This window comes from Camelus dromedarius, chromosome 4 (assembly GCF_036321535.1).
Source record: "Camelus dromedarius isolate mCamDro1 chromosome 4, mCamDro1.pat, whole genome shotgun sequence".
NCBI lineage: Eukaryota > Metazoa > Chordata > Mammalia > Artiodactyla > Camelidae > Camelus > Camelus dromedarius.
In genome coordinates, this window is record NC_087439.1 from 49,512,489 (window position 1) to 49,651,621 (window position 139,133).

The 139,133-nt window shown below is 47.1% G+C and overlaps 9 protein-coding genes, 1 long non-coding RNA gene and 1 other non-coding gene across 16 annotated transcripts; 9 read left to right on the forward strand and 2 right to left on the reverse strand.

Annotated features, from left to right (window-relative positions):
- The first annotated feature begins 679 nt into the window (after positions 1-679).
- Positions 680-2,472, forward strand: HOXD13 (homeobox D13). Its single transcript, XM_031451127.2, has 2 exons — positions 680-1,454; positions 2,222-2,472. The coding sequence occupies exons 1-2, from the start codon at positions 680-682 to the stop codon at positions 2,470-2,472; spliced, it is 1,026 nt and encodes a 341-aa protein (XP_031306987.2).
- A 5,201-nt stretch (positions 2,473-7,673) lies between these two features.
- HOXD12 (homeobox D12) lies at positions 7,674-8,631 on the forward strand. The gene is made up of 2 exons (XM_031451110.2): positions 7,674-8,247; positions 8,393-8,631. Exons 1-2 carry the CDS (start codon positions 7,674-7,676, stop codon positions 8,629-8,631), a joined length of 813 nt encoding a protein of 270 aa, XP_031306970.1.
- Positions 8,632-15,084: 6,453 nt separating this feature from the next.
- HOXD11 (homeobox D11) lies at positions 15,085-26,679 on the forward strand. Of its 2 annotated transcripts, XR_010380620.1 has the most exons (3): positions 15,085-15,859; positions 16,611-17,066; positions 26,616-26,679. XR_010380620.1 is itself a non-coding variant. In XM_031451701.2 (2 exons), the coding sequence occupies exons 1-2, from the start codon at positions 15,085-15,087 to the stop codon at positions 16,844-16,846; spliced, it is 1,011 nt and encodes a 336-aa protein (XP_031307561.2). In that variant the 3' UTR covers positions 16,847-17,336. The 2 variants fall into 2 exon arrangements, 1 of the variants encoding a protein (XP_031307561.2); XM_031451701.2 differs by lacking the exon at positions 26,616-26,679 and having other exon boundaries at positions 16,611-17,336.
- On the forward strand, positions 24,320-27,588 carry HOXD10 (homeobox D10). Its single transcript, XM_010991103.3, has 2 exons — positions 24,320-25,266; positions 26,616-27,588. Exons 1-2 carry the CDS (start codon positions 24,522-24,524, stop codon positions 26,891-26,893), a joined length of 1,023 nt encoding a protein of 340 aa, XP_010989405.3. The 5' UTR covers positions 24,320-24,521; the 3' UTR covers positions 26,894-27,588.
- A 429-nt stretch (positions 27,589-28,017) lies between these two features.
- Positions 28,018-32,711, forward strand: HOXD9 (homeobox D9). The gene is made up of 3 exons (XM_010991120.3): positions 28,018-29,814; positions 30,432-31,405; positions 31,754-32,711. Exons 2-3 carry the CDS (start codon positions 30,607-30,609, stop codon positions 31,993-31,995), a joined length of 1,041 nt encoding a protein of 346 aa, XP_010989422.2. The 5' UTR covers positions 28,018-29,814; positions 30,432-30,606; the 3' UTR covers positions 31,996-32,711.
- A 5,358-nt stretch (positions 32,712-38,069) lies between these two features.
- Positions 38,070-40,496, forward strand: HOXD8 (homeobox D8). Of its 2 annotated transcripts, none has more exons than XM_010991132.3 (2): positions 38,070-38,652; positions 39,037-40,496. In XM_010991132.3, exons 1-2 carry the CDS (start codon positions 38,085-38,087, stop codon positions 39,330-39,332), a joined length of 864 nt encoding a protein of 287 aa, XP_010989434.3. In that variant the 5' UTR covers positions 38,070-38,084; the 3' UTR covers positions 39,333-40,496. The 2 variants fall into 2 exon arrangements, with proteins under 2 accessions (XP_010989434.3, XP_064340996.1); XM_064484926.1 differs by having other exon boundaries at positions 39,040-40,496.
- Positions 40,497-42,331: 1,835 nt separating this feature from the next.
- Positions 42,332-44,627, reverse strand: LOC116152951 (uncharacterized). Its single transcript, XR_010380621.1, has 2 exons — positions 44,461-44,627; positions 42,332-42,835 (listed from the first exon to the last, which is right to left on the reverse strand). It is a non-coding gene; the product is annotated as an uncharacterized LOC116152951 (transcript).
- A 138-nt stretch (positions 44,628-44,765) lies between these two features.
- HOXD4 (homeobox D4) lies at positions 44,766-63,852 on the forward strand. The gene is made up of 4 exons (XM_031451702.2): positions 44,766-44,819; positions 55,401-55,426; positions 57,610-59,864; positions 60,394-63,852. The coding sequence occupies exons 3-4, from the start codon at positions 59,327-59,329 to the stop codon at positions 60,723-60,725; spliced, it is 870 nt and encodes a 289-aa protein (XP_031307562.1). The 5' UTR covers positions 44,766-44,819; positions 55,401-55,426; positions 57,610-59,326; the 3' UTR covers positions 60,726-63,852.
- On the forward strand, positions 60,769-85,918 carry HOXD3 (homeobox D3). 3 transcript variants are annotated; one of them, XR_010380619.1, is made up of 5 exons: positions 60,769-60,820; positions 75,407-75,511; positions 76,085-76,708; positions 78,489-79,541; positions 85,339-85,918. XR_010380619.1 is itself a non-coding variant. In XM_064484924.1 (4 exons), exons 3-4 carry the CDS (start codon positions 76,168-76,170, stop codon positions 79,244-79,246), a joined length of 1,299 nt encoding a protein of 432 aa, XP_064340994.1. In that variant the 5' UTR covers positions 60,769-60,820; positions 75,407-75,511; positions 76,085-76,167; the 3' UTR covers positions 79,247-80,082. The 3 variants fall into 3 exon arrangements, 2 of the variants coding, with proteins under 2 accessions (XP_064340994.1, XP_064340995.1); XM_064484924.1 differs by lacking the exon at positions 85,339-85,918 and having other exon boundaries at positions 78,489-80,082; XM_064484925.1 differs by lacking the exons at positions 60,769-60,820; positions 85,339-85,918 and adding an exon at positions 68,626-68,878 and having other exon boundaries at positions 78,489-80,082.
- Positions 83,566-94,913, reverse strand: LOC116153046 (uncharacterized). Of its 2 annotated transcripts, none has more exons than XR_004136732.2 (3): positions 94,832-94,913; positions 84,277-84,459; positions 83,566-83,761 (listed from the first exon to the last, which is right to left on the reverse strand). It is a non-coding gene; the product is annotated as an uncharacterized LOC116153046 (long non-coding RNA). The 2 variants fall into 2 exon arrangements; XR_010380622.1 differs by lacking the exon at positions 94,832-94,913 and adding an exon at positions 84,833-85,014.
- On the forward strand, positions 94,806-96,927 carry HOXD1 (homeobox D1). The gene is made up of 2 exons (XM_010992026.3): positions 94,806-95,465; positions 95,820-96,927. Exons 1-2 carry the CDS (start codon positions 94,820-94,822, stop codon positions 96,152-96,154), a joined length of 981 nt encoding a protein of 326 aa, XP_010990328.3. The 5' UTR covers positions 94,806-94,819; the 3' UTR covers positions 96,155-96,927.
- Positions 96,928-139,133: the final 42,206 nt, after the last annotated feature.

Here is a 139,133-nt window from a genome sequence, read left to right on the forward strand (position 1 = left end):
CTTTGGGATCTGGGTTAGCTAATCGGAGGGATTAAGCAACAGGATCAAAAATCAGCCTGTTTTCACATCATTCTGACCATTCTGTCCTTCGCCTTCATTTAGTTGTGCAGCTCAAGGAGCCGAGGAGAGGTGGCAAAAACAGCCGTGGCCGAGACAAGGCGCAGGCCTCGGCGCCCGCCTCAGTCGCAGACAGGGCCTAGGATGGGCGGTCGCGCAATCAGCTCGTGGGGGTGGCTGCGGCGCAAACGCCTGGGTCCAGGGGAGGGCGGGAAGGGGAGGTGGGCTGCGCAAGAGATGAGGGGTAGGGGCCGGGGTGGGTGGGTCCACCGGGCCGGGGCCCGGAGCCAGGCTCTCCCGCGCCCCCACCCCCACGTGGCCCTGCGCAGCCAATGGCACGGCCCCGAGCGGGAGCCCTTGGGGAGGGAGGCGGCCCCCCAACCGGCCCAGGCCCCCTCCCAACCTGAACTTCGTTTTTATAAACGTCCCGCGATGAGCTAACCTGTTGGAGGGCGGGCGGGCGGGCGGGAGGGAGGCGGGAGGCTAGCGGAGGGAGAGAGGGCAAGAGGAAGAGGGCGGGAGCGAGAGAACCAGAGAGAAAGGAGAGGAGGGAGGAGGTGCGCCGCGCCATGGTCTCCTGCACGGGGCCGGGGCCGGGGCCGGGGCCGGGCCAGGCTGGGCCATGAGCCGCGCCGGGAGCTGGGACATGGACGGGCTGCGGGCGGACAGCGGGGCCGCCGGGGCGGCCCCGGCCTCTTCCTCCTCCTCCTCCTCCGTGGCGGCAGCGGCGCCAGGCCAGTGTCGCGGCTTCCTCTCGGCGCCAGTCTTCGCCGGGACACACTCCGGGCGTGCGGCGGCTGCGGCGGCGGCGGCGGCAGCAGCGGCGGCTGCGGCCTCGGGCTTCGCGTACCCGGGGACCTCTGAGCGCGCGGGCTCCGCCTCGTCGTCGTCATCTTCGGCTGTGGTCGCAGCGCGCCCGGAGGCTCCCTCCGCCAAAGAGTGCCCGGCGCCCGGCGCGGCCGCCGCAGCGCCCCCGGGCGCCCCAGCCCTGGGCTACGGCTACCACTTCGGCAACGGCTACTATAGCTGCCGCATGTCGCACGGCGTGGGCTTACAGCAGAATGCTCTCAAGTCGTCGCCACACGCCTCCCTGGGAGGCTTCCCGGTGGAGAAGTACATGGACGTGTCCGGCCTGGCAAGCAGCAGTGTACCGGCCAACGAGGTGCCCGCGCGAGCCAAGGAGGTGTCCTTCTACCAAGGCTACACGAGCCCCTATCAGCATGTGCCCGGCTACATCGACATGGTGTCTACCTTCGGCTCCGGGGAGCCACGGCACGAGGCGTACATCTCCATGGAGGGCTACCAGTCCTGGACGCTGGCCAACGGATGGAACAGCCAGGTGTACTGTGCCAAGGACCAGCCACAGGGCTCCCACTTTTGGAAATCATCTTTTCCAGGTAGGCATGTCACACAAAAAAGGGGGAGGGCAGGAGGGAAGGATGCAAGGAGGGAGGGAGAGAGAGAAGGAAAAGAAAGTACTGGGAGTCTGTGCCCTTACTTGGGAGTAGGTTCCTCTCCTCCTTCCCTATCTAGATTAACCCAGTGGAACAGTTGTCCAGTTTGTGTGAAATCTGTAACTTCATCCTTTAATTTAAACTGCCTCTCTCACAATTCTTTTCCTCCTGTGTGTGCGCATAGGCCTGTTTTTCTCCTAAAGTTGAGGGTCTTTGCTGCCCTTTGCTCAGCTTTGGCCCCTCCTCCCCAAAGAGGTGTCAGGGAGTTGGGCCTCACTTTTCAAGGACATGAATGCCCCAGAGTGACCACTAAGACTTCCAAGAGCTCCCAAGCAAGCTCCAAACACAGGTACACAAGAAATCAAAGCTTGAACAAACAGCCTGGATATTTTTTAGAGTCTGTGTATGTTTGCAACCAGCATTTGCAGAAACTGGCCTTATGAGCATCCCCAACAACCACACCATAAAATCACAGGCCTGTTAAGATGCCGGTTTGAGAAACTATGATGATCCATCAAATTGGCCTTCACTTTGAAGTGTAAATAATCTTTCTTTAATAATGTGTAAATAATATGTCTGTGTAAATAATAATGAAGTGTAAACAGCCTGACTTTCTTCATTCCCTGTACCCCCTCCAAGTATACACACAGTCTTCAGCTGGGTGCTCCAAATATCCTGGTCTAATTTTCCCGTGCTGTTTTTTATACCAGGGGATGTGGCCCTAAATCAGCCAGACATGTGTGTCTACCGTCGGGGGAGGAAGAAGAGGGTACCCTACACCAAACTGCAGCTCAAAGAACTGGAGAACGAGTATGCCATTAACAAGTTCATTAACAAGGACAAGCGGCGGCGGATCTCGGCTGCCACGAACCTATCCGAGAGACAAGTGACCATTTGGTTTCAGAATCGAAGAGTGAAAGACAAGAAAATCGTTTCCAAGCTCAAAGACACTGTCTCCTGATGTAGCCAGCTTGGCCACAGAGATTTTAAATGCTTTCAGTTGTCTCCAAAAGACCTTTGAAAAGACTTGAATATGTATTTAATTCCCCCACTACCCTGCCAGTGATGGCACATTTTGTGAATTGTTTTTTTCTCCTCCCCTTATCTGGCTCTAAAACCTTTTGCCGCCCAACCTGACTGTGTAGTTCTGTTTCTTACTTGTTTATTATTGATTTTGCTCTTGTCTAGGTTTATTTTTTAATGACTTTTTAATGTTCTGTTTCTCCCTCCAGGCCAGTATAAAGGACTTGAAGTATTTTTGAATAATCCCCACAAATGAATTTCAGAAGTGCCATTCTGGTTTTAGGGTTTTATTTTTTTAATCACTTTTGGTGCCTGTTTCCAGAACTGATTATGTTCATAATCCATTAGGGCAGAATGATTTGCAGTCACTCATATCCTGTGATTGGGTAATTGAATCATTAGCTCTTAGCAAGTCTCCCTGAGGCAAATGGAAACATCTCTGGGCAAGCAGTGTTCTTAGGGTCACTGGTAAAGTCTAAAAACAGGAGGCTGGAGGTACTGTGACAGCTTTAAAAGCAGCTACCTTATTAAATAGGGTTTGTATCAATATTGGAGTGAAGACAATCTTTCTGACTTTGGGTCTTTCACTTGCTGTTGTACGTGTTTATGCTTTTATAATCTTTAATTTGGATATAATGTGTCCTGTAATATGGATGCCTTCACTTCTCCAGCTCTAGTTGGAGATATTTAAATGGCTGCACTTGGCAGAGTGACCCATGGATGATATTAATGCATCCCCTTCTCTTTGGCCTCGGGTCTGTGGCATTAAAATTGAGGGCCATCTCTTCAGTTCCCTGAAAGAGGCTGAATCACTGTGGCCGCGGGTGGGAACTTTTATCCAGGACCCAATGAAGAACTTGACTCTGAACAAATGTGTTGGGCTCTCATGGAGCTTTAAAACATTTAACAAATGCAAATATGTGGAGCTCTGATGTCCAGGAAGAAAAAAAAAAATGTTTCTGAAAGCGGTGATAAATAACTGCTTCTAAAGTGCTGCATATTTATACAACCGAGAGACTATTTTTGTAGATGCAATGTCTGTGAGCTGAGATACATGGACAGTGCTTCAGGCATTTAAAAATCATTTTTTACTCCTAGGGAGATGCAAATAAACAGAACTCTCTTGTTTCTTCTGAGTCTTTATACATTTGTTTTCTTTTCCCAAGCTTGTGTTGCCTCTAGAAACTGTTCTTATTTATTATAAAATCTTATTATGCTGAACACTATGGTGTTCCCCACAGATGAAGGAAACTCAACACCAGCCCTGGTCTCCGAAACCTCCAGGCTCCCACTTCCATTACCCTCCCCACCCCTCTTTTTCCCGTGGCTTTAACATAGTGATATCTTTAAATGAGGATATAATTTGTGGTGTCTAAAATTATATTTTTTACCAGATCAACTCAAAAATATTCCAATAAAATTCTACTTCTTTTTCAAAAAATTATCAGTTTATTCAATAGTTTTATTTTTTAAACCAATATGTATGTATGTGCCCAAGTATTGGAAAACGTACTCACTTGGAGGTTTTCTTCCTAGAAAGGCCATTATAAATATCTATTCTAGGAAGGTCTTGAAATTAGTCATATCCATATTTGGCAATTGAAAAAGAAACATTTCAGGCTTATCCCTTATCGCCTTCTCCTGGCAGCCTGCACACAGCAGTTGAAGACTGAAACCATAATTATACACCCTAAACCTCTAGACGCAATTTTTAGGCACTATGAACTTTCCTTCTGAGGGCTTTTTGCCACTCGGAAATGGCCGCTGAGGAACTAAATGAATGCCCCGTCATTAGTGCTAGGGCGCAATGAATTCAATGGTTGCTAACTTTTGGGTATGTGAGTCAAATTCAGATGTGTACAACCTCACACAATATGTAAACTCTTCTGGCAGGAGGATTCCCTTATGGATCTGCCAGAGAAAGTGCAGAGACCCAAGGTTCGGAGCTACTTTCGTTTTCTCTGCCTCGGCTTGATTTCTTTCATATCTTGCAACCGACTGCGAGCAAGCAACTTCATTTTAATTGAAAGAGACAGAGAGACAGAGAGAAAGAAAAGTGACTGTAATTCCATCTCTGGAGAAGAAGTAGCCTCTGAAAAGGGGGCTACGCGGTCCTGACCTTCCACTTCGGGAAGAATTAACATTTTCTCTGTTTTCCTCATAAAATGTGTTTTCATCTGAAACGGGCCTGTTTTTCCTTCTTCTCCAACGTCGTTTTCCTTCTCCTTCTCCTTCTCCTTCTCCTTCTCCTTCTCCTCCTTCTCCTTCTCCTTCTCCTTCTCCTTCTCCTTCTCCTTCTCCTTCTCCTTCTTCTTCTTCTTCTTCTTCTTCTTCTTCTTCTTCTTCTTCTTCTTCTTCTTCTTCTTCTTCTTCTTCTTCTTCTTCTTCTTCTTCTTCTTCTTCTGTAAATTCCAGACTCCAGGGCTGCACCCCATTTTCCAGGTTCGTTTCTGAGGTTTCTGAGGTTTCCCGTCGTGGATGGGGAGGATTGCCTAGAGGTTTTCCATTCATCAGTAGTTTGCGGATCAGTTTTCCCCCACCTAAGTGAAACAGAGAGGTTTACTGAAGATTAAAACTGGGCTGAAACCCTCTCCATTGGAATTTGAATTGACGGCTAAATCGATAACAGATGAAGACTTTCTTACTTATATGAATTCCTTTTATACTCCAAATTGAGGAGGGAGGAGCGGAGCCGGTCGGTGGCCGAAGGGTTGGTAGGGAGGCCAGCGAGGCGAAGGGAGCTTCGGGGAGAGGCCTTTGCTTCGGGTGGAGACTGAAAGGCCGCAGGAACAGCGGCTCCGAAACCTGGCAGGTTTCGAGCGCCACTGGTGGAGAATCAAGGCCCGCGCGCTTACGCGTGATTCAAGAGGCGAAGGAGGCTTTGGAGACGGGACGCACTGCCAGACAAAGGGGCGTCCGCGACGCTTCCCCGTGTCTGGCAGCCAGCCGGGTCCCTCTGGCTACTCTGTCACGGCCAACCTTGCAGCCACGATCTCTGGCTTTCTGAGACGCTCGGCCATGCCTGGTAGCGGGTTGTGATCGCAAGGGCTGGCGACCCCAGGCCAGCTGCGCCGCCCTTCACTGTTGATCTTGACCGTGCAGCTGCGCCTCGCCAGGCGTGGAGCTCGCTCGCCATCTCCTGGGCAGTTGGCGGCACTGGCAGAGCTTGCCGTTTATCTCCGCGACCAAATCTTCCTTTCCCATTCTCCAGCTCAGCAGCCTAGACTCCTGCCCCATCCCCAACTCGCCTCCCTCCCTCCCTCCCAGTCCCCAGTTCCCAGCTCCAAAGTACCATTTTGTTTGCTGGACCTCGGAAATAAAAAACCCAGGAGATGAGGTGGGACACCTGGGCATCATCTATGCCAAGGAGAAATAAGAGTCTAGTTCTAATCTTTTCTATTTCTATCTTAATTCCTTTTATTTCTAGTTCCATAGGACAAGCCGCAGCTATGCAGCTGCCTAAGCGTCTGTAGAAGACAACCATGGACTTGGAAATACTGGAGAATCGCTCTACAGTACTAGATGGGAGGATGGGAGACTGCAGGGACCCCTTGGAACTGGGGCTTCAGACCTAGAGAGGCTGTAGCTCCTTGAAAACAGGGCGTTTCCCAAAATGAGACTAGGTTCCCTAAATCCCTAGGAACTGAAGTTTCAGCTTGTGCCTACACCTCCATGAAAGGACAGGGAATGGAATACGCCTCTGATTCTGAGTTCCTAAGGAAACTGACAGAGCCCTGAGGAGCCCAGACTTGCCCATTCCCACCCCCTACCCCCACCCCCTACCCCCGCCCTACAGCAGGAGGAAGAGGCCGATTGCGTTCCCCAGAGCCGCCCAATTGGTCGCCATAACTCACACAATAAAGTCGCAGCGCGGTGGTCAGCCTTGCCCTCCGGCGGCGCCTGTGTGGTCTCTGTGCCGGAGCCTGCGGTCTAACCAATTCCAGCTTGGCGCGGGGACCGCGAGGCGGGCTTCAGCCTGGGGCGGGCGCCAGTCACGGGGTCGCTGGGGGTCTTGGGGCCGGAGGCAGGAAAGGAGGACCCTTAGCCTTCTGGCCACACTAGACTGGAGGGCCTGCGGCGGCGGCTGCCATACTGCTCCCAGCGAGGGAGCGCAGCCCGTCGGCCTCTCTGTTCGCCAGACCTCCGAACCTGCCAGCAGCCTGCGCGCCCCTGGAGGCGCTGAGCATAGGAACGCTGCTATCCCGCTGCCTCGGTGTGCCCGGCTGTTTCCAGCCAGTGGTTCTGGCTCTTCTGTCCTTCCACACCAGGTCAGGAAAGCTTGTCCTGCGTGTTATGGAGTGGATGAACACCTTGGAGTTGGTTTGCAGACTGCAGTCGCCAAGGCGACTCCCGGCAATGAAAGGAATGTAGCCTTTCGCCACAATTGGCCAATCAAGTAGCACTGGTTTCCGAACTCCATGGACCTGGATGGTGACTTTTCTAGAATCAGAGTGCTTGGCCATGGAGAAGCACACCAGGAGTGGTGTGAAGCCCCCTTCCTGGTGCCAAGCTTGGGCAGAGTTTGTGATGCATTTCTCCTTTATCAGCAAACTACGTCTGCAGCTTGGGACCCAGGGCTCAGGCAGCACTGGGTCTTCACTGCCAGATCACCCATGTAGAATCCTGTCAAGTGGGATGAGGGGGTGAGGAGTAGCTTTGCTCAGGCCTACAGACAGAGCTCGTGGCCCCACCAGAGCAAGGTTCTCTCTGGACAAGCCAAGAAGTGCGCTGACCTGGAAAAGGCCTCAGCTGCAACTTAAAGCTGGTAGAAGAAAGCCAGTGGAAAACAGGAGCACAAAGCCAATCAAGACCAAGAAGGATCCCAAGGGACACTGAGGCAAGGGCACCCGATGCCGGATGCCCTCAGCTCTTGAAACCATCCCCGAAATTCAGAGGCTTCACCTTCGCTCAACATGCCTTGGCTCTGCCTGGCAGCCTCGCCCTTCGCCATCAAATATTGCGGGTGTTATCATAATACCCTGAAGGGGGGGAAAACGGGTCGGGGGATGTAGGCGGTGCTGAAATGACCGGCTTTGAAGAACCTGCAGGCAAAGTTTCGTCCAATCGTCTGAGCCTGTCCTCTTATTCCCGGTTGTAACTAAATACTGCTGCGAGCGCAGCCCAAGCCCTTTGTTGGAGATGTGTGAGCGCACTCTCTACAGAGCGGGCTATGTGGGCTCGCTTCTGAATCTGCAGTCGCCCGACTCCTTCTACTTTTCCAACCTACGGACGAATGGTGGCCAGTTGGCCGCACTTCCCCCCATCTCCTACCCGCGCGGCGCGCTGCCCTGGGCCACCACGCCCGCCTCCTGTGCCCCAGCGCAGCCCGCCAGTGCCACAGCCTTCGGCAGCTTTTCCCAGCCCTACCTGGCTGGCTCTGGGCCTCTCGGCCTCCAGCCCCTGGGCGCCAAGGACGGATCCGAAGAACAGGCCAAGTTTTATACTCCCGACGCTGCCGCCGGGCCAGAAGAGCGTGGCCGTGCGCGGCCGCCCTTCATCTCCGAGTCTAGCCTGGCCCCCGCGGCCGCTGCTCTCAAAGCGGCCAAGTACGACTACGCGGGTGTGGGCCGTGCCGTGCCGGGCTCTTCGGCTCTGCTGGAGGGGACACCCTGCTCTGCTGGCTTCAAGGACGACGCCAAGGGCCCGCTCACCTTGAACATGACAGTGCAGGCGGCGGGCGTCGCCTCTTGCCTGCGACCTTCGCTGCCCGACGGTAAACCGTGACCACGCTCCCGGAGCCAGTTTGGGCTGGGGTGGGAGGTGGGGGCAAAGGAGAGTGTGTTGGGGGAGGGGGCTGCCGGGGGAGGACAGGCAACAGGGAGGGAGCCGGGCTGACTTGGGTTGGGGCTGTGTTGCAGGCCTGCCGTGGGGGGCAACCCCGGGGAGGGCACGCAAGAAGCGTAAACCCTACACTAAGCAGCAGATTGCGGAGTTGGAGAACGAATTCCTCCTCAACGAATTCATCAACCGGCAGAAGCGCAAGGAATTGTCCAACAGGCTCAACCTCAGCGACCAGCAAGTCAAAATCTGGTTCCAGAACCGGCGTATGAAGAAGAAGCGCGTGGTGCTGCGCGAGCAGGCGCTGGCGCTGTACTAGCCCCGGATGTGGCCGCTGCCGGGCGGGGCCTGCCTTTTTTCACCGAGGCCTGGCATGGAGGAAGAGCTGGGATGGGGCCTTTCCTTCCACTCCTCCTCCGCTGGTTTCAGGTACCCTCCCGCTCAGTCTGCAGTCTCAAACGCCAGCAGGAGATTTGGAGACCTGGCCAGTTGAGCGTCCATGCCTTCCCCTTTCTGACAGAAGCCTGCAGAAGTTGCGGCACAACCTTGGCCTTGAGTATTCCAGAGCGGAGGGCTTGGGGTCACCTGTCCTAACTCTTGGCTGGGGCATGATACCCGGGGCTCACTCTAGTGCCCTTGTACTTGGATTTCTGCTTCCACCTGACTAGTCTCCCTTTTCCCATCTCCCCAGACATTTCTGCATCGAGTAGATGCCTAACTAGAGCTCGGAGTGGAATTGAATTTAAGAAGGCCACTCGGGCAGACTGAAAAGGACTAGAGTACAATTCTGACTCTTTGCAGCCAAAGCCAGAATCTCAACTCTGGAGGAAGGAAAGGGTGCCGTCCCCACTCCGGTCTGCCTTGGCTAGTTTGGGAGGACAAAAGCTGCCCTAGACCTTCAGACTTTGGGAGGAAAGGAGAGTAAGGGGCATGGTGGCCAGACAAACTCCAGAGACACCTCTGGGTGTGATGGATTGGATACTTCCTTCCCATGTTTGGGACAAGGGAAGCTCGGGCTCAATAGCAAACTGCAATCTCCAGATTAGACTGGTAAAATGCCCCTACTTCTCCCACTTCCTCACACATGCCCAGGCCAGAGCCCTGCCCTCGGTAACTGGACCCCCAGAGCTGAGCTCTGGTGAGGAGAGCTGCTAGTAGGCTTTGAGGCTGGGTTGCACTAGGAGGAGGGAAAAATATCTAAGGGGAGGACAAGGGAGTGAGCCAGGAAAGGGTAGGGGGTCCTACATTCCAACTATAAATATGGCTTTCCTGTTGAGGTAGGCAAAGGTGTCAAGACTTGTCTTTTTTTTTTTTTTTTCTTCTTTCTTAAATTGCAGTAATGGGCTGCCACAGGGAGAGGTGAAGTCTCCCGCAGCAGTCAGCACTCGGGGGCCTAGGAAGAAGGCCCTCAGAGCCTCAGCCTCCTTCTCTGTTCTTGACCAAGTAGAGAGAAGCAGAAGTTCCCCTCTCATTACCCTCTCCACTGCCCAACCACTGTGCTCTTTCTGGGGCTCTGTCTGACCTATCCCAGTGGAGCCTGAGAGGCCTGGGCCCTACCAGGCTTCCTTTGTGGAGGCTGGGATTGCTGAATGTCAGATAGAGATGTCCTCGGTGTGTTGGGGTGTTCTGACTTAACTTCAGTTAACCTGAGGGCTCCCTAAGATCCTTCTACCATCTTTGCCTCTTTTCCCTTTCCTTCAAAGAAGTAGCGCCCCCCAACACCTGACGAGATGCACGACAGCCAAAGAGTTGAAGATTCCTTCCCAAAATATGATGATTTATTTTCAGTGGAGGACCAGGCCCAGATCTGGAGTGCGCACCTCATGGGGAGCCCTGAGCCTCAGCCCAACTGACCTCAGTTGATGTTTAGACAAATTGAATTTTCTCTGCTAATAGTTTTCATGCATATTTTGTTCTGTTTTGATTTTATCAGAAACAATAGTTTGTGTATATCACACATATAAAAATGTTTTGAGTGTAAATAAATATCCAGGTCCCAGTCAAGCTGTCATGGGACTGATGTCGGTTTTTCAAAACATTTGATTCCCTTCTAATGTTTTTCAGGCCACCAAATTCGTTTTTCTTTCCTGGTTGTGGTTTCACTGCGGGTGTTGACTTGACTATTCATTAAATGAGAAAATGGTTCCAAGTCAGAAAATGGTGTAGAAAAACCTATGAACAAAACGTGTATAAAACATCCAAGGGGGGTTGGACAGTGAGCAGACTTCAGCGTGTCTTACACACAAAGTGAACTCTCTGCTTGTTCTTGGTTGGGGGTTCCGAATTTTGCCTAAATTCTCAAACTTTGAAGCTCGCTGTTATCAAGGGGCTACCTAGATACGAGGGTCCTTGGATTTCAATACAAAACATATCTCCCTGTCATGTTTTTTGGTCAGGTTTGTCTTGAATAGGTTATGCGCTGTGGAAATCCTCCACACTGGCACCTCTGCCTGGAGTCCAGCCGGCTCCCCTGGGAAATGTGGTCTCCACACCCTGCCCCCCCACCCAGGCCATCAGAGCCTCTAGGTTGGGCCGGGAAGACTAGGGCCTGCTCGGTGTTCACCGAGCTCGTGCAGACCCCAGCTCTCCGGCTAGCTCGGAGATGGAAACTAGAGAATTGCTAGCTTTCAGCAAGTGGGAGAATTAGCAAAACCGTTAAATCTCCAATTTCGATTATTCAGTGGTTCTAACTCCCTCCCCTGAAGCAAATTTGATGAAATATATGTTAAACAGCTCCTTTAAAAAAGGGGAGGTGGGTAAAGGAAGCAAGAAGCTGCTGAGGCCATATCATTAGGAATGTTTCCCCACCTACTGGGGCTCAGGGAGGCAGTGGTAGCAGAGCTGAATCTCTCTGAGTCCTGGAAGGTTTTCCTCCTTCAAAATAACTGAACAAAGGCAGAGGCCACACTCAGACCTCAGGTCCCAAGGGCTGGGTAAAGGACAAGGAAAACGGACTTAGACCCAGGCCCTAAAACAACACAGGGAGGCCATTTCTTTGCAATATATACCATTAAATCATTGTGTTCTTTCTCTTTAGCCTGGGATGTAGGGTGGGAGGAGACATTCATGGAGACCACTCCCCAAACAGATTGGAATTATTCTAAGTGTAAGATTTTGTCTGTCGATTGGGGCGTCGGTGTTTTTCAAATTCATTTCTTTTACTGGTCTATACAAATACAAATACAAAGGTGGTGGTGTCCTCTCTCCCTTTTCAGCCGAAGTCCAGGCAGGGATTCAGAATCACAATGAAATTCATAATAAACAAATGCCTGAGAGAAATGCTGAAATCTGAGCGCTTAACATTCCCTAGCACAAAGACAAATGCGTCCTCCCAAATGCTGCAGTACAGGCAGGCCTCTTGACCAAGAAAAAGGTTTTTAAAGAAGAAAAAAATGGCTTGGTCTGGTATTCAATCGGCTGCGAGCTCAGAGGGCCGATCAGGGGACTCTTTTAAGGCCTGGGGGCTCTCCCCAAGGGAAGCGGACTGGGGAGGCTTCCGGGAGGCGGGTGGGTGGAGGAGAAATTCAGAAACGCTGTAAATATTCATGTCTGGGGGGGGGAGGGTGTGCCCCTTCAACCCGCCTCTCCCAGCTGCATCCACCCCCCTTGGTGGGGAGTGGGTACGGCGCCTGTCCGATCGTCCTTGGACAAAGGTAATATCCCCACATTTTTGTTCTTCACGCGCTTGACTTAAGGAGCCCATTCCGAAGGCTCTGCAGGAAAGGGACTGGCTCTGGGTGTTTTCTCCGCGTTTATCCTCTTCTTTCGTTTCCTAAAAGAGCATAAATAATTAAAGTTAGGCAGGGAGGAAAAGCTTTCTTGCAGAACTGTAGTGGCAATAAATGAAATGACTCAGAATCTCTTCCCCAGTCAGCTTTTACGAGAGCTGCCAGACAGTGTCTGTTCACGTTCTCCAGATACCAGGGGCGCCCTGACAAAGTTAAGGTCAAGTTAGTGTCTTATCTTGGGTGGCTCAAAATTACCGCATCGCGTCCGGGCGTTGCGCGGAAAGCCACCACTCGCGGAGCTGCTGGCTGTGTCCGGAGGGTTCAGTGCGCTCCCTGCACTTCGAGTGGGGCCGCGCAGGCAAGGACAAGGCCACAGCGCCGGGGTCTTCACGGTATGTTCTCGAGCGGAACGCGCGGGTCGGGAGGCTGCGGTTTTCCTTGGGTTTCGGGGTGAAGATGAAGGAAAAAGCTGAGGCCAAAAGGCGAAGAGGGCTGGGACCCGAATGAAACCCTTGAGTGTGGGGGTGGGGGTCCTCGCTAACGCGCGGAGAGGGGCCAGCCGCCCCTTTCTCCTATGCACCGGCGCGCCGCTGCAGATGGCGCACCCTCCCCCGCCAAAGCCCTGCTCCAGCCCGAGCGCCGTCGCCATGTCGTTGAACTTGAATGGTTCGTCCTCCCCCATTTCCCCACTTCGGCGGTCAGTAGGCTCCACTTTGGGGGCAGCGAGCGGCCTGGGCCCCACCAGTGCAGAGAGAAGGTGCCTGAATCCTGAGCACTTGCAGACATATAAAGACTCGGCCGGGGGCCCCGCCGCCCCTGCCCTGGGTCCTGAGCGGCCGCAGGACTAGAGTGCAGTGTCCGGGGAGCCATTTTAGGAGAGAGATCCAGGGGCGTCGACTACAAGCCCGAAAGGGAGAGGCTTGGGCCGGGGATGGAGATGGGGAAGCAGATAAGTGTGCCGGCGATCTGGGCAGAGGAGAAGGGGGCGAGCTGGAATCTGGGCGAGGGTGCCAGCTGTGTGGATAGTGCACTCAAGCATGGGCATTGGTGGGGGGTGCTTCTTGCCCTCCGGTCGCCACTGAACTGTTCGCTCAGTGTTCGGAGGCAAGCAGAGGTGGGAGGGGGGCGGAGGAAAGAGAGTGGGAGGGAGAATGGGAGGGAGGAGAAAAAGAGGAAGGGGGGAACATCGGCCAGAAAATAGATATGAGCTCTGATCACCCGCCTTTTCTCCGTCTGTCTGCATGGTGGGCAGAGCTCACTGCACCAGCACTGCGGCGGCCAGGGCCAGGGAGGGAACCAGCTTCACAACCTGCGCTGCCTGTCCTAGGCGTAGGGTTGAGGCCCAGGACCCGTGCTGGGATTGCCTGACAGAGGAATCCTGGGGAGAGAGGCAACTTCCTGCCCTCGGTTCTGGAATTTAGGTTTGGGGAACTTCTTTCTGAGAGACTGATTTTACCTTTGGAAAACGCTGGCTTTCCCGGAGGCGGGAGCCCAGGCCTTGCCTGGACCCCGGGGCTAGAAAAAAGAGACGCTGCGGCTGGAGGAGAGTGAGGCCTTGGGACCAGTGGATGGGGGCACACAGAGCCCAGTGGAGAAGAAGGGCTTGAGCAAGGAGGCAAGAGCTGCTGAGATTACGCCCCCATCCCCCACAGCCAAAGGACCTCAGGGAGCCCCCTCCAAGTGACTGTGGGGGCCCAAGGGTGCTGTGGGAGCCTAGAGTAGACGCGGCATGGATGCGTAGGCCTTGGCAGGGCTCCGACGCAGAGAAGGGGCTGGATGCGAGGCGAGCTGGTCCCAGTCCGGGCCAGAAAGCAGAGAGGGTGAGGAAGGCAGAGGCACCGGTGATTTGTCTACGCTTGTGGGAAAGTGGGAAGCCAGGCATCCCGAGAGTAGGACTCCAGATCCTTTTGTTCAACAGACCCACCCAGCTTCTAGAGGGCCACAGAGTATCTCTTGATAGCTGAACTGCTTGGTTTAGCACTGGGAGATAAAAGGCAGAGAGACAACAGGGAGAGAGATACAGAGGGTGATACAACTGGGGTAAAGGAAAACAGAGGATTAGGGGACAGAGTGAGAGACAGAGAGTAAAGTAAGAGGCAGGAAGAAAAGAAAACGGGAGTGAGAGAAGAGAGGACAGGAGAGAAAGTGAGAAGACTGAAAGGAGACAAGAAAGGTGAAAGAGATACAGGAAGGAAGAGAGGGCAACAGGGCCTAGTGGGCACTGAGGCCCTGGCCCGGGTGAGCTCCTGATAGGGTTCTGGCATGGGTTTTTTGAGGCTGGTACTTGCGCTCAGGGGGTCAGTGAAGAGAACCAAGTTACTCCGCGGCGAACGCGCCGGCAGAGAAATATGTAAATCAGGGCTCCTTGTGCCCCGAGAGTGGCGCAATTACGCCCCTTGAACTAGAAGCAACAAGCTCCCGGCGGGCAAGCTGCAGAGGGTGGCGGCGTCGCGGGGGAGGGAGCGGCTGCAGGAAAGAGTGTAGGGGGTGGGAACCTCACACCCTCACACCTAGTTCCCCGTGCCCCGAGCTTGGGTTCCCCCCTCCGCTCTCCTCTTCTTTCCCTTCCCCCTTCCTCCCCCTTCCTCCCCCTCCCTCCTCCTCTCTGCCGGCCTCGGTCCGCGTACTTAAAGCGGCGCGGGCGGGCGCGGGCGGGCGGCCTAGCCTGGTGGTGGCAGATGCACCCAGCAGTGGCAGCCGCCGGCGGCGCACAGGTGACCGGCCTGCGCCACAGCCTGGTCAGGGGGCGCCCGGGGAGAGCTGGCTGGAGAGGGAGGCCGATCCGCCCCCAGCGCGCGCGCGTCTCGGCGCCAGGAGCCGTCCTGGGGCGTGTTGGCGAGCACTGATATAGATATAAGGACATTTCTCTCCATGGCGTCACGTGACATAATTACCACCAGAATCAATCAAGATGAATTGCACGTCAGCGCCCGGTGGGGTTTTTTGCTTAGTTGATCCTGGCCCAAGCCTCTTGTGCAATCGATGGCTCAGGTTGGCGGCGCGGGGAGCGGCCCGGGGCTCGCCGGCGCCCACGCCGAGGAGCCATGAACGACTTTGACGAGTGCGGCCCGAGCGCAGCCAGCATGTACCTTCCCGGCTGCGCCTACTATGTGGCCCCGTCGGACTTCGCAAGCAAGCCGTCGTTCCTGTCACAACCGTCGTCCTGCCAGATGACTTTCCCCTACTCTTCCAACCTGGCGCCGCACGTCCAGCCCGTGCGCGAAGTGGCCTTCCGCGACTACGGCCTGGAGCGCGCCAAGTGGCCATACCGCGGCGGCGGCGGCGGCGGCGCGGGGGGCGGCGGCAGTGGGGGCGGCCCTGGCGGGGGCGGCAGCAGCGGCGCCGGGGGCTACGCTCCCTACTACGCGGCAGCGGCGGCGGCAGCAGCGGCGGCGGCTGCGGCCGAGGAGGCGGCCATGCAGCGCGAACTGCTCCCGCCCGCGGGCCGGCGGCCGGACGTGCTCTTCAAGGCGCCCGAGCCGGTGTGTGCCGCGCCCGGGCCGCCGCACGGCCCGGCGGGCGCAGCCTCCAACTTCTACAGCGCCGTTGGCCGCAATGGCATCCTGCCGCAGGGCTTTGACCAGTTCTACGAGGCTGCGCCCGGGCCCCCGTTCACCGGGCCGCAGCCCCCTCCGCCGCCGGCGCCACTGCAGCCCGAGGGCGCTACCGACAAGGGCGACCCCAAGACGGGGGCCAATGGCGGCGGGAGCAGTCCCTGCACCAAGGCGACCCCCAGCTCAGAGCCCAAAGGGGCGGCAGAAGGCGGCGAAGGCGAGGGGCCCCCGGGGGAGGCGGGGGCTGAGAAGAGCGGCGGCGCAGGTAGGCACTTGGGTGCGGGGTGGGCGGCTGGGCTCCCGGGCCGCGGGCACGGGGGGGCGGCGGGGGCCTCCCTCTGCTTGCGCCGTTTTATGTGCTACTTTATAAGCGTTCGAAGGGGTTTATACATCCTATAAGATTTCCCGGGCCGTTGTAAAGCGTGTTTACGATAGGAAACCAATTTAGGTGGGCTTAAGGTAGACTTCGAGAAGGACATTAATCGCTGCAGAGCTTTTCCCTAGTTTTGTGTGTGTGTGTTGAGGTGGTGGTCGTAGACACCATGGAGGGTGGAGAGAGTTCAAGCAAGTCTGTGAGTGTGGACACTCGAGCCTTCTTTTAAAGGGGTAGGGGGGTGGTTGGGGAGAGTTTGATTCTTGAACTGGACTTTATCCAAGCCGCTGGCTGACGCACGCTGCTGGCTGGAGTCGAGCAGATGCCCGGCGCGCTGGTGTTTCTCTCCCTTTCGAGTCCAGCTGAGAGCCATCTTCACCCTCTGCTTCCCTACCTCGGTGCCAGGATGTGTGTGTGTGTGTGTGTGTGTGTGTGTCCGGGCGTGAACACACACTCGTCCACGCCCGCACTCTCTCCTGTGCCCGCCCATATATCATCCCCCACGATGCAGGCAGGGCCTTTCAGCGGCAGCAGGGGACGTCCCCAATGGGGCCCGAGGCCTGGCCCTCACGCGGGCCTGGGAAGACAGGCGGAGGTAGGCAGGCAGCGGCCTCTCTCACCCCTTGGTCTCTTTGCCTTGCAGTGGCCCCCCAGCGGTCCCGGAAAAAGCGCTGTCCCTACACCAAGTACCAGATCCGCGAACTGGAACGCGAGTTTTTCTTTAACGTGTACATAAACAAAGAGAAAAGACTCCAACTCTCTCGGATGCTCAACCTCACCGACCGGCAAGTCAAAATCTGGTTCCAGAATCGCAGGATGAAAGAAAAGAAACTGAACAGAGACCGTCTGCAGTATTTCACTGGAAACCCCTTATTTTGAGAGCTCCAGGAAGCACCCCTCTCTCCCGAACCCCACTCACCCACTCTCCTCCCCACCAACCTGCCCTGGGCAGGCCCAATATCCTTGGGTTTAATGCCGCCTCTTCTCTGTGGAACTCCACGATTCCTTCCCACGGTCAACTCGGGACCTCCCAGCGACCACTGCAGCCTGCGGACGAGGTCGGGGACTTGGCCGAACGGATCCTAATAAGGGGAAAATGGTAAATGCAAACGTCCCTTTACAATTTTATCGCCAATGCGCTGTTGTTCTCCCTCCCTCTCTCTGAGTTCCCGTGGGGACGCTGTGGGATTGGTAGAGTTAGGCCGAAGGGCTGGAAGGCGCTTGTTTTTGTTCTGAGTCTAAGGGACCCCGTCCTTGCCTCTTGGTGAATGCAGATTATTTAAACTCTGGGAAATGTACCTTTGGTCTGTCTTATCAAGGCATGAGTCACTGTTTTTTTGTGTGAATAAATGGTTTCTAGTAAAATGGAGGTTACAGCTTCAATACACTATGAATTTTCCTCTTTGAAGAAGTTTAGTGTCTGATTAGGATATTTTAGTGGCCAGAACCTTCTCTCTGATGCAACTGAAAATCAAGTGAGATGCTTTGTAATCCCATTAAAATAAGAGTTGTTTCCTCCTATCCCTTCTAGACTACACTGGTTAAAAAAAAAACCACTTTAAGAATAAATCTCTCAACTGAAGATGTGACCCAGCCATGCTGGTGCTGCCTTCTTCAGGCGATGAAGCAGGGGCAGCAGGAACCTAAGAAGCAAATCTCCTTCCCCACCCCACCCCCAGTGTAGTAAGCTTGAAATTTCTGAAAAGACAACATTAAAAAAAACTGGTTAGGAAATCCAAATTCACTCTTAACAAGGTGTCAAGGATCCAGGGTCCCTTAAAAGAAGAAACCAAAACTAAAACCCTTCACTGAAAAAAAAAGTTTGCTAAACAAAGTTATCAGTGGGTAGACAGAGCCTGGGGTCCTTGCTGGTGTCACAGGGGCCTGGAGCAGAGAAGGTAACCCCCCTCCCTGGAAATAGGGCCCAGGGCTACAGACCCACTTCTCACCACATTTATCGCTTCAAGTTAAAGAATGTGGTGGGGGCTGCACTGCACTTTATGTTGCAGGGCCAGGCCAGGCTGTTTACAAAACCTTGAACTGTCTAGACAACACCATAAAAGCCAAAGTTCTAAACAGCTTAATTGGGTTATATTATACACCTTCTGGTGGGCCCAAAAGAGATTTCCGCAATGTGCAATAAACTGGAAGAGTGAGAAAAAGCTTCTCTTTCTCTGAAAAGTGTTAAGTGAATCTTATGACTCTTAACCTCTTATAAGCCCTAAGTCAAAAAAATAAATCCACAAGATGTACAGAACCCCATGCATCTTGCAAGGAGGCATGCATTTCCAAATGCAAAATTTTTTTAATTACCAGAGCTTTGTGGGGAAGGAAAAACATAAGTGTATGCCTTTGAACTTCCAAAATGTCAAGGTCATCACCTTTAACCTTTCTGAATAATTAGGCACCTTAAGGTTCTTCTGTGATATTCAGCTGCCACCCACTTACACACACACATGCTCACACACATCCAGACCCCCACACACATTTATGACCACACAGAATCATATCGGGGGCTCACCATAAATCTTAGCAAATTCCTAATTTCAGGATCAATAACCTTAATTTCCCTTCAAACATTTGTATAATTCAATAGCAATTGACTTCTTTTAAAAATACTAGTTAGAATAAAATGTCTACCAGCATGCTTTGAAGACAGATAAGAAATGCTGGGTGTGTTTTGGGGGGGGGGGTCATAGATAGCTCTAATGTAGAACTGCAGTTTTAAATGCAGGCATTTAAAAAAGGAAGTTCTATTCAGCTTTACACCTTCGTTATATTTGAAAAAAAAAAAACCTGTCACCCTGTCAAATAAATTACTGCACTTGCTATGACATGGAACAAAAGAAAATATATTCATATTGTTTCCAAAAGCGTCCCTCTACCTTTGGTGAAAAATGCAATAGAAACGAAGTCTACAATGGAATAATTTCGTTCAGAAGGGGATTCCTTTGTTTGGAATTCTGAGCATCCGTTACAATGTCAGTGCTCTAGCAGTATGATCATTCCAGGAACTTAAAACTGGTTTCTTTCTTTCTCTCTCCATCTCTCTCGCTCTTTTTAACTGCGTCTAAATGTAGCAAGCTTGTATTCCACCACCTTAGGCAAGCGGAACCTAGAGATACCATTTCACGTTTGCATGGCCTTGGAGAGCCACACGGGGGCGTGCTCATGTTCCAGAAAACGCATTTGTCGGAGAGGCCGCGGTACCATATCTTTCCAATACTAGATTCTAATGTGCAATCTTAGCCCGTTAGAAACCGCTAAGGTGTTTGTTCGCTGTGTGTTTGTTCTAAGCAGCCATGAGGTTGGGAAGTTGTATAAAGACAGTGAAAAGGGAGCTACCCAGGTTACTAAAACAAGCGATCACTTAATCGTTGTCTTCTTAAAGCTGTTGCAAAGAGTACCTTGGTATAACCTGGTGGTGTCGAGGAGAGGTTTTTAAAAGACAAATATGTGCATTTCAAAATAGGTCCTGCTACTGCGAGTTAATTAAATTAGGGAAATCAATTTTCTTGTTGGTTTGAGTGTGAAGAGCGATAGGAAGGTTCGGACCACCCCTGTACAAAACCACGTCCGCTTTGCGCGCTCTCCGACCGCCTGGGGTGATTAAAAGGCTTTTGTTTAAGAGATCAGGGCGCCGGCAACTTAGCTGAGTGTTGTCTCAGAAAAATGAGACGCATCGGGACTGAGCGGGTCATTCCACGCGAGGGAGTCACCCCTCCCCCTGCCCCGGTCGTGCCTGATGTCCTGGGCTACCGGTAGCGACCAAGAAGCGCAGGCAGGACTGACTTGGGGCGACTGGTCCCGGCTGGGCTAATGTGGCTGCGGGAAGCGGCAGGCAGTCCCGGGAAACATTTTTACTTTAAAGGCGTCGTGGAATAGGGAATGCATTTGAAGCAAACGAGCTTTGTGTTTGACAGAACCCTGGCCACCCTTCCAAGCCGTCTGCTGGCCTTGAGCGCGGAGTTTGATTTTGGCACCAGCTTTTGAAAGCAATTTTCTCGCCGAGTGCCCTCCTCGACCCCACCCCCACCCCGAGAAGCCCCTGATATTGAGGACGGTCTGTGTCACCATCCGCAGTCCAAAAGGGAAGTTCCAAAATGAAGGGTGGCAGTCCCTTCTTTCCCGAAGTTCATTGTGAAGCACATGCAACCTCCTGAATTAGTAAGGACCTTGTTGGCTCCGCTCTCTCTGCCCCCTCCCTCCAGGCCCTGGACCGAAGGCTCTGGGTCCACCCCTGGGAGGTGGCATCCGCTTCAGCAGAGGCTGGGGGCTGTGAGATTCCCCACACCACGGGAGGCGCCAGCCAGAGGCATGGATGTTCCCCGCGGGCACCCTGGCTCCTGCCTGTCTGACCATGGGTCCAGTTTAGCTATGATGAGGCAACATTTCCCCAGGCCTAATCTGAGCCTCAGTCCAAGGTGGGGTGAGAACCCCCTCCTCAAATGTTGTGTTGCTCTTTAGGTGGCACCAGCGGGGGTTCATGTGGCCTTGGTTGGCAGCCTCACCCAGACCATGAGTGCTCAACGGGTCTGCAGTTTCTTTTCCCCTGGCAGCACCCAAGTTGAAAAAGGCCAGGGGATTGGACTAGGATTTCTGGGGGCTGCAGACCTGACTTATTTTGATTTTTCAGGGTGTGTGGGGCTCATAGAGCATAGCCACATATCTTGAGTCCCTGAGGTCTCAGATCCTGAAGTGGAGGGAAAATAGGAGAAGTAGGAGTTCTTTGTGTTTATGAAGGAAAAAGGTTCCTGGGCACTGGCCCTTTTGCACATCTCCCTAGACCCCTCCTCGCGTTGGTGGTGTCTTCCCCAGTCTCTCCAACTGCCCCCTTGATTTTTTTCCCATTGGCCAGGAGGTGCAAGGGTGCAACCCAGAGGAGTGCCCTGAGGAAGCAGCTTGTAAAATTTGTGCCCAACCTCTCTGCCCCCAAAGAGTGGCACAGCCCTGAGAGGCCACTTGGGGCCCAAATTTAGGGTGAACCTAGGAGTCCCCAGGTCCACTCTGGCCGAGGGCTACTGCTCTTCTTCTCGGTGACAGAAGAGCACAGATGCAAGCCACTTCTTGATTACAAATGCTAATTTCTTACTAAAGCGACCCTTTTAATTTTTTTCTGGAAAGAACTGAGCCAGAGAGAAGGATGTCCTGGTACAAATATGGATATTCATCTCCTTTATGATGCAATATTGATTTATTATTAATGGTAACTGCTCTAACCAATCTAAAGATGATCGAAAACAGCAGCTATCAGCTACATTAAATACTTGTAAGCAAATAAAGGCTGGCCTTGAAAGCCACTGCCTTTTCATTCCATTTGCTTTATTTTAGCCTTAGTGTCTTAGGCAAACTTTCCATCCTCCGAGGCCCAGACCCTTCTCTTGTATTATTTCTATTTTGCTTGATTTTTATAATAAAATCTCTTTGAAATATGGGCAGTCTCTGGTTTCAGGGAACTGGTCTGAAGACAGACATTTGAAAAAGAATGAAAGAAAATTTTGTGATAATATACTCAGAATTATATCTGATACACATTTTCCCCCCTGTGAGTAGAGAACTATTTAAAACCAAATCCGCTGTGGGAGTGACTTTGAGTTTGAAGGCGCCAGGAGCTGAAACAGAAAGGCCCCCCAAATTCAGAAGGCAGATCCTGCCTGTCCTGGCTCACGGCAGACCTACCCGTTCAGTGAGGAATCGCTGTTTTTTAGCTTGGATGTTTTCTTCATGTATAAATAAAGATTATGAAAGGGCATTTGATGGGCATAAAATTCCCGATTAGATTGAATACTCTTGCCTCTCTTGTGCGATTGGGAGAATTGGACAACGGAGTTCCCGGCAGCTCCCTTGGCCGTCATGCAAAGGGAGGACAGTGCTGTAGCGCCAGGCTGGCGTCAGGGCGCCTGCCGTGAACGCGTGCAGCGGGCACTTTGTCCAGCCTGGGCACGCTTAGCTGAGGCTGGGATCACGATCTCCACCTTAAGAGAAAGCAATTTTCGGGGTGCTAGTCAGTGGCTGTTAGCTTTGAAAGGGAGCTTAGCAGGCTAGAGTCAAAAGGTGGGGTGTTTTGCCTTCCTCACTCCCCCGCCCCCAAGCTTAAAAACAGCCACCCCTGCCGAAGGTAATGTTTAAACGTCTGCGTCGTCGGCCAGCATCCTGCAGCCCGAGCAGTTAGAGGCGCCAGGCTTTTAACCTGACAATGATGTTGTATTTGAACAGCTGCGTAAAGGTTTAAAAGGTCTGTCTCATTGCCACCGCGGAGTTTTTTAAAAGGGGTTATTGTTTGGGCGAGGGCACTGCGAGGGGACAGGCGAAGTGGTCCCAAGGCCGAAAATAATGTCCAATGCCTGTTTCTACCAGACCAGGGGAACTTCCTTTTGGGGAGGGGGACAAAAGGTTTGTTGGGAAAGGTTTTTGTGAAGGGGCCAGCAAGCTACTAGGTCCCCCAGTAGGCTGAGGCACTTTAGTAGCATCGGGCTCCAAAGAAATGTTCTGCTGAGGCAGAAACCCAATTTGCCCACAAGTTCAGTCTCCGGGCCTGAAATCCAAGGCCAACCCATGACAGGATGAGTGTGGGGAGAAGAAAACACGATACCTTTCCAGACAGAGAACTGGTTTATGAGCAGAGTTTCCGGGGCCCTTTACCTCTCTTGGATGCAGGGAAGGGGATTCGAAAGCCAGAGGTCGGCTCCAGCGCCCTGGCCAGGGCCCCTCGCCCAGGGCAAGCCTTTGGAAATCAAGGTTAAAGCTCCCCGCTGCTGCCCCGAGGCCGCGGCTTCCGAAAGACTGCTCACCCGCCTGCAACCAGAGAACGAGGCGGGAAGTTGTTGGAGAAGTTTCTCATAAAACTCTGAGTTTCCATGGTGGTGATGGTGGTGGTTCTTTTAATGAGCTCGACCACAACCCCAGACCAAATCTTCTTTATAGAACTTTCCGTCACCAAAGAAAACAGAGGACTAAGGTTCCTCCACCTCTTTTTTTTTTTTCTCCCTTCCCTTACCCAAGTAGAACCATGTCAAATAATTTTAGAAATTGTCCAAAACTATAAAACTCAACTTCTGACAAAAGTATAGCTTTTAATATTTGACAATTTGTATTAAAACAAAAATTGACCTTCTTGGTTAGTAGTGAAGGGGAAAAATCAATAGTATAATTTTCAATAATTCATAAAGCGAACGCCATTATGCTAAATCTTAACTATTAATCTTATCCTTTACAAAGTCTCGATTGATTTGTTAATAAAATATCTTCCCGTGTGTGGCAACAGCGGGTATAACTCTTTAAAAACCTTCAGAAGCAAGAAAATTACCAAGTAGCCCAAGAATGTAGATGAGAATTTTATTGATCGCCCTGATTCTTCTTAATATGTATTAATAAATTCCACAACCTTTTGTACCTTGCACTTGTCAGAAACCAATGCTTTTACAAAATCCATAAAAGGAAAACATATTTTTCTTTGCAGAAGAACCAAATGACACCTTTGCATCTCTCTCGGCTCCTGCTTGGCCCAGTTTTCTAAAACTTCTGGAGTCTGAGGGCGAGTTTCCCCCTTTCCTGGAAAAATTCTTTTCTTGTTCTCTTCCTTCCTTCCTCTTTGCCCTCTATTATCAGGGTGTGTGGGGAGGGAAACCTCGGTTTAGTTCTTCCGCTGGGAACCCGAGGGACGCTTTCGTGGATGGCGAACTGCTGGCGAGGGATTGTCTCCGGGCTGAAAGCTCCCAGCGGCCCGGCCCGCAGAGGTCGGGGTGTGGTTCCTCGGAGAGTCGAAGGCTCCGGTAGCCCACCGGGACGGGGAGGCGCTGGGAGCTGGGGCGGGCGGACCGAGGCAGACGACAGCGCCGGGGCCAGGCCGGTCCTCGGAGCTCCGCGGGGCTGGCCAGCTGCGTGGCCTTTCGGCCCTCGCGGCCCTTCTCGCCTCTGCTCCCCAGGATACCTTGGCCGCGACTCCGCGCCAGGGCTCTTTCCTGTGGACCCCTGGGGTAGGCTGTCTCAGAGCCTGGTGAATCCGACTCACCTTCCCAGGCTGCCCGGGACAAAATGAACCAGGCTGGGCCCCCACCCCCTGCCCGGGCCCCGGCCCTCTCGGGCGCCTTCTGCCTGGGTGTGTGCGGGGGAGGGGGGGGAATGCTTCTGTGTGCTGGCTCCACTGCGCTCTGGCATCCCTCCCCGCGTGTGTCCTCCCGGAGACCCCTCGGGCCGAGCCTTTCCTTCCGCCTGCGGGGCCCAGAGGCCCGAGTGGGGGACGCGAGTGGGGGCGGGCGGGCCGAACGAGCCCCGGGAGGCTGGCGGGCGGCGGAGAGTGCTGGGCCGGTTGTCTCTAGCGCGCACTATCGCGGTCGCATAGTAGATGTCGCTGTTGTCCGTGCTTACGCGGCCGGCCGGCCGGGCTCTGGAGCACGTGACCTGCGAGGAGGCTGCGGCTCAAGGCCATTTTCAAATCTCATTGGCTTGGTTGTCATGTGGTCGGCAGAGGCATCCACAATTACACCGGGAATGTTTTCCTAGAGATGTCAGCCTACAAAGGACACAATCTCTCTTCTTCAAATTCCTCCCCAAAATGTCCTTTCCCAACAGCTCTCCTGCTGCTAATACTTTTTTAGTAGATTCCTTGATCAGTGCCTGCAGGAGTGACAGTTTTTATTCGAGCAGCGCCAGCATGTACATGCCACCACCTAGCGCAGACATGGGGACCTATGGAATGCAAACCTGTGGACTGCTCCCGTCTCTGGCCAAAAGAGAAGTGAACCACCAAAATATGGGTATGAATGTGCATCCTTATATACCTCAAGTAGACACTTGGACAGACCCGAACAGATCTTGTCGAATAGAGCAACCTGTTACACAGCAAGTCCCCACTTGCTCCTTCACCACCAACATTAAGGAAGAATCCAATTGCTGCATGTATTCTGATAAGCGCAACAAACTCATTTCTGCCGAGGTCCCTTCGTACCAGAGGCTGGTCCCTGAGTCCTGTCCCGTTGAGAACCCCGAGGTTCCTGTCCCTGGATATTTTAGACTGAGTCAGACCTACGCCACCGGGAAAACCCAAGAGTACAATAACAGCCCCGAAGGCAGCTCCACAGTCATGCTCCAGCTCAACCCTCGCGGCGCGGCCAAGCCGCAGCTCTCGGCCGCCCAGCTGCAGATGGAAAAGAAGATGAACGAGCCCGCGAGTGGCCAGGAGCCCACCAAAGTCTCCCAGGTGGAGAGCCCCGAGGCTAAGGGTGGCCTTCCGGAAGAGAGGAGCTGCCTGGCTGAGGTCTCCGTGTCCAGTCCCGAAGTACAGGAGAAGGAAAGCAAAGGTCGGTATGAGCAGAGTTGCCACCCCGGCGGGGAGCGCAGCCCGGGAACCTGGCAGAGAGGGAGCACCCGCGTGCCCAGTGCCGAGCCCGGCAGTCTGGGACCCGAATGGCAGGTGCCGCTCCTCCTGGCTTTTAGAGGGGCAGTCTTAGTCCCGACATGGTCTCTGCTTCTCCCTCGCTGCTCTGGCCCTCCTGGCTAGTCCTGGCCGCATGCTGATGGCGCCTGGGCAGAGGAAGGGCTTGCCGGGTTTATTTTTTCCTGAGCTAGACCTGAAATGCAACAAAAGAGCACAAATGAGACCTGCGGCTGGTAAACACGGCCCCAGAACCTCCTTTCTCCTGCTCATATTTGCAGTCCCAACGCTGCCTTTCACCTAGTGATTTTAAGATGGTCCAAAACACTGTGTGTGTGTTCAAGTGTATGCACCCCGCATCCTGCGAGCTTGGGGGTGGCAAGGGGAATGAGATGGCTGGGCCGGTTGGTGCTTGGGCTGGGAAACAGGGCTCCCTGCCTCTGCGGGGCTAGGTAACCTTGGCTTTGTCTGGGGAAAGTGTCGCAAGCTTTGCAGTCCATTTGCAAAGGGGGCAAAGGGGGAAGGAGGGGGAGAATGGAACGCAAATGGCCCACCCGGCAGGGCCAGCCATAGGGCTGGGCAGGGCAAAGAGCCAGGGACTCTGGCTTTTCTGCCCCCAATCCTCTCCCTCAGTGCCCAGAGTTGGGCCACAGCAAGGAGCTACATTTCTGGGAGAATGCTTTTGCGTGGGGACAAGAAGGCATGAGAATTCAGGAAATTTGGGGGCATATATCAATGCCCAGGCAGAGCAGAGAAGGTGTACGCGATTCCTCGGTTATCTTTTGAAAGAAAATGGGTACGTATAAACCTGGCTGTGGGGCTCCCCGCCTGCCTAGGAGAGGTGGGGAAGAAGTGGCAGACTTGGGGATCTGAGGCTACACTGGGGTGGTAAGCTTGTCAGGCTGTGGTTTGCTGCTTCCACTCCAGCCCGGTTATGAGATGATCACTTAGAATGTTGCCGGTGAGATCCTGAAAGTTTACTGGTGTACTAAGGTTTTGTGCAGGTCAGAAAGTTGAGAGAGAGAGAGAGAGAGAGGGGGAGAGAACCCTGACACAGAGGGTGAGAGTATCCGCCCATCTTGTCATTTTGGCATTTAAACTAATCTGACATCATTTACAAATCCCTTCCAAGGCCCACCTCATGTGAATAATGTTTAATTCCAGCATTTCCCCCAAGCAGCCTGGCTGCCAGCGGGGTCAATGCCAAGGGTACATTTGAACAAACTGAGAGAAAAAAATTCTTGATTTTTTTTCTTCTCCCTTTAATTTTGTTAGAGGAAATCAAGTCTGATACTCCAACCAGCAATTGGCTCACTGCAAAGAGTGGCAGAAAGAAGAGGTGCCCTTACACTAAGCACCAAACGCTGGAATTAGAAAAAGAGTTCTTGTTCAATATGTACCTCACCCGCGAGCGCCGCCTAGAGATCAGTAAGAGCGTTAACCTCACCGACAGGCAGGTCAAGATTTGGTTTCAAAACCGCCGAATGAAACTCAAGAAGATGAGCCGAGAGAACCGGATCCGAGAACTGACCGCCAACCTCACCTTCTCTTAGGTCCGAGGCCGGTCAGAGGCCAGGATCGGAGAGGGGGCACCGTGTTCCAGGGCCCAGTGCTGGAGGACTGGAAAGGCGGAAACAAAACCTTCATTGCTCTTTGTTTTTTGATTTGTTTTGTTTCGTTTTTTTTTTTTCCTGCTAGAATGTGACTTTGGGGTCATTCTGTTCGTGCTGCAAGTGATCTGTAATCCCTATGAGTATATCTATATATATTAAAAAACTAGCACGTGTAATTTATTATTTTTTTCATCGTAATGCAGGGTAACTATTACTGTGCATTTTCATTTGGATCTTAACTTATTGGAACTGTAGAGCATCCATCAATCCATTTGTCCATCCAGCGATGTGACTTCTTCATATTTTTCCTAACACAAAAGGTCTGTGTGTGGTTAGTCCATGAGCTCATGGCGTTTTGAGTCCATCCAGTACTTAAAAGTACTTAAATTACATATATATTTAAAAAAGAGTAAGAAAACCCACAAGCTTTGGGGGGAGGGGGATGAAAAAAGCACATTACAATGTATCTTTTTGCAGATGAATTTAGCAATTGTCCTTAGTGAGATGGAATATTGACGACTTATGCCTTGTAGCCTTCCCCTTGTGCATCTGTGGTTTGGTAGAAGTACAACAGCAACCTGTCCTTTCTGTGCATGTTCTGGTCGCATGTTTAATGCAATAAACTCTGGAAATGAGTGCGCTCTCTCTGCTTTCTGAAATGGAACTATGTTATGGTGGAAATGAAAGCCCTTGGTGAGATTATCTTCCTGTTAAACTGCTTATTTAGGGCAGTTGTGGGGGTGGTAGAGCGCAGGGGAAGAGAGATGGGAGAGAAAAGCTGGAGGGGCCTTTGGTGCTGAAATTTGGCAGTGCTGGGAGGAGAGATAATCCAGCCTGCCTCTGCTGTTTTTGTAGTTGGGAAATAGAGTCCTCTCTCCCCCTCCCCCCATGATAGTAACAGAATTGATTTGTCAATGGGTGTAAGCTTCCCTCTAGCCTGAGCCTGGTAAGTAAGCCAAACTGCTTTTTCCTCACAGCTCCCCAGTTATATGATTCCTCTCCTTGGTTTTGGTTGTGGTATTTTTTTTTAATGCTTTCAGTGGGGTCTTGAGATTTCTGACTGTCGCGCGGTCTTCAGGAGCTGGGTTAAAACCAGTCTTGCCCATCTGGAAGCCGCCGGGGCCTCCAATGCAGGAGCAAAGGACAAGGTGTAGCTTAGCATTGCTTCAGAGCCAGTTCCACACTCCTTTCCCTCACCCCCAACCTCCATTCCAAGTGCAAGACGTCCAGGCCACAGTGAAGCTTAGGATGGGTGAGTTTTCCCATTCCTCTTTACCATGGTTTCCTTGTGGAAGGATTTTATGCTCAGTCATTACCTTTTAGTGGCCCACATGAAATTTTTTTTAAAGGAAGAAAAGATATTCCCGGTTAACCCTATTTAATTACAAAATGCTGGTTGGAGCCATTGTATCTGGGAAAGAAAATGTTCAGAGGGTGACTGAAAGAGAATTTGCAGATGAACATGACTTCCCATGAAGTCCAATGTTCTAGCTGCTACCAAGGCTCGGAAAACTCCAGCCAGCTTTCACCACTGTGTGTGTGTGTGTATAGCAGGCTCCTTAGCCCGAGAAAGCACAGATTTATCTAGTCTTGCCAGGGAGAAAAGAGGAGAAGACTTGGGGGAATGAGCTAATAGAATTCGTTACTTAAGGTCATACGTAGTTTCAGAGGGTCTCCAGTAGATTCAAGCAGCTTCACAAAACGTGTCCTTTTCATATTTTTCTCCCTAAAAACAATTTCTTTAGGGGATGTAAACCTTAGAACCCTCATCCATAGAGTCTTTGGAAAACTCAATACTTATTCAGTTTTAAACTTCCTCCCCAAAATCAAGACCATTCCCCAGTTTCAAAACAGAACCCCTTAGGGGAGCCATTGCCTGGGGTGGGAGAGACACGGCTCTGCAACAATGCCACTTTGGGAACACTGGAATAGATTTGCCCAGACCTTCATTGGTTGGGCAGGAGAAGGAGAACAATTTTATCTTCTCAGTTTACCCCCTGCGATGTGGGGAGTACATTAGTTGTTGACAGGGGGCCATGTCTCCGAGGAAAAACCCGTGCTGCAGGCAAAGGCAGCTCCTCTGGAATAAAATCAGAAAGCCATTGGCAAAGGCAATCAATCAGGCCATAAGCAGCCATTTCCCCCTTTCCTTTCCGGGGCTAGAGGTGGTCTGGGAGCCCTCCAAGGGTGCACTGGGCAACTTGTAGAGCGAGGAATATATCCTCCGGAGCCGGCGCCCCCGCTGCTTTTGTCTTGGCTCCCAGCCTGGCTTCCGAGGCTTTGTACCATGGATTTGGGAGTGACAATGGGCATTTCCCTCAGATTCAAGGCTGCCCAGCCTTACCTCTGGAGGCTAGAGAAAGAAAGAACGAAAGAAAGAAAAGAAAGAACAAAAGGAAGAAAGGAAGGAAGGAAGAAAGAAAGAAAGAAAGAAAAGAAAGAAAGAAAGAAAAAAGAAAGAAAGAAAAGAAAAATAAATCGTAAGAGAGGGGACCAAGGACCAGGCCATTTTTAAGACATCTCTGGAATCCACTTGGAGGTCTCTAAGTGGGAACCACGGGGAGAGGCCTTGCCCAGGGAGATGCTCTTCCCGCTGGCATCTTTAGGCACCGTGGAGCCAGCGGGCGGGAACAGGCCTGCGCTAGCATTTGGGTTCTGCTCTGTGGCGTGTTCTCTTCCAGGGCCTTTCCAGAAGTCCTGGAGAAGACAAGTCAACCTGGCCACCTTGTATCGACTGCCAGCCTACGGACCCTTCCGAGGGCAGACAGCCCAGGCGGTGGCCGCTGCAGCGCCCAGCCCGCCGGCCAAGCCTCCCCAGCTTACCCTTCGGGCCTCGGCGTGCGCTCAGCCTCACGTCGAGGGTGTGTGTGGCTGCCCGGGCGTGTGTGAGTGTGGTAGGGGGAGGGGGCCCTCCGAGCTGCTCCATCCGTCCGTTTTATTAGGGACACATTAATCTATAATCAAATACACCTCATAAAATTTTTATTGAAAGGCATAATATCATTACAGAGGTCTTCCACCTGTTTTAAACAACACGACAAGCTGTGGGAGAGCGTGTGTGTGGGTATGCGTAGGGAGGGGTGGGTTCGGGCCGGGAGAGAGGCACAGGGAGAAGAACTCCCCTCGGGCGCCAGGGGGCCGCCTCGGAAAGCCAGCCTGCCTCGGGCCGCACCGGCTCTGCGCTGCCTTCGGCTGCTCTGGGCTCTAGCCAAGCGCTCGGTGCGCCCAGGACACGCGGCGAGTAGCTCGGAGCCCAGGCACTGGGGAGGTAGAGCCAGGTCCGGACTGCAAGACCGAAGGCGGCAAGAGGCGAACAAATAGTCCCCAGCGCCTCCTCCGGCCGCGGTCTGGCGTGTGGTCCCAGCTGCAGCCGGGCTGGCCGAGCCAGGCCGGGCCGAGCCTGACGCACAGGCCGGGACCCGCGGCCTCTAATTGCGGCGTTTATGTTGATGATGATTTTTTTTTTTTTAAATCACAGCAGCCCCCAGTTTAGCGGACTGATTTACTCCCGGTATTGGTAAATATGATCACGTGGGCCGTGCGACCAATGGTGGAGGCTGCAGCCTGCGAACTAGTCGGCGGCTCCGGCGCCGGCGGGGAGCGGCGCCGAGGCGGGCAGTGTAACCTTGGGTGGGAGCGCACGGCGCCTCAAAATGTCCTCCAGTGGCACCCTCAGCAACTACTACGTGGACTCGCTCATAGGCCATGAGGGTGACGAGGTGTTCGCCGCGCGCTTCGGACCGCCGGGGCCGGGCGCGCAGGGCAGGCCCGCAGGTGTGGCCGACAGCCCGGCCGCCGCCGCCGCCGAGTTTGCCTCGTGTAGTTTTGCCCCCAAATCGGCCGTGTTCTCCGCCTCGTGGTCCGCGGTGCCTGCCCAGCCCCCGGCGGCGGCGGCGATGAGCGGCCTCTACCACCCGTACGTGCCCCCGCCGCCCCTGGCTGCCGCCTCCTCCGAGCCCGGCCGCTATATGCGCTCCTGGATGGAGCCGCTGCCCAGCTTCCCGGGCGGCGCGGGTGGCGGCGGTAGCGGTGGTGGAGGTGGCGGTGGCCCGGGCCCCGGTCCCAGCCCTGGCCCCAGCGGCCCATCCAACGGGCGCCACTACGGAATTAAGCCTGAAACCGGAGCGGCCCCGACCCCCGCCGCCGCGGCCGCCTCCACCTCCACCTCCTCTTCCACTTCCTCGTCTTCCTCCTCCAAACGGACTGAGTGCTCCGCGGCCCGGGAGTCCCAGGGGAGTGGCGGCCCCGAGTTCTCGTGCAACTCGTTCCTACGGGACAAGGCAGCAGCGGCGGCTGGGGCAACCGGGCCCGGTGCAGGGATCGGGGCCGGGGCCGGGGCAGGCGGCTCGTCGGAGCCCTCGGCTTGCAGCGACCACCCGAGCCCGGGCTGCCCGCTGAAGGAGGAGGAGAAGCAGCATCCGCAGCCGCCGCCGCAGCAGCAACTTGACCCAAGTAAGTGCAAAAGAAATTGCCCCCTGATTTATTGCTGAAACCTGTAAGGCTCGAATGTGCAAAACTGATAGTTTTACTAACCTATAAAAACGTCTAGACGCCTACCCTAGCCTAGGCGAGCAACACGCATCCATAAAAAAGCTTCCCATAACCACCTACTCTGGGCGCGCGGTTTGTACGGTAAACAGAGAGCGGGCATTAAGGCTTTTTATGATAATTCCCCAAGTTGTGAAAAGCGGCCATCCTTGGTGAAATTAATTTAACGACCTCTCCCCCCACCACCCTGTCTTCTCTTCCTGTCTCCCCTCCGCCCCTCGCTCCCCTTCTCCAAACCCCCCCTCTTCATAGACAACCCCGCAGCAAACTGGATCCACGCTCGCTCCACCCGGAAAAAGCGCTGTCCCTACACCAAATACCAGACGCTTGAGCTGGAGAAAGAATTCCTCTTCAACATGTACCTCACCCGGGACCGGCGCTATGAAGTGGCAAGGATTCTGAACCTCACAGAGAGACAGGTCAAAATCTGGTTCCAGAATCGTAGAATGAAAATGAAAAAGATGAGCAAGGAGAAATGCCCTAAAGGAGACTGACCCGGCGCGGCGCCGACGGAACCGCTCTGCTTTGCAAAGGCAGTGGGGTTTTTTCTTTGTGGGTGCTTGATTTCCAGAAATTCTGCAGCGATTCGGACATTTCTCCCCCTGCCCCTTTTTTTAGGTAGAAGTGACTGTGTGGTTGGTCTCTGTGAGGTATTTTTGGGGACTCTGTATTTGCTCGCTTATGTGTTGGAGAAACCAAGTGGCTTTGGGGTTTTGCCCTATCCCGCTCCCCATGTTTCCTGTCCTATTGGTTCCTTAGGAAATGCCATATTTTGTGAGTGCACGCCGGCTTGAGGAGCCCTCTCCTGTGTACATGTCCCCTATGTTTCTGAAAAGTGCTGTAGTTTAGCCCCCAGCGCTGCTCAAGCAGGGGCCAAGCGCACCCCACTTCTGAGAGCGAAGGCAGAGCGACGACAGCGAGGAGGCCCGCCCAGGCCAAGACCCGGTCGTGTTGTCCACCGGTTATGAAAGCCCCCTTTCCTCAGGGAGCCCACGGGCCCTCCACTAAGACGTGGAATGAGACCGAGAGAAGAGCCCAGGGCCGCCAGTGGGTCGGGGGTTTCTTCTCAGTGCACTGGCGGAGCCGCATTCTCAGGGGAGGTGTTGGCTCGCGTGGGCTACTGCGGGTGTAGGCCCTCCGGGTTCCTGCCTGAGGACCAGTTGTAAATGTTACCGCTTCCTACCAATAAATGCTGACCTGATCAAACGGAGTCCAGACGCTGGCCCTGAACACTGTGTGCTTGCTTACTCTCTCTCTCTCTGCAAAATATCACCCTCGTGGGACTTCTCCCTCTTCCCTGGGAGGGAGACACTGCTAAAATCCTTCGCCCTTCCACCTGAGAGGTCTCTCTGATGTGCCTGGGAGTCTTCCTTTGTGTGGGCAGACCAAGCCTAGAGAACAGCCCCTGGGGGTACTTTGGTGGCCCCCCTCTGTACCTAGCCTGCTTCCAGTGTCTCGGCAAACTGTGCCCTGGGCCCAGTGTCAGCCTCGCAGCAGTGCCAGTAGAGCCCACGGTCTCCAGAAGCCAGGCCCCCCCCACCCCCACTGGCACTTGGGCATACCACACCCCACTTCTGTTCATGAAGTCCTGCCATCACCCCCCTCCTCCAAACCAGGGAAAGGCCAACTCTGCATTCTGGGGCAACTCCTTCAATTCCAAGGGGCTGGTTGACTCTGGGAAGGCTGAGCCGGTTAGGCTATGAGCTTCCACCCCTCCGCACAGGAGCCCCGAAGTGACCTTAGCAGATCAAAATGGTCAAGGCTCTCCTCCACAGCTATCCCCACCCACGGCCCCTCCCCCCACCCAGTTTCTGTGTGTTTAGCCCCCAGCTTGGCCCTCTGAGGGCCGCATTCAGAGGCTAAAATGAAGGTCATTGTAAGTGAGGGTTCGGGCCCAGCACAGCCTTCTCAGGCCAGAGAGGCTGTGGCGCCTGACGGCCTGGGCTGGGCGGAAGGCCGGGGCGATGGCAGAATTTTGGGGGGCCGGGATGAAAGAGGGGACTTGAAGGAAAAGCAGAGGGGGGCTGGGAAGGAAACCCAAGGCCCAGATCCGGCAGAAGGTGCTGCGTACCCCCGCCCCTGCGGCCAACCCGATACCTAGGGCTCTTTGAAAACAGGAAGAGCCAAGGTGTCATAAAGCCATCGAACTGGCGAGACGTCTGGAGGTAATGAGTTTACGACAGGCTCGGCGCTTCGCTTTGAAACCATCTCATTTTGATGTTTGTGTTTGTGGGAGGAAAGGAAAAATGCAGACAAAACTGGGTCTTAAAATCTGGACAATAAAATATAAACAAGACTGCGTTGGACTAAGAAGGCAGGGGCCTGGGAGCCCCGGATGAGGTGTGAGCACCTAGGAAATAAAAATGGGAGATGGAGTAGGAGGAAGATGATCTATTTCTAATTTTTAAAATGCGCTGGGTATTAAAAGTAGCCAACGGTGGTTGGCTCTCAATAATATTTGACTATGGCCGCCGTCTAGCTCTTCTTTAAAAAAGAAAAAAAGCAGCCTGCTCTTTAGGGGGTTGGAAAGTTAGTGATCTTGGGTCATTTATTTAGGCCTAGGTTTCCCAGCCACATGGTCGGCAGAAAAAGATGAAGTTATTTGAATGACTATTCACAAAAATATCTGGCACTACACTCCAAGCTTCGTAGCAAAAATATTGGAAATTAAATCAATTTTCTTATGGAAAAATACTTGTTATAGCTGAATTGGGGGAAAGCTTTTTTGAAAATGGGAAAAAAGATTAACCTCTCAGGAAACAAACTGATTAAAGTCTTGGCTTTAAATTTTTTTTCAGGTGAAATGCTTAGTCAATTCATTTCACTCTGACTTTTAATATAAATTTAATGTCTCATTTATTGTGCATAGAGGATCCAATGAACACAGCCCAATGGGGTCTTTCCAAACAGCCATTCAGAAATACAACAAAAAGCTTTTAATTTGCCTTCTATCCACCCCCACCTTGCCCAGTGAATTGGGCCTGAAGCATTAAAATTACAAGGTTAAAATAGCAAATATTCACTATTTAATGCAAAGTGTAACTACATTAAAAGAAAAAATTAACTTCTATAATTTCTCAGTTTTCGAAGTGCCTATCCCCTTTGGGAAAAAAAAAAGGCCTGTTGCAGTTAATATTTAGAAAGTTGTGATTTTGTTAAATCTAACCCATGCTATAATTGTAGGCGATTACAGAATGGGGACCTACTGTGTCTGGCAAAAGAAGGGCTAAAAGCTTTTGAAAAAAACACTACTGGAAGCTCTTGGGAGCACAAATATCTTTGGCATTCAGGAGCCCCTGTTGGCTGCACTTGACTTGTCGACAATCAAAGGGATGAACCATTATTAGTGTCAGCGATCCAAACCCAGTCAAAGTAAAGAACAAGATTGGAATTGGTTTTAGTCGAAAAAGAAGTTAAGCTCGGTCGACTACAGGTGGCATTTGGCCACTAGAGAGCGCCGTTGCTCCATTTTGTGATCGTAAAGCTGGCGTTTCAGCGGAAGAAGGTTTTGATTAAAGATATTTACAATCTTATTTTAAATTCCAAATTAGGATAAATTTAACCAAAAAGCAGCAGTGTGCACTATTAAATTCTCCAGAAGCTTGTTTGTTATGTATAAAAATTTGGCTTAGTCAGGATTTCAGAAAATTTGGACTATGGCACAGATGAAACTATAAAACGTTATGGTAAGTTAATGCATTCTGTCAAAACAGAAACGTGTAAAAGCATACATCTTTGTTTACGAAGTTAATCGCACTCTTTTCCCATTCAAATTATAAACAGACTGCTTGAAGAAAAAAAAATTGTTTTGTCCCAAGAGGAAATGTTGCATTGTAATGTTTTCTTAATTAGGCCTGAATGTGTAGAACTGAATTTTGTAGTGTTTGTCTTTCTTTTTCGCCCCCTCAAGAATCACACAGTTCTAGAAGATGCCTTGTATTATTGAGATCTGGGTTCGTTCTTTTTCCCCATTCCATTCCAAATCTCATGATCGAGAGTTTAAACAGGCATACGCCAAACAGTGAAATAAAGGCACAATTACAAAGTTAGTTACAAGGCTTTATTGAAAATAATACTCTTTTAATTGCGTATTTGCAAGATTGTAGTACAAATTGTTAACTGTCAGAAATCAGTTCATTTGTCTTTGGATTTAAAGGAAATTTTACCTGACAGTAACTGGCAGAAAACAACAACAAAAAATCTTTATCCTTCACCACCCACCCAACGAAAGCCTCCTTGCACTCCCTACTAACTTAAAAATTAAATAAAGCATGCCCTTTTCATCTGGAGATTCATGAGCAATCCTTTTACCTTAACCATTTCCAGCTATTCCCTGTAGAACCAAATGAGTCTTAAACATTATTTTGCCTTTCCATCTCGACCTTGTTTTTCTTTATTGGCAAAATATGATATTCAGTCTACCCAGACTGACCTCAGATCTCACTCACAGGCTGGGCCAACCCACAAGGAGCGAGAGGTAGATGAACTCACTCGCCTGCTGCGCCTTTGGGGGGCTGTCTGGGGGTTTTAGGCATTTGCATTTGGCGTGAAAAGCGGGAGAGGCGTGTTTTAGCTTTAGCAGGAGCGTTCTTGTTGGGAGTGTTTCCGAGGTCGGTCCCTAAGGCCGGTGGGCCTGGCTGCCTCACAACGGATTATCCCAAGGAAAAGGGTCAAAGAGCTGAAGAAAAAGTCAGAATAGGCAAGAGAAAACGAATCAACAGAGATCTATTACAGTTACTGGACATTAAAACAGACGGGGGGGGGGGGATGGAAAGAGAAGGCGAATGGTGGTGTAACGCCAAGCAGCTTCAGAGCGAACTTCTAAAATCAGGAATATTTTGCCCATTCACACTCATGCCCACATGACTCGGGACGTTTCTTTCCCTCATCGCTCTATAAGCTCGGTGAACTTTCTCTTTCTTTTCTTTTGGAAAAATTAGTAATTTTTTAAGCTGACCCTGGCGCCCGCTCTTGGCAGTAACTTCACAGGTTAGTTGGATGAACTAGAATCCTTAGAAGAAAGGCGCCGCCTGCAGCTGCTTGGAACCGGCGCTATCCGAACTTCGGCCCGGAGGCTCGATGGGGGGACTCGCCAGCATCGGCCCCCCCATTCTCTGCCCGGGGCCACCGCCTGCCCTGGTCCGCTCCGCGCTGGAGCTGAGACTCGGGAGCCGAGCGTCCTGCCATAGGAAATACCACCCACCCCAGCGTGAGTCCTCCTTCCCGCCTTGGAACATTTTTGTCCGCTTTTCTGTGTACTCCCTCTGCAATGCTAATGCCTCCCCCTACATTCTTCAGCCTCCCCCCTGCGCCTGGTGCTGACGTCTATCAAGGGTGAAATGATGGAAACTATATTCATGGGCATGATTTCCATTAAATATCAATTAACCTGGGAGCCTCAGGCAGGCGTGCAATGCGTCAAGGGTAAATGTACATCTCATTTCCACAAGGCCCGCTCAGCTGGAAAAGAAGGGCTTAGATTCGCTTTGATAATGCAAAGTATTGGGGTCACCCTTGTGGCCTTTAATCAAACCACTTGGATAAGACCTAAGTCAAATATTCTGTTTGGACCGTCTACACTGCTTGCCCACGTCCCCTGGGCTGCACCCGCGTGTCCAGAAGCGCAAAAGCCACGGCCAACCTCTAAAGGGCTGCTCCAGGGACCCAGTCATTTGCTTCACAGCCTCCTGGGAGTGGCCTCCCTGACTCCCCCCAAGTGTAAGTTTCTGCCGCGCCCCCGCCCCGCCGGCCGCGGCCCGCATTCTCTTGGCCCCGGGAGCACGGCGAGCCCTTGGCAGTGCGGCTTTATGGGCCCCCTTTAAGGCCGGCGGAGGCATCTCCCAGCCAGCGTGAGGCGTCCCGTCGGGAGCAGTGAAGTCGCCTCCGCGCAGATCCCTCCGCGCGGTTATCTCGCGCCCATCTCGCTCCCTCTACGCGCAGTGGCGTGGTGCGAAAATGCCTCGCCGGGGCGCACCGGGGCGGCAGCCTCGGCAGCGGCGGCGAGAGCGGTGGGAGGGGGCTACGGGGGGGCGAGGTGAGAGGTGGCGGCGGGCAGAGGGTGTTTTTTTCCTTTTCCCTCCAGAGCAGGGGTTTGTAAACCGAAGCTAAAGAGTGTCCCCGTGGGCCGGGCGCACTTTTTTTCTTGTCCCGGTGCGCTCAGGGCCGCCTGGTGCCTGAGAGGAAACAGTGGAGGCAGCGGGGCAGGTCACCAGGGGCGTCGGTGATTTTATTGCGGCCGAGCCGGCGCGCACCGGGAGAGGCCGGGTGGGTGGTGGAACGCGGGGGCTGGGTGAGGCCCCGCGACCTGTGAGGGAGGCGGCGCGAGGTCGAGGTAGCGAGCGCGAGGACGGGGCATGAGCGCCCAGTAGCCGAGCGCCCGCGTCTGCCGGGCCTCAGAGGCGACGCGCGGGCGGGCGGGCGGTAGCAGCAACGTAGCCCGGCCGCCCCTAGCGGCTCGAGCAGCCGCCCCAGAGGCCCCCGCGGCAGTGCGGTCGCGCTGTGGCGCGCTCCCTGCCTGCTCCGCGCCGCCCGCCCGCCCGAGGCCGCCCTACCTCGGCCCCCGGCCGCCGCCGCCGCCGCCCCGATGAGCTCGTACTTCGTGAACCCGCTGTACTCCAAGTACAAGGCGGCGGCCGCGGCGGCGGCGGCTGCGGCGGGCGAGGCCATCAATTCCACTTACTACGACTGTCACTTTGCGCCCGAGGTCGGCGGCCGCCACGCCGCCGCCGCCGCCGCCTTGCAGCTCTATGGCAACAGCGCCGCCGGCTTCCCGCACGCGCCCCCGCAGGCGCACGCGCACCCGCACCCGTCGCCGCCGCCCGTAGGGCCGGGTTGCGGTGGTGGGGGCGGCCCGGGCCCTGGCCAGGACTACTTCCACCCTGGAGGGGGCAGCCCGGCCGCAGCCTACCAGGCCGCCCCCCCTCCTCCGCCGCCGCCTCCCCCCTGCGGCGGGATTGCCTGTCACGGGGAGCCCGCGAAGTTTTACGGATACGATAACTTACAGAGACAGCCGATTTTTACGACCCAGCAAGAGGCCGAGCTGGTACAATATCCTGACTGTAAATCGTCCAGTGGTAATATTGGCGAGGACCCAGACCACTTAAATCAGAGCTCGTCTCCTTCTCAAATGTTTCCCTGGATGAGACCACAAGGTTGGGATGCAATTTTTTTTTTTTAAGCGGGGCGAGGGGGAGAAATCTGTTTTCATCTCACGTTCTAGCTTTAAAATGCCTTTTCCTCTCCCTCTCCTTTTCCTTGTGTAGCTTACAGTGGCTCTTATTCATAAAGTAATGCAGACTCTTTTTTTCCCCCATTAAAGTAGAAACCATGTAAAGGTGACAGGGACAGAATAATTGCGAAGACGTTCTCTCAGCCCCTCTTCCCTGCACATCCTATGTATATATATATATCAGACTTAAGCAGAGTTGTGTATATTTCACTCAGACCCGTTCCAGAAACATCCAGCAACCTGCAGATGCACCATTACATTTTTAAACGTTTATTTTCCTCTTTTTTTTTTTTTCTGTTTTAATCAGCAGCTCCTGGTAGACGGAGAGGAAGACAAACCTACAGTCGCTTCCAAACCCTAGAGCTGGAAAAGGAATTCCTTTTTAACCCTTATCTAACCAGGAAGAGAAGAATCGAAGTTTCCCATGCCTTAGCCCTCACCGAGAGACAGGTAAAAATTTGGTTCCAGAATAGGAGAATGAAATGGAAAAAAGAGAACAACAAGGACAAATTCCCGGTCTCCCGACAGGAGGCGAAGGATGGGGAAACCAAAAAGGAAGTCCAAGAGCTGGAGGAAGACCAAGCTGAAGGCCCGACAAATTAACTTCTACCTTTAAAATTTTACCGCAGACTGTTAAAACTAATGATCAGCATATGCTGGTGGACACCGCCTATTTTCTTTGTTGGAAAGGACTTTACCTGTATTTCAAGCTACCTTCGTGTCACTGCTCTTGAGGTTTCTGCGCTTTGAGAGGGATTTGGGTGTTAAAAAAATAAAGTTTCTAGTGTCGCATGGGAACAGCCCTTGAGCTGTCCTATATAAGAGTAATTTGATACTGACCTTGTAGTTATATTTTTATAATGGTAGTTTTTAATGTCTGAACTGGTGATTTGCCTCAACAACATAAACTTCCTAATGATTAGCACTAAATAATTGAATATAAAATGCTTTATTAATCAAACAAGTGCACTTGAACATTTTAAATCTTCTTTATGGTGAGTAAATTAAAAGAAGTCTATTAATTTTTTAAAAATTATGCCTGCAGAATATTTACTTTATATTATTTGATTAAAATTTATTATTTATGGTTTTCCTTTCTGCTTTTATGATGAATGGTTCGGGTGCCTTTTGTTTACTCCTAAAAGTTTGAGCATTTTGTACATGTAATATCTCTGGGAAAAAGTCTGGGCCAAATATTCGAAAAGCACATGTTAGCTGAAGAGTGTAATGTGTAGTCTTGGCTCTGCAGCTTTTTTAAACTTGGGGAAGATGTTGGGCCAGTGACAGAAGTTTCAGGACAATGTCGAAGATGACATTTAATAATTTTTCTATAGTTTATACAAATTATGGCAATTTAATCATCTAGAGTGAATGAATACTTGAAAAACAAATTCCAACATTTTCACTCATATACTTTTTACCCTGGCAAGTTGCCTTGTGGAATGCCTCTCGTTTCTGAACTTGCTTTTGTTTTGAACCGCGCTTGGTATAGCCTGAAATTGCTAGGTCTCTATGCTGTGGCCGCCGTTGTGATTCTGCTTTTTTAAAGAGGTGCCATATTTATTTGTATTCTCTTTGCTCTATTTGCACGCCCATTGTGAGCCAACTTGCTGTGCACATCTCAGATGTCGATTGGTACGTCCTCTGCTGTTCGCCAGGTTGGCCTCACCTATTTGAAACAGGCCCTGAGAGCAAACGCAGAAAAATCCGAGTGTAAACAACAGCTCCAAAACATAGCTAGCTCCTTAATAAAAGAAATGAATCTTTTTCTAGAGCTAGTGCCTTTGAGCGCCGCCAGTAACCCTTTTCCTGAGTCAGAAACAATCGCATGGGCTACATGAAAGCAACATCCTGGTAAAGCTTCTATCTGATTAAAAAAAAGGGGGTGGGTGGGGTTACATACACCCTTCCTGCAAAAATAAATCAATAAATACAAGGGGGGCTTTCTTTCATTCCAGAGGGGGCTGGAAGGGCTATCCTTGTTTCATCTTGCTCTAAATAATCTTGATAAGATACTGGGAAATCTTTGAATTTCGCAAAGGACTGGAGTTGTAGGCCCAGTGGGGAACAACCCAGAGTCCCGGTTACACCACAGCTTATTCCACTTAGCCAGCCCTGATGCTGGGGTTTGGGATCTGTTATTAACAAGATATCCATTTTCCATTTGAGGCTGCTCCTGCAGCTGCCATTTTACGAGGGAAGAGGAGGGGGAAGAGGGGCGGGAGAGAAGAGGAGAAATTCAAGTAAACTAATTCTTCTCCCCGAAAAAGGGAAGACACCTTTATCAGGTAGACACTGAAGAATTCTTTTCTTTTTCTAGATGCCTGTATATTTTTAAAGAAGTACTTTTTAATTTCCAGAGTGGCTTTTATTGCACAGGTAAGAAAATGGAATCCTAGTTTTAGGCCTGGATCATCCCTTCAGGCATTGGTGGGCTATTTGCCTGCTGCATCAAGGACCAGGGAAATGTTGGCACTGGTTCAGCCAGAGGAGAAAGCACCACTTGGCTTTCTATCCAAGGAAGAGGCTGTAGCTGTAGCATTCGCTGACCTGAGCCAGGAAAGACAATTTTAAGTCAAGAGTGGCCTGGGGCTTAAGAAACATTTGCACGATCGAAGACAGCTGCAAACGTGCACGCTCGATTTGGAAGCATTTTGCTCTGTGTGCTGCCTGAGACTTGCTGTTGACTGGTTCAGAGCAAGTATGCCAAGTGCCTGAAAGCATGGTTAGGGGACAGCCTGACTAGAGAGGACAGCCTGACTGGGGAGGGGGTGGGGGTTATCTGGCTAGAGACTGGTGCTGGCTAACCTCCAGCTGCCCTCCATTTAAGGGACTCCTCTATTAGCTAAATTCCCTGTCTCCTACACAGGAATGTTCCCCAAATATTAAATTTAGAGCCACTGATTTGGGCAAGACTCTCTATAAAATGGGGGACCTGGTGCATGGGTGGACGTGGAAATCAAGGAAGGAAGGAAAGGTAAAAATTTTTTATTTTCTCCATTTTATGCTACTCTGGAAATGGTGTACCTTCTGGCCCCATTGGCCCCCTAAGCCATGGTAAATTCATAGCTCATGTCCAGAAAAAGACTGTTGCAATAACTGGTACATTTGAGAGTATTCGTACATTTACAAATTTGGGGTTTTGGGGTATATATTTGGTGAATTTGTACATATACATAGGTTACTTATGTGTAGAAAGTGTTGGTAATAAATAAATGTAGGCTTGTTTCCTTTTGCAGCTGGGAAAAGCATAGACTTGCCTTCAAATAAAGAGCTTGTGGAATTACAAATCACACACACTCACCATCTTCTTACAGTGGCTAGAAACCCCCATCATAGTGTTTCATGCAGACAACTCACAGTGACAGTACAGAAGATGCCCTTCTAATTGACTCAAATCTGTAAACACCTGAGGGTTGCAGCAATAAGCCAGCCAACATTTTTGCTGCATAAATTTGCATAAACCTTCAAAGAACTCTTTGCAAACCTGGGCGAGACACCTATGCCCTGGACTGCTTAAAGAGTCTGCTTAGAGAGGTCGGTAAACTGTTTGCAGAAAAATAGGACCCTCCAATGTTAACATTAAATAAAAGAACCAAGCCTTCGAAGTGATTTAGATTCTCTGTTTGTATGGACCAGAAACACACAAAAGGGTGTGGGTCTCAATGGTTCCTAGAGAGAAGTCAGTTCAGGGACTGCCATTTTGTGAGGTTCCACAAAGCCCAGCACATGGCTTACCTCTGCACAGGGGGACAAAGTGCAAATATGGCTGCCTTTTCAAAAGTGCAGAGCCTTTTCCCAGCCCTCCTTCCCCCAGCTGAAAAGGAGGATCATAAAGCTCCACCTTTATTTGGGTAGAGGAAAACTGACAAGTCAGGTAATTTCTCAGAATATTTTAGAAGTGAACAATCTCTGTTCACTTCCACATGTATAGACCAGTGTAAAGTGTTCTAGCTTGGCAGGATCCAACAACATGCTCCATTTTCTTGTATAATGAAAAATATTGTTTCATTATTCTTCAGTGCAGAAGGTGTTGCTATTTCACATCCAAACTGTGTCCTCTCCTTCCTCGATGTTTGCTGAATCCTCGGGCATCTGGTGGTGAACTGGGGAAAAGAGAACATTTTAATGGATTCTGGCTGCTGCTATGGTTACTACCAGCAAAGGAGCCTACTGACTTTTTCTAGAAAGAATGACTTTTGCTGACACATGGCAACTGAAGTACTTTAATCAAAAGCATCCAAGGTCATCGGAACTTTTTCAAGGGACACAAATAGCCTGCTCCAGAGGGTGCTGTACACTTCCCGCTTAAGTCTATGTCCACTTAGGTACTTACTGGGTGTGAGGATGTTAAAAATAGAGAACTTACACACAGACATCCAATACAAATATTTATAAACGTATTACTAGAAGTCCAAAGACAGTGTCCTTGAAAGGATGGGGGGAGGGATTACCTCTTACAGGCAAGTTCTGAAGCCCGGATGGCCATGCCCGTGCATTAATGACGAGGGGAGCCAGCCAAGGACATTTACTTTCAGCTGGGGTTCACTGGAGCAGCTTCCATCAGAATGCAAAGGGAATGTGACTCTGCCTTTGAAGAAAAATGACTTTTTTTCCCCCAAGGCTAAAACTGGGGACTTGCTCTTTTCTTGAACAAATGCAGCCCCTCTTCTCTTACTGCACTGAGCAGGCTTTTCAATGGACAAACATTTAGGGGGCAAGGCAACGGGGGCTAGAATTAATTCCATAAAATGAGAATAGCAGTTAGGGGAAACTTAAGCAAAGGGTTTCAGGGGGTATCCAAAAAGATTGTTTCTTCTCTAACCCAGGACTGTCCAGGAAGATGTTCCTGCCTTAGATAAAGGGCAGGCATTGAGAGCTCAAACTGCTATTTTGGAGAAGTTGACAAGAACCTAAAACCATTTCCAGCTTTTGAGCTGACTGGCAACTCTTCTGCGGCAGAAACCCCAGTAAGTGGGAGGGACCCCAATTTATGTTGAAGAGGGTTGATGGGGGCAGAGCACACTTTCTTGGCCTGCAGAACCCAGGTTTTCTGCACAGGTTCACTGGGGCTTGCAGAAAGATGAGGGGGGCAAAAACTGAAAGTGCTTGGTTGCTCTTTCAGAGCTGCCTTTTTTGTGAGGGGAGGAGAGGAGAAGCCAAGTGAGGGGAAAGTGGAGGGGTGACCGCCAGGATCACTTCTCCAAGCCAACACCCGGGCAGTACACCACACTCATTCTCCCTGTAACACAGCACTCAATGAGCAGAGGTTTCAAGCCAAACCACCAAAATAAAAAAAATTAAAATAAAAAGGAAAAGAATTCCTAGAAAAGGTGAAGCAGCGAGAGACATAGAGGAACCATCAAGGCAAGAAAGGCAGAGCAGAGAGGGGCATAGAGGAAAAAATAGGAGAGGAGAGAGGAAGGAAGAGGAGGAGGAGGAGGAGGAAGGAACGGAGAGAAAGAGAGAGAGGAGGAGAGAGCGAGAGGAAAAAACATGGCGCTTGCGAGCTGTATGTGCAAAATCCGCAAGGAATTGCAGTAAATTCCTTTTTGTTTGAAGAAAATTTACAACTTGGTAATAGACCTTTTTATGACCTATTTGCGGTCGTCATTGGCTGCGGCTGGTCATGTGCAGGCTCCGCTCGCCTTCACGGCCTTTTTCCTGATTTCCCAGGCGAATTTCCCCCCGCATTCTGCCTTCCTAGAGCCTCACCCCCTCTTTTTCTAACCTTTGTCTCTGCAGAGGTGGGCTCCAGTCGCCGGCTGCGGAATTGCGGGGTCCGCGGCGGCCTCGGCTCCCGCTCGGTGCCCAACTTCGCCCCACAGCCGCTTCGCCCCGGCCGCTGCCTCCTCCGGAGCCGGTGGGGAGCCCGGCGGGGAGCCCAGCGGGCGGGAGAGCCCGCCAGCGCCGACACCGCCCGCCGGAGCAGCCGGCCTGCTCCGAGTGACCCAGCCGCGCGGTTCCGACGCCGCTCCTTCTCCAACATGAGCGGGTTCCTGCCGCCCAAAGGGCGCGTGGCCCGGCAGCGCCTAGCGGATTACAGCAGCCGCTCCGGCCAACAGCCACCTCCAGCTCGGCAGCCTCCGGGTAAGAGTCGTCCCCTCCGCGCGCCCCAAAGGCCGCCACCGAGGAGCTCGAGGCGCCCACCCATTTGGGCAGCTCGATGAGCCCCGCCCGACCCTTTACCCTTCCCCAGGACCTGGGAGTGGCTGTCTGCGCCCCCTCCTTCCAAATCACTCCATCTCTGAGCCGGCTTGTCCCCTGGGGCCCCGGGTGGGGTCCGGCTGAGCTCAAAAGTCGAAAGGAAGCCCTATTTCCTCTTCGATTCCGAGAGGTGGATAGCGGCAGACGGGACCCACTCCTTAGATCCAGAGCCCCTCATTCCCCACCCCGGGAGGTGTGTAGATGGTTCTTGGACGTCTCAGCTTTGCTGGGAGTCATTAAAAGCACTCTGTAGTATAGAGCAGTCTTTGCGGTTTGTCTGTGGTCAGCGGTACCTGAGAGGCTAACAGGTGTTTTTTTGGGGGGGGGGAGGGATGGGGTGGATTCTGTGTATCCAGGATGTACTTGGTTAGTTAATCTAGGCTTTGATGAGTGATGCTAATTTCTAGGGTTTATGTTTTATTGGGCCTTGTGCATGAGATGGAATTTTAAATATTAACTGTTTCTCTAGTTCTTAGATAATTTTTGTAACAACTCAAGAAAGGTTCTTCCTACATCTAATAATCTGGCAGGTGAATTTGGATTATTTTATGCCACAAAATGGATGCATGTTTTAGGAGGTAATAGTATTAGAAAATCTGATGCAGGTCTTTGGGAAAAATCAATAGACATTTCAGAAATGCGAAGCATGTCTAAATTCAAACATAGTGTGTGTTTCTTATTTGCCAGCGTAGGAAAAGAGTAGATATTTTGCTCTCTAAATGCACTGTCGTGGTGTTGTGGGTTTTGTGTGTGTGTGTGTGTGTGTGTGTGTGCCTACAAATAAGTATTATATAGCAACCTTTCCAACTCTACTTCAAAATTACTGAACTGTAATATTATCTATAAGTCAAAAAATTCTTTGCAGAAAAAAAAAACTGCTTTTTTCTTCCACTGATTTTCTTCCACTGATTTTGAACAGCACTTGAGGATTCAGTTCTCAAATCCTATTGCCTATTCCCTTGTGGGCATGTTGTGAAATATTAAAACCTTGGACAATCTGCCGCATTGCGCATGGTGTTGACCTGCGCATGGCATAGTATCGTTTTTTCAAGCACCCAGCAGCAAACCCTAAATTAATGTTCTCCCAAATATTTCAGTGTAACTATCTTGGTTGTAAAAGCATTTTTGAACAAAATAAATGACATCTTTGTAGGAAAGTATTTTTAGTAATTAACGATGCAATCATGCTCTGTTCAAAATGGAGGGCCACGATTTGTGTATGGCCAGTTGACATCTGCAGAATTGTCGTGGATCACTATGATTACTCACAAAGAAGAACCTCTGAGTGATTTTTAAATTTGGAGTGTCTGTATTTTGTAACTATTTCTCTACTATGGTACAATGGCTGCTAAGATTTTTGTTTTATATTGGTAAAAGAGCATCACCTACTGAAAAGCAGGCCCCTGGTCAGGAGCTCCCAGGCCCTCCCCTGGAAGCTCCAGAGACTAAGAAGCCCCTAGGTGGGCTGCAAACGGAGTGGGGGTGGGGATGAGTTGTGGCCAAGATGGCCAAACCCTAGTACTTAGATCTTCGACCCCTTTTCCCTGGGTTCCGTGACTGAGCGCGCCCTCAACTAACTAGGAACCTGGTCAGGCTGCAGGTCCGATTATGCTGCAGAGGGTGAAGTCACCAGCAGATATGGAGGACTAAAGGGCTCTTTGTAAGTCCTTTGGTAGCATTAAGATCTTACTGGAACTAAATGATCAATTGCATGTAAAGGAATAAATAATCTGCAAATCACATTTGAACTCAGACCACTTAGCCCACGAGGAGACTAGTTAACGCTTTTGCCACTTCCGGAAATGCCCCCTCTGTCCCTGTTAACCCAATAAAAAATTAAACGAAATAACACTTGGACCCCAAGAGCACACAAGCCGGGAAGCCTAACTCTCAGCGTCCTTGGGCAGAACCTCTATCTGTTTATAGATAAAGGGAGTCGATGGCACGTCCGGGCCTTAGTATCAACGGTCAGGCAGTGAGCTGGGCTTGCGCTTTCCAGGAGGACCAGGAAAGAGTGAAGCTCGTTGTTATAAATGTGGCCAAGAACCAGGGCTTAAAACCAAATGTATTTTCCTGTCAAATGCTTCTCCAAATAAATATATTTCGCCAGAATTCTGTTTTCTGAGCTCGAGAAGCAGGGGAAATCGGAACAAAGACAGTATTTCACTCTGGGCTGGCAGGCAGCTGTTAGAGGTATTTACTGCCTTGCCGCAGTGCGGCCGCCGGGTAGGGCACGCGGGGGCACCGGAAGCTGGGGAGAAGCCACCAAAAACTCGGAATTCCGATGTAAGTCCAATTTAGGGCCACTTTTCCGGAATTGATGTGAATAGATACCCTCTTTCTAGGAACTGGTCCCTTAGACTTTATAGTTGTGCAGAATGAGGGAGAAGGTGTGCCCTCTGAACGTAGGGCGGTTCCCCCCCACCCCCACCCCGCCTCGATTAACGACTTAGGAGAAGCCGTGCACTAGAAATGAAATTGCTGATCTGAACGACAACCTGCAGAGGGTTCACTGGCAACATGGCGATTTTGTTGGTTCGGTAGAACAGGGCTTGCAAACCAGAAAAGGACAGTTGAGGCTTTTAACGAAGGTTTTCCTGTGAAAAAAAAAAAAAAAAGTATGTTTCCTTCCTAAGATGGGGCTTCCAAGCTCCTCTGCAGGTAGGCGCTGAAGCAGTGCTCGGTGCCGCACACCGCCCAGCACTGCGCACGCCTCCCGCACAGCTCAGGACTCTGAAGCGCCTTCCTTGCACGATTGCTCGGTGTCCGGCGCATGTGCAATGAAATAGCCCAGCCTGGGGATCCAACCAGCAAAGCACGAGTGGGGGGAGGGGGCGAGTGGACTCGGAGGTGGAAGATATAACCCGATCTCTCCACTCCTCCCTCCCTTAGGATTCGCTCATCTTTCCTTTATTCCAGCCTTCAATCTAAATATAGCTAAACATCTTGCCCTTGACTACGTTATTTTCAATCATCTTGACTCACCACCCCACCCCAATTTAAAGCTGTACTTTAGAAACACTCTGCAAATACAAGCTAGTGGCCGAAAAGAAACCAAATCTTTCGAGGTGTTAAAATACACATACATATCTTTTTAACACCTTAAAAGAAAATTATATATATATATATATATATATATAAATATATATATAATCCTTGGGGAAGTGTATAGATTTTTTTTTTCAGCCTGGTGCTTCTGCTTTGGGAAAAGTCCTTTCCTCCTGGCGGCTGTTCAGACCGCCAAACTTCAGGCCAATCCTTCAGCTGGACCATTCTTGTATCTTGTTACGCCAGCGCAGCACGTTGGAGGGCTCTGTGGGAGCCAGTGGCTCAGCGGAGAGCGGTCAAACAAGTAATAAATAAATAAACGGACAAACTGGAGGGTTTTTCCGCCTGGGCTCGCCTAATGGGGGATGCACGCTTCTGGGCCGCGAGCCTGTTGTCAATGCTGGGAGTGAGGAGTGTGAGTGGTAGTCTCAGAGCCCTTTCGACTCCTTCTGGCCGCCCCAGGGGACACTGCAGGAGCAACTCACAGCCTCTGGTGCTAGAAGACCTCCACCGGCGCGGAGAAGCCCCGGCCCCGGGTTTCCAGGGCTGACGCAGTCCCCCTGCCCGGCTTGCTGGCTCCTTGTCCAGGAGGAGGCGCTGTAGGACAAGTGTCTCGTGCGCGGAGGCGCGGGAGATGCCCCGGGCGCGAGCGGGCGGAGGGATGGGAGGACACGTGACCTCGCCCCTCCCTCCCTCTCCCCGCCCTCCACCTCTGCTCTCAAAGTGTTTTCCGCCTCCGAGGAGAGTTAACGATGCTGCGCCCACTCCCCAGGGGCGGCTTCCTAAGACAGGCAGCAGAGGCAGCCCTGAGGCCTGGGAGCCTGAAGGCAGGTTCCGGGGTGGCAGGCCACCTCACTTCCTCCGCCTTCCCGGAGGGGGCGCGATTTCCGCGCGCTGGACTCCTAAGAGCAGGAAAAGAGCTACGATCCGGTGGTGGGGCAAGCCGCGCCCAGTCCGCAAGGTCCTAACCAGCCCCCTCATGTTCGGCTGCCGTTCATGCTACTTTCCCTTCCAGCTGTCCCTGGTACCTAGAACGGGCGGGGCAACCTTGAAAAGCCAAACGTTCAGTGCCTCCAGCAGCAGGCTGACAGGCCTCTCCCTGGCTCACCTAGAACAGGCCTGGCACCGGGTCTCCCTCGGGCCTCCCTTTGGGCTCTGAGAGCCAGGGCAAATCCCACTGACCGTGCAAATACCCATCTCTCCCTTTTTCCACACCATCCACACACTCTTCTTTCACCATTGTGCCCATTTCAGGCCTTTGGTGGGCTCCAAGGGACTTTTCTTGCACCAATGGTGACACCCAACTTCAACAACTGGCTCTGATCCAACTCTGCTGATTCTCCATTGATCCCTGGCAACAGTCTTTTGTCTCCCTCTTTTTCCTGCGTTAGGATTCTTAATGAGCAATGATTCTTAATGAAGGCCTGCATTCAAATCTCTTGTTCACAATGTGGGTTCCTGAGTCTCATTGCCTGACTTCAACGTCCAGAACCTGCAGTTTGTGAACATTTTCCACCATGGCAATTAGGATGTGTGGTTATGTTTGATAAGTGGTTAAGGATCTCTCCTGCTTCTTCTGTGGTCTCCAGGGGCCAAATTCTATCTATCACTCAGCATCCCCCATACTTCCAGGGGCTACCTGCTTAATTAGGTTTTCTAATGTCACAACCCGGTAGGCCGAGTAATTGCCCATATAGGGAAGGGGACATTGATCCCTTGCTTACTTGGAGATTTTTTTTCAGAGGTAAGTAGGTTCTGGGTTCAGACTGCCTTGGTTCAAATCTTTACCACTTACCTGCTGTGTGACCTTAGGAAAGAAAGGCAGACTCTCTGAGCTTGTTTCCTCATTTGGAAAGTAGGGATAATAAGAGTACCTTCAAGGATTGTTATGAGGATTTTTACTTACATAACACTAATATGTGTCAAGCACTATTCTAACTGCTTTACATACATTAATTCACTGATAAAGCACTTAAAAGTGTTTGGGCACAAGCCAAACATTCAATACCTGTTTTGATCATGTATTGAATAACAAGAATTCAATAGGTGTTCCTTATTATCAGTATTCCTGTTCTGCTCAGTAATCAGGCCTAGACTTTTAGAGCTGAAAGAGACTTGGTTCACTCACCTAATCCTTGAATTGTACAGAGAATACAGGCCTAGGCTTGGTCACACAGGGAGTGGCAGACGCAGGAGAACATGGATCTGGGATCTTTTCCTATTGCTGCAATGGGCCTCACAGGCCCTCCTTCTTTGAGTCTCAGTGTCTGGTACCTGTCTTCAGGTGGACTTCAGAACCATACCAGGAGGGAAGTCCCCCTAGCTCTTCAGTGGGTAGATGTCAGATACGGGAGGCCTCACACCTGCAGTGGCACATCTGTGACTCCTACCAAAGGTTCAGGCTTTACCAGAGAGCAGGCCCCACTGTCCACGTCCTGGAGTCACCTTCACCTATCACTCACACTCACTAGGCTTCCAAGTACCCTCTTTTACAGCCCCAGGGTGAGTACCCTCTTTTCAGTGTCTCGAAAGCTGGGACAGGATGGAAAAGGAAAAGGCCAGTGGGCAACAGCAAAGGAGGCCCACTCCCCCTTAATCTGCTTGTGTTCCAAGTTCTGGGCTCCAGGGCCATGACTGAGCCACAGTGCCCAGCTTGGGCCACAGTGATGTCAAGGTGTGTTGTTAAGAGGCTTATTCCCCCCACCCCAGTTTCCATCAGCTCTTCCATTTTTTGAGGTGCTTATCTTTTAAAAAGAATTATATAAATATATTTCAGGCTACAACCCACACATGTGCACACACCCTCTGCAACCAGGTTCCACTCCGTCATCCCTGGCTTCCATGACTTCTGCCTGTAGACTTTTCCTGGGAGGGCCTCTGCAGTCCTCAGCCCAGCTGCTCCTCTTGGCTTAACTAGGTGTTCACCTAAGTCAAATTTTCTGTCAAAACATACATAGTCTCTTCTGCTATCACTCATGTCAGGCAGAGTTTGAACCATGAACTCAGGCAATACTGCAGCCCCCCAGTCACCCCTGTCTCCTGTGCCTTCTAACCTCTATTCTTGGTTCTCAAAGGACTTAGATGGCCACCCCAGACCCTGCTTTTCTTGGAGACCACTGAAGCTTTTCCCAGCTTCTGGCCCCACCATCAGAGAGCCTGCCCCAGGGCCTGTTCTTTTGGATTCCATCTCCCACTACTGGAGTTGTTCCCTCTGGGGTCACCTTTCCTTCCCAGAGGACACCAAAGCAGAGCTCCAATGAGCAGACCCCACTGTAGGGGGTAGGGGTGGGGATAGCAGGAGAAGTATTCTTCTTTTGGGGATAGAGTACAGTGCCAGGAATATGGGATTATATTTCCCTCCTGCTTGGGACTCCCTGTTCTACCCTTCTCTGGCTCTACCCGCTGCCTGTGTACATAAGTGCCAGGCTTGGCAGTCTCCTTCCTTTATCTGCCCCCTGTCTAGGGGGCTCATCCAAAGTCCCATCTCCACCTCCCCTGGTGGTTCAGACTCTTAGTTTAAGGGGAGAGTTCAACACTGCCTCTGGGCAAAAGTCCTCTTAAAAGTCAAGATCAGAATATTCTTTCCTAGGCCACATAGCAAGGGCCCTTAGGGTGAGCAGAGCACCTCATTATGTTTGGAGTGCAGCTGTTGCCTCTCAGGGCCCCTTCACTCTCTCCTCCTTCCTGGGAGCTACTCTGGCATTTGGGTTGGAAGAATCCTACTGGGGACACCACATCATGGGAGCTCTCCTGGAGGAATTCCCAGAACTGAATCTTTCCAGCCAAATAGGGAAGAACAGTGCCCAGAGTCTCACTTTACCCAGAAACCAATTCCTTACAGGTTTTGAAGAAGGCTTCCACCTCTTCTCCCCCACCTCTTCTTCCATCACCACCAGCACTGCTGAAAAACCTTGGGAAAACCCCAACAAATGGGCCCACACCAGTCTGCTGCTCAGCCTCCTACTAGACAGAATTTGCTCTCCCCCATCTCCGCTTTCTCATTCATCCACAGAAGCCCAACACTGGGGGCAGGGGTCGAGGGAAGATTGGAGGAAGATGGACACTCTCTCCATAAGCATGTTGCCTGTCTGTCCTAATATTAGAAAGTAACTGAAGCTGTCTTCCTCAATGCTTCTTTTCTTTCCTCCTTTTCTCTAAGTGTAGCTAGTTAGTTTCCTGTTATCATCTAAGTATACACAGTAGGCTTTGTAATTTTATTCTTCTTACGTAAGCCAAGTGAAGACTGCAAACAAAAGTCCCAGTCACCATCCTTCATCACCATTTGTTCAAAAAAATATCTATTGGGCTGCGATCAGGTGCTAGACATTGTTTCAAACACCACCTCCTCAGCCTGGTCTTCTCCTTACCCTTCCCCCATAAAAAGCTCATCACAATTGCCTAGAATGTCATTCATCCTTTAATTCTGTTTTATTAACTTAAGGAAAAATAAAGCTTTTCTTATCCCCTCAAACTTCCAAAAAATTTTTCACAGTGAATTAACAGGGGCTATTTTGAAACTGCTCACCTAGTGCTAATAGAATCAGAAAACATTTTTTAAAGGGGTTGATCTTTACCCAAAATATTTTAAAAACAGATGCTACCAACTGTAGAGGAAAAAGATCCTCCTAAGTTGCTAGTGGGGGTGGGAAAGGAGGAGAAATAGACACCATACAGTCGGGGCTAATAGCCCTCTGCTTTCTACCCGGTGAAAGTGAATCAGGAAATGGGTTTAGAAATGCATGGAGAATGGGTGGAAATTAGGATGCAAAGAGATCTTTGTAGAGGGGAATCCCTTTCATGGGCTTGATGGGACTTGCTGATGAGAACTTTTGCAACTGAATTTGATTTAGAAATCATATATATGTGCGTGCTCTACAAATCTACACAGAACAGCCATTCTTTTAATCGGAATGGTCAAAATCACACAGGTTTCACAGTGTTTGGTGGCAGTTCTGGCAGGCTGTGGAAGGATGCTGGGGGTCAGTTCTCTTTTTATTTACTCTCTTTGGTGGGAGCTGGGGGCATCTTTCCTACACCCACCTCCTCCAAGCATAGAGTGTCACATTCTCGGTGCAGCAGCGTGCAGGAGCAAGCTCCTCTTCTTGGCTTTCTCAGCAGGAGAGCATGCTGCCTCCTTCTTTCTTAGGCTCTCCCTTGGGGCGGCGGAGTGGTAGTGTGAGGTTGGAGGGGCAAGGGGGGGAGGAAGATAGGATCCCACCCAGGTTTGGACCCCCAAGCCCGAGCCCCGTGGTTGGGGGCACTGTGGGAGTGGGGACATCTGACTTCCTGGGCTTGAGTTCCTTGAGAGTCTCATTTGCTTCCTCACACCCTGTCCCCTTCACACCATGGCTGTTTTATTGTTTTATAACCTTTAGAGTTTCAGTTGCCAAAGATTCCGATGGGGCTATTCTCCACTTTCTCACTTTACCAAACCTGAAGTCTTGCTGTTTTAAGCAGTTTGGCCACTTGCAAAGGCTTCCCTTCCAGATCTAAGCAAATTATAGAAACCTCTAGGCATGTGGCTACCTTCAACTTTCACTGAGCCCATTCACAACAATACAGAGCCAAGTGTTAACTCCAGCTGCCACCCCCACCCCACCCCCAAACCCACCCAACCTCTCCCTAACCACCCCTTTCTTATTAAAGCTAGAACAAAATCTCAAATAACTTCTGCTATAAGCAAGAAAGAAGTGGCCTTTGACTTTCCTTTTTATATACCACATCTAGAGCTAGAAAATGATTGAAATAAAGGAGTTGATGGTACTCACAGCGAATGCAGCCAAAGAATCATAAGACATGCCCACCAACCAGCCTTTTCCAAATAACACTATCTCCAAATTTAAACAGACATCCCTGAAAAGATGCTATTTGAAAAGCCCAGGGTATTGATATGAATATGACCCCCCTTGCATCCTAGATATTTGGAACTATTTAAATGTGAGGGAACCATTGCAGTGAACCTTTATTTAGTGAATAAAAGTTTAAAGCCGAAGGTTATTTATGGTTCTGAAGAGATGGGACCTGAGTGGCTATTTACGAGCACGTGATTCCAATAAACTTTGTTTTATGGCTTGAGAGTTGACAAGCCAAAATATAATTCCCACCATAAATTAGGTTAAGAGCATACAAGTGCAGATGCTTGGTTCCTGGATCAGCAATAGGAAAGTGAGAGGCTCCAGCTAGCACCGGGCTCAGAAGGAGACAGTTCTGCTCCCAGCTCCCCTGCCCACTAGGCGAGAAAATCAGTAAGTCACTTATTACTTTTTCCAGGACTTTCTCCAGGGGTGGGGGATTTCTCTGCCCCATCTTTTCCATCTGATGTGGGAGAAGTCCCATGGAAATTAATTTTAATTTTAGCCTAAACCTAAATTAACAAATAGAATGGGAATTCCGGTTTTCTCCCCTCCCTTCTGGCCATAGAAAGGAAGCAACTGAGGGCTCCCACCTCACTAGAGGGAATTACTGACTCTCTCCTGCCCATAAAGGAGCATCTGCTTCAGAAGTGGAATAAAACTGGTAGTCTGGGGGGAGGGAGAAAGGATAAGGGTGGAGATGGCTCTGCCTTTGAGATTTCTCAGAGGGAAGACTGCCATCCCAGAATAAAACTAGAGGAGACTAACAACTTAAGGCTGGACACCAGCCCCTGTGAGGACCGCTGCTTTGTAAGATTGCTTTGTGTTTTCCAGCAAAAATGCTGACTAAATGATGTCATATCCATAGAGCTGGATAACAATCTAAAGCATTGTCATTTACCTTTAAGCCCATCGATTTTCCTCTTCCTTGGTTCTCATTTGGGTCCTCATTTCCCTTGGAAATTGCTCTTTGTTTTGAATTAGAGCACAAGTGGGAAGGCAAGTCCCAGCCATGCCTGGTCCTTCTATGGGAAGGAGAAGACATTTCTGGGGGGCGCTAAATGGCGCTGGGGAATTTGAAACCAATCTGAAACTGGAAAAGGGTGCTGAATTGCTCCCAGCGCGAGACAGACGGGGGAGCTGGGGCAGGGGACAGATGCAGGAGCTGCCCCCTCCCCAGTGAACCTGCGCCCACCCCGCCGACTGTGCAGAAGGAAAAACACAAAGGCCCGTTTTCTCCTCGCTTCCCGTTTTCCCACTGGGGAAACCCTGTTATAGACAGCCTGACTCGGGTCAAGCAACCAGTAAGGTTTTGCCCAAGGGCTGCATGGAGTTGGGGAGGTGATGGGGACCATACTCTCCTACCCCGTGGGTCTGCCCTTGAGCACTGCAGTCTCCCGCTCCGCGGAGAACTTGGCGCAGTTCCCGGGCGGGGGCGGGCACCCGAAGCAGGGAGGTCTGGGTATTGGTGGGGTGTCTGGGCCTTGTCATTTTTCTGTGTTATCATCTATCTCTGCTTTATTGTCTTGTGGAATTTAAGTGACCCCCGTTTTCATTGCAACAGGTTCAGGACCCTGAGACACCGCGGCTGTAAGTACCTTCCCGTTTCTTCCGAATAGCGAAGGGGCGGTATTGATAACTGGGTAGCTGGGGGGGGGGGGGCGAAGGGCCGCGCCAGAGGAATGGGCGGGTGGAAGAGCGGCCCTTCCTCCCCGGCTATGCGAGGGGAGCTCGATTTGGAGGTGGAGGCTCTAAGTTGGACTCCTGGAAAGATTTTCTGGGGCCTAGTTTTACAGTCACCTAACTAAGGGAACGCGCTGCGGGCTCTCGCCCTTGTCTCCGTGGGCCTCCCTGGACACTCCCGGCCTTCCCAGGCCACCCTAGCTCGCACAGGTGCAGCTCCGCCGCGGGGAACGCGGCTGAGAAGAGCTTGCAACTAATTAGCAGCCCGCCCTATTAACCAGTCGCGGCGAGCATCGCGCTCTGCTCGAACCAACCTGCTGAACACCACGGCAGTGCGATCCCCCTCCGCAGCCCAACCCAGCTCAACCCGGTCCAGCCTGGCCCAACCTTCTCTTGTTTTTCATAAAAAGAAGAAAGAAAAAACTTAACCCACTATGGCTGCGGGCGTGTTGAGTTGGCCGGCTTCCGGGAAGGGCTGCGAATTCTGAGCTTCACGTGGAAGTCCCTCCTCGCCCCTCCCCCGGCCCCAGCCCTAGCCCCAGCGGTTTGGGCTCCGGGCTGGGGACACGGGATGAGCAAGGAGGTAGGGATATGGCCTTTCTCGTTCACCTCTGAGTCTCTGTAACTGCAGTTCAAGAATTTCTGCACTGGAGCGGCTGGCGTTGAGGGCAAACATGGGGGAGGGGGAGTGTTGGGGGTGCGGTGGGCACAGAGATTCTTGGGTTCCTAGGTTGGGAAGTTTGGGTCTTTCTGCGTTGCATGTGCTGTAAAAGACCGGAACATTTCTGAGGAGGCCTGTGAAATCTCCAGGAAGACTATCTCATTAAGATGATGGTGGTGGGGAAAAAATCAAGGAAAAAACAGTGGCGCCTCCCTGGCTGTAAAACGGAGATTTTATTTCAATGGGAGATGGAATGTGCGAAGGTGTTAGGAACCAGGCACCCTCCCTCTCTGGTAGGATGTCCTCTCTCTAGGGTTGCAGAAGATGGGCTTGGCTCTGGACCAGGTTTCTCCCCTCCAGGCTGGGCAGCCTTATGGACTCACTGGGGGTTGCACCCACCCCAAGAAGTGGAGATTCTGCCCAGTACTAGTTCCCCTCTAGGAATCAGGCTGGCTTAAGTGAAAGGGGCTCTGTGCTCCAGGCTGGAAAATCTGGTGTCCCCAAGACCCCCTGGTCTTGCACCCTTCCTGCGGCTGCCCTGGCTCTGGGTGCTTAGCTCTGTGGATGCTCCTCTCTTGCAAACCCACATTCAGCACCCTGTAGCTGAACACAGCACAAAAAGCCTGAGAGATCAAAAGCATTTGTATGGGCAGTTGAGTGGAGAGGTGAATATTTAACGCTTTTGTTCATCAATAACTCGTTGGCTTTGACCTGTCTGAACAAGTCAAGCAATAAGGTGAAATGCAGGTCACAGCGTCTAACAAATATGAAAATGTGTACCCTCACCGGGATCCCCACCTGGCCCAGCAGGCTCTCCCAATTTGTCTGGATAAAGCCTAGGCCCAAGTCCCCAGAAAGGCGGGTGTGTGGAAGCATTTGTCATTAGAAGTTGGGGGGAACTCCCCTGGGACAAGGGAATTGGGTGTGGGGCTGCCTCTTGTTAGAATTGGCACCCAGAAAATCCCTACAAAATACCTAAAACACTAGAACCAAAGGGAGGGTGTGTGCAGAGAGTGTGCAAAGTAAAGGGTAGAAGAAGCCGGCCAATTTTTTCAGGCTGCGGGGGTGGAGGGAAGTCACCCTGCTCCACCCTACCAGGCCCAGCTTGAGGCTTAAAGCTATTTTTTGAATCATGAGGGTAAAGTCAAAACAAACAAAAAAATTTTTAAACACCGCAAGCCTAGGTCAGGGATCCAAAAGCGCCACTAGAGCCTGGGCATCCCTCTGCCCCTGAAATCCATCGGAGCCCTCAGTGCTCTTAGCGCCCCCAAAGAACGGTGAGCCTCAGACTGCACTGAGGCACTGGGGCGGGCACAATTCGTGAACTTTTGTAGTCGTGTGCTGTTGTCGGCAAAGCGAAAATAATGAAACTTTGTGATATGTTTGTAAATGATTTCGAATGACCCCTCGCCCTGCCCTTCACCATTAGTGCTCCAGCCTCAGCCCAGGGCAGCTCGGTGCCTGCAAGCAGCTTCTGCCTTGGGGTCTGCAGCAGCAGCCGGACTGAGAGGCCAGCTGGGCTCAGAGCCCAGGAAGGTAAAATGTGCGACTTCTTGGAGAACTAGCTTTATCACCCAACCTGGCTTGCCCTAGCACTGGAAAAAGAATGGGCAGAGGATAGTCCCTCTTGCCTCTTTTTCTTCTGCCACTGAGGGCATTTGCTTCTTTCTGGAAAATACCACTTGATAAGGGAGTGGGGGTTATGTGGATCTGTAGAGGGGGTAATAAAGCCGCCATTTCTGGGATGGATTATTTTTCTTCTGTTCTTTTCTTTTTTGCTTAAGAAGACTGTCCTGACTCCTTGGCTGCTTGCTAACCCTGGTACAAAGATGGGGAACTCGTTGCTGCAAATTGCCACCAAGCGCTGCAGGCTACCTGAACCATCTCTGAAAGTGAGGGTGGCTGCGTCGGGCCGGTGGCGGCTCCGAGGAAGAGGCTGGGGCTGGCAACGGTCTGGGTACTTGCTCTGGGTGGAACCTGGAGGTAGTAACGTTGTCTATATATACCCTGTAGAACCGAATTTGTGTGGTATCCACATAGTCACAGATTCGATTCTAGGGGAATATATGGTCGATGCAAAAACTTCACTTTTCTCCGAAATAGCCAGAGTCAGAAGTGGTGGCCAGAGGCAGCAGTGGGTCAGTCGCCTCTTTCTGTTTTATTACGTTGGACTCCAGGAGGATCGACTGAGCCCAGTGATATAGAGCAGACTTTTACTGGAGAAGCCCCTCATCTGTAAACAGAAGCCTCTGTGAAAACCCCTAATTGGTTGCATGAATGAAGGGCCAAAGGGTTAGGTTTGGGGGGACTGGGGAGTGAGGTGGGAGTCCAGATAGCCCCAGCCCCAGCTCTGCCTTCCAGGGACATAGGGTTGGAGGGTGCCCAATGGAGGGGGCTCACTGGTCTGTTCCTGCCATGTGGGAAGATGGGGGAGCTGGGAAGGAGGAATGTTGGGTCCATTTGGGTCATGTGGGGGTGCCCCCGCCACCTTCCTAGCCCATCCTTCAGCTGCCTGGCAGGAGCATCACGGGCTTCTTGTCATACCCGCAAGGCCCCGGCTTTGGCTAGAAACACCCCGGCCTGGGCACTTGCAGAAAGCTTGGTGGTTACTCATTGCCTAATTTGATTCAGGCCAGCCAGATTGTGGTAACTTTTGGGTGACCCTGATGGAGACAAAGCCAGAATTCGGCCTTTGTATAGCAGAGTCCCCGTTCCCGCGGGCTGGGCGGGCTGGGCGGGCTGGGCGGGCTAGGCAGGCTAGGCAGGCGGGAGCCCTGCCTAGCCTGCTGTTCTCTACCCAACTCAGAAGCCACCTCACCCACCCACCTTTTGGTGCCACGCACCCTGACAGATATGGAGATTCATCCCCCCTTGATCTGTACCATACTAGGGGGATGTTTTCAGGTGGGGTGAGTGGAGAGGGCACTGGGGGTTAGCAAAGTCAGTGGCAGACAAAAGCTGGGATTGCCTGTGGGGAATGAGGGTGCTGGGATTAGAACCACATTAACATCTGGTGTGGGCCCTCAAATGTGCCACGGAGAGTCACTTGATTACACGTATGTTATTTAGTTAAATTTGTGAAAATTATGAGATGCTCACCAACCCGGTGATAAACTCACTCCCTCGCTATTGGCTGGCCTGGTCACATGGCCGCCAACTTTATTCAGTTGACAGCAAGTAGGAGGGCCCTATGGAAGGAGAAAAAAGACAACACGAGAAAAATTAGTATTTTCTACCTTGTGAAATTAATGGCCATGAGTTCGTATATGGTGAACTCCAAGTATGTGGACCCCAAGTTCCCTCCGTGTGAGGAATATTTGCAGGGCGGCTACCTAGGGGAGCAGGGAGCCGACTACTACGGCGGCGGCGCTCAGGGGGCCGACTTCCAGCCCCCGGGGCTCTACCCACGGCCCGACTTCGGTGAACAGACCTTCGGAGGCGGCGGCCCCGGGCCTGGCTCGGCGCTGCCCACGCGGGGTCACGGGCAAGAACCCAGCGGCCCCGGCGGCCACTACGGTGCCCCGGGAGAGCCGTGCCCTGCGCCCCCGGCGCCCCCGCCCGCGCCCCTGCCCGGCTCCCGGGCCTGCAGTCAGCCAGGCGGCCCCAAGCAGCCGCCCCCCGGGACGGCCCTCAAGCAGCCGGCCGTGGTCTACCCGTGGATGAAGAAGGTGCACGTGAATTCGGGTAAGGCACGGGCCCAGGACCTCTCAGTCTCCACCCCAGCCCGGCGGCCTGGGCCCCGCGAGGGAGTGCGAGTGGGGCTTCAATGGGCGCCGCAATTACTCTCTCCATAAATTTTTATAGCTGAGGGAGCAGGCTGGGACCATGTGGTGGCTGCTTGGCTGTGGGCGCAAAAGGGGGTGGAGATGGGGGTGGGCTTGGGGAGGACTCCATGCTCTGAGCGGAGGGAACACGGTGGAGGAAAGGGGATTTCCGAAATGCCTGGTTATTCTGCAGCTGGCGGCGGGCCGGGGAGAGGGGAGCACGTTTGGGGATCCCGCCTGCGCTCTGAGAGGAGCGGTGGTTGCGAGGGGGTGGATGCGAGTGAACGTGTGCGCCAGGGAGAGAGGGCGGGAGGGAGAAAGAGAGCAGGCCGGGGAGCGCGCGGGGAGGGCCCGGGCCTCAGGGCGCGCCAGGAAGTGAACGGCAGTGGCCAGGGGCCTAACTGGTGGCCGGGCGCTGACCTGACCGTGCGGTCTGTTTTGTCTCGCAGTGAATCCCAACTACACCGGCGGGGAGCCCAAGCGGTCCCGGACGGCCTACACCCGGCAGCAAGTCCTAGAACTGGAAAAGGAATTTCATTTTAACAGGTATCTAACGCGGCGCCGTCGGATTGAAATTGCCCACACCCTGTGTCTGTCCGAGCGCCAGATCAAGATCTGGTTCCAGAACCGGAGGATGAAGTGGAAAAAAGACCATAAGCTGCCCAACACCAAAGGCAGGTCCTCGTCGTCGTCTTCCTCCTCCTGCTCCTCCTCAGCTGCCCCAGGCCAGCATTTGCAGCCGCTGGCCAAGGACCACCACACGGACCTGACGACCTTATAGAAGTGGGGACCCTGGGCCCATTCCTCCCTGCGCTCCTGGCTGAGCCGAAGCTGCGGGGGCAGGCCGGGCCTGCTGTCACCTCCCTGGGCACTAAGGTACTGTGGGGTGGACCTGGGACCTGCAGGCCGCCCTCGGACTAGGTTAGCATCCTGCCCGAGGGCAGCCCTCTCCCTGGAGCAGGGATAGGGGTGGGAAGGGGGCAGGATTCTAAGTATATTACTGAATGGCAGGAACTACTGAGAACAGAAAACCTTGGCCAGTCATTAAACTCACGAAAATCTCCACTGTTGGATTTTGAATTTGCAAACAAAGGTTGAATGCTTTATCCCAGTGTGAATTTGAACGTCCTCCCCCACCCCACCCCTCCAGGGATCTTTGGGGTTTGATAATGTGGGGGAGTTGAGGCAGAAGTTTGGCCACCCCTGTGCTAGATGCTTTCAGTGGAAGCAGGAGAGCTGGGCCAGGATTTCTGAACTTTCTGGGTTGTCTGTATAATTTCTGTTGTGAAAAAAATTTTTTTTTAGCTCCCAGTGGCCCCATGCCCAAAGAAATGAGTCTAAGAAGCAAGTGGAAACGGGTTATTTTATGTTTAGATTATATCTGCTTAAATATTTATTTGTTGGGGAATGGGGTACAGAAATAACTGACATCTTATTGCCAAAAAAGTAACATGGTGAAGGGGGCTGAGTTTCAGGGAGCAGAATGAGATGTGTGGACTTACTTCTGACTGTAAATGGCATTTTGAACTCCACCCCCTCCCACTCCCCGGAAATGTGTGTAGGGGGCCCTTAACCCTTCTAGAGGGAAGCAAAGGATCCACTCAAAGTTGAGTTCCTGAAAATATTTCCACATGTGCTTTTTTCAGTACTGTGCTTACAACCAGTTCTGGGTGATTAAAGGAAAGGGAAAGAAAGAAAGAAACAAATGGTCCAACATTTTCCTTCTGGGGAAAGAAAACAAAACCTCTGTGTTCTGGGTCATTAGATAATGACTGAATTTTCTGTTCCAACTGGATTCCAAATGCCCCCAAATCCCCCATATAACACTATTTTGTAGGAATTGGTGGATGGCCTGTATGGGAGAGGACATGTACAGTGGGGAGCAAGTGGGAAGGTAAGGATGTCTTGCTTTAAAAAATGAGAGAAAAACTGAGTCTAGAAGTCCAGAAAAGTTGGTCTTAGGGTTTTCCCCCTAAGTTTTAATTTTTTAAATAAATCTAAGGAAGTTTTTCTCAACACAGCAATTAGAAAGAAAATTTGTAAAAGGCCCTTTCTCTTGCCTTCAGAATAGTAGTTTAAAACCAATCTCTCTCAAACAACAGGAGAGATTTCTTTAGTCATTTTTCTAATGACTTGCCTGGGAAGAGTTCAAAGTTCACTTTTCTAAAATGTTGACCCTTAAGGATAAGGGGAAAGAGTCAAAGGTAATGGCCAGAGTTCATAAACTCAAATGAAGCAAGGCTTCAGAAGTTTAAACCCCAAAGCCTTGGGCTCCAAAAAGAAACCCCTGGTTGCAGCTACTGAAAAGTGACAAAAGCGGGGAGGGAGAAAGAGTGAGCTTGAAAGGGAGACTCAGAATTGGGGCTATTTTTCAGTGCCCCAGAACACTTTAGAAGGTTTCAGAGGTAATTTTTAAAATACATTTTAAGTATAGGAGGGAAAAAGACTTTCTTTGCAGGGGTGTTCTTTGGTTCGGTGTCTCCTGAGAGCTGAGAGCAGGTATTCACTGGAGTCCCTAGGCTGAAATTCCACTTCTCTAAAGTATCTTCCAAGCCTTGGTCTTTTGTATTAGACCCTGGGGACAGCTCTTTGTTCCTCCTTGGGGTGAGCCTGGCTCTCAGACTTGCACATGGCAATACTTGAATATCGCCACGTCGGGATATTAAAGATGGATATTCTTGCATTATTCACATCATTGTTTCTATTACAAAAAGCACAGAGTTCATACATAGTCAAGACGTCTTTTTTCTGACGCCCTCACGTTGAGAAGCTGAAAAGGTATTTTACTGAAGTTCGGCTAAATTACAGAATCAGGTTCATCCAGAGGACAAATTTTCTATTCGATTAGCTGTATTACAGCCGGGAGGACTGACCTCTAAACCCTTAACCTTTTGGACTCTAACTACCCTTCTCTTCTTTTTTTCCCCCCTCTAACATGGAGAGCAGTCTTTGGATGCAGCATTTGAAAAGAGCCGATATCCTTAGGCAAGTTGGAAAGTTGCTCAGATTTCCCCCTAAAACCCAAAGCTGTGAATATATTGAACCTTCTGCTTGGGGTGGGGAGAGTATATATTTTCACATCATCCAACTACGTATATATTATAAAGATTATTATATAGATTTCCTCCCTTCCCAGAAGTTCAGGTTACTCACCCCAGCTTCAGACCAAATGCCAAAAGTACTTAACTGCCTTCACCCCTGCCCCTGAGGAAAGCCAAGAGGCATATTTTGATGAAGAAAACCCAAGCTCCTTGTCAAACAGAGCCCCACCACTTTGGAAAGTAACTTAATCGGAGAAACAACTTCTTTGTTTATAAGTCTCAGTTCTCCTTCTCAGCTTCCCGGGATTGTCTTTTGAAATGTTAATGGAGCCTGGATGGCCCAGAGGACAGCCCTCCACCCTGAGGTCCCAGTCAGACCCCAGCGTCCATTTGGGCCCACAGGAATTGGGCAGGGAAGAAGCACACCCACCCCCAACTACCTAGGGCAGGAAAGGAAGTGAGTTTCCATCTGGGAACGTGCTCTGGAGAAAGCTAGATGTAGAAAGGCTCAGTGCCCATTTGCTTTTATTTGTTTCCAGTTTGTTCCCCTAAATATGAGCCAGAAGTGTTTGTTTTGAGTTTTTTTAAAATGCTGTGTTGGGGTCGTGACTGGGGGGAGAAAAGTGTTTGCTGAGGACATTGCTCCTCAGATTCCCATCTCACTTTGTCCATTGCAGCCTTTTGTTGGGAGATGACTTTGTCAGTCAGCCCCATGGTGTCTGTTCACACAGGATGCTTTTTTTTAAATAGAATTGACCAATGTTCTGCTGCCACTGATTAAAGTATTATTTATACTAATTGTTGCCTGTAGTTTTGATGTAATTCATTGATCTATATTTGAAATAATAAAAGGTGTAGTGAAATCTCCCTCCTGTTTGGTGCCTCCACAGAAGCATTCTTCATTAAGTCTTCTAAAAGCTAACATCTAATATGAACTATTTTATTATTTTCTGTGATATGCCTGGTGTGTAAAGGTTAAGCTGTGTAAGGCTTAGCAATTCAACCATTTCGCCCTCCTCCATACCTACACACTCCCAATTTGGCCATCATACTTTGTGAGTATTGAGAAGCCTGAGGCTGGATTCAGGCTGCAGAGCAGTGGGCATTATTTTTTGAAAGGAAAATAAGTAACTTCTCCTGCTAAAAGGAGGCTCCAGGTTGGCTGTCTGCATGGCCCTGGTCAGCCCCAGACCCCCTCAGTCTCTCTTTGTGATGTGGTGGGTGAGAAACCTCCCTGCCTCCCAACCCAGAGAGTGTCTGGTGCTGGGTTCTGGGCCAAGCTTGGGCTGGCCGGTGGCTGCTCGGGTCTGACCTCCCTGGCCTCCAGTGTTGGGCTCCTTCTGCTTCTCCTGTGCAATTCAGCCCCACGGGGGTATCCAGCACCTGCCCCGCCTCCCCCTAGCGCTCCCTCCGCCCTCCAGACGACAATAAACAGTCCCCACCGTAAAAAGTGGCTTGCGCTATTTTTTTTTTCACGAGCGCTTTTTCACGTCTTGGTCTCGCCCTGAAGAGGGGGCCAAGACAGGAGTCCCAAAATAGATTGGGGAGGGGGGGAGTGTTCGCAACAGGAAATGAGCAGAATGCATAAAATCAGACATGTGTCCTTAATATATGGAAGGGCTCGCCTCAGACGCGTGGACATGTGTATTTATAAGTGCGCAGACAGAAGTTTAAATATTCAGACACATTTTATGATTGTCCTCTGCCGGTCTTCTGGTTAATGGCTCCTCCTGTGCCCACCAATACATCAATACGGTTGTGTGTATTGAATCGCGGGCAGGGATGAGGAGGAAGCGAGTCCATAGCCAAGCCCGCCGGAGTACAGTACAATAAATCGGGACCCTCAGCAGACGGCGCTTCCCGCGCGCCTGCCCGCCCGCCCGCCATGTTGGGGAGCCCTCCCTGCCCCCCGCGCCGGGCTGGGCGGCCGGGGCTCGCCGGCAGCCGGGGGAGGGCCTTTCATAACCCGGAGAATTTTCAAAGTGCGAGGAAGATGATAAGAATAGATTTCTACAAGTCCCGACCACGTGATTGGCGAAATAATTAATTCAGCACGTCCCTTAAGAAACACGGAGTCGTCATTAATCTGCCACGCAAAGGGCTCTCTCCGACTTGGAAAGTGCAGGGATCCCAAGAATATCACCCGCCGAGGGGGGCCGCGCTGCGCCCCCAGCCCTCCACCCTCGGCCCCCAGAGGCGGGCGCGGGAGCGCGGCCGGCAGGTAAATATTTTGGCGACTTTTATTTCTTCTGATTTAAATACTTAATGAACTTAGCTGTCAGGGCCGCTGACAAATAGTTCCCTGATTTGGAATAGTTGCTTCCTGATTTGGAACCGCGCGCCGCCGAGAAGTTGTTAGTGGCTTGGATGGTGACCTTTGGTTCAGCAAAGCTTTGCACTTATGAAAAATTACTGAGAGCGGCCGAGTGCGCGTGTGTGTGTGTGTGTGTGTGAGAGAGAGAGAGAGAGAGAGAGAGAGAGAGAGAGAGAGAGAGAGAGCGCGAGCGCGAGAGAGAGGGTGTGTATGAGGGTGTGTAGGGGGCAAGGGGCGAGGGTGCGCGCGGGCAGCTAGAGACGGCAGGAGTAGTAAAAGCCCGCCCGGCTGGGGGACGCGCCTGGCGCACGCGGGCCGAGGTTGCCCGGTCGCCTGTGTCTACCGGGAACAATGGTCGCTGTCACGGCATCTGCCGCCTATTCTTAAACCGGTGAGAAAAAGCCCCGGCCCTCTTTTCAAGCGAGGGTCGTAAATTTTTCTTTGCGTCATAATAGAAGGCTATAAAATCGAGTTGAAATTTTACCCCAGGCAGGTTTTAACCAACTGATAATGATTTCCGAGTTGCTTCTCCCACACCCCTCCCTCTCCACCCAAGCTCTGCTTCTGTCACCCTAGCAAGGAATTTTCCCCTGTCCTCTCGAATTTTGTATTTTTAATTTTGGGAGGTGGTCTAAAATAAAGGGAGGGAGAAGTCCCTGCCGCCCAAGTGGGTGACCCTAGGGTGAGGGGAAGCCTCAGGGAAGGGATATGGGGGAAAGGCCAGGGTAAGATGCAAGGGCTATGTCTTCGGAAGGCTCGGGTTTCAGCCTTTCTTCTCCAGCACTCCAAGGAGATGCGGGGATGCAAGGTGTCAGGAAACACTCCGCTCCCCTCCACCTCACCCCACCCCAGCTAGCCGGAGGCCTGAGCTGGGGGTAGCAGCCGGCATTCTCCTCCTCCAGCTCTCAACTCCAGACCGACCCTGATGCCAGGAAGGAGAGTCTCTATTCGCCTTCTTCCCTCTAGTTGGCTTTGAGGATGACATCGGCAAAGTGGGGGCTGGCTGCGTGTGGTGGTTGTTTTGGGATTGTGTGTGTTTTGATTTCTTTTTGGTGTGTGTATATTTCCCCGTCAGGACAGAGACAAAGTTTCCTCCGTTATGAATTATACATTCAAACAATAACACATTAATTCAATTATTCAAAGATGACAAATGTTTATATGCTTTGCAAGTGATTCTGGCACAGATTCTGGGCGCTTTCTCTGAGCTGCTTGCGTTTTTTCTCAATGAGAATTGGCTCCCTTCCCACCCCAACCCCACCCACTCCAACCCACCTCGACAGCCCCTGGTGGGCCCAGAGAGGAACCCACAAAAATCATCCCCAGCCCCGCTGGCAGCCCGGCAGCCAACAGCCTCCCAAGGCCCGGGCTTGGCGGGCACCGGCCTGGGCTATTTTATCAGTGTGACAATTGCCCGGGTTGGTGTGATAAATCATCGTAAGTAATTCCTGAAAGGGTGCGAGGCTGTTGGGGGCCGGGCGAGGACTGTAAATCTTTCCGGTTTATTGCTCTATGAACATATGCTCCGATTGAAGAAGGCTTAGATCCTTTCCTGGAGACAAATTCCCGCAAAGCGGCCCCCCTCTTTGGCTGGAGATTAACACTTGCTGCGGGCCGTCTGCTCGGCCCCTGGCGGGAGGCTAGGGGGCGGGGTCCTCCGGGTGAGGGTGGACTGAGGGCACCCACGGTCCGGCTCCAAGAGGCACCCAGCGTGGTCATCCAGCCAGGCCCGGCCAGGTGAACAAAAGGAAAGGCTCGCTGACAGGTCTAGGGGCTCGAGCCTGCGACCTGCTCTCTGGGACTTTCCCGTGCCTCTTGAGTGGGGATGCGGAGGACCTTACCCTCTTCTCCCTGGCTCTTCTGCGGCTGCCTGGCACATTCGCCTTCACCTGTCCGAGACCTTGCAAGTAGCACCAGGGCATCTGCTCCATGCCCGATGCCGCTGAGAAGCAGAGCTGGCTATGAGAGCGAAACTTCGGGGATGGGGTGGACACCCCGACAGAGTGCGGGATTCGGGGTGCGGGCAGAGCTGGGGAAGTGCCTTTGGGGCTCACCGCAAGCCAGGAGCTGGATGCCGGCTGCTCGCTCTGGCTGGGAGCTTTTAACTCTTCTTCCACATGCAGAATTGTTACGTTAATTCCACCTGACCAGAGAGTGCTGGAAACCTGTCCTAATTTACTATTTCTAAAACAGAAGCGCCCTCTTCGCCCAGATAAGGCCAGCCAGGACTGATTCCGCAGACCCCCCTCGCCTTCTTGGAGGTGCCGCGGGAAGCCGGAAGCCGCGGCCTGGCTGTCGAGGGGCCTGCGGGATCCATTGGGCCCTGCCTAGATCTGGAGGCGCACAGGTCACGGCAAACTGCGGCTCCGGGCCTCGGCGGCTCCAGGCGGCGCAGGAACCGGGTGGAATGAGGCAGACGCAGTGAGGGGAGAACCCTCCCAGGCTCAGACCTTCGCTTATGCGCCTGAATTTATGGCTCTAGAAGTGGCGGGTCATCGGTTGCGTCCGCGGAAGGAGCCAAGGCCCCAAGCGGTGGTGGTGATGGTGGTGAAAAAGGGTGGTCCCCGGGGTGACCAGCCTTGCCTGTGAGCTGGAGGCTCTCACCTTAGAGCCGAAGCGCGCGCTGTGCCACAACGTTATTGCCTCGCACGGGGAAGGGAAGAGCGGTGCGTCCACCGAGGATGCGCCTTGCTTGGGTGCTTGCGGATGCGGGGTTCTGGGCGCCGCCGGGGAGCTAAGAAAACCCCGGGCTTCTGATGCTCCACAGCCGCCTCCGGAGACGCCTGTAAGAGAGGCAGTCTCTAAAATTTCCAATCCTGGGACCAGCCTGGTGGAAGGCTGGGCCAGGGTCAAAGGTCGTGGGGAGGGAGAGACTCTTAGAGCCCCCATACCACTGGCCAGCTATCAGGCTGGGTCGAGGTTGCTCCAGAGCTGCGGGATAGGGGGTTTCCTACGGCCCCATACCCACCCCTGTCTACCCTGGGAAGGGGCCGAAATCCCACGCCTCCTGCCCCTCCTCCCAGTCCCCAGGCCTGGCTGCGCTCTGGGGCTGGATGGCGTGAAAGTTTCAGCCTCAATCAGTACAATCTTCCCTCGGGGTCACGTGAACAAATGTGCTCGCTTTTGAAGGCAGCGTCTGTATTTCCCGACTATGAGGGGGTTTCCGGGGCTCTCTTCAAATCCAGAAAGGGCCACATTCCGAAAGCAAAACAAACACCGAGCTCTGGGGGGCCTGGGAGGGCTGGGCAGGAGCCCAGGAGTGGGTGGGGGCGCGGGTGGCCGCCGCTCTGGGCCCGGGAGCGGACAGGCGGGCGGGTGGACCGACGGGCGTGCAGCGCAGGCAAAGCCAGCTCGGGGACTACGAACTCGTTCCTCCTGCGTTTATTGGTAGTTGAACCTCAGCCTGGTTCCGTTCTACCGGGAATTCTGTGTGCTCGGGTATATGGCCGCATCTTCGAGTGCGCAAGACCAGGGTTGGGACAGTGTTGTCTGCAGACAAAGGGGGAAGGCTAGCTCTGCCCCCAACTGGCGCCCACTCTGAGGCCGAGGACACCAGGTTTATGATAAATTGGGATCCAGGTAAGCAATTGCATGACAAAATGGAAATCTTTGGGCACAGGGCTGCTTGCTGCCCTGAGCGGGATACTAAATATGATTTATTTTGTGTAATCTGTGATCTTGATTATTGCCAATTGGTGAGGCAGCCGGCGTAGACCTAGATACACTTCTACATATACACTCAGGACGGTGATTAATCTGAGGAGGTGCGCTTTGTGGGGATGCTCCCTGCCTACCCAAAGGTTAGGAGGACACACTACCTTGCCAGGCTTGGAGGGTGGCTGGTAGCATTGTAGGGGGGAGGTGGCAGTTTGAGTAGAGGGTCGGTGAGGGGGCTGGGTGCTGGAGGAACTATTTTGGGGGTAAAAGCATGGTTATGAGAATGGGCTGAAAAATGAAATGAATTAAAAAAAACTTTTTTTTACACTGTCACTGCCAAAGTAAGATAGAGCGTCATATTAATTCCATGTCTTGGGCTGCCTGGCTGGGTGCAGGCAGGTTGATTTATACGTATTTAAAATAAACTCTGTGGCCAGCCAGCTCCCTGCATTGTTCTGGGAGCTAACTCCACATATACATGCCTTTATCTCTTGCTGTTGGCTTAATATATTTTTCTTGTGAAGTTAAAATGTTTGCTTCTCAAGCTTCTCCCCCAGATTCAAGAGAACCCCCAAACTACCCAACAGAGTTTGGGAGACTCCTCCACATGCCTCCTCACTAATCCGGGTTTTGACTGTGATAGTGGCAAAGAAAAGGTTTAGGGCTTCTGGGTCCTTCTCCCCAAAGAACTCGAAATGAAAGCTAAATCATAGTTTGGTTCCCACATCCCATCCATCCTTTTGTTTACTGTGTCCTGTGGCTCCTGGATGTGGGAGGACAGAGCAATTCATCCTGGGTCTTTCCCCAGGGCCAAAGCCTGAGAGAGCAGCTCCATGAATCCGAGTGAGCGGTTCAGTGCTCCTGGGAACGCCATCATCGGGCCGGGCCAGACTGGGCCTCTGTGGGGAAGGGACCCAGAAAGCATGGAGCACTCCCATAGCCTAGGTCAGGACGGGGCCCCAGCAGGAGAGGGACCGACTTCCAGGGGCTTTGCTATCAAAGGAGAGCAGTAAAGTTGTTTTGTCAATTGCCTGCGCTTGGCTCCATCAGAACTTAAGAGTCGCTGGACATTTTTCTTCCCTCGCTGCCTTGGAGCTGCAAGCCTGCCAACTCAGTCAGCTGAATCCAATTACTGCGAGCAGCATTTCATTTGGCCCCATGGAGCACTCACTTATAACTTCCCCGAAAATTTCAATAATCCACACCAAGGCTCCCCATCCAAAAGACTTTTCCCCAGGGTATTGGTGGGGAATGGGGTATAGGGCCAGGTCTGCCAGGAACCAGGTCTTCCTTGACAGCTCTCAGACAGGGTTCCCTCCTGCTCCCCCAGTTTCTGGCTGTGGAAAGGGTACTTGAGCTGGGGGCCCAGAGCCAGCCTGGTAAAGCCTGTGATTCTGGGCAAGCAGGAGGCTAAAGTTGGTTGGGCCCCTGTTGGGTGGTGGGTTGTGGGTGGTGTATGGGCTGGGGCACGGGAGAAGACAGTGGGGGTTCTGGGCAGCCCAACTTTGGCCACTGAGGGGGGGGTCCTTCTTTCTTTTCCCCTTCCCAAGCCTCCTGCGTCCACAGTGCAGAGCACACCGTACACCCCGGAACGCCCAAGAACAAACTTACCCTGTTCCTCCGCAGATGGGAAAATAAAATCTAGCTACAGGCAGGGGGGAATCTCAGCCCTGGGTGGCCTCCCAGCTTAGCCCTTCTTCTGAGGGGAAGCTCCTAATTTGAAAGAATTTTTTCCAAATAAAAAAATAACCAAGTGGCGAAAGTTGACGTCCGCCCACGTGAATACATCATATAAAGCGGCTTTGGGGCTCGCCAGCCCGGTCCGAAGGCCAAGGTATTTCGTGCCTCCTCTGCTCAGTCTCTGGGGCTGGCCCAGCGGAGGGGGACCCCTGGGTCTGGGGTTGGCTGGAAAGCTGAAGCTTAGGAGCGATGTTAGAAGCCCTACCAGGCCGGGATCTCTCCGAAGCGCTTCCGTTGGGTGTTCATTAAGGGGTGAGTTATTGCCGAGTGAGCCAAAGGTCACTTCAAAGGCTTATGGCTGCCTGCTCTGGTCTTTACAAGGGCCCTGAACGCTTTGTGTGGGGCTTTCTTGGGCGAGGTTTAGTGTTTGCAAACTACTGAGTCGACAAATTGCACAGGGCAGATGCAAGGGGGGGATTGTGTCTCTCCTTTCACCTGACCGGGAGTGGGCACCCGCTGAACACAGGCAGTGGTGGGCAACTTGGTCTGTTTTGGGGTGGGGTGGAAGGGAAGTTTGTTTCTTAGGTGGATTGCAGCCTGATCCTGGCCCAGTCGAGGCCAGCCAAGACCAGGAATGTGATGGGTACTTACTGGGATAAAATAAATTCTGGGAAACCATCTGAGATATAATGTACAAACCAAGAAATAGTGCCCAGCTCCCTCTTCACTGGGGCTGCGTGCAGGAGCCTTGACTAGGACCTACCCAGGCCCATCTACATAGCTACCCTCATTTTCTGATGCCCTAGTCTGTAGCTTCCCTTCCATCCCATTCTGCACAGTCCCTCCCTTTTAGCCCTAAGAGGGTGGGCTTGGCCTGGGGGATTGGGGCACCTGGACCATTTAGGATTTGGTTGGAGTAGGAGGAGAGGGACTGGTTTTCCAGTGCCTCTGACCCACTTGGCTTACACCCCCTGTGGAGGGTCTGGACCTTCTGTCCAGTTCTGGTTCCCCCCTTCCCCCAACAGAGCCAAGAATTTTGGTGTTAAAAGCCATCCACTCCCCAGGAGCCAGCCGAGTCTCCTCTCTGCCAGTGAGATGTCACTTGGACTGCCTGCCATATACAATACACCATATACAATAGTGACATTGATTATGACACCCTTAAAGGGAGTAAAGTCTCTCTGCATGTGTTTGTAAGAAAGAACCGGTTGCCACTGAGAGTTTTCCATTTTGTTCCAAATCGTCTCAGCAGAATATCAAAAGGAACTCGAAAAGCCTAGAGTTAGAGGCAAAATTTTGAGAAAACACACACATTGTGGTGAGTGGTGGTGTTTTTAAAAATAATTTCCACTACATTTCCATTTGTCCTGAAACTCAAGGTAGCCATCTCACGATTCATACATCAAGACATAAAACAAAGGGCGGCTTTGAAGTGGATCACCTCAGTGTGAATTGCTGCTGGTTACATGATAACCGTTCATCGGCCTTCAAATTTATGGTGCTTTAATGGGGTGAGCCCAATGCCTTAAATGCAGGGTGTATTACATATCGAGTTATCTGGGCTGAATAAGAGTGATTTAGAAGGCACACCCAGGGCTTCCCATAGTGTAGAAGAGCTCAGGTTGAGAGATCGGGAGGGCGTGGGCAGAAAGCTGCCCCAGCTCTGTGGTAAATATATCCCTTTCTGAGCAAACCTGAAAAGGAGTAGTTTTAAAATCCCGAAGTAGTAAAGCCAACAGAGAGGAAAGAATCTTTGCTATGTTCCAGCGAATTAACGGGGATGCCCAGCAAGAGCGGTGTCCGCCAGAAAGAGATCTGTGGGCTTCCAAGGCCCTGGTTCAGGCAAAACAGAGAAACTGACACCAGCTCGAACCTTAGAAAAAAACTGAGAGGAACAGAAGCAATCTGCACTCCAACGCCTTTCCCTTCTCTTTCAGATTGCACGGACTATAGCCGTCCGTGATTTACGACGATCGCGGTGCTAGTCACAGTCCGGCCACTACCGCCCCCTCCCTCCCCAAGACCTTCGGCCTTTCCGCCGCCACGACTGGCGAAGCTGGGGCCCGGCCTCCGCTCGTCCGGCGAGCCTCCTGGCTTCCCGAGGCCGCGGTGGGCGGCAGGTCTTCGGCCCCCGGCCAGGCTGCGCGCGTCCCGTCCCGCGTCAGGCCGCAGAGCAGAGCTGCTCCCAGAGGCAGGCACAGGCTACTTTATATAATCCCCTTGCTCGCCAGGCGCAGGGCTGGGAAAAGTGCGGAGCAGGGAATTCTTTTGCTGCGCTTCCTCCTACGCGGAGCCTGTTTTCCACTTCTGAAAAGTGCCGGGCCTTGGGAAGTGTTTTTCTTTTCATTCCTTACTGAAGCGTTTACTGCCGCCGTGCTCGCAGTCATAAATTTTGTTACAAACCACAATGACAGGTGCATTGATATGCACCGTGAGAGCTCCAGCTGCTTAATAACCCCGTCCCCCGGCCGCTGTGAGCGCCTTTTATTTATTTGGTATCATATTAGGTATTGATCCCGGGCAGAATTAAGTGCAGTGAGCAAGTATCAGGGTTCGGCTGATTCGGAGGCGCGGCGGGTGCGGCGTGGCAGGGCGGCTGGGGGAGCGGGCGGTGGTCACTCCAAGGCCGCCTGCCTGCCTTCCGGCTGGGACCGTTTGGCCCTGCATACCTGGCCTGCAGTTGAGCTGAGCTGGGCAACTTCCTGGGACCGCAAGAAAGAACCAGCCGGACCCCGTTTGGCGCCCCTTCCCCAGGAGAGGCCGGGGATGGCGCCGGCGGGGTTCTGGGGAGGCTGCCTCTGTCGGGGAGCGGGGGAGGCGAGAGTAGGGGGTAGAGGGGAGGAGGAGTGAGAGGAAAGGGCAGCTGAGGACTTCGAAGGCCGCCCCTCCCCCTACACGGGCTAGTCTTCGCCCCTAGGCATTTGGGTCCCGTAGCCCAAAAGAGAAGTACCAAAGGGCGAGAAAAGAAAGCCTTAAAAAAAAGGGGGGGGGGTGATCGAAAAGATGAGCCACTGAACAGTTGACCATTGTCCAAGTGATTTATGACCTGTTCCTGCTTTTTAGGTTCAAGCAGAGTTCACAAGGAGTCGGGATTTCTGGAAAGAAATAAGCTTTTTTTTTTTTTTTTAAACCAGTTTTGTAACAATATTCTCAGGTTGTGTTTTAGGAAAGGTGGCTTCTTTAGAGCGCTATATTTTGGGGTGGGGGTAGAGGCTGCAAATCCCTTTCCGGTAAGGAGAGGGGTACTGCCCTTGCTTGTGGGAAAATGGACATTGGGTGGTGGATCATCACTGAGTGGTCCTTGAAATTCCTTAAGACAATGAAAACAGAAGCCAGAGAGCAGACTGTGGTTACTCTTGGAGCTGCTCAGTATTTGCAGTTTTGAGAGCCATAGACAGAGTTTTATTTTTCTAGGAATATGCCATAAGAACAAATACATACATAAAAACATCTGTTTCAGAGACCTGGTCAGTTGCTAAAGAAGCTATTTTAATGTGACTGGTCTACCTATCAAGATTAAACTTGGTCACCCTGGGAGGCAAGAGGGGGGATGTTTTGCTTCCACAGTTGTAAATGGAATGACAGAAGCAGCAGCAAATTCTGGTGGTCTGTATCAAATGTGACCATTTTGGTATCCAGAGCGCCCAAAGTTTAAGACTGGAAGCAGGATTCCAGAAAAGACCAGAATCCTAACCAAACCCAGAGTACCTAGTCCTTTGGCTTGGGGGCAAACACATACAAATATTAGTCACTGAATAAAGATGTAGCTGTCCATTTAAGATTCAGTAACTTTAAAAGTTCAAGAATGATGCAGAAAATGAATGAAAGAAATATTAAGACTAACTTTGTTTGGTAGATATCCTAAGTGCACACATTTAAGAACAATAATAGAATCAGTTCCTAGAATGTTACATCACGGTAGTCTGTTACCCCATTGAGAAGGGCCTGTCTCTTATCAAGATAAATGGTATAGTCACTTATATTTTTAAAACAAAATGGGCAACAATACTACCAAATAAAGGCTAATAAGAAGAAATTTAAAAATTGAGATAGGCTGTTTGGTGAAAGTGGAGAGGAAATGAGTTTATGGAGAGTGGCTTTAGTACTAGTGGTCAAATCCATTAGGTCACATAAGTTGTGTAGATAATGTGGTCCATCATGATGATCACAACGGAAGCCTGGGAGTTTGGGGGAAGGAAAGTTGCCTGAAAGATGAGATTAAGAATTCAGACCAGGGAGCTGACCTATGAGTTTTCATTATCAAGCAGACAAAAGTGGTTGAATGGTATCAGTTATACTTTAACTCATTAGGGGCCTTTCAGGAGAAGGAGGGGGGGTGAGTGAGAAGGGAAACCCCCCATCAAGAGTAGGAGGACACAAAAGGCACAGAATTTTTTTAGTTTTTTTTTCTTCTTCTTCTAATCTGGGTCCATCCATCATGCCATGAGAGGTTCTCTCATTGGTTGTAGGTTGGGTAGGAGGTGCAGTGGAATGGATGATCCAGAGCACAAGTCAATAGTAATATCTATTTATACAATGGATGCAAGATAAAAATGATAAAGTTATAATATAAAGCATTCTCCATTCACCCATGCTCCATGTACTTCAAATTCTAAATCTCTTCACTTATTTCCAGTAGTATCCATTTAAAAGTAGTGGAGGACAATGTAAGCATCTAGAAAAATGTAGATGAAAGAGAAGAAACTTTTCTAGAATCAAAATAAGTCCGGGAGTCTTTAAGTCTTCTTTTTGGCTTTTATCTCCTAGTAGATTTCACAGTGCTGACGCACAGAGCTAACCAGCTGATTCTCACACTGTCACCGGAAAGTGGACTATCTTGGTCTCCATGAAAGATGCTGTGATTTTTGAAACCAGGTAGGGGAGATACTTTTTTTTTTTTTTTTTTTTTTTGAGAGCTCTGGCTGTTCTGAGTGTGTTAGAGGGCTTTTTTCCCCCATCAAAACCCTGGGATGATTCAATAATGAACTGATTGATTCATTCATTCATTCACTCAACAAGCATTTATTGCACTTACTACATGTGGGCTGGATGTTAGGAATATATAGGTAAATAGGATACAGTCCCTGCCTGCAAGGAGCTCAAGTCTAGGGGGAGAATCAGCCATTAAAATGTATGAGGCTCTAAGTGCTTTTCTATGTAGTTTCAAAGGCTAAAGTGATAACCTTGGAGAAAGAAAGTTGTATCTGTTAAAAAAAAAAAAAAGAAAGAAAGAAAAAGAAAAGCCCCTTCCTTTGAATGGAGTTGAGCTAAAGAGAAGTCTTTTCTTATGTTTATGAGAAATTCCTTCTGACTTTTCCAAGGGTTCAAATAAAATCCCCAAATCCTCCCACTATGAAGTGGGTGGGAAGCAGAGAGCCTGGGTTAGTCCTTCTGTATTGACTTGCCAATGACAGTCCCTCTGAGGCCTCTCACTTTTCTTCTTTGCAGGTCACCTGAAGCCTGGGGCTGCCCCATCTCTCTCAGGATTTGGCAGACACTGGAAGTGGTGGTGAAGGAGACAGTGGTGGTCAATGTTATTTGAGCAGGGTCAGCAGGCCCCGGAGCTTCCTGAGTACACGATGCAGAAGGCTGCTTACTATGAAAACCCAGGACTCTTTGGAGGCTATGGCTACAGCAAAGCTGCTGACACTTATGGCTATGGTGCCCCCCATCAGCCTTATCCACCCCCTGCTGCTGCCAACTCCCTGGACACTGATTACCCAGGCTCTGCCTGCTCCATCCAGAGCTCTGCACCTCTGCGAGCCCCAGCCCACAAGGGGGCTGAACTCAATGGCAGCTGCATGAGGCCTGGCACTGGGAACAGCCAGGGTGGGAGTGGTGGTAGCCAGCCTCCTGGGCTGAACTCAGAGCAGCAGCCACCACAACCCCCTCCTCCACCCCCAACCCTGCCCCCATCCTCACCCACCAATCCTGGAGGTGGAGTACCCACCAAGAAGGCCAAGGGTGGGCCCAGTGCTTCTAGCTCTTCAGCCACTATCAGCAAGCAGATCTTTCCCTGGATGAAAGAGTCTCGACAGAACTCCAAGCAGAAGAACAACTGTGCCACTGCAGGTAGCTCTCTGAGGGGACTCACTCCCAGACTGACCCCAAGAAGCTAGTTCACCTAGGTAACAAGAGACTCAGGGCTGGACGTACAACTTTGGAGGCCATATGTCTAAACTCTAACTCATGCAGAAATATTCTATTTAGTGTCTCTGATTGGGGTCATATCCTTACAGTGACAGAGTGCTGACTTCCATTCCAGGCGGCTGGCACCATTACTGGACAAGTCTCATAGTTATTAATAGACAGCTCTTCCTTATACTGACCTAATATCTGCTTTCCTGGGCTGCTGGTCAGAACTCAGCTCTCTCTTCCAGCCAACAGTTCTTTAGACCTTGAAGATAGGTATTATGATTCCCAGGTTCAGGTGGTTAGGTAGCCCATATCACATGAATCCCACACTCCCTTAAATTAACAAGAACTAAAGTCTGTGGAGTGCTATGTTAAGAACCATGTTAAGTGCTTTACAAGCATTAACTAATTTAATTTTCCAAAGAACTCTTTGAGGGAGGTGTATGATAACACCCCACTTTACAGATAAGGAAACTGTTAGAAATAAGTCACTTGCCCAAGATCACAAAACTACAAAATGGCACACTTGACTCCAACCAGGGCCTGCAGGGCATAACCATTGAGTTCTACTTGGCCCACCCCAGCCCAATTCTCCCCATCTCAGCAAGTCCCTAATGTGAAGGGGTATATCCTAGGGGAAGAGGATGTACTCAAACATGAGCAGCCTTGGGGTTTTCTCCCTGGAAAGGGAGACCCTGGAGTTGAGAGGATCTTCTGTAGGTTCATTCAGGGTGTGTAGAGGAAGACAGGCAGGGCCAGGAGCTCTGAGGCCTGCTGTCTCCCTCTGCTCAGTTGGCTTGGTTCCTGAACTTTTCTGGCCTTGTGTTCTCTGATGTACTTTTATTTCCAGGTAGATAAACTGGCTCCCAGGTCCAGAGCTAACTTGAGGCCCAGGCTGTAGCTAGTTTGTTATCAGGCCTCTGGGGCTGCTGCACCAAGACGAAAGTGTCTTCAAGCCTATAAGCTCCTTCTCCTCCTGCCCCTCCTTCCCAGCTGCAGGCCCAGGCCCTCCCTCCCAGGAGAAATCCATTTGTCTTCCTAGGGAGGGAGTGGACAAGCTGTGAGAGGTGGGTGGCAGGGGCTGTGGAAATCAGTGTTGAGACTGCTGCTCCCAGCACTGCAATACTCAAAATATGCCCAGGCTGGCCTTGGATCCCCTAAAACTCTGGGGCAGTGTTTTTATGGTTTGTAACTTTCCTGCATTTGGGTACAGAGTCCATAGGTGCAGCTGGGCTGGAGTGAGGTGCCAAGATCTCTACCCTCATTCCATGCTTCCTAGGGTGCTTTGCTCAAGAGCCAGCCTCTGAGCAAGGCAGACTGGGGCTGCCTCCTGAGCCCCAACCCCAGCAGCAGAGGCTGGGAGGAGCATTCAAAGAAGTCTTCTTTGACAAGGGGAGGCCTTACCAGCTGCTACTAGTCTCTCACTAAACTCCTCCACAGCCCCGGATGGGATGATGGACGTGGTTGAAGGGGAGGGGCCGGGCAGAGTGAATTGAACTTCAGAAGGCAGATGAGGGTTTCAGGTGCGACTGATAGGTAGGCCTGGAGCCGTTGAGTTCCCCCTGGGAATCTCACCTCTCAACGCCCCTCCTCCACTCCAGTTAGGATTAAGGGAGGGAGGGGTGAAGGAAGAGGAGGGAGCCAGGGAAGCACCCCTCTCTGGGCCCTGGGTGTCCCCACCTCTTAGGCTCAGCGTCCCCTCTCCCTCCCTGCCCAGGAGAGAGCTGCGAGGACAAGAGCCCGCCGGGCCCAGCGTCCAAGCGAGTGCGCACGGCGTACACAAGTGCCCAGCTGGTGGAGTTGGAGAAGGAATTCCACTTCAACCGCTACTTGTGCCGGCCACGCCGCGTGGAGATGGCCAACCTGCTGAACCTCACCGAGCGCCAGATCAAGATCTGGTTCCAGAACCGGCGCATGAAGTACAAGAAGGACCAGAAGGCCAAGGGCATCCTGCACTCGCCGGCGGGTCAGTCCCCAGAGCGCAGTCCGCCTCTCGGCGGCGCCGCTGGCCACGTGGCCTACTCCGGCCAGCTGCCACCCGTGCCCGGGCTGGCCTACGACGCGCCCTCGCCTCCCGCCTTCGCCAAATCTCAGCCCAACATGTACGGCCTGGCCGCCTACACGGCGCCGCTCAGCAGCTGCCTGCCACAGCAGAAGCGCTACGCGGCGCCCGAGTTCGAGCCTCACCCCATGGCGAGCAACGGCGGCGGCTTCGCCAGCGCCAACCTGCAGGGAAGCCCGGTGTACGTGGGCGGCAACTTCGTCGACTCCATGGCGCCCGCGTCTGGGCCGGTCTTCAACCTGGGCCACCTCTCGCACCCATCTTCGGCCAGCGTGGACTACAGTTGCGCCGCGCAGATTCCTGGCAACCACCACCATGGACCGTGTGACCCTCATCCCACCTACACAGATCTCTCGGCCCACCACTCGTCTCAGGGACGCCTGCCCGAGGCCCCCAAACTGACGCATCTGTAGCGGCCGCCAACAGCCCGAACTCGCGGCACAATTACCTCGTTTGTTTGGGTGGCGGGGGTGGCGGGCGGGGCCGGCGAGGCAGCTCGGTGACTCCCCCTCCCTCGCTCTGGCCCGGTCGCTTCCTTCGGGTCTCGGGCCAAGAGCGGCCGAGGCGCAGGCAACTGGGCCTCCTCTCCAGGCGCGCCCTCATTTGGGTGACTCGCCATAAATCAGCCGCAAGGATTCTCCTCTGTAAGCCTGACAGTGCCGTATCATGCGGACCGAGGGACTCTAATCTGGTAATGGTGTCCCGAAGGTAAGTCTGAGATCCATGTGCGGCGCTCCTTGCAGAGGGACCAGAGCCCGGAGAGCCCGGGCCTGACCCGCGTCTAATTTAGTTGCGGAGCCCTTAATTTATAAGCTTCTTCCCGTCAAGATTGCATCGGACTCAACGATCTGTATTTATTATTTGAAGCGAGTCGTTTCGTTTCCCAGATTATTTATCCTCGTCTTAATGTATTTATGTGTATATTTGTAGAATTTCCCAGCCGAGTTTAGGAACGTGCTCCCAGGCCACCGGGGGCCCCATTTCACCTCTTTAGTCCCCTTGGTCTGAACTAGTTGAGAGAGTAGTTTTGAACAGTTGTAACCGTGGCTGGTGTTTGTAGTTGATGTAAAGGATTAAGACCGCAAATTGTTCTTCATGGGTAAGTCAGGTGGCCCCGTGGCGTGGCAAGACACCCGTTACTCATTTCTGAACAGCCGCAGCCCTCTCCACTGGACACAGTTTATTGATTTCAAATTGTCTGGTACTATTTGAACAAACATTTAGAATAAAAAAAATTTCTCAGTCAGAAGTGTATCTGTGTTAATCACACACACTTGCCTTTATCTTGCGTACAATCCCGGTGGAAGGCCCCCCAATAGGCTGACCCTTTGAAATATTTTTTTCCATTTATTTGGAATCTAGTACATAAATTGGTTCTGGGGATAGTTGATTATATTCCTGCTGTTGACATTAGGGGATAAATATCTGAGGATACAAACCTAAAAGTGTTCTGCGAGGGATGATTTGGGTAGGGCTTTTCACTGCTGCCTGCTTTGCTGTTTCTACCGTTCTCTTTCTAGACACAAATCGACTTTTTTAGGTTGCATTTACATTGGGGAGGGCAGAGCTCACTTTTCTGCGTTAAGTAGTTAGAAAAAAAAAACTGAAAGAAAATTGACAATCAAAGAAAAGACACAACAAAACTCATAAGAAGAACTGAGCTATGAAAAAGCTAAGGTGCAGAAAAAGAAATGATCGTTTGAAGCCACACACTTAAGCTTTTTCTCTAGAAAATGCTGTCAGATTTTTTCCTTTATAGAAGTCGGTGGTTCATTTCTAAAGAAAACAAACGTACCCCACGATGTAAAGTAATAAAAGTTTCATTAATGGAACAAACAAGTATAAACACCTGTTTAACTCCTGTTTCTTTGTACAAAATGGGCAAAAACATCTTCAAGGATTTATAACCGTTTTGTAAATATTCCCGTGGCTTTAGCTGGGGTGGACTACTTACATCCGCTTCTCTAGGAAGAAACACTTGGAAAACGCCTTCAGAAAAGGTTCATTTTTTTTTTTTTTGTATTTCAGTAAAGTCGGCCCACGCATCTTTATTTGGTTTGACAAATAATGCAACTCCTACTACATCCCCAGTGACACAAGGTGAAATTCCTATTGTGTGGAAATAATTTAACTTCTAATCTTATGGTGGAACAATCGTTTTTATTTGGATGTTTGTGTTTCGCTAAATAATGATGGATCAAAAATAATATTTAGTTTCCTTGTTCCTTTGTGCTGTTTTTAAAATGGCATGTTAGATTGGGGGCGGGAGGGGATTGTCTTTTTGGTAAATTTCACTTTATCAGAGCAGGTTTAAAGTATACATGTTGTAGAAGTGTATCAACAGAATAAATGACTTCAACCGAGGGGATATTTTACCCACTTCAAGGCTTAAAATTGTTTTTCTATGAAATTTGCATCCATAGGCAGAATTTCTAATTGTTTTGTGAGAAATTATTTTTTAAGCTATTAGAGAAATCAAAGAGCTTGCTGCCTTGCAGGGATTACAACCACCTTTCTTAACTGGCTAAATATTAAATAGATGAATTGTCAGGCTGTTTAGATTCAGCCCGGTTTTCCCTCATCTCCTCTTCCTACTATAAATAATAATAAAAATACATAATGCATCACGGCTCCAGGCGTTTTCCAGCGCGGTGTGTTACCGCAGGAGTATCTGCTGAGTCTGCGGGTGTCTGCAAGGCCCCAAGTGTCATCTGTGGCTTAGGCTTTCATGGATTAGATTTTAAACGATGTCTAGCCCGGCTGACATTAGCTTTCCCTCACACTCAGGCTCCAAAGAAGTGCAGGGTTGGGGGCTCCCTCTCCAGGCAGCCGCAGCCGCCCGAGGCATCTCTCGATAGTCGAGTAGGAGTTCGCTTGGGACAAATCTGCGGTCCTCTCTCACCGAGGCTTCCAAGAATGGTTCCGATACGTTCCTGCCATTGGCGTGTCATGTGATGGGCACACTCCGTCGCTCCCGGCGCGCGTGGGGGCGGCGGCGAGTCTGGGGAGGGCACTTCCCACGCGGCCGCCGGCCAGAGCGAGAGCCCGGGACCGCGCACAGCCATTTAAAACTTCATAAATTATAAACAAGCCTCCTTGGCCTTCGCCGTAAATTCTGCTCCTTTTGAGCCCGCAATTAGTGTTAGGAAGCACCGGAGTCTAAACACAACCACTCTCTGAAGCGCCCAACTGCCCAAGGCTGCAAACCTTTATTTATTTCCCCAGGCCACCCCTCTGCACCCCGAGGTTTGCACACAGTCGCCTCCCCGCCCCCGCCACCGCCCGTGGTATACACTCGACTGGATTCCTGCTCTGCGAAGGAAGGTCACAATAGCTGCTCTATCGGCGGAGGCGCCCGCCTCCTCCCTCCCGGGTCTCGGAAAAGCTGAGGAAGAAGAGTGGGGGAGGGGAGCCCGGCCTGGGCAATGGCGCCCCGGGCTCAGGCCTCTCCTTCTCCGGGGGAGGACTTGCATCGGAAAGGGGCCAGTGGGCAGCCGAAGGAAACTGCGCCCCTCCCCAACCTCATCCCGAGACTTCTTCCTGGGGAGCGCACCAAAGCCTCGAAGCTGCTGGCCCCTCGCCGCCGGGCGCTGGGTCGAGGGTGCCCAGAGCAGCAGGCCTCTCGAGAGCGGCGGCGCCATTGTGTTCGCGGCCCCGCGGCTGGGAGGCTTCACAAAGGCAGCGCGGGGCGGACGCCGGCAGGTGGGGAGGGGCCGGGCCTCGCTTCGGGCTTTGGGCTCTGGAAGGTTTTCCTCGTTTGCCCAAAGGGAGGAAATGGTTTTTAGGCTCCGGCCGTGGCCAGCTCTGCCTTTTCCCTGTAGAGACTGGTTTGGGGGAGGTGGGATCAAGGACGTTCTGGGGGATCCTCCTGAGGCCTGAAGGGGTCAGGGCCTCAAGCTCAGGCCCATGGATGCGGGGCGGGGGGACGGTGGCAGTCATTTGGGAGCCCCTGATTGTTCGGTTGAGACAATCAAACATGAATTAAAGCAGGGTAGAGATAAGGTGGCTGGAGTGGCCAGCTGCAAAATAGGAGGTGGGGGTGGGGAAAGATTTAGTCAGAGAAAGAGCTTGCCCTGGCTACCAGGAGAAACTTAGGACCCAGCCAGGAGTGGAGTGAGGAGACCCAATTGAGCAAACCAGGGGGATGGGGAAGTTGCGGAGGAAAGGCCCCTGTAAGGAAGAGTAGTCCCGGCCCCTGGAAAGGTGGTAAGAAAGGGCGATTACACATTCTGCCTCCTGGCTTTCAGACCTCAGCCTCATCCAGGGACCTGACAGAGAAAAATCTGCCTCTGATGGAATCATTAAGTTAACCATCCATTTGTACCATTTCTTTGTACAGGCTTTCAAATGAGAGAGAGGGAGAGAATATAGAGCGAGTACTTTCTCCTTGGTGCAGCCCTAAGCCTAGTCCCTATCAGAGACACATCAGCCAAATTGGTTTCCCAGGCCCCAGAGGCTGCTAACTTTGCTGAAGAGGACTTTCTGAATTTCTATCTGTAAGGAGTATTATTAAAAGATAGTGATTATCTATACTAGTTACTCGACCCTTCTCCCTCCCCCATTCTGTACCAGCCAACTGACGCTTGACTGAAGTGATTTTCTCAGCCAGTAGGCTTGGGAGTCTAGGCTCCCCATCTGTTGAGGTTTTTCATTAGGGAGGGTGAAGAGGATGTGTGTGGGTGTATGTTTGAATAACAAAAAAGAAACCCCACATTCTAATAAAAATGTATTTCTCTGCTTGACCTGGGGGAGCCAGAAGCTTGTTTACACCATCAGTATTCAAGGGATGGTCACAGGCCTGTTTTGACTTTATCCTGAGAATTAGTTGAAGGTTCCGACTGAAGTCAAGAATTGGTTTATCCCAGTTACAGATCTAGGAAGGTCCTCTTTATCTGGCAATTCTTGGCATTACTTGGTCCTTTCAGAAACTGTAAGAAAAGAATAGGATGAACAGAAGTTTGTATTAAATAAAAAAAGAAAGAAAAAAAGAAAGAAGGTTCCAGTCCCTACAGGCCCATATACAGCCTGATCACTTAAGGGAACTGCAACTTCCCAGAGAGGGTTTAGCTAACAGCGTGGGTGAGCAGACCTATACCTAGACACTTTGGGCATAGGGAGCTGAGACTGAGTGGCCAGTACACCCTCACCACCTCTCAGGACTGGCTAACTTAGATCTCTCCTGCAGAAGGTCTAGATGGAGACAAAAAAGATTGAGTGATGAATCCTATGCACTTACTGCATTGGTGGAGAGGATTATCACAGCGAATGAAATCATTGTTCCCTTGTCTTCTACTCCAGCTACAAATGCCCTTATTTTGGGGGCCCAAATTTGGTGCCAAATGAATTCATATACCTGGCCGAAAGCCCAAGCCTAAGCCCTTTCCTCAGGTCGCACACCCACCTTGACAAGTTGGGAAAGTACAAAGACAATTCAAACACTCACTCTCAGACCAGGTCCAGCCTGAAGCACAGAAGAAAGGTTTCCACACATGTAGGAAGAGCCAGGGTAAACAGGCGTCAGCATGGTGCAGGATACTACTTAAGTCTTCTTGTCCTAGCTCTTGTGGCAAAATATCTTGACTGGTTCCTATATGTAGTCTGGATCATTTTTATAGAATAATAATATCTAGAAAATCATGGAAATAGGATTTTAACAATAGAAAGGGACCAAGATCTTAATTTAAATCAGGTATCAGGTACCAGGAACCCTGGTACAGATGAAGTGTTTTTTCTGGGGAAGAGGACCTAAAACCAGGCCAAGAAGACCTGTTGGGGCTTTTTTGAAGGAGGGGAGAAGAGCATCCCTGACTTCTGAGGAGACAGGGAGAAAGCCTTTTGATGACTCTTGTTCAGAGCGCTGCCCTACGAATACCGCATCCCTCTCTCCACCTCCTCCGCAAGGGCACTAGGCCGGGCGGGGAAACTGAGTCGGTAGAGCTGAGCTCGATGCAGTGTCAGAGCCGGGACCAACCCCCCGCCCCCTTCACGCGTCTGCTAACCCCTTAGGGCCGCAACGCTGCCATCCCCGCCGCAGGCTAAAAACACACAAAGGAGGCCCTCATCGGTCCTCGAAACGGGGGACAATCGGGGGAGGGGGCTGGCGTGGACCCCGAGTCTGAACACCTCCCTCCCCCGCGGTGAACAATAGACGTCGTCTCCCCGGGCGGTCGGCGGCACAAAGGCCGGCTTGGGCCGCGCCACCACGTGACGCGCTCGCTCGGCCTGCTCTCCCCGCGGCAGGCGCAGGCGGCGCAGCGCGGAGAGGCGGGCTGCAGCGGGTGGGTGGGGTGGGTGTTCCTGATCCACCTGGAACGCTTTCGGAAAGACAAACGGTGAGTTAATCACCCAACCGGCTGGCGGCCGCGTCCCCCTAGCCCGCAGGGAAGCTCGGGGAGGGGCTGGGGTGAAGGCCGGCTCTGTGTGTGTCGGGGGGGGGGGGGGGGGCGGGAGAGGTTGGTCCTATTAAGAGTTCATCAATCACCGGTGTGCACTTTTCGCTCGACAGCGGTTCCTTCTACTTCGGAGCAAGTCTGGGCCAGCTGGGATTCGACCAGAAACCGCAAGCGGAGGAGACGCAGGCACGCAGGCTGAGCTACCAGAGGGCGCGACCCGCCGCCCGTACACTGCCGCGCGACGCGCGAGTAAAGTGCCGACCGGTCACCTCCTCGCACCCGGGCCGCGCTGCCGCCTGCCAGCCCCGCCCGCGGACAGCGCGGGGCGCCCCCGCCTCCCCGACCAAGTGATTCTGCCTCCCCCGCCCCGCCCCCACGCACCTCCCGCTCGGCCCAGTGACACCCTTAAATGCTGCTGTCCCTCAGCCCCCCGGAAAGGGACAAATCCATCTCTGAAGGCAGGACAAGAAAAATCCCAACGGGTCTGAAGGTTCTTGCGAACACTGTTTTAAGACTTTTATAAAAGATACTCCTAGGGATCAGAATTCAGGGGAGAGTCTGAACTAGTTTCGTTCTCTTATTTACCTGCAAGAGTGTTTATATGGGAGGAAGCAGGGTGAGTCCTGTTGAACTTGGAACTAAACTTGAATGCCATTTAAAACAATAAAAATATACTTCAAGCACCAACCACAATGATATGCCTCTTCTCTCTTTTCTGATGTCAGGGAAGGATTGGAGTATTTTTACTTGAGCTCTTTTGGGTTCATTTTAGAAACACCGTAAAGGGATAGACTGCAAGCTGAGGGGCGGGTGTGTGTGTGTGTTGTGGGGGCTGTTCACAGCAGGAAAGCTTGAGTGAGTGGCTGGGGGAGCACTTTTATACCCCCTCTTGAGTGGTACCTGTTGTATTCTTTGCAAATTATAAGAGTTCTGGGCTACCATCTCTCTGACCTTTTTTTCTGAGTGACATCAGCTAAGAAGTTTCTGAAGTTAAATGTGTTACCTCAGCTCACAGGAAAGAGCCCTGAAGGACAGAAAGTCCCAGCTTTCTCCTCCTCCCCTCAGTCCTCTTGTCTCTCACTATCCTCTTGGGTGGAAATAACTTGCTTTGGAGAAATGTTCCGCTAACATTTTACCTCAGATAGATATTAGCTGAAACATTAAACCTTGCACAGTGTCCTGAACTCCTTGAGCAATTAAAATACTGGCCCTCCTGTCCTTGGTTCAGAGTCCTCTGTCCTTTCACCAATACCTACTATGTGCACTGTACTGGGCTCTGGGATACAGGATTGAGTTACTAATGGTGTATGCCCATTGATCTCCTGGGAGAGAAGAAGAATAATCCTAAAAGTGTGTGACACATGCTGTCACAGAGGTGTGGCCAAAATGTTCCTGGAATAAAGAGAAGGAGCTAATCATGGTATTGTAGTGTCAAAAAAGGCTTTTCAGAGGAGGTGAATTTAGGTCCTTGAAGTATAGGAGATTTTTAGGCCTAGGAAGGAGGGACATACCTGGTGGAGAGAGCAGCACATGTAAAAGCAGGGAGGGAAGAACAAGATCTGGACCTGGAACAAGAAGAGTAGTTTGGAGTGAGGCATCTGGCTGACAGAGAGGCCGTGTAATGGCCATGGAGAGAAGTCTGGCCTTAATGTGTGGACAATGGAGAGCCACTGAAGGTTTTAAGCTGGGACATGAGGTTATTTATTTGGAAAGCTAACTCTTGGGGTCAGTGTGTCTGACTGAAGAAAGGAGAGATAGGAAGGAAGAAGAACAAAGGAGGAAGCTGTGGCCATATTCCAGCCTAGAGAGAATTTAATTTAAAGAAGATGAAGAAGAGAAACATTTAGGAGGAAGTTAAATGTGTTGAAGAATTTACAGGTCTTGGTGATCAATTGGATGAGTGAAAAGGAAGTTGCAGATAAACAAACAACCCAATCAAAAAAATGGGCAGAAGACCTAATAAGACATTTCTCCAAAGAAGACATACAGATGGCCAACAGGTACATGAGAAGATGTTCAATATCGCTAATTCTTAGAGAAATGCAAATCAATACTAAAATGAAGTATCACCTCACAGCAGTCAGAATGGCCATCATTAAAACGTCTACAAATTATAAATGCTGGAGAGGGTGTAGAGAAAAAGGAATCTTCCTACACTGTTGGTGGGAATGTAAATTGGTGCGGCGACTACAGTATGAAAGTTCCTTTAAAAAACTAAAAATACAGATACCATATGGTCTATCAATCCCAGTCTTGGGCATGTATCTGCAGAAAACTCTAATTTGAAAGGACTCATGCACCTCAATGTTCATAGCAGCACTATTTACAATAACGAAAACATGAAAACAACCCAAATGTCCATCAACAGATGAGTGGATAAAGAATATGTGGTGTATATATACAATGGAATATTGCTCACCCATAAAAAGAATGAAATAATGCCATTTGCAGCAACATGGATAGATCTAGAGATTATCATATTAAGTGAAGTCAGAGAAAGACAAATATCCTATGACATCATTTATATGTATAATCTTAAAAAATTATACAAATGAACTTATTTATAAAACAGAAATAGACTCACAGACATAGAAAACAAACTTATGGTTACCAAAGGGGAAAGCAGTGAGGCGGGGAGGAGAGGGATAAATTAGGAGTCTGGGATTAACATATACACACTATTATATATAAAATAGAGAACCAACAAAGACCTACTGTATAGCACAGAAAACTATATTCAGTACCTTGCAATAACCTCTAATGGAAAAGAATCTGAAAAAGAATATATATATATGTATAACTGAATCACTATGCTGTATACTTGAAACTAACCCAACAATGTAAATTAAATATACTTCAGTTACAAAAATGATTAACAACAACAACAAAAGTTGTGGAAGTTAATCCCTAGGACTCAATTTTGAGGCCTAAGAGGGTAGTCAGGTAATCCACCCCAATGAATAGAGGAGGAGGAAGAGACTTTGCAGAAGAAATGAATGAGTTTGGGTTAGGTCTATGTACTTTGTTTTCTGCTTTGCTAACTGACATATTGTGTGACTCTAAGAAATTCACTTAATCTTTCTGGCCTTCAGTTTCATCATCAATGAAACAGTCAATAAAGATATCTACCTCATAAGTTTGCCATTAGAGCTGTGTGTGTGTGTGTGTGCGCGTGCACGCACGCGTGCACATAGGCATTAGGTATTATCTTCATCAGGTCCAAGTGAGTGACCTATATAAAGCTAAAACCTAGGGAGAACATCCTTTTACACACACCATGCTGATCAATACTTAGATCCTGGGTGGCCAGTGAGAAGTAAGTCTCAGGGAAATGGAAAACAACACCCTACTGTTTCCCAGATATTGAATCTAAATTAATGCTTAGGACTAAGTCAGAGCAGATTGCTAATCAGAGCCCCTCCGCTTTGGGAGGGTACTCTCCAGAGAAACATGCAGAAATGTGGTCTTGGTATCAGTCCACTAAAGAGGGGGCCTCTTAGCAGATGTCTGAAAGCTTCTGTGCTTTTTTATACCATGTGTCTTTCAGGGAAAGCTCGAAGCCACCCATTCTCTTTGAACCTCCTTAAGCTTCCTTGTGGCACAATGTTGTATAGGAAAGAGTGTTGAACATCTGGCCTTGGCTGTTTACATTGGGCATGACTATAGTAAGTTGTTTATCTTTCTTCTGTGTTAGTATTAGCATTTGTAAAATAGAATTATGATAGTATCAAATCAGATAAGGAAGAATGACACTTTTTGGAAAAACTTATTTTTCACTTACCAGATAGGCAAAAATTTAAAAAAATCAATATTCAACTGATTTGGCAAGGGTGTGAAGAAACAGGAATTTTCATATGTTGCTGGTAGAAGTATAAATTGATTCACTTCTATCTAAGGAGAGCAATTTAACAATATATATCAAAACTGCCAAGGCAAGTACATTAGACTAAGTAACTTCATGTCTATGAGTTTTTCTAATAGGCAAAAACTTGAACACATGTTTGTAATAACAAAAGACTAAAAATAAGCTAAATGCCCATTAATAAGGAACTAGCTAAATAAAATTGTGGTAGGTGTATACAGTAGAATAGCATGAGGTTATAAAAATAAACCAGGAAGTTCTGTATGCATTTACATGAAATGATCTCCAAGATATAATAGGGGGAAAAGCATGATGCAAAAGAGTTGTAATATGCTATCATTTGTGTAAAAATGTGGGGAGATATATCTATATCTATCTATGTACCTAATTGTATAAGTATAAAGTATTTCTGGAAATATATAAGAAGAGTGAAGAAACTTAAAAACTTGGTTTCCGTGTGAAGAGGAACTAGGTGGCTGGGGAGCTGGGAGGAAGAAAGACTTCCACTGCATACCCTTTTGTACCCTTTGAATCTTAAACCATGTAAATTTAAATTTCTTACCTGCTATAAAAATAAAGGAGAAAAAAAGAGATGAGTACAAGTATACGTGTACCTGTGTGTGTTCACATGTCCTTGTTTGTACTTGCTTATCCAGCTACATTAATCTAGGGCTACCTCTTGTGTCCTCCCAGGGCCCTGATGCTGTGCTGAGCAAGCTCAACAGGAAATGAATGGATCTTTTACCCTTGCTTGGTAGAGGGTGTGGAAACCCAGGTTCAGCTCTGCCCTTTCTTGTGGAAGCAGCTCCAGGTGGGACCTTAGAAGTCTGGGGCAAAAGTTTAGCAAACAAATGGCAAAGGGATGGCTGCAGGCCTCCCAGTCAGCCATGCTGGCTGTGTGCTCTGCCAGAAACAAGGTGCCTCCTTGGACACTGTGTGCTGTTGCTCAGTATGGAGGCCACCACAGTGCAGAGGAGGGGCTGCCTGACTCCCTGGCCTTTTTGCAGACTGTGGAAATTCAAGAGACCCAAGTTGGTTCTCTCATTTTTTTGCAAGATGCTTTGCCTTTAACTTCTAAGTAAAGTGGCTTCTCTGCTAAAAGGAGAGGTTTGATGTTGCTTATCTCTAAGGGGCCTTCTAGCATTGACATCTTATGCTGTGAAAGGTCAGTCGTTGGCCAGAGTAACAGGGATAGGCCAAGGGATGGTTGGCCCCCTCTGGATCCCTAGGGCTCAAATGCTCATTCCAGACAGTTTGGGAGAGATGGAAGGAAATGAGAGTTGGCTCCTCTCTCGGGAGACTCCCATTCCTACTCCTTCCTTCTTCCAATTGCCTCAGAGCCACTCAGTTTTCTCTAAAGAGATTGGGAGAGACAAATCCCTTTCCTTCACTTCCTACCACGCCAGCATTCTCAAAGCACTATTTTGTCAGCAAAACTTGGGAAACTTCTCCTGACTATTTCTTACGGGTATTTTCTGGAACTTCAGCTCAACTGGATTTAAGTTTGACCTTGACCTTGACCTCTCTGCCCCTACCACCCAACAGGCTTCTGGACACTTTTCAGGCATAATCCTGCTTCAGCTAGCCATGCACTCTCATCATGCTGGGCAAGAATCACCCCTCTCTCCCCACACTGTCCTCCACCCCAGCTTTTAAAGTAGAAAATTTTCAAAGTGTGGTTCCAAAGAACCCTGCTCTAGGGGTTAGGTAGGTACATACAGTAGAATAGCATGAAGTTACCAACAGGCTTATTAAAAAGAAAGACCCTGGAGTCAGACCTTTTGGACTAGAATCTCTGGGCAGTGGAGTAGAGAGGGCCATGGGGTGAGGGGGGGTAGGCAGCCTGAGGAATCTGCACACTGCACATTTAAATAAGCTTCTCTGCTGATCCCTACCCACATAAAGTGGTGCTGGGAGCCAGTAATCTAAGGACATCCTTTAGCCAACATTAGTCATAGTGAAGACACACTGATCTGCCCATTTTTATTTCTGTCCAACAAACTTGATTGAATGCCTACCATGTGCCAGGCATGGGGTGGTCCCACGAGCCTCTCATTCACAAAGCTCTCAGGGAAAGGCCCAGCACACTAAACTCTTCTCAGGGCAGGGCAGGTTATCAGACGTCCATAGATTTAGAATTCCTGTCCTTAGGATCCCTTCTATCCCTACCTCTGTCTTGGGATAGAAGGATGCTGCAGAGAATGGCAAATCTTGCTTGAGAGAAAAGATCTCCCCTTTTTACCCCAGTGAGCAAGAGCCTTTCTATCCTTTGGGGCTGTGGAGCCAAGAGTTTACATGTACTCAAGCGTCTCCAAGGGATAACACAATGGGACTTGTGGAGAGGGGTTGTAAGAGGCTTCTCAGGAACAACTGTAAACATACAGAAGACCAGACCGCCACCCTCCATCACTTCTGTCTGCAGAAAAGAAGCTTGTTGTTCAAACGGGAGAGAAAGGTAGTCATGGGGGTTGGGTAGGGGTGGCTGCTGTGGTGAGCAGGATGGGAGCGATTTCAAAGCATTCCTACATCAAACACAACCTGGCAATCAGATCCCTCTGCCGTCACCTCCTGCTGAGAACTCACAGCACTAGGACCCAGCGGGGCAAGTGACCCTCGGGAATCCATGACTTGAATAAGCAATAAAATCAGTAAGACATTTCTCCCATATTCTGTGAATTTCCAGGAGTCAAACTTTAAAGTCACTCAAAATATCATATATCTTTATACATATACTTCTCCCAATATCTTCCAATATCTCCTTAGAAAATTATAGATTCAGATTTTCCTAGAGTATGTTTATTGAATTGCTAAGATCTGTGCCAGAAATGATTCCCTTATTCCTTTGGTTTGAGAATATATTTTCCACACCTAACCCTCATGTAACAAAAAGGTCTTACAAACTAGGTCCTTGGCAAATGTTTTTTGAATCTCAGCCTGAGACGACCAGTGTCTTGACTTCAACCTGAGCAAGTCAAGAAGCAGGCAGGAGTGGAGATGGCAACTCTGAGCCCCAAGGTGTAAAGTATGCCAAAGGCTGGGAGATTCAAAGGAGTAGAGAGAAGGGTGAACAGAATGTAGTTTTCTGTATGCAATTATTGGAGAACTGTTACTGGGTCTGAACAAATATTGAACATCCCACCCACCCACTCTTAACCCACAGCCTGAAAATAACACAGTTTTTAAAAATCTCATTCTCTTTCAGGACATTTTCTTCTCTTAGCAAAAGCTCAATCTCTAAAATTTTGCTTCAGGGAAATAGTGTGGACAGCTTATGGCTGCATCAAAGTCAATACTTAACTGGAACAGGAAGGATCCAACATTTGCTCCAAATGTTTAGCAGCAAAAACCTGGTCCTTGTTGCAATGAACACTGCCAAGTCACCAAGGCTGCCTGTTTTTCTTGAAACCTTAGAGAAAAGGCCCTTAATCTGATAGGTCTTGGTCAGATTCGCCAGTCAGGCTGGGTTTTCTGTCCTACATCCTGGGTTGCAGTCAGCTGGATGTCTTTCTCCAGAGAAGTTTACAAGGCCACTCTTCCTTCTTGACCCCCTAGGGCCTCTGGACCTCGAAGCTGAGATCAGATGTGTACCTTCTGAGAGTGGGTCTTACTGTTTTGAGCCAGGAGTGTGAGATCTGAGACGTTATACTGGTAAAAACTGGCCATTAAAGTCTAGCCAGCTGGTGGGATAAGGGGGCATTGTGAACTCAGCAGCATCTGATCTGCTGATTCTTTTGCATTAAGGATGCAGAAGGAGGACAGTGAAGAAATGCATCTATATTTGAAGCCTCAGCTAGCTCTGAAGAGCTCTATCATTTCCCAACCAAGGTGCTGGAGAAGAGCCTTTACTTTTCTCTTTTTAAAAATTATTTAGGACCTTTGTCATGTGTTTGGGCTATAGGAGATAACTGAAGTAGCAACACCAAGTTTGAAGGGCTATTTCAGCACAAGATTTTTATTTCCCAATTAAATCCAAGAACCTCAGCAGTGCAGGAACCCCAGACCCTTAGCTTTGTGCTCACTCCTAGGTGTCTACCCTTTACCCTCCTGGCTCAGTTTCAGCCTCACCAGTGGTAACACTTTTGGTGTGGGTTTATTTATTCACAAGTTCATATCCCTGTAAGGAACTGGCTCCCTGGTCTGTGATGGCTTATTTTCCAGACTTCCTCAGAGTGGAATTTTAGGCAAGGGCTCAATCGTTCTTTCATGACAAGTGGATCAGTAAAAGAATAATAAAACCTTGGTCACCATAATTCAGAGGCTGTAATAGATCAAGTTCTCAAGGGCACTTGATTAAGCCAAGAGTAGACTCTTTATTCACACAGTTTTAGGAAACCAACCTCTTTCATTACTACTGTGTGTAAATAACATTTAATTTGTTATTTTTCCTACAGCCCCAAAGAGGGAAACATTAAAAAAAAAATGTTCAAGGAAGCTGAAAAGTTTGTCAATGTAAAGCTTGCCTTTGTAATAATCCTTCTACTCTTCATTTCCTGTGCCAATAGCACTTTTATTTCCCGTCTCTCTATACTCAGTAAACAAAACCATATTATCAAGGGAAAGACGTGAGCCCATTAACATTGTGAGCCCTCAGATTTCACTCGCAAGAGACGACGCAGCACTTATCTAATGGAGCAGAAGCTTTAATTGCTTAGAGGTACAAGCCCGTCCAAACCTCTGAGATCTGACCGGTCCCTGGGAAGCCTTTGCGCCCTAGAGCCAAGCGCCTCGAAGAAAGCGTGCACAGCACCGGTGCGTGTGCCAGCCTCCCAGGGAGGAGCACAGAGAGGGTTCCACCTCAAGGGCAGATTCTTTATTTTGACAGTGTAGACAGAGGGGGAAATCTGCTTAACTTCCCACAAGGCAGAAACTATCTTCTGTCCAAATCAAAACCTGGCACTCCAACACTCGCCCTTATGCCGCCACAAATGGAAGGAGTGGAAGAAGCTGGAGAGAATGCTGTGAAGTAAAGTGAAAATCTAGTCTAAAAGTGAAGATTTTGTGCCGCCCCAGGTACACAGCTCCTACAGCATAAAATTTAGTCCCAAGAGTCTGAGGGAGGGGAAAAAGAGAGGGGAAATTTAACATCTACTCCAGTTTAGAAGAGGGATAACACCAGTGCTACGAAAACTGAAAAAGCATAAGGCTCAAGAAAAAGGGAAGAGAAATAAATTTACCTTCTCCGGAGAAGGCTAGGAGCGGTCCCCAAGGGCCGAGCTCCACGCTTCCTTTTAACCCTTTCCCCATCGCGGCGCCCACCACCCACTAGCCACCCACGATGCAGAAGAACATCCCCTACATCCTCTTGTCCTCACCCGAGCGGCTAGTCCTGCCTCTCTGCCCCTACCTGGTTCAATACCTGTCCGGGGAGTAAGCGTCCCGCGCTCTCGCCCCGCCCTTCCCCAGGCAGCCCCGGGCGGGGCGCCTCTCCTCCGGGCCTGGGGTCGTTGGGCAGTGACCTCCCGCCGGTTTGGCAAAGTTGGCGGCGGGGCAGGCGCGTGGAGCCGCGCGCCAGCCGGGACCCGAGCCGTGCGGGGACAGCGCCCATTGGCCGGCCGGCGCCACGTGGCCAGCCCCGCCGCTATATTAGGCCACTATTTACCCTCGGCTCGCTTGCCATGGCTCGGCGAGGGCAGCTCGTGTAGAGAGGAAAGGCAGAGCGGCGCAGACCGCGGCGGTCCTGCCAGCCCCGCACCCGGGCCCGGCCAACGCGCTCAGGTGGGTGGGCCGGAGCCATGAGCTCCTACCTGGACTACGTGTCGTGCGGCGATGGCGGGGGCGGTGGCGACGTGCTCAGCTTCGCGCCCAAGTTCTGCCGCGCCGACGCCCGGCCCGTGGCCCTGCAGCCCGCCTTCCCCCTGGGCCGCGGCGACGGCGCCTTCGTCAGCTGCCTGCCCCTAGCTGCGGCCCGAGCGGCGCCTTCGCCCCCGGGCGCCCCTGCGCAGCCTCCCGCACCGTCCCCGGCCGCGCCCGCGTTCGCGCCGTGCCCCCTGGAGGGGGCCTACGAGCCGGACGCCGCAGCTGCCGCGGCGGGGGCCGCGGACTACGGCCTCCTGGGGCCCGGGCCCGCTTACGACTTCCCGTGCGCGCTCGGGCGGCCGGCCGACGACGGCGGGGCACACGTCCACTACGCCACCTCGGCCGTCTTCTCGGGCGGCGGCTCCTTCCTCCTCAGCGGTCAGGTGGATTTCGCGGCCTTCAGCGAGCCCGGCGCCTTCCCGGCGTGTCTCAAAGAGCCGGCCGACGGCCACTCCGGGGCCTTCCAGACTGCTTCCCCCGCTCCTGGCGCCTACCCCAAGTCCGCGTCCCCGGCCTCCTGCCTCCCGGCCGCCTTCAGCACGTTCGACTGGATGAAAGTGAAAAGGAACGCCCCAAAGAAAAGTAAGTACTTGGGCCCTGGACCGACGGACCCAACTAGGGGTGGGGACGGAGTTTGCCCGGCGGAATTGCCCCGGGAGCTCGCCAAAGCTGTTTCTCTGGACCGCAGTTTGGGTTTTATGGGGAGAACGCGGTCCGGGCATTACTAAAGTAGGCGAATCACTTGGGCGTGCTCCGAGTGCCAGGTGTAAAGAAAACTGCATGAAGAAGCCCTCCGTGGAGCTTTTCTCCCAGCACAACTGTGTTCAGAGACCCAGGAGGGCTGCGCGGTGACTGATTCTCATGTAGCCCCAAGGATCCCCCGAGACCTGCCATCGCGTCCTCTCGCCCCGCTGACGCCCTGTCTTTACGTTGCAGGCAAACTCGCCGAGTATGGTGCCGCCAGCTCCTCCAGCGCGATCCGCACGAATTTCAGCACCAAGCAACTGACAGAACTGGAGAAGGAGTTTCATTTCAATAAGTACTTAACTCGGGCCCGACGCATCGAGATAGCCAACTCACTGCAGCTGAATGACACCCAAGTCAAAATCTGGTTCCAGAACCGCAGGATGAAACAGAAGAAGAGGGAACGAGAAGGGCTTCTGCCCTCCACCACGCCTGTGGTTTCCCTCCAACTAACCGTCTCAGGAACGAGCCCCACGAAGTCTGGCAAAAACCCGGGAAGCCCTTCTCAGGCCCAAGAACCTTCATGAGGTTTAGTCATGAGGCTGAGGAACCGCGGCCTGCAGAATTCATAGGCTACCCACCTCTACCTAGACTTGCCAGCTCAGTTTGGAATGGAGGTGGGCATGGACAGAAATAATTGAGGTTTCATTTGGGAGAGGAAGTGTCTTAGTTGGCTTCTGAGTTCCAGACCATGGGTGTACAGATAATAACTTGAAGTCTAAAGTCACTCATTTGTTTATTATTTGTGTCTTATCAGGGAAAAGGTGCCGAGCCACCAGCCCAGCCCTGCTGCTATGTTGCCTAACTTAGTCATATGCAATTCTCACAATTCTTGAGTACAGAGTGGTAGAGCATTCCTTACTGAGCTCTGCCAACCCCCTGATGTGCTCAGAAGAGCAGCTACCCAAAGTTTTATCTGGTTTTAATTTAAAAGACAAGGCTATATGTATTCAGCTTCTAGAGTTGACCAAAGCTTGTTAGAGTTAGGGCCTCCTGGATGTAGCTAAGCTGCTTCAATGATGATCTTCATATTTGCACTACAGTTTTTTTTTTTTTCTCTTTAAAAAGCGGTTTCTACCTCTCCATGTGCCTGAGTGAAGATACAATCACTGTTTAGTTAGTAGCTGAACAAATCTGCAGGGTGGGTAGAGATCCTGAACCACACCTTGACTCCAGTTACTTAAACTTGAATGTAAATATATACAGTATGTATATTTTTTAAAAGTTTGCTTGCAATGAACTTACATGTGACATTTAATGTCATAGCATGTAAAGGATTTGAACTTTTTTTTGTAATAAAAATGACAGAATCTGCTATTCCTTTTCCTTATGCTCCTTTCATTTTGATTATCTTTCTTTAAAGATGATTAGGTTTCTTCTATTTGGAACTTCTCAATTCTGCTATGGGAATTTGTTAGGTTGACAACTGTAAAAACAATACTTTTTAGAGGTTGTGTATGCAAACAAGTTGGGGACAATTTTCTGAACAGTTTAAGGGAGAAAAAAAACCCCTACTATGCCCAATATCTTCCCAAATATGGAAGTATTTCCTTACCTTCAGTGCTCTACCTTTATGGCATATATAGATGGCACATGAAATTGAGGCGTCCACTGTGGGAGTGTTGTAAAGCCAAGGAGATATAGCAGAGAGATTCCTTGTTCTTTTGTCTCCTGCTCTCAAAAGGAAGAGGAAGGGCAACTTGAAGACTGTGTTAGTTGGTTAGTGTTCTCTGAAGAAGGCAGCTGCACATCAAAAAGTCTCAACGTCTGAATTCCCATTTGCAAAGTGAAGAATTACAAAGGAGGCTGGGAGAGGCCAGTAGTCGGAGCTTTCCACTTCCTGTAACCCAGACTGAGCATCTAGCCTTATAAGAGAGCACAGAGGGGTCTTTTTGTTTTTAAAAATGAAATATTTTCAAATGAATTCTTTGGAAGAAGTACAAGCACAAAATTTGAAAGTTGGCAAGAGGACATGTGGCAAAAACCCTCAAACTTTGTCTCTCCACCCAGCCCCCAGTTCCCAACCCTGAAGGCCACCACAGTTGAACAGGCTTTTATGTAACCTTACACGAATTACTTGAAAAAGTGCAATGTTAATACACAAATCAAGTGGTTATTTGGGACAACTGTCAGGGCAGGTCATTTTTCTCAGTTTACAGATAACTATAGCTATATCCTTAAAATTCTCTGTATAATTCAAGTGAAAGACTTGAAAGCCCAAAATAATTCAGATGAGAGCCTCAGCTCTCCTAGCTGGATTTCTAGATTCTCCTGTAGTACTTCAAACCCCAAAATTCAGACGTCTAATAATTGTGGATGATTCCTTTTCCCATAAAACAGTAATGTGATTTATTTTCTTAGAAGATTGAAATTACACTTAAATTCCTGTCCTTTGCACTCCAGTTATGTGGGTTTGAAGAAATAAAATTATCAGCTTTAGCAAACTCAGCTGATTAGGGGGAAAAGATACAACTTAGAAAGCAGGTCTCTCAATATTATTCTTATGTTTCACCCTCTGCCCTTCACTAACTTGATGCTAATCAGATCTTGTTTGAGACAACAGCCCCCCTCTGAGCTCTGTACTGTTTGAAAAGACTTGTTAAGGAGTGGTAATCTGCATGCTTACAGCTACCTCCCGGCTTCCCCTGCAGTGGTCTTTGACAAGACAATGTTTCCTTTTTGATAAGCATTCAAATGTACACCTAAACAAAAAAATACCAACATGCTTGGTCATTTCCTTAATCTACCACCCTTTTCTCTGAGAAAATAAAGCTTTTCCTTTTGAAGCTACTACTAGCACTTAGCCCTGATGGATGTTTTCCCTGATGAAGGTGGCTATTTTGACATACGTATAATGCTGTTCTATGAATCAGGCCAATATTAGCTATTTTTTGACCAACCCCAGGGATCTTTAAAAGCTTTCTTAATGCAGATCTCTATACAGCTATATTCAGTAGTAGGGAGAGCCCAGGCTGGAGATCAGGACGAACTAGGTGACCTCTAGAGGTCCCTTCCAGCAATGAAAATGCTACAGAAACAATTCAATGACTTCTGCCTATTTCATTTTAGGCCTATCTTTGGAAGAGAGTTCAGTTCTAAGGAAGCAAATGCAATTCCTAGGAGTAGGATGATACTGTGGTTATAAAGGAAAAGTGGATTTTAGACATTACTAAATACATCTCATCAGTGGAGATACCTAGCCCATGTGGATGTTAGTAGGACATTCTCCTTCACATTATTCAGAGTTTTGTGTTATTCTGAGTCAAATTTTCCATGAAGTATGATGGTTATTACACAAACTGTGAAACTGCTAAAAAAAAAATTCTATTTTATAAGATTATGAACCAAATATGCTAATTTACCCTCCAGTGACTCATTACAAGAATGAATACACAGTAGACAGTTCTGTCTGTTATATAATTAACTATTCAATGTTTCTTTGTCTTCACAGAATGACCATGTGTCTATTTTTCTGGATTGAGAATAGTTGGGAGTGAGAAAGAAGAAATAAAGCATTTAATAACATAAAAAAATTTCACTAGTTAACTACTAGCAAAGAAAGAACTTCTTGTTGTAAAACCTAAAGCAAACTTGCCTAGGTCCTCCAAAGATTAATTGTATGTGATTTATTCTGCCTCAATCTTAAATATGGTGAGACCTGGGACCAGAGGAGTTTATAGCCGATTATCGTGTCATCAGAAAAGAGGAGCAGGTTCGGAATTGCATTAACTCTGAAGCTCTTCATTATTTCTTATGTTCAAACAAATGCTCTGTATTTGCTGAATATTGAATTTGAAAGCCTCAGGACCTAATCAGTTTCAGAGAGATGTTTAATTTGACCACAGACCTCCCAATGAGAAAAATGCCCATTGTTAAAACTTTATTTGTGGTTTTAAAGTGAAACCATACTGGACATATCTCACAAATAATGATAAATCTCCATCTAAGTAAAAATCAAGGTCTTCATGGTTTTGAATTCCATAGCGTATTTCTGGGGCATGAACATGCAACAAGTATACAAGATAGTATAACTGCTTCTGAAGTTACACTTTTTACACAGAAATATAATTTCAGTAGAAACTTCGAATTCAAGAGAAGAGGAAAGAAATCCTAAGTATTGGTATGAAAAGAAGGTCTATTAGACTGTAAAGAGTTAAACACTATCACTTCTACTTCTAATAGTCTAAGTGATACATTTAATGAATATCAAGGATGGCCAAACAGTGCTCATTTGACTTTTAATATCTAATAAAGGTAGTCAGTGACATTTTTGAGGCATTTCTAGAGGGTTCTAGACTGTTTAGCACATCCCAATTTTAAGGGTTTTGTACAGCCTAAACTACAATTTGAGGGAAACTCTTTAAGAAAAAAACTCCAAAACCTCAAAGTCATGAATACAAAATTGCTAGGGCATCTTCCTGGACCTGAAGGGCCCAAGTTAGTAAGCTTAAGTTTCTTTGGGTTCATGGTAAATCCATTTCTGTCCCTTCCTGACATGGTTGCTCTGTTCCCACTACTCAGCCATTGCTTGTAAGATGACAGTAAAAATTACTTTTCTCCAACATCTTGGAGCCAGACTTCCTGTTTACTCCTATTCAAGTGCATCAAAGAGCTGATGATGTAAACCGTGGCAGGTTGGGGCTCTGTTCTACGCTCTAAGCACCTCAACCTCACTCTGCTCTTCTGGGCTACTGGCGGGCTGAATTATTTCTCTGCCTTGGAAGAGGAGCTCTGGCTCATCCTGGAGATCCTTTCCTGGTGTGTCTCCTTCTCAATGATACAAACAGAAGAGAAATACAGAGCTAGAGATGACACAGCTGCACAACCGACTTCTAAGCATTACCTGGAAGGATGGAATCCCTGAGGCTGAGGTACAGGACTGTGAAAATAAGAATGCTGTTCTTAAGGGAGGAGACCTGGATTTTAGCACTAGTTCTGTTTTCCGATTAAAAGGGAAAATAACTTCCCCGGTCTCAGTTTTTCCTATAAAACAAAGAGGGTTGTTCTCATGATCATTACATTCTGTTATTACCTTAGTATTCTTCTGTATCCTTTACTCTGCTGATTATTACTGAAAAGTTGATTTAACAACGATGTAGCTCTGTAAGATTAGCATCAAGAGGCTCTTATTGAAGTAATATCTGAGGCCTTGGAAAGTTTATCTAGCTTTAGAGTTGTATATGTATGTGTGTGTGTGTTGTATGTGTGAAGTAGGTAATGTTTCTCATTGGTCTTGACCTAATGAACAAAAAAGCTAACAACGAACAATGGTGATACCTCCCACCCTCAAAGTTACCACTTCCCTTGAACAGATAAATTAGGGTCTGATAAGAAACTTTTCAAATGGGTGTCAGCACTTCACATTCAGAGTCTCAATCTCCTTGTTCTTAATTCCCTATTTCACCATTTCAGAATAAAGATGTAATTCTGAGTCTCTTTTCTTTTAAGATTCCAAAGTAAATGCTCTGTTCTGCTGAAGACAAGAGATATGGGTAACCAACTCACCCCTGTTTTCTGTCACCACATTCTGCCTGTTTTTCCTTTAAAATGTCTCCTGCCTGTTTTCCTTCTCCAGGGGGGTCAGGCTTTATCATCCCTCATTCAGCAATGCCATGGATGCCTTCCTGGCCTCCTTGCCCCCAGTTTCCTTCCTGGCCAATCCATTTTAAAGCCCTGTCTTCATCATGTTGTTCCAGTTTTAAATTCCTGGTAGCTCCTGGTGCCAGTGGGAGAAACTCAAATGTCATTAGCCTGAGACTCAAGTCCCTCAACTTCTATATCCACCCACATCAATTTCATATCATTGCCTGACACAAAAACTTCACCCCAGTTGGTGTGATCTGGTCATCTTTTCCCCAAGGAAATGTATGCTTTTCTGCCTCGGAACCACTTCTCATGCCATTCCTCTCTCGTAATCATCTCCCACCTTCTCTTTGCCCATCGTAAGTCATTCTTTATAGCACAGCTCAAATCCTATCACCTCTGTGAAATCTTTTTGTACCATTCAAGTTTAAAGTGAGCTCCTCTGAGTTTCTGTAGCATCTATTGTTTGTCTGACTCGTTCAGTACATACTATCTTGTGCCATTCTATGAGGTCTCTCTCTTCCTCTCACTTCCTCTCTCCTTCTCCCTCTGCCTGCATTGTCTCCCTCTTCCCTCATCTCTATACTGTTTGATGACATTGGACTGTAGTTTTAGTAGATGAAGCATGCAGCGCTACTCAGTAAGTGCCTTTGCTACTGGGGGAAGAATACTATAACCACTTGTTTGCTAACTATTCTTTACATTTCATTATTTACAGTATAACACAAGCTATTCTTGACCACAGGATGAGATAAGAATAGGAGGCTAGCAGGTGAAGGAAGGAGAAGTATTGACTTCCCTACTTGGGCTTCAAGGCACATTCTTTTGATTGAACACATTGTAAACCAACAAAGGGTGTGAATCTTGTCTAAAATGATCCCTTTTATCCTTACAGAATATAATTTATAATGTACTTCGGTTGTTGTTTGAGGCTTTCTAATATATTGCATTAGTTACTTGTTACAGTTATTTGAGTACCTATGGGAACAGAACCATTGGAGGAGGATTGTTGAAACCAAACAAGGTCTAGTGTGAGGTTTCTCAAGAAAGGTCTGGAAACAATTAAATGTAGTGGTTACAAGAATGCACAGTGGAGGTAGACAGGCTTGAGGGCAAATATTGCAACAGATGACTCACTGTCACTCAGCTCCACCTTCCTTTCTTAAAAATGGGAACTATAATGTCCTTACTTCATTGGCTTTTGAGAATAAATAGAGATAATACATGCAGATTGCTTAGCACAATGTCTGATGCTTAATAAACGCTCACTAATTATTAATACAGGATGGATTATGAGAGTTGCAGGAGGCATCTTGAATGAAAAGATGCAGGCTAAGGGAGAGAAAAAAATTTATATATATAACAAATATTTATTAAGCTCCCAGGTGCCAAGCACAGATTGTTAACAACTAGAATTAGAGAGATATGGGGACAGGAACAAGAATTGCAGAGGATCAGGTTGGAGAGAGTAAGTAAAGGTTTACGGTTATCGATAAAATTAGGAAAGTTTGGAGGTGTGTGATAGCAGACTAAAGTAAAATGGTAGTTAATGGGTACTTGATGAGAACAATGGCTGAGCACTCATTGAATTAAGTAAGAGCTCAGGACCTCAGAAGAAGCCTGGGGGAAACAAAGGACGAAAGGGGCATTAGACCATTAGACACTGCTTCCAGTTTTCTGGGTCATTCCAGGCAATGCACAAAACTTAAATCCATCACACTTCTGCTCAATTTTTCCCTATCCAAAGGACATGTGAATTCACATGCATGTTATTTTGAGGGTCAGGTGTCATAAATTAGAACGCAGTGATGATTTGCATGAGTTTCCTACACTTTGGCACCTCCCCATGTTGAATGAACCATCCTTAAAAACAGACTGGTCCCTGTGTTCTGTTGACATCAAAGTTAAAATAGGATCAACATTATTTACTTTATTGCTGCAGAAAGAAGAAATTCCTCTCTCTACCTACTCTGGCAGTAGGGAATTGTGAATTTTCTCAGCTGTGCATAAACCTGCAACTATTTTCAATGTGGGCTTATGAAAGTCTGCTCTTAAACTAAAATAACAACAACAACAACAACAACAAAACAAAAAAATTTGCTGCAAAAAACCCACTTTGAGGTATTACATAAAGTCCTATAGAAAGTATTTTATAGAAAGTATTTTATTTTTCTTAAATGCCTATAACCTCATTGTCAAAATAATGTTAGTATTCAATTGCTTGTATGAGTTATTACCCTACCATATATAAATGTTTATATCTCCTCTTACATTTGAAACCCGAGCTACATTTCAAATTCATGAACTGTGCTGGCTTTACTATAGGGGGCAAAAAAGAAATGATTAGGTTATGAAAAAATTGTAGAAAACATAGATTCAATGTAAATAAATAAAATGATCCACAAAGGACAAATTAAAGCTATAATATTTCAAATTCAGACAAAGATAGCATACTATTTGTCACTAAAATCTTCAATTGACTTTAAAAGCAATTTAAACTTTCTTGGGTCAACCTGCCAAGGAGCCCAATTTATTCTTCTATTTTGACTGCAAATAAAAGCCCACATGACCAGAATAATCTATTTTTCTAGCAGCATATGGTTCCTTTGCAAACTTCAAAAACAGCTGTGTTTTTGTCTCTGAAGATGCTTTGGAATTTGCCACATGGTGACACTATCCGGGAACTGTCCAAGTCCACTTTTATTGAAAGTTTGTGATTTTTGCCTTGGCCCTTGATTTTGAAAATGTATATATTTTATAAGAAAATATTACAGGTTTCTTACCTCATCCCATATAAACACATATTTTACATTTTAGTTACATATAATTACATACATACTTACATTTTAGTTACATATAATTACATACATACTTATGTATGTAACTTATGTTACATATTTTATTACACCAATGAACTGAATGAACTTCATTCTGAATGATCAAGGATAATAAAGGTACTGCTTTATACCTGTCCCTAACTCAGTATGTAACACAAGGACAAAGACAAGCTAGCCCCAGGTTATTTGTAAATAGCTTCATATTTTCCAATTCCAAATTCTTTCAATTTTAGTTATAAAACATAATTATCACTCAGGACAAACAGAGTTAACTTAAAGCTTTCTCAATTAAGATTATGCAGTATTAGGGGCAGCTTAATAAAACTCAAAAACACATTTGGCTAGAAAATCCAAAGTTTTAAATATTTTCTCCCCGTAATGTCAGAAGGCTCTTTTAGAGGCTGCTCTCTTAGTGAAGAAGAAACAGTTTTCTGTTAGTTTTATCTGTTTCCCTCTTTTGTTAAATTTAATATTTTTACTTAGAAAATAATATGCATGGTATGTAGCCAGTTTTATAAAATTATTTCTGTGTACCAAACTCCCTCTCCATGTGTTCATCTATGATTCCTCATATCTATGTATATAGAGAGATGTTAATGTTAATGACTATTTCTACATAGTAGAATTTTGTTTTGTTTTCTTTGTAGTACATTTCTATATTGCTTAAAATTTTCAAATAATGAATCATTAAATGTAGAGATAATAAAGTCATTACTTTAAAATATATGAAAAAGGGAAAAATGCATTTAGTAGCCACAGTCTTTGCATTTATTTTTGCCAGTGGAAGACCCCAGAGGAATTAGATAATGCATCTCATGTGCCAATTCCTGAATAATTAAATAAAAATGTCTGTAATATACATGGGTGTACACATGAGTCAAATAAATGATAGATAAGGTCTATCATTCATTTCTTCAACAGGGAATTCAGCACTCGGGTGTCACATATGTTCAATTTTCATCCTACCAGTTGGAAACGGCTCTGAATTGTGTTGATAAAAGCAGAATTCATGATTAGCAAAAAGATAAGAATACCTTTCACTTAAGTAAAATGGAGACCCAAGAAATATAGAAAACTATTCTTCCAATTATCATTTTTCCATACTTTTAAAGCAAAACTAAGTAAGTGCTGCTTCTGAGGTTAAAAACTAGTTTATAAAGATACAAGCAAACTTTTTATAAAAATGCACATTCTCAGTTACCTTTACATTTTTCTGCAGAGCCACAGCAAAACAGTCTTTAATTTCTTTCTTGCATTTCTGTTGCAGAAAGACAAAATTTCACAGTGATCTGTGAGATAAACACACAAAAGAAGAAGTCTAGTTAAGCCTCTAGGAGGATAGTTAAGAGTTAGATATCCATGATGAGAAATGCTAATTCTTTCACTGGTTTTATTTCAAAGTTGGTTTATTTCGTTAGCAACTTGTTACCTCTAAGTATGTGTGACTAAACTTAAAATACATATATATATATATATATATGTTTTCTAACTGTGTTAGGTAATCTTCATTTGTCTGAAATCATTAAAATTCTATGGAGCATCTATGGTACTGTCGTTTGGTTGTTTGGGGTTGCCCAGTATCCCCTCCTTCTTCCTCTAAGAGTCCTTCACATTTTCTGTAGGGAGAGGAATAACTGATTCTTGAGCCCATGGAGGTGATGCCAGCCCTGGGCATGAGCTTGACTTACATTCAGGGTGTCCTTGGCTGCCTGTGGAGCCACCTCCAAGCCTAGTTCCACGGCCCTCCTGGAGATAACTAGAGTTAATCTTTTTATTTGTTTTTTGTTTAAACAAGCTTGAACGGGTGCATTGTTTGTCTCTAGGAACCCTGTGTGATGCACTGCCCTCAAGGAACTTATAAACTCAGTAGTAAAGGAAATCAGACAAGTCTAAAAATAGCGTTAAGTGCTTTAGAGGAGCTTGACATGCTTTGGACTGTGTCTACACAGCACAAAATGAAGTGGCCGTCGGGCACGCATCCAGTTGCTTTAACAAATTTGGCAGCCCACTGAATACATAAGGCTGCAACGTTGAGCATGAGTACTGTGGAGAAGGGGATCCTACAGCTTCCACTGGGAACTGGTTGGGAGCTGCTTCACAGACTCAGGCAATGGAGAAGTAGGGTAGGTAATTCTTTTGGTTCCTAAAAAGTTTTTCAGCTCAAAGGGAATTTTGGACTAAATGATGACAAAGATCCCATTATCAGTCACTTCTTGATTGCTTTCTTAGTTTGATTAATTTTAACTCCTTCTGTTTCCAAACCCTTCTGTGCTCCACCCTGCACTCTGCACATCTTCCTTGTAGAGCAATTGCTGCTTATTGCAGTGACCTGCCTCCATGTGTCTCTTCTCCAGGGCAGGAGCTGTAATATGTGCACCTTCCTACCTCTGGATTCTCCACCATATCTGTTTTTTTGCTGTGTTTAGTGGTATGCTGATTTTATCTACCATAATTACTGAAGAGTTTTTTTTTTTCCCCCCAAAGAATTGTATATGTCCCATGTGCCCCACTCTGATCCTTTAAGAAAGTGCTGCCTCCCATGCTTGGGTTAGAATGATAAAGTAAGAGAAGTTTGTGTCTGTATCTTCTTTTTCTGAGGCTCCTTCTGCCATTACTCTCTGTAGGTCTACCCCTACCTTCCAGTCTGTAGTGGATTAAGTCAGCTCTGAAGCACTAACTGGCAATGTTCTGTCTTAAACTGGTTACACAGGTTGTCTCTTATGGTTGTTTTTTAAACTGTGCCCAAAAGTTCAATGCACCCTTCTGCATGTATGCTATACTTCACAATCAAAATAAGCGAGATAATGCATGTTAAGAACATGTGTCTACCACTCCATGTACTGGGTTTCCCTCTGAATGAGACAGGAGACTGTTTTAATATGTTGAAAGCTTCTTCTAGAGGCAAGAATGAGACACAGGGTACTGAATACTGAGATGACATGCAAAGCAGTGTTGTGAGACGGATTAGATGAGATGAGGCGGAAGTCAGCCGGGCCATTTCAGGCTTCATTTCAATAGCCTTGATGAGAGATGTTGAAGGCTTGAGGCAAAGAAGAAGACAGATAAACATAAAACAGACACTTTGGAGGAAAAATGAGAAGGTGTTAGTGACTGATGCAAAAGAAGGGAGATAAGACCAGATACAGACCTTAGAGCTCTAGGAATAGAAATGACTAAAAAAAATGTTTTTATCATGATAAAATATACATAAATTAAAATTTACCATTTTACCCAATTTAAAAAGTACAACTCAGTGTTGTGAAGTACATTCATGTTGTTGTGCAATCATCCTCACTTTCCATCAGCAGAAATTTTTCATCATCCCAAACTGAAACTTTGTACCCACTGAAAACTAACGCGCCATTACCCCTCCCCTCAGCCCGTGGTAACATCCACTCTTCTTTCTGTCTCTGTGAATTTGCCTATTCTAGGTACCTCACATAAGTAGAATCATGTAATATTTGTCCACTTGTGTCTGGCTTATTTAACTAGCATAATGTTTTCAAAACAAATGATTTTTGCTGTCTCTCACCTCCACTAGAAGTCACATAAGATAAAATGGTATTTTTCAAAATGATATCAATTATATATACACTTGAATTAAAAAGCATATTTCTGGGTTTTCTGATTGCAAACTTTTGGATAATTGAAGTCAAATTTTTCTCTCTGTGTCTGGTGTGTAAGTGCTGTGTGAGTGTGTGTGTGTGTGTGTGTGTGTAAGGGGTACCCTCTGCTCACTACTGGGTGCTCCTCTACTGCTCAAGAGGACTCCCAACACCTGGAGATGCTACATGTTCAAATCTTTCTCAAATTCTCCCCAGATTCAAATGTATCTGCCCTGTCTCCTATTCCCTTTGGGCTCTGTTCTCTGTCAAGGAGAGTAACAGCAAGTTGGTAGGCATTTCCCAGATTAAATATTTACATTTTATCAACAACAAGGTCCTACTGTATAGTACAGAGGACTATATTCAGTATCTTGCAATAACCTATATTGAAAAAGAATATGAAAAGGAATATATATATGTATAACTGAATCACTATGCTGTACACCAGAAATTAGCACAACATTGTAAACTGACTATACTTTAATTGAAAAAAAAAAGAGCAAAAAAATTTTACATTTTAACTAGGGATTTTTTTTTTTCAATAGGTACTAATGCGTCGTCCTGGAGACACTCTGGAAATGGAAACATCAGGAGAACAGCAAGCTGATGGAAGAAGAGGTGAGACTGGTGTGGCCAGGGCAGGCGTGGGGCTCTTCCAAATCTCCCATGCAGGTGAGCACCCAGGATGGCTGCATGGCCCCAGCACAGCCCACTAAACGTGGAAGTGTTTTAGGTGGCATGAGGCAGGGGTGGAGGAGGAGCTTCTCACAGCACGGATCCTAACTCTTTGGGCTGGAAAGAGCCTTAGTGATTGCCTAGTCCAGTCCCAGAACATGGGCTTGGAAATCAGAGGGCCTGGGTTCGAATCCGGGCACCACTCCTTACTGTTTAACCTTGGGCATGTCATTTGACCTCTTCTGTGCTCCAGCTGCCTGATGGGGAAATAAACAAAATGGTATCTACCTCATAAGATTATCTTAAGGATTAGATAAAGACAATATATTAAAAAGTAGCTTAAGGATGGTTTTTGGTATATAGTAAGCACTAAATCTATGTTAGCCATTCTTCACTTTACTCTTGAGAAAGACGGAGGCCCAGAGATATTGCACTGGTGGCACAGTGTAGAGCCAGGGTTGGAGCACAGAAATGGGAACCTTTATGTGGCCATGAGCTCTCTGGGTTGCTTTCTTTCTTTTTTTTTTTCAATTGAAGTATAGTTGATTTGCAATATTATATGAGTTTCAAGTGTCCAGCAGAGTGATATTTTTACATCTCTGGGTTTCTTGAAGCTGGGAGGACGGAGGAGAATACCAGGTCATAGTCAAGCATCTTGCTCTCCAGGTCTGAGGGAGAAAATGTAACCTAATGCCCAAGGCACTACATTTTATGTTCTCACAATAGAAAAGAAGGCAGAGCATGGGAGGGGCTGCCTGATGCTGGAGGGGCTAACTGCCAGTGAGCCTCCTTTACACACACACACACACACACACACATCCCTACCTGTCATTTCACCATTTTTTTTTTTAAGTGAGAGATTCTGGTCAAGTATAAATGCCCCTCAAGAGGGGTTATGTATTAACCTCCTGTATTAGTTATCAACTGGGGTATAACAAATCACCCCAAAACTTAGTGGCTTAAAACAACAGGAATCACTCACTAAACCTCCCAGTTTCTGGGGGTCAGGAATTCTGGAGTGGAGTGCAGTGGAGTGGCTGAGTGGTTCTGGCTTCAGGACCTCTCACGGGGTTACGGCCAGACGTCAGCTGGGCTGCATCAGTCTGAGGGCCTGACCGGGCCTGAGGAGTCACTCCCAGCGTGACTGGCAGCTCAGTCCTCTCGTGCGGGCCTCTCTGTTGGGCTGCTTGAGTGGCCTCCTGACATGGCTACCCGCTCCCTCCCAAATAAGCAATCCAAGAAGCCAAGGCAGCCCTTCTGATCTAGCCCCTGAGCTGACACACTTGACTTCGGAATGTTCTATCAGCCTTACAGGCAGCTCATCTCTGGGTGGAAGGGGACTAACAGGGTGTGAAGACCAGGAGGTGAAGGTCTCGGAAGCTGGTTCCTTGCCCATCTTCAGCTCCAATCCTAGTTGTGAGTTAACCCAGGAGTAGGAAAAACATGGAGGGAAAGATGGGGTCTGGAGGGAGGCCTCACATTGGGCCTGATGGAGGAGGCAGGAAGTCAGGAAAGTGAGCTTTAATCACCGTTCTCTGCCAGAATACAGGGCCCGCAAGGCAGCCAGAATCAGGAAGGTGCAGCCCGTGAAGGAAGTGACAGGCCTCAGAAACACACTTGTGCCTGAAAAATATCGATACAATGATTCCTCTTTGAAGAAAAGTGGGTGCAACTTTGAAGCTTTTGACAAATGTCCTGGTAATCACTGTCACCTGGCTGGCTAGTAGTTTAGATAGCTGCTGTTGCTCCTGCCAATTTAAGGTGTGTGGCTGCAAGTCGGTCTCTCCACGTCTTACTGTCTCCATCTCTAGAATTGGTTTGACAATGTTAATTCACTGGTGGTTGTTTTGAAGGACAGGTTTATCATTACCAATACACAGTATATTTATTTTTGTGTCATCATTTTGCTTTAAAATGTTCATTAGTCTGTTTAAAACATAGCACAAAGATCCTCATAGATGCATTAATCAACACATTTACTTTCTCATTTTTCTTTTAATTTTAGTTTTCAAATATACCCGAAGGCTACATCCATTACAGGGTAATGGACTGCAAAATCTTATTTAATTGCAATGAACATATTTACTGGAGTTACAGAAAAGAAAAAATATGTAATTCTGTCAACCTCTATAATGTAAAGGAATCAAAACCACCTCTGGCAATGAGTAAGAGAGTACTTCCCCGTGTCTTCCCTCTTACTCCCCTCTCTCCTCATTCATTCTATTATTTTATTTTTTAAGGAGGAGGTAATTAGGTTTACTTATTTATTTACTTTCAGAGGAGGTGCTGGGGATTGAACCCAGGGCCTCATGCATGCTAATCATGTGCTCCACCGCTTGAGCTGTACTCTTCCCCCTTCTCCTTGTTCACTTTACACCACCGACCTTGAGACCCTGGGCCAGAACATCTTCTACACTCAGAAGGCCCTGGACACCCGGGGGCTCAGAACTCTTGGGAGATGGATGCAACTACCAGGATCCTCATTTGATTCTGATATAGGGCTTTAGGGTGACTCACCACCAGCAATTTTCCAGAGCCTTCCTGCTCTGTAGACTGAAAATGCTCAACAGATCTATTGTTCAAGGGGCCCTTGGGTCATGAGCTGTCCCACCACCTATGAGTTTTCTGGTGCATTCCCTATTCACCTCAAAGGCAGTATGAGCATTTTTCAAGGTGACTAACTATGGCCTTGCACCAACAATCTTATTTATGATTCCTGAATTATAAAATATTTTATTGGAAGACTTCCCCCACAAATTTCAAACTGATAATTTAAAATAGACAAAACACACAAGTTCAAGCATACTTAATACACTCAAATTTTTCTAGCAGATCCTGGTACCATTACATGTACAATTATATTTAATTCACTCTAAGATGATTACTTCAAACTGGATTCGCCTGCTGTCTATTTCTGGTTCCTCGGGGATCCTGTGAAAAATCCAAGGAAACTTCTTGCTGATTAGACTGCAACATATGGCCCACACATGTGATTAGTATTCCTCCAAGGAAAAATGCAAAGGATTATATTTAGAATATGGGGTATGTGTTTGGTGGTTCTGGGTGACCCAGGGGATTATTAGATTCTTCATGTGGAATTTTCTGTAGTTAAAAGATGAGTCCAGAGTTCTGCCTGGTGTGGACATTGGAGCTCATCTGAGTTTTCTCAGGTGTGAGACCTGCTGTATTTTCACTATTGTGTAGTTTCTTGGAAGCTTTTTCTATGGCTCTTCAGAGATTTTCTGAGTTTCAGGGTCTCTACCACATATTTTAGAGGAGTCTTTTGACACAGATACTCTCTGAAGTAAAAATCAATAATTTGTGAACAATGTTATTGGCCCCCCCAATAAAATGCACTAAGCCTATAATAGCATTGCCAGTTTTGCACCTACCTTAAATGAAATCATTCTAAATTTCATTTTACCTTTTTGTTCTGAGGTTTCACCACAACTGTGTTTTACCATGTATTTGATTGTGGGACTAGAGAATGGGGCATGCTTTCTGATGAAATTCTGATGCTCTTGTTGTGGTCCTGGGAGGCCACACGCTGATAAGTCAGGACTACTTGCTGCCCTGGTCCAAGGCCTTGGCTCAAGGGACTGTCTGAGATGCTCCACAGTCCCTTCTCCATCTTTTGGGAGGATGTCATGTACTGCAATCTGCACTCCTTGTTTTGTATGTACCCAACCTAAGCCACTAAAGTCCTGAAGAATATACATGCTTCCAGCTGCCTGTACTTGGCTTTTCCACCTGAATATCCTGCTCTCAACTCAGCATCAAAACCCCTGCCCAAAATACCCCTCAGGACTGGAACGTTCCCCTTCCCAATTACCCTACTGCTGTCACTGTAGTGACGCCTATTTCTCTCCACTTCCCCTCAGTCAGAAGGGAACTCTCAGGAAGTACAATTTACTTCATGGCCTTACACTAATGTCTGAGTCCCTTTCTTCATTTTTCTCTTCAAGTGTTTGGATTCACTTACCATATTCTTCTCCTTTGACATCACATGGGAAACTTTGATTACAGCTATTTTCCATGAGGCCTGTGTCCTTCCCTTAAGGGAAGTTTAGCCTTAATCCTGCCGCCTGTGATTCTTCATGAACCATCTCCCTTTCTCTCTCAATCGTGCTGCTGCCTTGGGCTCTAGGCAAACGACAGCAAGCTTAGCTATTTTACTGTGCTCTCAAGGGCTGCCTCTAATAAGAATGTCCTTAACTCATCTGGCCTGATTTTCCATTACTGCCAAAAACCCTTTCACTTCAGTCAGGTTAATTTCCTCCTGTCTTTTGTGCATATTAAGCTCTTGCTTGCTTCTGTTGTTTTTCAGGCATTTTTTTCCTTCCTGAAATATTCCTTTTCCTATCTTCAGTTCTCCATATTCAGACCTCTGAGAACCCTACCTCACAGTAGCTTCATCTTTTCCTGCCCTTAAAATTAACAAAACAGATCAAAACCATAAAAGTGTGTTCATACTCTTTGATCCAGTAATACCATTTCTAGAACTACAGCCCAAGAAATTAACAATTAACAAATGAGAAAAAGCTCTGGTACACAAAGTTTCCTCTCCTATACAACATTATTGATGATAATATTGAAGAATTGAAACAAACTATATATCCAATAACAGAACAAAGTAATTATTAGACATTACTCTATAGGAATTTTGCATGCACAAAATGAATATTATAAAGACTGTAAATATATGAAAAAATTAAAATATAAAGCTAACTAAACATTAGAAATAGATTGTAATATTGTATGTATATAAACATTTTAAAGTTGGTCTTTAATATGTAAATTTTAAACAAGCTTGGTTATTCTCCTTTTTTGAAAAGGGGAAAAGAGATAATTTAACACTAAAGACATTACTGACAAAAGAAAAACACATCCATTTACAAGTTTCTATGTAAATAAATTTGAATTTTTGTTAAAAAGAATCTAACATCTCTTATGTGCGTATGACATTCTAGTTAATTTAACATCATTTAATCCTTCCTTACAATATACCCAGTGAAGCAGGTATTATTAGCTCCATTTTACAGAAGGAAAAAAACAAGCCAGAAGAGGTTAAATAATTTTCCCAGGACCACACAGCTAAGCAAATGGTAAGTTCAGAATTTTCACCTGGTTCTGCTGCATAATAATCTGAAACAAAATGTCCATCATTGAGAACTTGACCATTATAAACCTTAAAAAGTGGGGACAAGAGAAAGAGAGAAAGGGAAAGAAAATTTTGGAATTATCTACATGAACTTCTTCCTAAGGAGTAGTCAGACATCACAGAAGTTAATGAGGAAGGTCGTGTTGGTGGACGGGGTGACTTCTGGGAATTCTGATTGATCATTTGGAGCTTAAGGGTTACGATTTTGGTGACAATGATAAAATTGCTCAAGTACTTGAGTGGCTTGATTAGGATGCAACCCACCCTCAGAATCAGATAGGAGATTGGATGCTACCATCTTTCTATAGACCAGCAATTCAGCTTGGTACTTCATGACACTTTGGCTTCAAGTAATCTTTCAGCTTTCCAAAGGTAGTTGGAGCTTCAGACTCAGACCTGTTTCTGCAGTGACAGAGGATCCTGTAGCTATCTCCCATACATGGATCATAAGAAGCTGTGAGGCTTGGCAACCTTTGGCTGCAAGTGATAGCCTTGATCTGCAGAGAATCTTGCAAAAATAATGTTGGCAAAAAGCTAATTTTACTGAATTCATGGAACTGGTAGGCACTGGTAGGGAAAGGGTATTTCAGAGATTCATACATTTTCCTCTAGGACTTAAACGTGTGGATTCCTGATTGAAGATGACAGGTAGATGTTGTCTTTGAGCTTCTTCCATGCTCTTCAAGTTACATTAGGGTGGCCTAGGCACCATGGATGAAGTGCGAGTGAGAATTTATATTTCACAGTGGTTTGGTTATTAGGTCAACCTTTAATGCTACCCAGACTGTACTGTGCTTGCCAGAGCCTTCTGGTAAATAATAACATTAGTCAAAAAGTTGAGGTTGTTCGTACCTGAAATAGCTCAATTTTTATTTTACATGGCTGTGGGCAGAAAAATTTCAGTGGTTAGTTTAGTTACAAGCACCAGCAGATAATTTTCAGAACAGTCCGTGGTGGTAGCATGAATTGGGGCAATACTGCTTGGAGGGCCGTTTGTTGCTTGAGTGACCAAGATAGGCAAGGATGGGGTGTATATTTGTTGTGTGGGAGAAGGGTTGAGGTAGGAAGGTTAAAGCTCATGTACAGCCAAATCTTATTAAGGTAAAAAAGGAATGGAACTGCCTTTATCCCTCCCTCTGCATATAATTCTGGCTTCATGTTACTCATATTGCATTCATCTATATTATTATCCATATTATCCATATATATTTATATTATTCCTTTTGTATTGTTTCAACTTTTTGTTTGCTTTCAAGTCAGTTCATACTGTGTATTTTAGCTTAAAACTCACTGTGCAAAAATTCTAGGGTGGGGAGGTAGTGAGAACATTTTTACTTCCCGAAACCTGGTGCGAGGTTTTGTATCTCCCGTTGGATAGTAACGTTGGTTAAAATTTGCAGTTCTGTGAAATCTTTTCCTTGGTGACGAGTGAGGAGTCCAAGGTTTGGAAGTGCCTTGTGTCTACCAGTAGTCTTAGCATTGTTACCAACACATTGTTAAATAACTCAGTTGTATGGTATTTGCTCATATGGGTATTAAAATCTACAATAATTTAAAAAATTAAAGTTCTTAATATGAGCAGCTTCAGGGGACAGGAAATGCTGTAATTAGCTGAGGTGCATGGAATGACCCATCAACCCTTCTGCCTGAAAACCTTAACTCCAGAGTAGAGAAGAGAGGCCCACTGGGTCTTTTTGTTTCTTTTTAAAAATGCTTTTAAGCCTATCTAAAGTCTCTTTGTATTATGGGAATTTAAAAACAAATATGGAATCTAAACTTCTCTTGAGGATTCTATTCATTTGGGTGGTTTTCAATCCAGATAACTAATGATGCAACTTGGGTATTTTCTTAGCTTACATTTTCTGCAAAAAAGATTCAATATTTAATTTTTGATGTACATCAGATGAGCAAAGAATAGATTATTATGTCAAAGTATGCTATTTAGAGATTCCATTATGGAGAAATCTTGGAGTTGTCACACTGGTTGTTACATGAATGGTATTATTTTTAATAAAAGCATGACTTTTGGCCATCATTTTATTCCCCCCTCACTGGGATATAAGCAGCATCACATGATTTTCTTAAGCTTGTGAAGGAAAAACCCTATTATTCTATCAGTGACCTTTGGCAGGCAACTGATCTCTTGAACTGCTCATGTCTCTGGAGTGTCTGACTAAGGTTTCTTCCGGTCAAGCCATCGACAATCCAAATGTCAAACAACAATGTGGCCATTTTTCATCTTGAGATAAGTGTTTCTCCAATAAGATGATCAATTAGTCTCATTCACATTTCAACACACCTCCCCGTGTATTTTTATGCCATACAAGGATCTCTGTAGTCCTATTACCTTCTTATTAGAAAACCTCTTCATTTAGATTTCAGGCTATTAGAACACATAATCAATCCAAACACACCTCGTGTATGACCCATGTGTATTGACAATTTCATTATACCCATACATCCTCTAAAGGTGGTATTATGAAAAAAAAATCTCTCTTCTAAAGGATATGAACTAAAGTCTTTCATAGGAAATATCCCACTTTATTTCAAGTTCTGGAAATGATCTTTTTTTCTGAGGTGAAACTTACTTTCAATTAATTATAATTCCTTAGGATTTTTTTCACTTAGAAATGAGGCATTTCATGGAACACGATATAAGAAAAATTAAAAATTTGTTTTTCGCTAGAAAGATATTTAAGATGCCACACTTTCTTCTAAATAAAAGTCTAATGTGGGAAACATTAGGGGTACGTTTTGAGAATTCTCAAAGTGTCATTACATATTACTTTTGGAAAATTTTGCCTGCTGTCTGAGATTGTGTAGATATAGCTATAACCACTGCTTCAAATGCAGCCAGATTTTAAGTATGAACTACTGGCTTTTTCTCTTAATTTCTTGTTAATGGTAACATCATTCACATCTACCCAAGTTTTTGAAACTATTTTACATTACAGTTGGATGATTTATACATCCTGCCCAAGAGATACCTACATTTTAGAGAGAACTATGAGTGCTCTCATTTTTAGAGATCTTATTTTTAATTAATGAAGTTTAAAAAGGCCCTTTCTGAGAATGTTGCTTGGGAGCTCAGAGTGCTTACATTTCTGAATATAAACTCAAATCATTTTTGGAAGCACAGTAAAAATATAGTACTAAATATGTATGTGTACATATGTCTGGGTATAGTGAGAGAGAAAAATAGTTCCGTGTCCAAAATCAGTCTTTAATAACACACTTCAGAAATTTGGAATATTGAACATATTCAAAACAGCTGCCTTAACATAATAACAAAACACTTTTCTACATTTGAAAGTGAAACAGTAGTTCCAATGAGCATTATAAATAGAACAATCTTCACTGGTTTATTAATTCATTCTTTCTTTCCTATGACAAGCCAGTGACAAGCACCTAATCTGGGCCAGGTAATGTACAAGGCACTGGAGATACAAAGATAAATGACAATCTGTGCCCTCCTGGAGATTTTTTTCCTCCTGGAGTTTTAATGTTTAATTTCTTTTGTGCTTTTATTAGGAAGGAAAGGCAGAAGAGGAGGAAAATGATTGTCTAAAAAAGGAATGGAAGCTTGAGTCAGAAGCTATTACTCAGGTTTTCTTGGGAGATTCTGAACTCATTCCATTATTAGAATGGTCTCACTTCTCCAACTGAGACGAAACATGCATACTCCTCTTCTGCCTTACAGACAGGATGAACAGAAACAAAACAGCATGTAAACTGAAGTCAGGAAGGTATGGGCTGAAATACTAACCCTGCTGCCAAGTACACTGTACCTTTCTGTAATTTACTTATCTAGCTTCTTTGTGGATTGTTTTCCTCATTGCAGAATAGAATAAAAATATCATTTGGTCCTTGCTAAAGGCTTATTCTTTCCCCTTCTAGTCCTTTCCTTTCCCTTCAAGCATTGAATATCATTGATCTGAAAATGAGGCTCCAGATAAAAAATTTTAAATAATTTGAAATCTGGAAATTGTGACTTTTACATGATGTAGCTTACTTGCTAACCTTGATGTTTTATAAGATGTAAAAATGATGTCAGGACTCCCTAATTTCTTGGTCTGGTTGTGCATATATGGCCCTGGTCCCAGACTAAATATAGCACATCTTGCTCCTTGGGTCAGTTTCTAATCCCTAGTTTGAATGAACAAACCTTTCCAGACAAGGTTTAGTTCACAAATGCATTTAGGTAGGCACTGCATATATCTGCCAATGCGTCACCAAGTGAAAACAGGTCATCAACATTAGCTGGGCTAACAGAAAAGCAACTTGCATTAGGAAGCCAGCAATCTCACCAACAAATCCTGCTGGGGATTGACTAAACATAATTGTTAATTGAAAAAAACTTAAACATAGAGTATTAGGGATATATTCTCCCACTGACAGTTGCACATAATTCCCTGAAGTGTTAATGAAAGCTCAGCAAGTGCATCATCGGAAGAATCTACCTCTTAACAGCCACGTTCATCTGTCAGTCTCCATTCACAGACTCTTGAAGGGAGGGTGAAAAAGGAAAGAAAATCCCATGGAAGTTTCAAATAAGAGGAGTCCATCTATTTACACTTACCAGTTCACCACAACACAGCCTTAGCTTTAAAATGGCTAAACTCTTTGGAAGCATATGTTCTCATCTCTGAGGACGGACTTGCTCTTTACCTTTCTAGAATAGATTAATGGGATTTCATCTTACTTATCCCCATGAAGGACGAGGTTTAAAATGCCAGGGCCCTCTGATTTAGAGGGACATTTAAGGCTTTTTTCTTTTTTTTGCCTTGGCCAAAATGTCTCTGAATTCACGGACTTAAAGCTAAGAACAGACTTTATGCTCTCAGGATACCAGTAGAAGTTAAATGTCTTTATTTTTCCATTCATTCCATTGAAATAAACAAGCCTATATTTTCCAATTTCTTCACTAACTGAAATCAATTTCTGCAGGGGATGAAAGTTACTATCACAACTCAGTGTGAAAAGTCAACGAGAAACTGAAGACTACTGTTTCTGCCACCACTTGAAGTGATTACAGTAGCAGGTGTGGACTGCCTGCACAGTAGTCCTTTAAGCCAGGCCCCAAAGAATCCTTCCTTCTCTGTGCGGTCCTCCCTAGTAAAACAACCGTTCAATCTAAATGAAACTGAAAAAGCTATCCTTTAGCCATTTGTTGTTTGGCTTGCAGCTTGTATTCATTTACCATAATTGCCTTAGCAAATTAACACAAACGTAGTGGTTTAAAGCAATCCAAATTTATTATCTGACAGTCCTGGAGGTGGGTCTCACTGGCCTAAAATGAAGGTGTTGGCAGACTATCTTCCTTCCTAGAGGCCTTGGCGGGGACCAGTTTTCTGTCCTGTCCAGCACCAGAGGCTCTGCGTTCCTTGGTTTGGGATCTTTAAAGCCAGCAGTAGCTGCAGTGAGTCAGTCACATCACATCACCTTGACACTGATCCTTCCTCCTCGTCCGGCTTCCACTTTTAAGGACCCTTGTGAATACCGGATAATCTGGGATAATCTCCTTTAAGGCCAGTTGACTAGCAACCTTAACTCCAACTGTAAGCAGAATTCTTCTTTGCTCTGTAAACATAACATATTCACAGTTTCTGGGGATTAGGACGTGGACATCTTTGCCTACAACGGGCTGAATAAAATCCCCTCCCCAAACAAATAAAACAGCAACAAAAAAGGAAACAAATTACCCTTTTTCAGAAGAGTAAGATAAAACCCTTCTCCGATGAAGGTATTTGTCATTTGGTTGGAGGTTTGGGAGCAACTATTTTTGAATCACAAACTCCAAGTGAGACTTGTCAAGCTGGAGGAGTTCCCAGACTAGTGACAGTCATAGCTAAAATAAAATTCTGAGTCCTCTAGGGGTTCATGCTTCAAACAGTAAACAGGAGTAAACAATTCCTTTCTTACAAGTGTCTGTAGGGGACAGTTTAAATATGTATCATCCCAATCTGAACTGCACTGAGAGAGCTGGATAAGTGTCCCCTTTCCTCAAAGCTTACATTGCAAGTTCCTGTTGTAGCTGTGAAGACCCTGACTATGGGACTGGCAATCCAGGGTGGGCAATTTTGCAGAGAGTGGCTTTGATTGGAAGCTGGGGCATAAGATACTTACTGTCATTCTGTAATTGACACATCTTTTTCTGTCTCTTTCTGATAATTTGGGGGATAGGGAGCATCTTTATTTCCTCTTCCCACCCCTCATTTCTGCCTCCTTGTGTCTTTGGCCTGCCAGGGATACCCAGTGTTTCCTAAATGGAAGGGTGCAAGTTACCATTCTGTGAAAGGTATGAAGCTTTTACAGCAGAATCCTATGTAACTGTGACAAACCACTAGATTGGGCTTGGTTTCCTCTATTGCTTCTCATTCTTCCTCTGACCTTTTTAAAAAAACAAAAACAAAAACAAAAAACTGTAACATAAAGGATCTTTCCCAAGTCAAAAGATTCAAAGACAAGTCAGTCAAGGACAAAACATAATGAAATCCTTTAGGATTTGGGGGGAGGGGTGTGGGTGGTAAGGGGAAAAAATCCATCTGTTCTTAGGTACTAGTAGTAGACTATTTCTGTCCCCCTCCACCCCTCAGTCCTCACCCCTGTGCCAGCCCTTTCTGAAACGGCCCCAAGGGCCTCCCTGCATTCCTAGAAGCATAAACTTTTCAATATATGTAGATGCTTCTGATTTGCTCCTGCTGATGCTTGTGCTAAAAGAAGTTGCTGAATTCTATTTCCCCAAGAATTAATGGGTCACGGGCTGATTTTAGACCTGCTGGATGATGAAAAGAAAAGAACTCTTATCTTACAAGTCTTTGATTTTAATGATCACTGATGTAGGCAGCCTTTAAGATGAATGCAATGGTCTTCCATTCCTCGGGTGTGGGCTGAACATAGTACCTACTTCCAACCCACAGAATGTGGCAAAAACGATGAGATTTTGGTTCTAAGATTAGGCTATAAAAAGACTCTGGCTCCCATCATGCTTGCCCTCAACATATGTTTGCTCTGATGAAAATCTGCTGCCATGGTTGAGCTGCCCTATGGATAAGGAACTGAGGTAGGCTTGGGGTGACAGCCAGGAAGTTGGGACCAGGCCCTCAAAGCAACATCCTCAGAGTAACTGAATCCCATCGACAGTCACCTGAGTGCTCTTGGAAGTGGACCTTTCTGTGGTCAAGCCTTGAGCTGACTGTTGTCCTTGAGGCTGAGGCAGCTGGCAAACCTGGATTCTTTGCCCACAAAAACTGTGGGAAAATAAATGCTTATTGTCTAAACCTCTAAGTATTGGGATATCTTGTTCTATGACAATAGACAACTAATACAATAATGAAATGGCATTACAGAAAGTTTGGAAAATAGAGGGTGAAAAGAATCACCCATAACTCTACCACTCAATCACAACTATGGCTTTAATTTTTCCATGTGTTTTTTTCAGTCTGCATACATATGTACACACATATTTATATTGCTTATAAGCATGATGTGAATAAAATTCTGCATCCTGTTTTTCATTTAACATAAAGCCATAAGTATTTCCACATTGCTATAAGAAAAAATCTTGGTCCTTACAATTTGTAATGGCTGGTTAATATTCTCTCAAGTGAAAGTACAATAATTTAGCTGATTTCCTCATTCTTTTTGGGTTTGTGGGTTACTTCCTATTTTATTTTATTTATTTTTTGGTGGGGGAGAGCAATTAGGTTTAAATATGTATTTATTTATAGAGGCTGTATTGGGAATTGAACCCAGGACCCTGTGCATGCTAAGCATGTGTTCTACCACTTGAGCTATACCCTCCCCCTCCTTACTTCCTATTTTACTTGCAATTGAAAATAACATAGCAATCATCATCTTGTGTATGTGCTGCTGTCTTCTTTTTTCTCTCACCACTTAAATTTTCCCCCTACCATTGTCTTCCTTGGTACAGTTCTCAATTTGCTGTAATAACTCCTCAGATAATCCTCAGTGGTCGGTGGACGGCAAAATTTCTGAGTCACTTCATATCCAAAGCTATCTTTGTTTTTCTCCTCATTAAATATTAATTTAGATGGCTATTGATTTTTGGTTGAAAATTGCCATGCCCAAATAGATGACAATATCAAACTTAAGAAAAATTCCACCTCCCCAATAAGAAGATAGTTTAAAAATTTTTAGCTAAATAATAGACAATTTTATACAAGGAAACAAAATGGGTAATGGAAATTTATAATATTTAATTTTGTCATTAATTTTGTAGCAAGCATTTAAAGCAACATATTACAAAAATTACTTCTTTTAGTTTGAAATATTGCTTCCTTTTTCTTGTTGAATTCGTAAACTTTTGTTGTTGTTGGAGTAGAATATACATAGCAAAAAATTGATCATTTTAACAATTTTTAAGCATACAGTTATTGGCATTAAGCATACTTACATTGTTGTGCATCTATCACTGTCATCTATTTGCAGATCCGTATTACCTTTCCTCTGGATTAGGAAATTTTTTCATAGGTGTGATTACAGGGCTAGAGCGTTTGCATCATGTGCCCTTTGTGAAATTCAATAGTATTGTAGCGTCTAAGAGTATGGGTTGTGAAGTTAGACAAACCTGTATTTGAGTCCTGAATCTGAGTAATATTTTACAACATTGGGGAAGTTATCTAACTTCACTAAACCTCATGTCCTTCTTCTCCAAAGCGGGTAATAATGGCATCTAATACCTCATAATAATCGGTATAAAATTATATGTATAAAATACTTATTGTAGTGCCTGGCACATATTATTTATCATCATCATCTTTATTATCACCATATTCACAACCCTATAGAATCAGTTGTTCTTTGAATACTATGGCTTTTGACATTTTACAGCTTCTGTCATATATTATACTGTAAGGACATTTTGAACAATTTTTGTGTTTTGAACAAGATGTAATAGTATCAGGATTGTCTAAGGTGCCACTGGGGAGATTCTCTTTAAACTTGAACTAAAAAAAAAATTATTTATTTATTTTTATTTTATTGTGTTATTTAATTATTTTATTTTGGCAGGGGATAGGTAATTAGGTTTATTTATTTTTAGAGGAAGTACTGGGGATTGAATCCAGGACCTTGTGCATACGAAGCATGTACTCTACCACTTGAGCTATACCCTCCCCCTAAACATGAACTTTTTACAGAACATAGAATCAAACCACAACAGTATTCACAGCATACCACAAGGCAGATTTCAGTATCAGAAGAAGTGCAATGGGAAAGAATATAAAACAATGAGAGAGAGAGAGAGAGAGAGGGAGATTGATTTTGAAAAAATGGGTAGAAAGAGAACCAGGGAAGTTCCTAGTTATTAAGCTATTAAGGAAAGCAATTGTAGAAAAAGAGGCGATCAGCGTTTAATCAAGTCCTGCAAATATCCTCACAATACTCTTGTGAGACAGTGAAGAGTGACTAAGGCGAAATACAGAAAAGCTTACTTTCCCAGTGTCACACAGCCATTTATTGGCAGAAGTGTGATTAGAATTGGGGCTCCCAATCCCATTTGCTTGGAGCTCACTGTATTAGTCTATAAAGGATTAATTTTAGAAGGCGCTCCTTTTTACTTGAAATGAGTGGGTCTTTATGCAAACACAGACTCACAGAGAATGGACAGAGCACAGCTGTGCTGAGAGCTGCCATTTGCCCCCTGAGATCCATGCCTACCCTTCTTCATCTGCATCAGAATTGGCAGGCAGAGGTTGCATTAGAGGGCCCCCTTGCCCTCCGGCTTCCTGGAGATTGGAGGGAGGAGATTATTATCCTTCCGGTTTCCTCCTTAAGGAGTTTCATTAGGCTCCTGTCTGGCAACCCTGTGGGCACAACTTCTCAATCTTCAGATTCCAATAACGTCTCTATACCCTTGTTACTGCAGGGTGAAAACAGCCCCAGGACACTACCGGACCATTCTTTGTTGATTCCCTCTACCCTGATGTGCCTTTGTAAATAGTCCTTTTACCAAAATCCCCTCAAATTATCCCCATAATATCAGTTTTCTGCTGGGACTCCAACTGATACACCAGCTTTATTGCCACTAACCAGAACTTTGTGGGGAGAAAGAGGAGGTGACCTGGCCTATGAGGAATCTGGTTTCTTGCTCCAGACTGGCTATGGCACATGCTGATGGCAAAGGAAGGGGAGTAGAGTTATTCCAATACTGTGAGTCCTCCAGAAAACTAACCCTTCCTCTTCCAGTCAAAGGTGGGATGACATTTCCATCAGTGTGGTCCCACCAGGTCAAGAAGGGAGGCCTGGACTGGGTGATACCCTGTTGCCCTAGGCTGTACTGGAGAGATGGCCATGGGGTCCCTCCTCTGAGTAGAGCCTCTTGTCTAGAGGCCCAAGTGTCTACTGATTCTTAAAAGTCACAGAGCTAAAAGGCAGTCAAATCCTCACATTTCCAACATATCACTGGCACCAAAATTACAGTATTATAATCAATCTTTGTATCTAAGGCTTTGCGTTTTGGATACTTTAAGAAACAGTCTAGTGACCAGGGACTGGGTTTTAATGGGCAGCTGTGAATATGATGAATACAATCTCTACTATCCTAGAACTTATAGTCTAGTGGAGGATGCAGTTAGATACATGAAAAGATAATGATGTGTCTGTTCCTTGTTTTGGCAAGGTTATTACAAGCAGAAGGTGGAATTCATATCTACTGTTTTGTATCCATTGAGTACCAAGTACATAGTGACATTCAGTAAGTACTTTATTTTATACATTTCCTACTAATGGTTCAAAGTTTGTTACTCTGTATGCTTTGCTGTCAAAAGCATGAGATGTGGCCTCCAGGCAAAGAAGGAAATCAGTTGGGAAACGTGCTTTTTCAGCTCTCTGTACCTTCTGAGACAGCCAGCAAATCAGACTAGCTTGCCCCGGGTGTCTGCTGGACAGGGCCAGCTCCCCCACCACCCTCAGGCCTTCTTCCTGAGGCACAGGTGCTCCCCTCACTGATGAGCCTCCCCAGCCCGCTGTGAAGAACCATCTTCTAGTAAGGAAAAGAAAAAGAGGAAAGAACAGCAAGTTCTGTAGCCAAACCAGTTTCATCTCTTAGGGACAAGAAGCTGTTCTTCAAATCACTTCACTGTGGAGAACGGGAAAGGAAAGACTATCTGAGGTTCAGTCATTTTTTCTGTAGTTTTCTTGCTAAATTCTGGATATTTATTGCCACTGCTTAATAGATTTTACTATTGCTCTTTTAGGAACTAAAGCCCAGTTATTCAAACTAATATATTCTAAGATTGTTTGGGAATGATTCATTTCAATACTTAATTTAACTTCCCACATTTTTAGTATTTTTAAACTTTTAATTGCAATGAATTTGTTAAATGAATGAGGGTTTGCATGATAGAAGTGATTCTTTGCAAGGAAACTGAGTGGTTTAAAATGGACAGTAGCCCTTATATCAGTCACTATCATTTGGTATTAATACCACCCCTTCCACCTAGATTAAATTAAAGAGTTAAATTCAAGTTAAAGAGTTAAATCAAGTATAGTTATAATTACATTCATAAATTTCTTCAAAATTTTATTTTTATGTAGTTATCTAATTATGTACCTTGTTTTTCATTTATCTTAACCACACTTAAGATTTTAAAGATTGTTACCTTAACCTGCTAGCATGTCCATTTTATATTTGCAGTAATTTACTCATGACCTTAAGCTTTATTATTTATTTATTCATTTATTTATTTCCAGTTTAATTGAGAAATAATTGACATACATCACTGTATAAATTTGTGGCATACAGCACAATGGTTTGATTTACATATATTGTGAAATGATTACCAGTTCAGTTAACATCCATCTTCTCATATAGACACAATAAAAAAAAGAAAGAAGAAAAGAATAAAGGAAAAAAATTTTTCTGCTTGGGATAAGAACGCTTAGGATTTTCTCTCTTAACTTTCCTGTGAATCATGGCAGTGTTTGCTATAGTCATTATGTTGTACATTACATCTTATCTATCTTATAATTGGAAGTTTGTACCTTTTGACCACCTTCCTCCAATTTCCCCTTACAAGTCTGTTCTCTTTTTTATCAGTTTGGGTGTTTGGTTTTTTTTTTTTTTCAGATTTCACATATAAGTGAGATCATATGGTATTTGTCTTTCTGACTTATTTCACTTAGCATAATGCTTTCAAGATCCATCTATATTGTTGAAAATGCAAAATTTCATTTTTTATGGCTGAATAATATTCTCTTGCATATATGTGTGTGTGTGTGTGTGTATACTACATCTTCTTTATCCACTCATCTGTTGATGGACACTTAAGTTGCTTCCATATCTTGGCTATTATAAATAGTGCTGCTATGAACATTGGGGAGCATGTATCTTTTCAAATTAGTGTTTTCATTTTTTTTTGAACATATACTCAGGAATGGAATTGCTGGATTATATGGCCAGTTTTATTTTTAGTTTTTTGAGGAACTCCCATGCTGTTTTCCATAGTGGCAGCACCAATTTACATCCCCACCAACAGTGTAAAAGGGTTTCCTTTTTTCCACATCCTGGCCAATGTTTGTTATTTGTGGTCTTTTTTGGGGAGGGGGGAGGTAATTAGGTTTATTTATTTATTCACATTTTTTTAGAGGAGGTCCTGGGGATTGAACCCAGGACCTCATACATGCTAAGCATGTGCTCTACCACTTGAGCTATACCCTCCCCTCCATTTGTGGTCTTTTTGATGATAGCTATTGTGACAGGTGTGAGGTGCTATCTAGTGGTTTTGATTTGCATTTCTCTGATGAATAGTAATGTTGAGCATCTTTTCATGTGCCTGCTGGCCATCTGTATGTTTTCTTTGGAAGAATATCTATTCAGGTCTTCTGGGTTAGGCTTTATTTTTAATTTTAAGGTCATTGGAACTTCTTCTGTCATTGTGTCTGCAGAGGACTAGGTAAAGGGATCCTCTGCTGTTGATTCTGCTGTTGGACTAAATCCTAAACTGCTCTTCTGGAACAAAATTGGTGCTCTTCCCATCCACTGAGACTTTCTTCACAGTGACTATAACTCATTTACCCATATAGTTCATTTATCCATCTAGTTCTCACTTTGTCCTTCAGATGGGAAGCACTCCAGTTGTCTTCTGGCTTGCAACTTCAGCATCTCCTAACTTCCCCATTCCAGCAACAACTTCAGTGGCTACCACAGGAAATGCTCTCCCAGCATCCGCATAGGGAGGGAAATGATGCTTCTATCAGACTTGTTCCAGGCTTGAGGTGGAATCCAGATCCTTTCTTCCTTCCCGTCTTTTTTTCTTTCTCTCTTTCCCTCTTTCCCTCTTTCTCTCTTTCTCTCTCTCTCTTTCTCTCTTTCTTTCTTTCTTTCTTTCTTTCTTTCTTTCTTTCTTTCTTTCTTTCTTTCTTTCTTTCTTCCTTCCTTCCTTCCTTCCTTCCTTCCTTCCTTCCTTCCTTCCTTCCTTCCTTCCTTCCTTTCTTTCTTTCTTTCTTTCTTTCTTTCTTTCTTTCTTTCTTTCTTTCTTTCTTTCTTTCTTTCTTTCTTTCTTTCTTTCTCTCTCTCTCTCTCTCTCTCTCTCTCTCTCTCTCTCTCTCTCTCTCTCTTTCTGTTTTGCTAATTAAAGCTGGTGGGATGGATAGGATCAGAAACCAACTCAGAGGTGGGCTTATGGCTGAATTCTTTAGATCAAATTAGACTACAGAAAATTTCAGCAGAATTAGAATATGGCAATAAGTCAGTAACTGATATTTACAGCTATTCCTTTAATATTTGCAGCTATTCTGCTGTTTAAATTCTTTTTATGACTAGGATGAATTCATTGGAGCTGTGAAAAGCATAACTTCCTTGAGGAATTTCTAGCAGAAGGAGCAATAATTTTCAATGTAGAGGAAAATAAAGTATAAGTATTAAGAGTGAATTCACCTAAGATGGAATTAGTTAGGATTAGATATTGCAGCAAGTAACAGAAACCCAAAATAATAGTGGCTTTAACAAAATGGAGCTTTATTTCTCCATGTAAAAAATCTAGAAGTAGGCAGTCCTTGGAGTCATCAGAGATTCAGGTTCCCCCTGTCTTTCTTTCTTTCTTTCTTTCTTTCTTTCTTTTTTTTTTTGAAGGGAAGGTAATTAGGTTTAGTTACTTATTTTTTGGAGGAGGTACTGGGAATTGAACCCAGGACTTTGTGCATGCTAAGCATGCACTCTACCACTTGAGCTATACCCTCCCCCCATCCCCCTGTCTTTCTGTTTTATTATCTCTAGTGTTCCATCTCCTGGTCCAAAGTGGTTGCAATAGTTCCAGCTGTCACATTCGCATTCCAGCCAAGAAGAAAGAAGACTATTATATACACATCTCTTATATTGCATTAGATCGAACTTAGTCATATGGCCATACCTAGCTGCTAGGGAAGTTGGGAAATCTCTTTTATTAGGTGGCCACACGCTCAGCTAAAAATCAGTACTATTGCAAGGAAGGAGGAAAGAATAGATGTTGGGGAATAGATAAATATGATGCAAATGGGTACGGCTGGGGGTAAAAAGATGCATGAGCTTTTTATGAAAACAAATCCCAAAGAATTTCTGCCTTCCAACATTAAACAAGTAGTTTAAAATATGTGTTAAATCATTTTCAGGAACATTTTTATGATAGAAGTACAGCACAAGTCTCAAGAACTTGATATTAAAAGCACATCACAAGTTGTAACTCTTAATGTAGGTGTTGAGAATGAAGAAGAGTGAGGGAATGTTGTGAACAAAGACCTCAGATACTTTTGGTTATAGGGGCCCCAAGAGGTGTAAGAGCAGCCTGTCACGACGTGAGGGATGATTTTGATCATTGTCAGCGGAGTTCCTCTGCATTGCAGATCTGGGACTTGGGAGTTTAATTTTTGTCAGATTCTCCTAGGTAGCATTTCTGTACTTAGATTTTCAAATCAGAGAAACTGAAATCTCAACTCCAAAGGATAACAGTTGTTTGTTCTTTCCCCCAAAGGAGAATTTTTCCTCCCAAATGAGTCAGCTTTGGTTCCTTCTTGCTGTTTCCCAAAGCAATTATCTATTTATACTGCGGTGCTCCAAGATAACTCAGTGTGCTTAACTATTAGGGAATGATTATGTACACCCCAAATAGAGTTCACCAGTTTGTATATGTGTTGGGAGGAAACAAGAGAACTTTCCCTGTGAAGCCCCGGGTCACTCACCACTGCATTTTGGTCTCACTTGTTCCCTCTGGAGGACTTTTAGATCTACATCACTCAGGGTGGGGGGCCCTTTCTGTTTCACTCAGTATCCCAAGTGCCTAGCACAGCAGCTCTCACAAAGCTAGCTCTCCAAAAATTTTTGTTGAAATTGTCTGAAGATGGTTCATCAGAAACAGTGACAGAAAAGCACACAATGAAAATCAGCAACACAGCTCTTGGTTAGTCTTGGGTCATTTTTAGTAGTTTTAAGAGAAAAGAAAATTCTCAGCAAGATGGCCTGGGGAAGTCTCAAGCTTTCGTAAAAAAGTGATGAAGGAAAAATATTTCTATGACAACTGCTCTTCAGTGTGAAAAATCCACAGCTGTAGACCACGACAAAGCCAAGAAGACCTAATCTGGAAGAGCTTAAGCATTTTACCATACTAGATTTCAGGACACATCATTATTCCTTTTGCTACTTCTGTTTGCCAGTTCTGCCCATTTGCCAAAATAAAGTTGTCCTTTTCCAGCCAAACCTCAGCTGTGAGAGTGAACTAATGACTTCAGAATGGAAGACAGATGCTTCCTGCAGGAGGTTTCTCGGGGCAAAGAACAGGCAACCAGGACTGGTTACAGAGTTCGTGAGGCCTGGTGCAAAATGAAAACTTGGGAGGCCACTTGTTCAAAAATTGGGAAAAAGTACCATTAAAGATATAAAATAAAAAAATTTTTCCTTTCTTCCTCCACCTCTCTCTTGACTTATACAGTTTTTTATTTGTTATTTAATTCTGCTCTAAGTAAAGAAAAATTAGACCTTTTAAATTACTGGCATGATTTTTTCCCATTCATCCTTTTATCGTGAAATTCCAGTTTAAAATGTAAATATGAGAACATTTAACTTGCACTTGAGATCACTGAAATTACACAATTTGTACTTTGTTACTAGTACATGCATATGTATTTTATTCTTACTAGAAAGCTGGAAATGCTTTTAAAAAAAGACTCAGTTGCTTTTTATTTCACTTCTCAATCTATGCATGTTCTACAAGCACTCCACGGAAGCCAAAGGCTTCCATAAAATGCTTACCTTGTCCTTGTTTTGAGTCCTGCTGAACTCCCATCCTGGGTGTGCTGAAAATCAGGAATGCTGTATGCAAGTGGTCTGGCAAGGAACACACAAGGACACACAAATATTGTGCATATCTGCTTGTGCATATCTACATTGTGCCTTTGGACTTAACTTACAAAACACGAATTCAAAGATAAAATTATTATGGATTTTAACACAGTGACAGTAGAGAGTTAAACCAAGTGTGGGTCCCTTCTGAATGTGGTGCCTTGTGTGACTGCCCAAGTCACACACCCATGAAGCCAGCCCTGCATGTAACCAAACTACGAGTTATTCTTTCTTTTTCAATAATTTGAGAAATCAGTAATCATAGGAAGAGCACAAACAAAATGAGCACCTGCCAATAGGGGCACTATTAAAAAATCGTATTGCAGTGAGTAACTCAAGGCTGAGGTAAATTTTGAAATGTTATAAAAGAGTTAATAGGAAAAAAAGAACTTGAAGTCGAAGTTCAACTAAGAGGCATCTGAAGTGCAGTAATTACGTAGTTGTGGGGAAAATTAGTGGATTCAGATTTTTAAAAGAATGAAACATTTTTGTTTATTGTTGCAAACTTTACAACTTTTAATAAAATTTAAAAATTATAGAATGGTAATATTAAAAACTAGTCTCACAATTTTCATATATTTTTATTGCCTATATCTATAACATAACGATTTTTACTACTAATTTAGGCGGATGACTTAAGAATAAACAAAGATATGAATCTTGTTCTTCTCATGCAGTAAAATTTTGTATAATTTTGTTGATGAGAATCGGCACCATAATAGCCCCAAAGGAAAATCCATCGAAACCTTTTCAACTGGAAGGATTTAAAGAAACAACGATAAATAAGCCACTAACTTGTTTTTGTGTTAATGTATCTTCTTTTATATTGGGGTGAAAAATTCAGCTTTATTTTCAAATGATCAATAAAAATATAAATAACTATATTAGAATGATATGGAAAAATCGTATGTGACAAGTAAGCTATGATTAAGTGTATGAATATACAGCTTTGTGAGTATTAAAATGTTACTGCAAAATAAAGATGTATTATATACTCACTAATAATTTTTATGATAAAATTAATCAAAAGCCAGATCATTCTTGTGTTTGATCAAATCTTCCTTAAAAATAACTTTTTCAAACACACATATGCACAGGTGCGCACACACACACACACACACACTTGATTATGCATTAAATATTTCTGAAAGGACATTCAAGAATGTGTTAATTAGGTGGTTCCACACTTGTGGAGTGAGGTCAGATGTTGAGAGGAAGAACTTTTACTTTTCACCCTTTCCCCATCTTCTGTGCTATTTGGATTTTATGCCATGAGCTTGATTTTATTTTAATAATTTAAAAATTGGCTAATCAACAAAGGTAGTCATTGGGTGAGTATACACGAAAACACACACTGCAGTCTACAGGCACACATGGTACACACGTGTCTCTACCATGCCTTCATTTCTTAAGTTGGTTGCAACCAGTCTTTAGCCCAAGGACATCTTTGCATTAATAATGTCACTGGGGGTCCTCAGAGGAAAAGCATCTGTAAAGGAGAGGGGCTTTTTGCAATAGAAGGGCTTAATAGTCACTCATGAGGAAGAGTAGTACCCATAAAACTTTTCTGTCATATCTTGTATGTAAATGATATTCTTTTATACTTTTATAACATTCTTTAATCAGGAATTCATTCTTTTTATTACCGAGTAGTACTGTGTTGTAGATTTACCACAATTATTTATTCATCCTACTTTTGGTGGATATTGGGTTATTCCTAGTGCTATGGCTTGAACTGTGTAGAACATTTTTTTGAAACTGAAAAATTCATATCGATACAAAATTAGAGAGAAATGAACCCCCATGTATCTATCACCCAACTTCAGCAATGATCAACTTATGCACAATTTTGTTTTGTTTATACCCTCACCCACTTCCTCATCTCAACTGAATTATTTTGGAGCAAATCTAAATATCCTATCTCTTCATAAATATTTCAGTATGTATTCCTATGAGGACTAAAAAAAAAAGTGACCACAATACAATTATCACATCTTAAAAATTTCTCAGGAATTCCTTATTATTGTTAAATATCCAGTTATTGTCAAAATATCCCTAATTGTCTCGTAAATGGGCCTTTTACAGTTGAGTTGTGTCCTTGTTTTTCTCTTTCCCTTTGTTTGTTGAAGAAACCAGGTATTCTGTCCCATAGCGTTTTCCATAGTCTGGATGTTGCTGATTGCCTCCCCCGGTTATTGTTTACCATGTTTTCTTTCCCCTGTATTTCTTGCAAATTAGGAGTTAGACCTGGATCCTTGACCAGAGCAGTTTCTATTGTTGGGGAAGACTATTTCATAAGTAGTGTTGGGTACTCCTTGCTGGTTCACCTCAGAAAGCACATAATGCCTGATTGCCTCTGTTGTGTGATGTTAGCGTTGATCAGCAGTTCAAGGGCTGTCAGCAGAATGTCCTGCTGTAGCCTCCTCACTGGTCTCCCTACTTTGCCCTTGTTCTCTCCCCATAAGGGATGTTTTCCATGGGGGAGGGATGAGCTGTGTACTGGCTGGGTGATTCTGGTGATCTCGGCTGGGCTTGGCTGGGTGATTTTTCTGGGCTCATCTAGGGCTCACACACTAGTTGGCCAGCTAGCTGTCAGATCTAGGATGGCTCCAGTGGGATGACTCATCTGCTCCTTGTGTCGCAAGGATGAGCCCAGGCATGTTCTCATGGCAATTACAAGGGTCCAAAAGCTTTCCATATTTGATATCATCTGACTCACTACAAAGATCATTCTTTCTTAGTAAAGCAAATTCTTCATTAGGCTTCTGGTTAGTTTTCAACATGAGCATTCAATACAGATCTATATGATAGAGCTGACCTTTCTGAAATTTTGGTAGTTCATTTTCTCTCTTATGTAACAGGATAAGGTTTATTATTAACGTTTTCTAGTTCCTGTACTTACATAGTTTTATAGACTTTCTGATGTGATTAAAGGTCTTTATCATTTTATTTTGAGCTTGTCAGTTCAATCCACATGAGAATTCTTTATTTCCTTTCATTTGTCTCATTGACTCTTTTACTTCCTGCACAATTCTTCTCTTTCTTTTGACAGCCCAAGCAGATTCACAGACAGTCCTGTTTTAGCTGTGCCAGCCTAGCTATTCAGTTTATTCTTGGGAAATTCAGGAAAAACCTGTTGCAGTTAGCATTTATAAACTTTTGTGATATTTACTTAACAAATGTGGCCTTTAGGAGCTCAAGGTAGGCATTGACTGAGTTGACAAATAAAAATAGTGAGATGGCAAACCCAGGCACCAGTAGATGAGTCACTCTGGAATGATGCTTATGTGAGATGAGGAATATTTTCCCCTCAATGTTAGAAGCAGCTCTGCCAATCATTCATTTCTTCGATAATTTACAGCATCTTGGGGCTTTTAAATTATACAAGCTATATCTATAGCTATTTCTCTCCTCTTGACTCGACCAAATATATCTTATTGGTTGTTTCATACTCTTCAAACTATTTTAAAAGGAAGAACTCACTTAATAGTGACAAAACCTTGTGTCATACCTCAGGAAGTGTTAATTTATAGGCAGAAAAAACTAAAGCTCAGGAGGATGGCTTTCCTCTAATTCATGGTAGAGCAGAGGACTAGGTGAGAGCACATAAGCCTAAATCTATGCTGAAAGGCCACCCCGTACTCACCCCACATGCGAAGGCAAGATAACTTACAGCCTGAACTTGGAGGATGTTACATAATTAAGTATTTTGCTGGAAATCAAGAATTGAAAGCCTTGGATGGATTTTGCTAAACAACACTGGGATCTATGAATGCTAAAGAAGTAGAAAAGAAAAAGAAAGCAATTTTTTTTTTTTCAGAGCTTAGTCAGCTTTATGTGGGTCTCTAAGGGACCAGCTAAACAATAATTAAAAATGATAGAGGGCTTGAGTGTCTTTCATTATAAACATCCTTACAATCTGGAAACTACAGAAAACCTTGAACACCATTATCACCAGTTTGAAATAGTATCAGTTTAACACTGATAATCAATTAAACACTATCAGTTTAAAAATATTTCTTGAATGTCTTAACATTATGTTCAGCACTTCCAAGGAGGGAAGATGAAAAGAAATTTGCCCTGGTAACTTTTTAAAGAGACAGTAACCTCTTTTGAGTCACAGACTACTTAAGGGTCATTTGAAAGCTATGAATTTTCTCTTCAGAAAATGCACATCGAAACATACACTCAAAATTTTACAATCAATTTTTGGGGATTTATGGGCTTCCCAGAAGCCCATTCATGGATCTTCTTGGGGTGAGTTATGGATTTCATGCCCCTATTGTTTTGGGAAGAAACAAATTAGGAGTCACATGTGCCCCTGACTTGCCATCTGATCTTGATGAAGTCACTCAGCATCTTTAAGACTCAGTTTCTCCATCTGTGGAAAAAAGAAACATGGACCTGATAACCTTCCACATATAACTTCCTCTGTCCTTTGGGGACCAATAGTCTGTCTGGGAAGATAAAATGAACAATCACAAAAATTTCAAGGCAGTATTTTCCCAACATTTATTTATTTATTTATTTATTTATTTATTTATTTATTTATAATTAAAAAAACTTATTTTAATGGAGGTACTGGGGGTTGAACCCAGGACCTCGTGCATGCTAAGAATGCACTCTACCGCTGAGCCATACCCTCCTCTGCAACTTCATGACTTTAAATACCCCCTATAGGCTGCTGAATCTCAAGTTCCTTGAACCTCTCCCCTGAGTCCCGGATCACCTACTTATCATCTCCCATTGGGTGTGCAGTGAGCATTTGAGCATCTCAAACTTAACACACCCAAATATGGCTCCAGATAGTCCCTTCTGCCCCCAAATGCTTTCTCAGTCTTCTCTATTTTAATTAATAGCAAGGCCATCCTTCCAAAACCCTTAAACCTTGGCATCATCATTGGCATTTCTCCTTGCCACACACCCTACATCTAATCCCTCAGCAAGTCTTGTTGGCTATCTCAGTTTACCCAAATGATAGAGAGTTTTTGCATAAAGATTGAAGAGCCATACTTTTAAAAACAGAAATACTAGGAGAATGCCAATATAGCGTCTGTGCCCATTGAATATAGGGGACGGGAAGTGAGCTGCTTCCACTCCAGAGGGCCGCAGAAGGTTGCTGGGGCACAGAAGTTCTCAAATTCTCCCTAGGCAAGAGGTGAGTCAGATTTTGTTAAGAGGCTGAGGATGAGAGGAATTTGCTAACAATGGAATTACTGACCAGAGGGCACAAAGGAAATGACTCTGGAGATAATACCAGGAGATTATGTCATCACCACCACCATCATCATCATCATGTAGTCTAACATCCTATTAGAAGAATAGTAGGCATACATATACATGTATGTACATTGGTTTGGGCCCTAACATCTTAAATGTAATATACACTTGGCAATGTTAACTCAATAGTTTAATGCCAAGACAAGGTAATCAACAATGAAGTCCCAGATTGTAGCTAAATTATAAGAATTGAAGAAAAAGACAAATATTGTATGATTCCACTTATATGAGATACTTAGAGTAGTCAAATTCATAGAGACAGAAAAACTGGTGGTTGCCAGGGAATGAGGGAGGAAGGAGAGGACTTAGAGTTTAGTGAGTAGAGTTTCAGTTTGGGAAGATGAAAAAATTCTGGAGATGGATGGTGGTGGTGGTGTATGCATAACATGGTGAGTGTACTTCAGCCACTGAACAGTACACTTAAAAATGGTTCAAAATGGTAAGTTTTATCTTATTTCTTTTTACCACAATAAAAAAAATTGAAGCAGTGTGCATTTTAACACTTACTAATCCAAGTGGGTTCACAGAATGTCTGCTGCACACCCTACTACAGATCTGATGCTGTGGAAATTGTTTTATCCACTTCCTCTTATTTAGTTCTCACTCAGCCTAATCAGGGAATAACAGCTATCCCCACCAAAGGAAAAGGAAAACTGCGAGCCAGAGAGTGTTCTGATCCAGTCATGCAGCTAGTAAGCAATGGAGCAGGGAATTCTATTCAAGCAAATGTGTCTGCAAAACGTATGCGCTTTCTATGTGCTAATCCCATCACACCACAAGATGTCAAATCTGTTTTTAAAATGTTCCAAGGTCCACGTTTTAAGCATGTGGTATAGTCGTGGACCATTGGCAAACACTAGCAATTGATGGTTAAGGAAGCTCCTTTTAAACAAAAGCCAGACTGTGCTCAAGTTAAGAAGCCAGTGGTGCAGACCAGAGAAGTGACCGAGGCCTTGAATGAAAGAACAGTGTTGAGGGGGAACACTGGGGAAGGACTCACCGTCACACATCGGATTCATCAGCCGTCTCTGCACACAACAGGTAATAATTGCTATCACGGGGCATCACCCTCTGGATAATGCACAGCCAAGATACAATGTGCTCAGCAGTAAAATTAAAATTTTATATCTGTACTTTAGAAATATAAGTGTTTCATAAATACAAGGCATTAAAATGATTTAGATTCCACAAAGCAGTCTGGGAAAAGGAACAGTTTTTATCAGATGGGGATCACAAAGCTCATGAACTGCCAAAACAATAGTGCCCCAGAGGAATTAGGTACAGACCACTCGTGGAAGCTTTGCATATGCCAACTTGAACTTTTCTTTTTCTTTTTCCCACCAAAGCATGTTTTGGAAAATCTATGTATGTATCCTATTGTATAGAGAACTTCAAAAGCCTGAAGTGGACCACTGCAGAAACCTCAGAATACTGTCTTGAGAATACTTCAAATATTTCCAAAACACATCAGTGTAAAACATCTGCACTGTAAATTGAAGATGCCAACTGGGTTGCTAGTAAAGGCAAAGTTTAATATTCCCAGATGTTATTATACAGTATCTATGATACATTGGCTGGGTAGGGTATGCACATTTGTACATCATGGTATTTTTTCAAAATGTAAATCTAGTCCCTGGAGATATAACAATAGCAAGGCTGAATAGATGTCTGAAAAGTAAAATTCATGTTTCTCTTTTTTTATTGTTAGTTTAAAAGCTGGGGGAGGGGAAAGAGCAAGAACATTAATTCCTCTATTACATGATATTTGTTTCTTATTGAGGTTATAAGCAAATTCTTAATAAGCATAGATATGAAGTGAACAGGTTTTTATTTTGGCATTGATTATTCCCATTACAGATCTTTGAGAGGAAGCCATGGAAGCTAAATATGCTCATTTACTTAATAAACTCTCTTGCTGAGGTATTGACCGTTATAGTATATTGTTTTTAAAGCTTTCTATATTTTAAGACGATTGATTGAAATGTTTAAAACAAAACAAAGTATGGTGATTTCACAACATCAAAAAGCCATATAAGGAGCTATATTCAAATCTTGTAATAGCCTATAATGAAAAAGAATATACATATGTATAACTGAATCCCTCTACTGTACCCCAGAAACTAACACAACATTGTAAATCAACTGTATTTCAATTAAAAAAACACACAAAAGCCATACCTATATTATAGAAGTATTTTGGAGGATTTAGTGATTCATAGCATCCTTGCCCTTGTGGGAGTTGGTAGCAAGGATAGAATAGCAGAAGCAGTTTCATTCTGGAAGCTTTCTCCCACTTTACTCCATTTAGAACTGAGATTCAGTGATAATAACCATAACAGACATTTTTAAGTGCAAAGTTATTTTGGTTAACCCAAAGGACAACTTATATCTAGTCACTATCTCGTTCAATTATTCAATAGATTTTGAACTCAAAATATCATTATAGAAAGCAGAAAGGGAAAGTTGTCAAGGACGTATGTGCTGTACAGAGGTAACATAGCTAAGGTACCAGTCTCCAAATACTTTGGCATTATGCAAAAACCTTCAAGGTTCTAGTTTCTAGCACTAACCAGTCACGTGACCTTGGAAAAATAAGTTCAGTTCTTTGGAACTATGTTTATTTTCAAAATAAGACAGTTGGGTTAGACTAGTTTTTCTGACCTGCTTCACTGCCAAAGTCCCTCATTTCAGCAGTCATCAGGGAAGTCCTAGCCGGGAACCTCCAGTTAGCTTACGTAGTCAATCTGAGGACAAGTGTACAATGTCCGTTAGGTGTTAGGCTGGGATCATGGGGCTTTCAAGGTTTCCTTTCAATTCTAACTGTCTATGATCCTGTGGTTTACTTGGTGGCTGTCCTTCAATCATCATCAACAGCAATGTGTTCAGGGTGCTTATTATCTTACCATGTTAGGCTAGGCGAGGGGGATACTAAAAAGTTTAAAAGATTCCTCTCCAGTCTGGTTGGGAAAATAGGTTAGAGAGATGAAATTTAAGGAAACAGAATAATGTGTACTGGGTGGGAATGATAACTTAGGACCCGAGTGTTCAGGAAGGCCTTCACAGATGGGACTTCAGAGAGGTTAACAAGGTGGAAGAGGATGGACCTGTGGAAAGGGGTGAAAGGGTCTTTTTAGGTGGGCTAAATGGAAATTGGAAACATAGGAGCAGGAATATTTAAGGCCTGTCTTGGAATAATGATTAGGCCAGTTTGGCTGGAAAGAATTGTGTTATTATTTAATGAGTCTTTAATCCCAAATTGTGTATGACAGTTTAGCTGTTATTTTAGCAAATGTGGTAGCTATTATTGCTATATTTAGCCAGCCCGTGGTACATCAGACTATCCAACTGTTTACAATTACTTTTATTAACCCTGGGGAAATTATTGATGTATCTCAGAACCTAACATTGACACAGTGGAGTAATTGACAAATATTTATTGAATCCATATAGCATGTGAGTCTTTATGGGGCATAAAGCTGGATTGGAAAGGTTCTTGCCCAAAGGGAGCAGACTAGTTGCTGTTATAAAATGCCCTCAAGGAAGAAAGCAAAGTAAAATCCAAGACCATACAGACAGTTTGGCACCTCAAGAAATAAACCTTCAAGTCACCTATACTTATAAAGGTGATCTTACTCAGACCAATTGCAGGAATGATTCTCTTGGTATCCTGACGAGTCTAAACCTCTAGCTCTGGTCCAAGTCATTTCTTATCTTCTTAAGCTCTGAAACAGCATTTCCTTTATTTTTCACTCTGCAGATCTCTACCTGGTATCTCATAAGCATGCCAAACTTTAAGTTCCAATAGAATACATAATCTTCTCTCCCCAAGACACCATCTCACTCCCAAACAAAATATAACAAAAGCAGAAACCACTTCCATCTCCACGACTGTCACACACACACACAAAACAACCACCAAAAAACTCCAAACCAAACAAATCCAAGACCATCCTTTCTCTGGCGATTCCTACCCTGGTGAATGGCACTACTTGCAATAACCCAGTCACTAGGTCAGAACTTTTGGACCCTGGA

Coding starts and splice junctions, on each gene's coding strand:
- HOXD10 (XM_010991103.3), top strand. CDS start 24,522: ATGTCCTTTCCCAACAGCTCTCCTGCTGCTAATACTTTTTTAGTAGAT. Junction 25,267..26,615: donor ACAGGAGAAGGAAAGCAAAG/GTCGGTATGAGC, acceptor TAATTTTGTTAG/AGGAAATCAAGTCTGATACT.
- HOXD11 (XM_031451701.2), top strand. CDS start 15,085: ATGAACGACTTTGACGAGTGCGGCCCGAGCGCAGCCAGCATGTACCTT. Junction 15,860..16,610: donor TGAGAAGAGCGGCGGCGCAG/GTAGGCACTTGG, acceptor TTTGCCTTGCAG/TGGCCCCCCAGCGGTCCCGG.
- HOXD3 (XM_064484924.1), top strand. CDS start 76,168: ATGTTATTTGAGCAGGGTCAGCAGGCCCCGGAGCTTCCTGAGTACACG. Junction 76,709..78,488: donor GAACAACTGTGCCACTGCAG/GTAGCTCTCTGA, acceptor CTCCCTGCCCAG/GAGAGAGCTGCGAGGACAAG.
- HOXD12 (XM_031451110.2), top strand. CDS start 7,674: ATGTGTGAGCGCACTCTCTACAGAGCGGGCTATGTGGGCTCGCTTCTG. Junction 8,248..8,392: donor GCGACCTTCGCTGCCCGACG/GTAAACCGTGAC, acceptor GCTGTGTTGCAG/GCCTGCCGTGGGGGGCAACC.
- HOXD8 (XM_010991132.3), top strand. CDS start 38,085: ATGAGCTCGTACTTCGTGAACCCGCTGTACTCCAAGTACAAGGCGGCG. Junction 38,653..39,036: donor TCCCTGGATGAGACCACAAG/GTTGGGATGCAA, acceptor TGTTTTAATCAG/CAGCTCCTGGTAGACGGAGA.
- HOXD13 (XM_031451127.2), top strand. CDS start 680: ATGAGCCGCGCCGGGAGCTGGGACATGGACGGGCTGCGGGCGGACAGC. Junction 1,455..2,221: donor TTGGAAATCATCTTTTCCAG/GTAGGCATGTCA, acceptor TTTTTATACCAG/GGGATGTGGCCCTAAATCAG.
- HOXD1 (XM_010992026.3), top strand. CDS start 94,820: ATGAGCTCCTACCTGGACTACGTGTCGTGCGGCGATGGCGGGGGCGGT. Junction 95,466..95,819: donor AAGGAACGCCCCAAAGAAAA/GTAAGTACTTGG, acceptor TTTACGTTGCAG/GCAAACTCGCCGAGTATGGT.
- HOXD4 (XM_031451702.2), top strand. CDS start 59,327: ATGGCCGCCAACTTTATTCAGTTGACAGCAAGTAGGAGGGCCCTATGG. Junction 59,865..60,393: donor GAAGGTGCACGTGAATTCGG/GTAAGGCACGGG, acceptor TTTGTCTCGCAG/TGAATCCCAACTACACCGGC.
- HOXD9 (XM_010991120.3), top strand. CDS start 30,607: ATGTCCTCCAGTGGCACCCTCAGCAACTACTACGTGGACTCGCTCATA. Junction 31,406..31,753: donor GCAGCAGCAACTTGACCCAA/GTAAGTGCAAAA, acceptor CCCTCTTCATAG/ACAACCCCGCAGCAAACTGG.